At 50.1% G+C, this 144,179-nt stretch overlaps 2 protein-coding genes across 2 annotated transcripts; both read left to right on the top strand.

Moving 5' to 3' along the window:
* Positions 1-79,102: 79,102 nt before the first annotated feature.
* LOC105188022 (uncharacterized) lies at positions 79,103-110,222 on the top strand. The gene is made up of 4 exons (XM_025307275.1): positions 79,103-79,894; positions 105,033-105,316; positions 108,191-108,451; positions 108,752-110,222. Exons 2-4 carry the CDS (start codon positions 105,149-105,151, stop codon positions 109,205-109,207), a joined length of 885 nt encoding a protein of 294 aa, XP_025163060.1. The 5' UTR covers positions 79,103-79,894; positions 105,033-105,148; the 3' UTR covers positions 109,208-110,222.
* A 6,175-nt stretch (positions 110,223-116,397) lies between these two features.
* LOC105188021 (uncharacterized) lies at positions 116,398-119,301 on the top strand. The gene is made up of 2 exons (XM_011149229.2): positions 116,398-116,748; positions 118,896-119,301. The coding sequence occupies exons 1-2, from the start codon at positions 116,398-116,400 to the stop codon at positions 119,217-119,219; spliced, it is 675 nt and encodes a 224-aa protein (XP_011147531.1). The 3' UTR covers positions 119,220-119,301.
* The last annotated feature ends 24,878 nt before the right edge of the window (positions 119,302-144,179 follow it).

Below are 144,179 nucleotides of genomic sequence, written 5' to 3'. Positions count from 1 at the left end.
GAATCTTTTTGCTATCTTAATAGTAATTTGTAAAATTCTGGGCAAAGAACAATTTCGGTGCAGCGATTAATATTCCAGCGAATTAGAAATGGACGCCACTCACTGATGAGAGTCACGATAATTAATGCTTCCTAGCCGCTTCCGCCTGATAAATTTTATATTCTCATAAAGAAAGGAACCATGAAAAACGATTACCTGCGAATTATTCTGTGACCTTCTAACAATAACCAATAGCATTGCCGTCATCCATAACATCAACAACGCCATAAAAAATAACAAGAACACGAAAATACAAAAGCTCTCATTTGCCGGTCCTTCTACTTCTTACACGAATTCAAACATCCCATCGCATGCCGCGTTCGAGAGCAAAGGTCACGACGACCTTGCAAAATCATGAGCCGAGTGTGACACGCAGGACACGCCGACAGGAGTCGGCGAGTTCTCTGCGGCGATACGAGCCAGACGCGGGAAATCTACTCGGGAGAGGAAAAGCGCGCTCTGGAAGAAGGAAGGACGCCGTTGCCATTGGAGCGCGCGCAGGTATCGCCGATCGAGGCTCACACGGCAAGGTGAATGAATGAACCGTGAGAAGAAGAGACCGAAAATATCGGTCGACCCTATGAATGGCTGCTGAAAACCGCGACGCTTTTTTCTTTTTCTACCGGAGGGCGCACTGCGCTTCTTCTCCCGTCGCCCCCGGTACCATCACCCCCCCTCTCACGTCCCCCGCGGCTCATCGTCTCTCGTTCGCTCGTCGTCAATGACGACGGCGATGTGCCCCGGCGATCCTTTTGCACTTCGCTCCAAATGAGTCCTGAGAGCGGTTCGGAATCTCTCGTCTAGGCCCCACCGCTGCCCGCCCCCCCCCCCCTCCTACCTGCCAGCGCCATTGCCGCGGGCAAATACTTCGGCTCCTTTCAGCTGGAGAAAAAAAAATAGAAGGCCTCGTTGTAATTAGGACAGTGCGCCCGCATCCCGCTGTTAGAGGGAGTCTTCGTCACTCGCCGTCTCCATTCTTCTTCATCTATCCGCTATCTGGCTCGCCCTGTCCTCCTCCGTTCCGTCGTCCCGAATGCCCGAGGGCGTCCTCCCGCTACATTCCTAGTGACCCTCAAGACAACTTTCAGTAATGTCGAGACAAGAGGCTCCCAAAGTTGAGTGGTCCTCGGAGGATCACTCCTTGGCATCCTTGGAAATCGTGGCTCGTCCGTTGTGGCGGCTATGTGCGTTATTTTGCTCAACGTCGCGCCGATGTCGGATCAATTCGGAAAAATCTCGCTCTCTCTCTCTCTCTCTCTCTCTCCCTCGACTCAAGTAAGATTAGCACGGAGCGGTCGCGTGTAACGAGCGATTACTTTGATTCGCGATCGATTACACCCCGAGTGATCGTTCATCTTACCGGTCGGTTACGGCACCGGAATTATCAAATTCGTCATTTCGTCAGCGTTAGAAGCACCAAAGCGGTCGAAACGAGAACGGTTTGTAATTTCTTATGAAAATTATACTTCAACTTTTGCATATGCAACCATGCATCTCGCGTCGTCTAATGGACGTTGAGGCAAGACCGGAGGCAACAATGGAAACGATTTTCGCTCTTGCACAACGTATTTCTTTTCTCAAAAACCCGGGTTATCTCGGGTATCGCTCCGGTGGTCGCTTTAATCAACCATTAAATTATTTACAATTGCACATACGACGATCGATGAACTTTGATTATTGATTCGCTTCCGTTATTATTCCCGTCAATCGAGAAGTTTTAGTCGATCGATCCCCGGCACCGCGTCCTCGGTAAGGCATCGCGCTCTTGCAATATAAAAGCAAGATAAAAAGCTTGCTCGATACCTTCTCGAGGAGGAAAACACATCTCGAGAGCGTGGAATTTGCATTTCTCAGAGACTTGGATCCGCAGCTTGGTTACTGCCTCTGCGCTGATGCAATGTCCTTCTCGTCAGTCGATCGCGCTCGATCGACTCGCCTCTCGTCGCCGACGACGCCGAAGGTGTGTGAGCCGCCGCCAGGAGTCGTCAGTCCGAGCGCTCGGAGGAAGACGAGCATGGCACACGGTCATCCTTAACTGCTGTTGATTGAGGGGCGGTACCGTGCTAATAGGTTCTATCCCCCGCCCTCCTGCCGCGGATACCACGTTCTAAAACAGACTAGATTTATTTCACGACTAATTTCGCCTTGTTAGCCGACAGGACGTGGCCGGTACAAGGGGTTCTCCATCCGCGCTTCGCGATACTTACTTAATAGGTATTACTTAATAGGTATTAATGGTAACTCTGCGTCAAGCTGCTGCCCGGCGCTTTCGAGACACGCGTGTCTGCGTGCTTCGCGTGCTCGCCGATAACCCTTCTCATTATACGCAGCAGGGCTGAGTCGGATCATTTCGCAATCTCGCGTAACGTAACGTGCAATTTTCGCCGTGTCGGACGATTCCTGCCGGGGAGAAGAATTTGCACGTATGATCTCCCGCGCAGCATTTCCGGCTCGTCGGAGCTGAGCGCCGCGATGTCTACGCGATGTTGTTACGAATGCAGAGTGTCAGCTTCCTTCGCTTCCTTCGAGAAAATCGACGCTTCGCCGAAACCCCAACAAACGATACCGTGCACGACAAGCCGGAAGTCCGCGCCAGAAACAAAACGAGAGTCTTGCGAGACGCGCGCTCCGTTTACATTACTCAAAAATCGGTCTCGCAGAGAGAGACGAAGAACGCGAGGATTGGGAAATCTCGCGAACCGAGAAAGGCAAAGAGAGCGAGATAAATTGTTCAAACGAGCCGGTATCGCCTGCGAGAGAAGCCGGCGCTCGCGAAGGGGTGAGCGACATCGGTTATGTTTATTCTTCTCGGCGTCGCTGCGGGAAAAAGTGAAGCCGTTCGAGCGAGTCCAAGGTGGACCGCGCCGAAATACGTTCTCGCACGTCGAGGTGTGCCCGTAGCCATATATCCCGTGTTAGTGACGCGGTTTCCTCCCGTCCAACGCGCGGCCAGAGATTTCAGAGAAAAGAAGTACCGTTCGTGGGAACCGTGAGACAGCTTCCTAGAAGAATGAGCGAGGCAGATATATATATATATATATATATATATATATATATATATCCGTGGGGGGAGAAAAAAAACGAAAGAAAGGAAAAATGAAAAAAAGGGAGAGGGAGAAAAGGACGAGGGGGGGAGGGGGGAGGGGGGGAGGGCCCCGAGTGGAAGAAGGGCGTTGTATGGAAATGCCGCTCTTTCGCAACATCGGCATCGGCCGCAACACGGGAATCGATGTTCCCGCCTGTCGCGGTGGCGGCAGCCCGGAGGACCCGTTTTTCGGCCAGCTGTGTTCCGGTCGAACGAGATGCATTTTGTCGCGAGATAACGCGCGGACGACGATTTGGGCACGTGGGTGGGACGCCGATAACCGGTGAAACACACGAACACTTTTAACAGCTAATTGCCGTAGATAGGAGCGGCCGCGGGAGGGCAGGAGAGGGAAAGGGGCGACGGAGAGGGGGAGGGGGAGGAGACGGAGAAAGAGAGAAGTTGATCGTGAAACCGCTTATATTGTCGGCCGTTCTCGCGAAATGCATGGGAACCAAAGCCATCTTGAGCGATGAGTGCGTCATCGCCGTCGCCACCGCCGTCGTCGTCGTCGTCGTCGTCGTCGTGGATCCGCGCGCGGATGATTCTCGAGTCGAGATTGATCGGACGCAGTCACTTTCGAAAGTCGTGGATTGCGCTCGCGAATGAGTGACTTCTCGTGTCGCCTTGTAACACTGTGCTCTCGTTTAATGCGTGTCGCCTAACTGTCAGCCGGCGGAGATACTCGCGGAGGCATCGCGCGCGAGAAAGTAATTTTGGAAATGGGACGCGTTCCTTTTGTGCCCGGGCCTGTCGCGAGCTTGCGATATCAGCCGGCGTTGTTGAATATGTATATACGCTTGCCTGATCTTGAAGCGGTTCGTTCCTTGGTGGAGCTTTACGAACTGGACGATCGAGATCTCCGGCAGATTCGATATTCGATTATATAAAGGCCTTGCGGATAAAAACATGTGGAGAAAAAGATTTAGGACAAAAAAGCGGAAATGGTCGACAAAAAGTAGGAAGAGAAATATCCTCATGTCATTTGCCCAATGTCCATCTCCGACATTCCTCCAATGCGGAAAAAATTGACATGGGAAGACATGGGTTTTGCGAGAGAAACACGCGAGCGAAAGGAAAGGCTGAGATAAACGTTTAAACTTGACAGACGAGCGGAGACTAAATGATAAAATAAAAATATCAATCGACGCAAAGTCGATCTTGTTGAAAAGCTTGAAGCTGACTTGAGGCTCTAATCGTTGCATCTCTCTAATTTATGGAAAAACTTTGTAATATTTAAAAAATTTTTCTCCAATATTACATTCATAATTCATTTATCTCTGAAATGTAGCGTTTCATCGAGGATGCATTAAGAAAAACGAGTGCGATTGTCACAAATTCGCTCGCTAATTGGGACACTCGCCTTGAGAGAGCGCGAAAGTATCAGGTGCGATCGTGCAGCGAGATCGACGGAGGAGAATAATTAAGTGAATTAGACGGAATAAACTTTTGAAAGCGATTGAGAGATCTTCTTTCAGTTTGCCCGCCATCGATAAATATCCTCCTCTCACGAGCCGACACTTACGGCCGAAATAACTTCAAATCCCTTTCCCTCCGTTCTCTCACTCTCGGTTATCTCGGTAAGGTCTCCTGCGCCGGCCGGCGACCATTACGTACGGTTACACATCTTCCAGGCCTTTAGGGGAAGTAGTCGGGCTGGTAGTCGGTTTGGTGGCTGCGGTGGCGAAGGTTTGAGAAGGTAGCCCGGAGCGGGACGACGAGGTCGCGACATCGTGACCACGGCCAGGCCGCTGATTTACATATTGTCCACCGTTGAAGCAGCATCGCGGCTCTTTGTTTTGGAATGCCTGCCGAGAGCGAAGAGAGGAGGCCCTCCTTCTTCTCCGTCGCTCTCTCCGCGACGCTCTCTCGCTCGCATCTACGTTTGGTAATAGCGTCCAGATCCAGACGTAGCCGGTGCTATCCGCCGAGCCACCAACGTCGATCTCGCCGAGAACTCCGAGAGAAGGCGTCGGGGTAATGCATTCTCATTTTTCGAACGGCGACACTCTTACCCGCCGTTCCCTCGGCTGCGCGCACGAGCAACCCCCCGACGATCCTTTACCGATTAGGGCATTCTTCTCGACGAGAATCCGTTTGACTTTTCACCACGATGGCGTGAAAATTATGAAAAGCGCACGTGGACCGCGTGGAATCGTAAGGGACCTCTGCCAAGGAAGCCCCGAGGTCTCAGCGAACGGAACTTGTAAAAAACATCTTGGGACAAAAAGCTGAAAAGACGCTTAACGCGGGTGTCTGAAGGAGGAGAGCGTCCTTAAGATATCATTTACACGTTGCTTTACCCAATGACCCGAGAAGACGATTAAAGTATTCGTTCAGGTCGTTTGATATTTTGGCTCTGAAGTAAAACACGATCATGAAGTACTTTGATAATTATTATTGCCTGTGTTGTTTAACGAGTGAGACTTAGCCAATAATTCGGCAACAATAGTTGCTACCAAGACCGGTCCACGTGAAATTCGCACGGAATGTGTCAGGAAGCGTCTCGGACATTTCTGCTACCTGAGATTTCCTTGTCACAATTTTCCGCAGATATTTCATCGTCTCATGTTGAAATACCATTGTATTTCTTCAATACCTTTTTAGTACCTTCTCCCATTGTTGCCAACCAACGTCCATCAGGTAGACAATGGAAATCCGAAGAGGTCGAAAGAACAAATCTGTGCTAACTGTTGGGTTTGACAGTCCCTGATTTTCCTCTGGAGAATTGCTCGTCCAAGTTTCAAACGAATGCGCTACCGGTATCATCGACTGGGTCAAATAAAGGCGACGCAGTAGCCAGTGTGCAAATCTTGTTAGATTCATCCTTGAGCTTGTCCCTAACTCGACCTCGTAGCGCTTATTCCGGCGCACAAAGGAATTGCAAGAGACTACTGAAATAATATTAGAGCTAAGGCTAAGGCGAACACACTCCGTGTGAAAAGTTCGGAGCGGCGATAAAAGTTGGGATCAGTCGAATGTTGTCCGCTAAGCAACATCAAAAGCAGCGTAACGCCTATAATAATACGAACAATACCGTCGTTTATTTCGGGGATTTGCTGAAACACGAATAGCGAGGAGATCTCTCACAATAGAGTCGTATGTTCGAGTCAGAGCGTAACTGCGAATGATCGAATACGAGCTGGGAAGAGAGGCGATCGCGTTTCGATCTCCTCTCGGGTGCGCTTGCGACGAGAAAACGTCTTCCCGTAATTCGAGTTTGCTCCGTCGGAGATCGCGTGATTACCTTTTAGCGGACGATACCTTTCTCAGCATGATATGCGCGCGCGCTCGCGCGAGAAAGGTGAGTACGTCGGGCACTTTTGGGACGATGCGTCACGCAGATCGTTATCGCGTCGAAAGTAGCGGCGGGAGGTGGCGGACGGAACGTTTCGAAACAGAAAATGTATAAAAAACCGCAGGAACACGCCGCGCAAATCCAGCATTTCGATATCGCTGCCCATCCGCACCCGCGGCCGCCGCACCCCCTTCTTCGTCGTTCCACTTGTAGCCGACCGCAGTCAGGCACGAGACTCATGTTGATGCCTTGTTAACATCCGCGAAACGAGCGTCGGGAATCCCGAAGAGCCTGTCGCATTAGATCTGCCCGAGAGGAGAAAGCTGTTTCGAGCGGACACGCAGGCTCGTGAGACTCGATTGGGATTAGACCACCTTTGTATAGATCGTCGCACGATCGTCGAGCGTCGAGCGTTTCACACCGTCGACGGCAAATTTCGGACGACAAATTTCGAAATTAACCTGCGTTAATCTGAGTCCGCGATTCCGTCGGTTCTCAATTTTCAATCGTTGCACACAGGCAGCGCGAAAGAAAAATGAAGTATATTAAAATTAAGGTAAATATATAGAAAAGGGTACATCTCACCAATTTCTTTTCATTTCGAAATATGTTATAAAGGATGAAATTCTGAATAACTTCTCCTAATACCTTTTCCTAAATATATTGTATATAGGGGTCGCTTATATAGTTTCTGAGATATTTGACTTTAAAGTTTTATAACTGTACGTTGAAGTATATCTGAAGTAGACAAGCAGTTTTCATTCACTTTAAATATAGGAAACAGTACATATAAGCGGGGGAGGAGCTCTGCCCCTCCCCCGCACCCCCTCCCCCTACAAATCCTAACCTGACCTAACTTATTGCATCTTTATATATTTTTGGACATTATTGAAAAAAGTTCTCTTAAGATGTATCACCTCGTTCAACTTAACTTATTATAATATCTGCATATAATTAGATGTTGTGGCTTTTAAGGAGATCTTTTCAACATCGCCCAATAATATATAAAGATGCAATAAATTAGGTAGGTTAGCTTAGGATCTTTTTGGGGAAGGAGTGCGGGGGAGGGGCGGAGCCCCTCTCCCGCTTATATGTACTGTTTCCTATATTTCTATGTATACATTATGTTTGGATTAATTGTTTGGATTGTACTATAAATAACGTCAGTTTATGATATCTGGTATTTAATTCCAGGATAATCAAAATTCCAAAACTTTAAAATCAGATATCTCGGAAATTATAAGCGACTCCCATATAGTTGTATCAGGAAGTCACTCAGAATTTCATCCTTTATAACATATTTCAAAATGAAAAAAACCGGTGAGGTGTACCCCTTTCTATATATTTACCTCAACTTCAAATATATTTCAACGTACAATTATAAAACTTTAAAGTCAAATATCTCAGAAACTATAAGCGACCCCCGTATAATTGTATCAGGAAAAGTCACTCGGAATTTCATCCTTTATAACATATTTCAAAATGAAAAAATTCAGTGAGGTGTACCCTTTTCTATATATTTACCAAAATTAAAACCAAATAAGTATATTCTATGTGAAATTAAAAAATCAAATGTCACTTTGAATCTACAGTTGACTTTCAATGTTCAATTGTTACACAAAAAGAACATAAGCGAAAATTAAAGCGTGTTCCGAACAGGATTAGATCCCAAGCCGATACCAGCGGGCGGTCGCAGGTACTTGAACGTAGAAGCAACAGTTTCAAACATCACCCGCGCCTTTCTTCGACCAAAGTGCAATTGTTCGGGTGTCTTTGTTCGCAGAGTCTCGCCAATCCGCTGGGCGGTCTACGTATAAATATAACAGCAAGACGCGAAGAAAACTCGCTCCTCCGCCGGCCGAATAGGCAAAAGAGAATTTGACATCAAAAGGAAGCCGATTTCCGGATTCCTGCGGCCGCCTCGTTTTTCAAGAGCTATTACGCCGCAAAATATGCATAGAGCCAAGATGAGGAGGTACAACGGCGGCACGATAAAACGGGATCACCCACACGTGGGAAAGTGCGAGGTCTGACCGTGGGGGGTCTTGGTCCTGTTCTATCCTGCCTCGTATCTTCCCTCCTTCTTTTTATTTCTCTTCATCCGACAACTCGTCCGTTGCTTCGGGAACGTAGTTGTCCCCGCAATGCGGAATCGTATTTCTTTCAGCACAGTGGTCCGGTATACAAGCCGACCGGTAGGTAGGTAGGTAGTAGTAAGGGCCCTTCATAACGGCGCTCAACGGATATCACAGGAGCCCGCGGCCGGCCGCGCCGGCCATTTTGTCGCGACTCGTGCGATCTTTAGGAGCGCGCGCGTTCCTCCGCTAGCCAGACCGCTCTGACGCAAAGTTTCCAAAAATCACGAGACATGCCGCCTTGCGACAAACGCTAGCAAAAACGCTTGCAAACGACGAATTATTGTTTATCAGAACTTCAGGTTGTCAGAATCGTCGAGATGTCTGGTCAACTTGAGCGATAGAATTCCGGTACCTTGAAAATTGGATCTTTCGAATCGTTTCTCCGGAAAATTGCCTCAGCCCAACTAAACATTTGTCTCCGTGCAGCTACAATGTCCTTTCATTTTCCAGAATAACAAAAGGAAAAGTAGAAAGATTTCATTTATTTTGATTTCACTTCTACTCCGATATCGAGACCTTTACGATCGACAATTCGTACAAAATGCCGAGATCCTTTGCCGAGATATCGCTCGTACGTGATCACTTTATTCAAAGCCAATGTTAATACCCACGTCACACGTGTCCGCGGGAAAGATTATGTCTGCGCGAACTGATACTTTTTTTTCCCTCTTCTCCTTCACCGACCCGAGACGCGCTCCTTGTGGAGCGCTGCTTGTGGAGCCGCTCTCTATTAATGCGCGCATATTTGTATCCAGGCATCTCCGATTACCATGAGCGAAGGCTGCTTTCGGCTCGCGATCTCCCGGACCACCGGCGGTACCGGCAGAAGGATTGCTTTAATTTTCCCGACACTCACGTCAAATATATCACGGTCGGGGCGATAATATATTAACGACCCGAGCAGTAAAGTATAAAGCGCGGTCCCCCACGCGAGGGGCAGCGGGGGAAAGGGACCCACGCTCCTTTCTTCCTTTCTGTCGTCCGGATTCGAGCGCGCGCGCGCGCGCGCGCGGGCGAGCGAGATCCGCCGTTGACCGCGTCGCGCGTCGCCTTTATATTCCATTCCGCTATTCGAGCTGTTGTCAGTTGAAATCGAATAGCGAGCACTTACTCAGGGGAGATAATTACAAAAGATCTCCGAGGACGAACGACCGGCAAAACGATCGATTCTGTGCAGCGAGATGGTATTTAGACGCGACGCGCATCCTGCTCCAGGTGTATCGATCGTATGTGTATGTGTGATGTTTGGGTGGCGGGAGAATCTCGTTTCTCGTTAGCTCGCGAGTAGGGTCGGCCGTGTTATCGCGTCGCGCTTGAGGCCCTCAGGACCTTCACAGATCCACAGCTGATGATATTGGCGTCGAGCCGGCAGCTAAGGCGCGCTGACGAGCGTCGTGGGCCGGCTCTTTCCGAAATTTCACGCAAAGCCATCTCGGACACGAGCGGGGAAACGAGGGGGGCAGAGAGCGATCAATAATCGCGGATAGGACGCGACGACACGAGATGAGATGAAAGCGTGATAAGCGGTGAGGCGCGAGTTAATGAGGGGGATAATTGATATAAAACGGGTAGCTGAATCACAGGCAATGATATCACACTCGCGATAACGTCCGTTCGATAACGTGCAGAATTGATCATTGCGACAATGCGAAGGTTGGCGTAGGGATTGTGTACTCGCGACGAGCGTAAGAGCGTGAAAACGCGCGCGCGCGCGCGCGAGAACACGCTACTCTTGAGCAGCGGCATCAAGTAGCGCCGTACTCCACCCTCACGGCTTCACGCTTCTCAAACTCGGGCGATCCGCGGGCATAATCTGCGGGCAAATTGCGATTTCACGGGCCGCCAGTTGCGGATGCTACCCCGAGATCTACGGGGTATCCACGAGCGCGCCGACACTCTGAGAAAGAAACGCCGACCGGTCATTCGAGAAGCTCTGGCCCGCTGGCGCCAACCACTTACGAAATTACACGGAACGAAATTAATACCCCCAAAAGATCTCTTCCGTATCATCAAAATAATTTCGTATCTCCGCTTCATAATAGATTTGCCGTTAAATGAACGTCTTCTCCCCCGTCCCGGAGCGAGACGGTCTTCGCGGGAACGTTTGAAAAAATCGACGACGCGCGTATAATAGAGGTAGGATCGACGCAGAAATACGCCAAAGCACGACGGAATTAAAATGATCGTAATCTCTCGGGAGAGCCGTGCAACGCGAGCGAGTAATCCATTTCCATTCGAAAATTCACGCGCCGAGGAACGGAAACAAATGTCACAAGAGTGGCCGCGAGCGTGCGCGACCAAACCGCGCGAATTCGCTTCTTTGCTCGAGTCGAATGTCAGTTTTATCGCCACGAAGAGAAAAGATCGGTCGACTCAACGAGTGACGATAAACCCAGACTGCCCAGACTGAAGCCTTACTTACTTATAAAAATAGCTCTCGCTCATTCTGTGCGGTATTACAGTTACATGTGCCAAAGTGCTTTTTTCTCAGCGCCGAAGACGCGAAGGAAGGAAACGCAGGGATCAAAAGAGAGAGATTCTCGCCCGTGCGCGCACACCGTTCGCCAGGGTGTGAATACGGCCACACTCGCGATTCCGCTAGCAAGCAGATCGTATGCTCAGGCACGTTTGGGCCACATAGACCGTGGCGAAGAACGCCGCGGAACGCCCCGTGCAGCGTGCAGCAAAACACGACGCAATTACACGACGCGAACGTGCAAAGTCCGCGACGACAACGCGCCGGTTAATTGTATGCACACCCTGGCACATTGTTCGCCGAGAGGCATTCGGAACGACCGCCCGTGAGACCTTGCCGGTGGTTCTGCGCTCGGAGGACCGTAAAGAGGCTCGTGAGCCTGGAGATGACGCTGACTGCTGGCAAAGTCAAGCCGATAGGAAGTCGTATATCGCCCATTCGCGCGAGACCCTTCTCGTGCCAGCCGGCATTCGCGCATCGGCTCGTTCGCACGAATCACCAAGAGCTCTCGCTCTCTCTCTCTCTCTCTCTCTCTCTCTCTCTCTCGCTCTCGCTCTCGCTCTCGCTCTCGCTCTCTCTCTCTCTCTCTCTCGCGGAGAGATCGCTGACGGTGACTCGACGAGGTTTCGTGATCTTATTAGGTTGGCGCAAAAGATTTATCAGCCGAATTTTGGGAGTCAAGTTGAATCGTCACATTGAGGGAAAAGTTTGTTCGGTAACTATAAGCGCCTGATAAAAGAACCGTTTCATGATAAATATTATCATAACTCTTTTCTTGGATAGAGCAGAGTTTTACCGCACTTTTACCGACTTCGAGCTGAAAGGAAGCCAGATCAGTGGTGCGAGCACATTCCTCAAGTCATTGTTTTCAATCACCATCGGACATCTCCAACATTATCGCGTGTCTCTTCTATGCTGCCTAATCTACGCTCCAAGCGACGGGCTGTTATGGAGTAGTAAGTGAGTAGAAAATTCCATCAGAGTGACCGAAGCAACCTGGCGATTTGCACCTCGACTTTTCTCTTCCACGTAACACGGGCCGTGTGCCGTAAAAGATAGTTCCTCCAAAGCGATTTGGACAAAAGCGAGGACGAGGATTCATCATGCACCGATCATACGCTACTTGTCATTACGCATTACTGCAATAGCCTGCAAATCCACGGCGATTTTGAGGGAATCTTGAGTGGCCATGAGGCGGAGGCAGAAAGAACCTGCGCGACGAAACTGAAAGAGCTTGCACAAATCGTCGGAAGGTTCACAGGTCTGAGCAATTAACGTCTTATCTAATGCGGCTGTTCGAGTGTGACTCAAAAGCAGAGGAGGTTCCTTTCAGCTACTTCTAATTTTCCCACAAGAATGTACAGGGTGTAACTCTTATCGACATAGAGTTACTTTTACGTCGCTCGGTCGAAAACGACGCGGTGAATTATCAACGCGTTACCCGTTGATTCATTAGCACACGCGCGCGCGCGCGCGCGCACGTCGCTGGGTCTCGGTTCGAGCGCGAAGAAGCGAAGAACGGAAATGCCCGGGGACGGTCGGTCGGCTCGAAAGGATCGGCGAAGTACGAGAACGCGAGTCTCTTCAAAGTATATAGCGGCTTCCAATTCTCCGGTTCACGAGTCTGTTGGACTCCGTAAAGCCATCAAACCTGGCAAATATTTGGTCTGCTGGGACGGAGCGAGAGGCACGGGAGGACGAGGTGGGCGCGTTGGCGGGGCCTTAAACTCACCGTGGGCACGAGACCCCCTTAATGAAATTACAGGGAGGGCGCTGCCGGCCAATTAGCGTGAGAATGTCGACTAGCAGCGAGGCTAGGGGGTGTCGGACGGAAGATCCTAACTCTCTCGGCTGCGAGGCGGCGAGCGAGGCCGTGTGTGTGTGTGTGTGTGTGTGTGTGTGTGTGTTCATGCGGCAGAAAGAGAGAAAGAGAAGACGGACGTCCGTGGCTGTCCTCGTCGTTTCGTTGGGCCTACCTGAGTAGCCCCGGGGACTCATCGTCGGGACCAAACACGACGTTATCGGGGCCCCCAGAGCGCCTTGTTTCGCGGTGTTGTGTGTGGCTATTGAGTTGTCGGTCCCGCGGGGGACACATACCGAAACCTCGTGAAACACGATCGGACACGGATACACACACGAGCACACAAACGGAACTATTCTTTCATGGGGATGCAACGATCGAGACCTCGATTGATCTGCCTCCTCCTTGGCTTCCCCTTCGCCCCTCTCCGCTCTCCCCCTCGATTTCACCGCTCCTCAGCAGAGCGCATTCTTCTTCCCGCTTGCGCCTCCCTCGAGCCCCAGGTATCCGCGGCAATCTAATTGTTAATAATTCCATTTCTCCATTTTGTTTCGCGCGCGCGCGCGCGCGTCGCGTGCGCGTTCATCGGCCGATCGTCCTCGCTGGAAATTGATGTCACACGTTCGCGTTCTTCGTGATAGAGTTTCAGAAAACACAACGGTTGTATTTATTTCTCACTTATTTATCTATTTATACGGGGGAAATCCTATACAGAGAAACAAAACAGATTGCAAAAGCAAGCTGTGCAGACGGTGACGGAATTCCTACATGTCAGAATATTACATATATACATATATGTAATATTAAGATTTGCAAATAAAGTAAAAAGAATTTCCTCGTGATCAGCAGCTTTCTCTTCCATGGAATAATGCTGACTCGACGGATCGCTCAAGACGCTGTCAACTGTCGGTGAGGAGAAGTCGCGCAAGTGCGTGATGCACGCAAAAGTCTAGGAAGCATGTTAAAATCAATCGATAACACACAAAATATGCGCGCGCGAGCAATCAATATTAGAAAATAATATTATAAAGAGAAGCGAGACGCCTGTATACGCGCCTCCCTCCCCCAAGGGATGAAAGGATCCAGAAGCGTCACGTTACGCGCGAGCAATCACGATGAAATTCAAGTCAAATCAAGTCGATCAGCCAACTCGCGGACGCAGCTAGCGGTATTTTCAATCGACTCAACGCTCGAATGTTTGGGAGTCGATTGGGCGCACGGATTGGTCGCGCATTGTCATTTGAAGGAGCCTAATAGAGAAGCGCGCCTGCGAGAGAGCGAGAGACGACGATGACGGGGCGATATATACGCGCACACATAAAAGCACGATAACTCGGCCGTGTGTCAAAGGTAGTTAACCCCCGAAGAGAGCGAGACCGCGTTCCATCGTGCCGCGAACGATATCGAGACCGGTAATCTCGATCCGGTTTAAGCCGAAAAATGCTACACGCTCTCTCTCGCCGGTGGGATGCGCGTGTTAAGGGCGCGACGTGAAGCTATGCCGTCCTTTGGCCGCCGAGGGTGCCCTCCTGTCTCTCGCCCCTTCAAGTTTCCTTCCCTTTATCGGTTCGCTCTCGGCCGAAGGGACCGCCCGTGAGTGAGTATCTACAGAAAACAAGCACGAATGTTGTTTACCGCGACAAATGCAAGCCATTCGGATCTCTCTCGTCGGTTTGGCGCAGCATTAAAAAGCCGGCGACTTTGACGATGACGGCGGCGGCGGCGGCGGTGGCGGCGGCGGTTGTAGAGCGACATGGTGGCCCCGGAGGTGCTCGAAAAAGCGACGAGGGGCAGAGGGAGCCCGGGATTCGTCGCCACGGGGGTCTCGGCCGCAGCTAATAGAGAAATCACCTGACGTTGATACCTCCCGCTATTGCCAACACCGTTCGCTCACGCCGCGCCGATGAGAGAACGCGCCTCTTCCACGAGCCTCGTAAATCCACGACTTATGCCGGCTCATGTCAGACCGAAGGTGGTCTATTGGGCCAGGAGTTTCCTTTTCTTCGGAGCCGCTCTGGCGTGTCGTGTGAGTCAGGGATCCCCGGAGCGGGTGGTGGCCGCGGCAAATTGATCGTTTGTCGGGTCTAACGAGCAATGAAGAATCAATTCTACGGACGCGACGCATTATTTTGACAGCGCGACGAAAGCGGGCCTGCTCGAGGTCTGCTCTCGTTGCGCGCGACCGTGCTAATCGATTTGCGAAATTCGTTCGTGGCGAACGTGTCACGAGGACGTAACTTGTGTCACGTCGGCTCGGCGAGCCGAAAAGCGTGATGAGTGAAGGAGCGCGTGGCTGATTTTTGGATCGCGGCCTCTTCGCGCGTCCTGGATGGCCAATGGAGTACGGCTTTCGTGGTTTCCATCGGTTCTTTGGTTTAGTTGTCCAGACTTGCAAATAAAAGTGAAGATTGTCGATGAATCGAGGAGTACCTCATGTTATATTCTTATTTGCAAAATCTTTCCTTTATTTCGAGTATAACATGAGGCGCTTTCTTTAATTCATTAGTTTAATTTTTCTTTAATTCTTTAATTCATTGGACGTTTACTTTGTAAAAGTATTTGCGATTCCACACGGAGGAAATGTTGTGTAAAATAATTACAACAAAATTTTTACAATCTTGGTCCATACAGAAATACATATGACCGAAATTGTTTGTTTAAAAATGTCTCGTTAAACGTTTGAATTTGACTACACAATATCGTAATTACTTGAATGCTTCGTTTCATTTGTTTTCTCGTACTTTGCTATTTCTGTGGCAATTCACGCTACAATATCGGTACAGCCATGCTTTACAAAAATACCGTAAAGATAAATAAAACTTTAACATCATTTTTACCTCAACATTTTCTCCAAATAAAAAAGCAGTACAAAGTACGAAAACTGCATTATGCCTCCAGCATTCCCTTGAGGCACGAGTCACCATAAAAGAAATTCGACGCTTGAACGGTTACGTGAGACTCGATAAAATAAGATAGAACGGTGAACGGCGGGGAAACTAATAACCGACGCAATGAGGCACGGCACGGCAAAGAGATCTGTGACTGTTGCTTCTCTTCGAGAGCAGACGCGAACAAAGAGAACTTTTCGATTTTCCCCCTCGATCGGCGACACGGCCGATAAAGCCGTGCATTAAGCAGACAGAAAGTGGCCGGCGACGAGAGCAGCGTCATTAATGCCGGCCGAATCACCGCGCGACCGTGATATCGCATTTACGCGTCGGTAGTCCAAGTGGAACAGATAAAGCCCTCCGACGTGAGAAAGCGGCATGGCGAATAAGCGGAGGTCAGATTTTGCGGATCGCGATCTCGCCGGGATGAATGAGAGGAATGGCGCTCGCTTACGGCTACCAGCGTCGTGTTCATTGAGCTCCGACATCGTTCTGCTCTTTGAGGGTTGTCGGAGGAGGTGAGTGAGTGAGAGACGGGAAGAGAGGAGAGAGGACAACAAGGTGGGAGCGCGAAGATGGTGGAGAGCGAAGCCGGAGGAGCGGCGGCGGCGGCGGCGGCGGCGGCGACGACGACGACGACGACGACGACGACGGAGGCGGCGGCGGCGGCGGTCTGGTTTTGGTCTGGGTTGTTCTGGTGTCGCGTTACCGTGGAGGCCACAAAGGATCGCGGAGGATTCTTATCTTAGTATCGCCTAACTTGTTAACATACCTAACCTACCCGAGGAGCTCATCCGGCACCTTGGGACAACTCAATCCCGAGTCCTCCTTCTCTTCTCACTCCCCCTCCTCTCTCTTCCTCGCCAACGCGACAACCTGCGGCCCCTCTTATTTACCTCCCTCTCTCTCCTCCTCCTCCTCCTCCTCCTCTTCTTTTTTCCGTTCTTCGCGGTCACCCTTTTCTTTCTTGCCGCTTCTTCCCGTTTTTAGTGGTGCCGCGTTAAGATAACGACCTTGTACGCATTTGGGCAGCTCATGCCCCGTTTATATCGGCCGACCTGAGGCTAGATCGACCGTTCGCTAATGCACGTCCTCCGCGAAAGACACACGGGGAACGAGAGAGATTCCGGAACATGAATATTTATCTTCCCGGATTCCCAATGAGCACTTTTGCCAAAGGAAAGGTGCCGTGCTTAAGTACCGGTCGCTGTTACGAACCGCTCGAGACTCCCACGATCGAGATGTCCTCGGATGAATCAAGCTCTCCCTTTACTGCACTTATTTCCCTTTTTTCCTAATAAACTTCCGCCGCATACAGGCCGCCGCCGCCGCCGCTAATGGATTGGTAACACTCGCCTTGATGATTACGAAAATAAAAGAGAGACGACAGCGATCTCGAGAAATATATAATATTATCGCTGTAGGTAAATAACTTTCGGATCAGCAGCCGACGAAGCGAGCTTACGAAACATTGCGCGAAGAATTGCGCAGAAGGAGAGAATCGTACAGATAAATTTAGTACGACCTAGAAAAAGAAGTTCTAATGACCTCTCGTTAATTTTCGTGACTCCCACAGACAGAGAGAGAGAGAGAGAGAGAGAGAGAGAGACATTTCGCGTGATATGTGAGGGTCACTATGCACAAATAGGAGATTACGATGTAAACTCCTCGGCTCGGCTAAAGGCGCGATCAAATGTCAAACGGAGGCGCCGCCGCGTTTTCTGCCTGGTTACACGAGCCTGTGGGAGCGCGAGAGAGAAATGTGAGGTAGGAAAGACCGATAACACGCACGATAAATAAAGCCGAGCGAGTTTACGCTCGTTAAAACGTCGCTGGCGGACAGGACAAGTAAGTCATCCTCGGTTTATGCTAATCTCGCCGGCTGCTAGAGCCCCGTCGTCAATAAATTCCGGAAAAATATGCCCCAATTACAGAAATGACTCATCAAGTAATTGCGTATAAAACAAACCGCCTCGCGAGAGATGCTTACGCGACGATAACCGCCGCTGCCGACCGGCGGCTTTGCATTCGGAGCACACGCGGGACACCAAATAAGAACGTAGATAAGGCACGCTTTCCCTGAGACGTGTCGCGCGATCGGTCAGATTTACAGTAGACCCTCTGTGGAATTTTTCGAACGAAGGCTCCACATTCCGCCCGCGGCCGATTAATCGCTCGGGCTGCGGGCGCCGCTGAAAAATAATCAAACTGTGCCGATGGCGAGGGATAATGTTGTCATTCTGAGATTTTAACGGACATGATTTTTTCTTTCTCTTCCTTTTTTCCCCCCCTTTTTTTTTACTAAATTCTCTCGGTGAAAAAAGAAGTTCTGGTCATCGGTACGTCTGTGTCTATTAATCGCCTGGGCGTGAACAGTTCGTCCACCGATGCGATTTTCAGCAACTCGAACTCCTAGCACTTGTTTCCTTACCAGCAGACTTATATATGTGGTTGCATTTCGCAGGAACCATGAGATGCTTTATTTATAAATTAATTTCAACCGAGATCCAATGAAAAATATTTATGAGCGCGACCCGATCGTGCGTACTGAATTCGTGTCAATTTTTATCACGTGTTCTCGTGATTCGCATGTAAAGACTGCTTGAGAAGTGCAGAGGAAGTTTATAAACTTTTTGTTTTTCTTTTCTTCTTACAAAATTAACGTTTCGAATTCGTGTGCTCGATCGTTTACGCCAATTACAGCCGGGCGCCCAATTTTTTCGCCGAATTCGCGATATGCAACAAATATCGCGGTTTGCAACTGCGCGTAATCTTCTCGCAAGCAGGAGTCTCCACCGTGACAAGGACCGAAACTACATAAACGTATCACTTAACCGATAACGAAGATTTCTACGTTCCCGGATCCTTTTCGATTTTATTTGCGCGTTACAGGCACGGATGGTCGCGTTGCCGGCTCGTCGACGAAATCAACGTCGACGAAGCCCAATTCGATCGGCGGCAGCCTCGAGACACGGCTTAACACGTGACAACGCGCGCGCTTGATGTCGCGTAAACGATCGGCGGGCCGGCCTGTAAAGAAGAATAAGTCGCGCCTCGCGCCCGTTATGATCGCGCGAAGGCCATTTCCCGCCGAGGTACGGCACCTACATCAGTCTGCGAGACTGCGAGACGTATAAATTTGATTTCGCGATAATACAATAAATTGCGCCGGATGCGTGTAAACGTCTCACGCCGCGCCCCAACGCGAACGATATTTCACATCCGATCCGGAGAGCGGGTGGAGCTGATTCGCGCGATCCTTCCGCAGGACGCGTGACACGTCCGAATGGGTAATAAATAGCGCGCGCGCGCGCGCGCGCGATTCCCAAATCGAATGATTTAAAATTTCATAAAAGAAGATCGCGCCGGGACCCGGCCGGGAGGGAGGTCGTCGCACAATGTATATAATTCTTCGCGGCGAGACGGGGCGACGTTCGAGAAGCACCTAAATAAATCGTGGGAAAGGCCCCTCCTCCCCGCGCGCGCGTCGCCTAGAACTTTTATGAGCGATCGTTTCCCCGCGCTACGGACAGTCGCGCGAGAGGCCGATAGTCCTCGCCGGCTTGGCTTCCACGAAAAACGATCACTAAGTACTTATTGCGTTCATTCGCTCGCTCGTTGCCTTCCGCGCTGCTGTGGACTTCAACTTCGGCAGGTACGCCCGAGGTTTCTTCGCCAGCGTTTCTTGTCAATGCGGCTCGCTCTCCCGAGCGAGACCTGGACTTTCGTCTCGCGGAGTCGCGGACTAATTCGACTCGCGACGTTGGGGCTTTTGTTGCGTATTCTCCTTCCCTCTCGAGTCTCTCGAGTCGAAGAAAGACGCTTTTTGTCAAAATTGATTTTCCGTGAGACGTGCAGAGGAATACACACATTGCGTTCAAGCTGGTACTTGCTTCTGTCTCAGAAGCCTGCATATCGGCAAGTCTATCGCAGGTTCACCGTGAACATCACAAATTGATTGGAAATTCTAGATCGCAGTGAGCTGAGCGCTGTGAATGAAAAATATTAAATTCAAACGAGAAAATTAAATCAAAAGGCGAATTAGGTTTGCTTTCTACAGTTGCTTCTTCCTTCGAATGCATAATAATGAATGTTCCTCACACTTGTGACGAGTATATTTTACGGCTATTAGCAAGAAAATATTCTTCATTGAGGATAAACGTTTCTTGGAAGAAGGAAGGTGAGGTGAGACCGATCACATTTCTCAACAGTGAAATGATATTTTCCTCCGTGAAAGAACCACACGTGCGCGTCAAGGGGAGCCTCGATGTTGCGGAGACGACAACGTTCGAGTGATTAAGTGAATTTGATAATCCATGAGATGCGAGCGATTAAAATGTGCGAGCACGAATTAACGTGGCAGAACACGCGGCGGATGAGGAAGCGGGTTACTGCACGCGCACACGCACACACGCACGCAAGCACGCACGCACGCACACACACACACACGCGCGCGCGCGCGCGCATCTCGTTATATAAGTGTAACAAAAACAAACAAAATAGGACAGACCGCCCGAGGAATGCGTCGAAGATTAATGCAGTCTCATGGACCGCGGATCTGCATAATTTACATGCTAATACATGGATTCAATGTGCGCGGTTGCTCAACGGCTAGCGTTGACGGCGTGCAGCACACGTACAGGCGCATACACACACACACACACATGTCGTCGCACAAATACCGATCGTCGCCAACCGGCCATCAAGTCATCATTTCCATTACACGTATTTATCCCGGCGATTAAACGCCGCCGGTGGATATGCCTGAGCGCGCAAGATGGATCGATCAATGTGAAAGATTGAACCCTATTAGAAATTTCTACAATCTATTCTCGTCTAATGCGAGACAGCGAGACACGGCTCGCGCAGAGTCGACATCTGCCCGCTCGATTTCGTCCTTTGTTGAGAGGAGAAAAAAATTTCCGCAAACTTTTCGAAAAGAAAAAAAATCGCGCAAGATCCCGTCGTGACTCAATCGCCAGATTCGCGGCGTGTCCCGCGATCGGATCCACACGATCGATCGTGAATTCGACGTATCTCTCTCGAGGTAATTACAAGCGCCGTTATAATGGATCGCTCCGCCGAAACGCCCGACGTCGTCTCACGACACGACGACGCAATCTTGGCTCTCGCGCGCCGCCGATAAGGGGATCATCGACTTTTCGGCGATCCTCTTTGTTACGGATAACGATCGGGAGTATCGGCCGTTTCCAGCGCTGTTTCACGGCGCGACCGCGACGCTGGAACCGCGCGTTACCAGCGCGATTTTTACGGCCAATAAAAATATTAGTAGGTGATCCTTTTCCACACCGACTCGTCGTTTTCTGCCGCGCTTCGGCCAATACTAACCCCTTCGAAACGGACACGAATTCCACCGTGATTCTCTCTCTCTCTCTCTCTCTCTCTCTCTCCCCCCCTTCCCCGCCCCCTCCCCCTCCTCTCTCGCTCTCTGTATCCAACGGCTCCGCGACCAAATGGATTCCTAACTCAACGATCTTCTGACGATATATTTCATATTTTATGATTTGTAGAATGTTCTCGCTCGCATATACGCGCTCTTTTTTCATCGTCGGGTCCGCGTCTCCACCATGTAGAGCCACGGATCGAGGTTCTTGTCTTCAACAAAGAAACGGCGAGAGATCAGACGGTGGGGTGTAACTCTAGACAGCTAAGTCGCCAAATATATTCGCCACTTTGTCAACCCGCCATTCGAATCCTGCCATTTTCAGCGGGCCTTACTCACCTACCCGACACTTCACCCCGCCTTACACTCACACACTTGCGCGCGAGCGCGCGCGCGCGCGCGAGCGCTTACGGTACCACGTGCAGCGCCGTTCTCGCCGCCGAACCTCCCCCTCGTCACTCTCCGTCGCTCTCTCCTCCTTCCCTCACGGCGGAGTCGACGGATCTCGTCGCGAGTATACGCGCGCAATTCGGAGGGAGAGCGCGTAATGGTGGAAGTGAGAGGACGAACAAAGGCAGCCCTCTGACGTCCAATTACACGACGTTCCTTTAATTATGCAGCATCGGTGGACCGGCCACGAACAGTTCGTAGGAGGCACAGCCAGCGGCTTTAATTTGGGTCTCTGGAAGTTTTGCCGGAACCCGCTGCCCGGGGCGCCGTACGTGGGAATATAAGCCGGACCGTGGATGGATCGGTATGGGTGGCCGTCTACGCCACGCTCCATCGTGTCCTTGGTCCTTGGACCAAGGTAGTCGTCCGGTCTTGTCTTCTTTTGCGGTTGGTCTCCCGCGGAAGACCGAGACGACTCTTCTACGTATCGGATCGTAGGAGAGAGATAGAGAGCTCCGGCCGTCCGAGAGCGCCGAATTGGCCCTAAGACGCCGCTTTCTAATCAACAACTTTTTACCGCTTAGCGAATTTTACCCCGGAATCAGCTCCACGTCGTTCTTTTAGCTCCTGCCCGTTGACCAACGCACACTAGCTCGAGCTTCCGATCGGATTACCGTGCGCTCGGCTCGAAGGATGCAGCGGCGATCGTCATCGCGAGCCTTTTTGCGCCGCGCACGGACGACGGAATGTACAGAGACAGTTAATTCTCGTCTAACTGGCGGCTACTTGTGCGAACTGAAAAGCCATGGGAGGGATAACGACTACCAGCGGAATTATTCCAATGTAATAAGGATAATAACAATTTACTTCGCTTTCATTCTCTGAGACAGTTTCAAAACGGGCGAGTACGGGAATATCATTTTTTACGTTATAATTGTCTTAATTTCACAGCTGAGCTACATCGTTATCGCCTTACTTATTGGATATTCCTAACAGAATAATAATAATTTTCTTACTTATTTTCTTAGTTAAGAAGGAGAAGAAAAGTATAGTTACAGACAACTACAAACAAATAAATAAAATAAAATTAATATAAAAAATATCCCCATATTTCTATTTGCGATCAAATCGAGACTCAGAGTGAAACTAATTATTCGCCTTGAGCATCGGATATTCGTAATATACTGTATAATAATATAGTAGAAAAATAATAATGGTAATAATATTAACAATAATAGTAATAATAATAATAATAATTTTTATTGGTTACAAAACAGAAGAAGAGTATAATTATCGACAACTATGAACGAAAATTAACCAACAGGCGAGACAACGGCGATGTAACTGTCAGACAGCCTCAGCTGAAAAGTTAAGACAATTGTAATGTAAAAAATAATATTCTCATACTCCCATTTGCGATAAAATCAAGGCTCAGAATGAAATTAATTATTCGCTCGAGGCATGACGTGGAAAGCAAACATAATATCAAGTTGCTGATATGTAGTTTCGAATTTTTTCAGATAAACTGCGACAACTGTATCTTTACGTCGTTTTAATTTCACGGAACAACCTACTCGCCACTTTGATCTATGATCTTGTGCCTGTCTCTGCACACAATGTTCTGTAAAGTTACACAGACATAATCGTTAGAGGCCTAATCGTTTGATCGCGCACTTCCCTCTCAAAAAATCCAAAATTACTCACTGCACCGCCTTGTATAACCTATAAAATACATAACGAATGACTCATAAGCAGTTGATAATTTTATGCATCCGCCGTTTGCAGCCGCGTCTTCATCGCGCTCGCCGTAGCGGCCGCCGCGAGCGACGGCTGCGATCTTAAAGAAGTCGCGCGCGCAGGGAGGAGCGCTTCATAAAGACGACGATCCTAAGGAGGATCCGCTCGCGCGATCCCCGAGGAGACGCGCGAGATAGCGCACTCCGTAAACAGAGATTAGAGCAAAATCAGCGAGCCATTGCGGTCAGCCTCTCGGTATCTCGCGCGCGCGCGCGCGCGTCGGGAAGCCCGACGTACGGTCGCGCGTTTTTCAGCGCGACAATGTGCGCGTAATGCTAATCCACATTCATTGCGGCCGCGAGCGAGCGCGCGCGGTACTTGAACGACACGACTCGCAGCCGAAAATGGCGAGCGAGCGCGCCGATATCGCGGCACAATGCGACGCGACGCGACGCGGACGTCGTTGGTCCGACGACGTACATCCGCGCGTCGTCTCGTCGGCTCGCTCGTAACGTCGGCGAAGAAAAATCCCCTCTGACAGTTACGTCGATCGGCCAGGATTTAGCGGCTGCGTGGCCGCAGCGCGTCCACTTTCGGTAACGGCAGGTAGATGAATTCACCGGTGATTAAGTTAATCCGCTCGAACACGCTGATGACGATGATCTCCTCAAGTGGGCCCGTAAAGCCGCCACTTCTCTACGTGGCGTGTGATTTATGTGGATTCTAAATCGGAGCCCTCGGCAGCGCACTTTTCGGATTCCACGGCGGCGGCGGCGGCGGCACACGTCGCCCGTAATAGGCGCTCGCGCGCGCATTCGAAAGTATATAGCTTTTGCTCGCGAACGAGGCGAAAGTAAAATAAGCTTCCTCGCTTCTTCGCGCCGAAAAAGCCGAAAGAGAAGCCCGGGAGACGAAAGCGGTGTCCGCGGCGCGACAATTTCAATCTGAATCGCTGGATCGCCGGCGTTACGAGCGCGTATATGGTAATTTAATAAACACGGCGGAAAAAGTCACCTCCGATACATTCCGCTTTGTTACGTCAAATCTGACCTAGATCTCGCCAATACGAAACGTTAATAATTCTTGTCGGTCAGATAAATTCACGTTTTACACACCCGCAGCGCGTAGAGGATAATTTCCCACCTACAACCGGGCCTCCTTTCCAATCCGATAATGTCGATCTGATACATTCTAATGAATTTCCCCCGCGGTCCTATCATTTTTCCCTGAGAGTCGCTAATAGATTAGATAATTAGCGAATACAAGCTGTCTCGAGAGGTCTCTTTCGAGCGCGGCTGATATCGCTTCCGGGCGACGTATCTTCCAGAGAAAGAGAGAGAAAGAGAGAGAGAGAGAGAGAGAGAGAGAGAGAGAGAGAGAGAGAGAGAGAGAGAGATAGAGACAGGAAGAGATTAAACATTCCAAGATTAAGAACGTAAAGAATGTTAAGAAAATCAAGTTTCACGTACAAGCACGTAAAAACAGAAAAAAGAGGAAAGAAAAGGAATCTGAAAGGGAAATAGACGTGATGCAAAAGAAGAACAAAAGAAACGAGATTGCTCTCTCTCTCTCTCTCTCTCTCTCTCTCTCTCTCTGTCTCCCTCTCTTTCTGCTTCTTCTTCCCATCATCATCGACGGATCGCGGAGCGGAGAGGTTTCCGTGGTGTGACCGTCCACGGCCGTCCCGAGAGCGATCCGCGAGAGCGCGAAGCGCGTTTATGCGGTTTCTAAGAAGGGCGTTACGTTTTTGCGCGACGACTTGTCCGCTCTTTCCTCCCGGCACGGCTATCCGACTGAGAGAATTATTTCCACCTTGCTCACCAATCGGCTTCTCCAGCGCGACGTTGCTTAATGACCGTTCAGTGACAAATAGACCCGAACAGCTAGCGCTCCAGATGTTCGCCTTCGGCGGCATGCTATGGCCGTTGAATAATTGTACATCGATGGATATAGCTACACGACTTCAAACCGCCCGGTACCGCCCTCGAGTACTCGCGCGCGCGGTTACAGTTGCCTGCCTCGCGTTGCCCGCCCCATGAATGCAGGCATTAATGCGGATAGTCGGATACGCAAAAGTGCCGAGCAATTATATAACTTACAGGCATATATATCGCCGTCGTGTAGAAAGCCGCTAAGTGTCTTCTTACACGCAGACGAGCGCGCTCGTCCGCGCGTCTCGACTCGCGCGAATTCACCCTCTCGTTCAGAGCGACGCTCAGCCTCGCGTTTCTCGTCTCCAGCTGTCGAATCGTTCTCCGCGTGTCCGCCGAGTGAAATTTCGCTCAAAAAGAGCGAACAGTGACAGTGTTTTCACTCGGAGCGACGGTGAGAATGCCGCCGGGAGGCGACATCTTCGGGACGACGTTCGGGATCGCAAGAGAGTGAACGTCTCGCTTCAGCTTCATCATGCGGATTCTCATTCCACTCATGAATTGATTAACTCTTTGCCGCACAGTGGTCCTCCCAGAGTGCCACTTATCATCCGAGCTTGTTTCTCCAATAATTAAAATTTTTCACATATTTCTTTAGCATATTTGGTATATTACTGGGCTACTAAAATCTTTCTCTAATACATAAATTTTTAGTGTCACCTCAAATAAGTAATTTGTCATTGATAAACATATTTAGAGAATAAATTCGTTTGCATGAAATTTTAAATAATAACGTATATTTTAATATCATTATCCGGGGTTTTTGAAGTCGCTGAATACGAATCCGGCGTGAAAAATACAAAATTCAAAATGACGGATTTCATACGGCGAACATAATTGTAGAAATGAAACAAGCTGATTGCGCTTGAGAACCGGGCAACCTGACCGATGTCAACCGTACCTTGCCATATATATCCGTCATAGCTCTGGCTTTCGAATTTTCAACGAATTTGTAATGAGCAACCTCGAAAATGACTTTAAATAACAAATCTCAAGCGAATTCGGCTGACTTTGAACATTTCGTCCGCAACATTTGATCCGCCACTTTGAATTTCGTATTTCTCACACCGGGTTTGTATTCAGTGACTCGAAAAACTCCCGAATAACACACAAGTTTCACAAAATAATATTCATTAGAAAGAAACGCGCAACAAAGGGTTAAGATAAATGTTCCTGCAACGCGCACGGTGGAGCACACGGGAAAACCGCAGTAACAATTACAGCGAAATATTTGGAGTTTCGGGCATAGAGAAACTATGACCGAAGTTGCGATATATTTGTTTAGAAAATTCATGAAAAAACGTAGAAAAAAAACATTTTAATTTTAATATGACGTTTACTGCACAACATTTCTTCCATGCACATGTGAGATTCATTTTTGAATTCCAAGCGAGAGCATTCGCTCGACGACTCAGAGTGGAGAGAGTCCACCTCGTGTGAGTGAAACATCGCTCGATCCAAATCCACGAGATCCAAAACGCACGAGCAGCTCGCAAATGCGAAGAACATGCGAAGAGACGCAATTTCTCGCTCGCAACGACAATGCGGGAAGCCGCGTGCGGACCCCGCAGCTTCGGGCGCCGACGAGAACAACTCATTCCGGCGGTCGCGCTCTTCGGCGGACGGAAGACGAAGAAGAGAAGCGAGCGGACGGGCCGAGTGAGCGAGAGATGGATCGCGCGGCGAGAGAGGCTGCAGCGTCCTAACTGGCGCGTTTCGCCATAATTTTCGGCGTGCCTCGATCTTTATGCAGATCGGGAGCAAACATCTAGTCGGACCGGCTGATTGGTATTCCTCACGGCACGCGGCTCCTCACTTTCCCCTCCCCCAGATTTATCGCACAAAATTCGGCTCGCATTTTTATATTGATAATCACCCCGAGAGAGGCGGACTCACCAGGGCTGGAGAGCCACGATGGAAGGAATGTGGGGTGGGTGAGTGCGCTCACGACAATGACGTCACACAGCGACCGTAGTAGCGCATTGTCGGGCTCTCCGACGAGGATAGGATCGACGGCCAACGAGAGGAGGTTTTCGATCGCGTCGTCCCGGAGAGAGCAGCCGCCCTCTCGACTCGCTCGCACAGTCGTTCCCATCGGTTCACGACCGCGTCTCCCCGACGTGCCCCTCCACCCCTCCCAACCCGGAGACTAGGTCGTCCGGACTAGCGCATCACCACAGACATGTATATATTTACGCTCAAACAACCAACAATCCACTCGGTCGTTTATTGAGTCATCGGGAGTCGTAAGGAGAGTTTGCCCCAATCATTATCGCGCAGCGCGCGGATTCCGGCTCGCCCGCGAGCGCGACGTGTAGCTGACAGGATGAGGCGACTCGAGAGAGACGAGAGAGAGAGAGAGACGGTGCGCCTATGTGCGGTATTAAGATGTTTGGAGAGTAAACAAAGAGTGACATCGAGTACCGCTTCGTGAGCGCAACCAGTTCGTCATGCTAGCACCACATCAGGTGGCTTTTCGTCAACCGCCTACGATGTGTCTGTGCGCGCGCGCGCGTGTAACTCGCTCGCTCACTCGAAAGAAAGAGAGAGAGAGAGAGAGAGAGAGAGAGGGAACGCAAAAGACAAGAGCCATCCTCCCCCCTCCCTCCTGCCAACGAGACTATTCTCGAGCGAATAAAGTCGCTGATGCCGCGAGCCGATTTCGCCGTCGGCTGTTCCTCGCTCGGCCCGCGACTCATCGTGCGCGATGAGGATCGAGAGAAAGAAATCGCGACTTCCGCCGGAGAGTTGTCATCGAACCTCTCCGGCGAGCGAGCGAGCGAGCGCGCGCGAAGAACCACCTTACCGGGACTGAGCAAACGATGAGTTTGCAAGTATCTCCGTGCAAATAAAATCCACGGCGGTAGACAGACGCTCGGCAGACCGGCGATTGCGAGGCTCGCGAGGAGCGTCGGTGGATGACAAATAACGATTGTACAATGTCCGCTTGACAATCGCTGATACGAGACGCGGCGATAAGATCGGCCGACAGGTCGGATGTGGCAATAGCGTCGGTGCCTCGGAATGTTTTAGGACTGTGATGTGGCGGCGCGTCTCGCGCTCGCGCTCGCGCTCGTGTAACGACCGCATTGTGTATTTTATGAAATAACGAGTCACGCGCGCGGCTCTCACCTTTCACTGCCTATATCTTCACTGCCTATATCTGCCTATATCTATATCTTCACGCGGATGTCGCAACCGTCGCGCACGCTGATAAGCTAATATCGATAGGCCTCTCGCGAGAGCTTCGAGACGCCTCGCGCGCGCGCGCGCGCCGCTCCAAATGTGGAAATGCACGGATCAGTTGCAACGCGCGTCAAGACGAGCCAGCGAGCCGAAATACGTAATTCAATCGCCGGAATCGGCTGTCATTAAACGCCTGAACAACCGCTCTATTTCCGTCGACATCGCGCTCCATTATTACGCCGCAGCATATCTTGCAGCAGCCAGACGGCGTTGAATCACAAATCTATTCCTGCGGTTTCGCCGTGGAAACTCACTCTCGACATTCTAGACGAGAGATTGTATCGGAATATCTCTCTCTCTCTCTCTGTCTCTCTCTCTCTCTCTCTCTCACTCTCTCTCTCTCTCTTTCCCTGTCCTTCCTTTCTCCTTTTTCTCCCCTCCTCTTCTTCCTCTCTCCCGCTCTCGCCGGAAGCATCGTAAACTATGTGTCGGCGACGGCGATAACGGTAATCGGTTTAGCGTTGCACGACGACCGGATCGATTTCCTCGTAACATTGTATACGAGCGCGGTATAAAAATACGGTGATTTCCCCCGGCGGGGCGCTTATGCGCGAGCCCGAGCCCGTGGTGCATCGCCGTGGGTGATGCAGTCGAGTAAACATCGTCGTCGATAAGGGCTCAGGGGTGGCAAGCGAGAAGCAGGTAAGCCGAGCCGATAACGCTTGCAGGTGTCTCGATGCTGATCCACGGTAAGTCTGACGCGACGCGTATGGCGACAGCAGCAGCAGCAGCAGCAGCAGCAGCGAACATTCTCGGAGGCACCGATGACATAATCACGGCACGTCCGAACTATGTCACCTGCACGATCGTTATCACGGCGAGTGCATGCGTGGCAAAAAGCCGACCCTTTCCGAGTAATAACGGCCAGCATGGATGATAGCCGCCCGGCCGCGAGGGTTTTTCATTTCTCGCCGCGCTGAGCGTATCACGCGCCTCGCTCGCTGGATATCACTTAGATGCTTCCTGCATCAGTAATCTGTCAACGCCGCGGCACGATCGCGGAGACGATCGCTGCAATTAGGACGACACGACGCTCGCGATGACGAGCGGACCCGCTTCGTAAACGCGCGCGCGCATACACAGACGTTGCAACGGAGACCCTTGTTTTCGTAGATAAACAACGACGCAGAAAGACGTATCTGATATCTTGCCGCGATAATTGCGATCGGCTGATTCATCATAAGGCGCGGGTGGAGTGTGCTGCATTCGACAATTCGAGAATTCGCGAGCGTCATCGAGCCAAATCGAGTCGCCGAAGACGTGACGGAAGCGGAATAATTCCGCTTAATGTAACTAAATTTCTTTAGTTCCTGGAATGGAAAGCTTTGGATGGAGGGAGAGGACACGATTCGTGTAGGAGGTTTCCAACCGGTTACTTCTTTCCTGCTATCACAATCAAGTTTTAACGAGGTGAATGTGTGAGACTAATTAGTAATCAAGTAATGTCATCGTAAGAATAAATTAATAGATAAATACGTAATATACGTCTTAAGCAGGGAAAGTTGATCCTCTTGAAAAGCTTCGACATTCGAGCCTTGAATTGCGTTACATTTTTACGAGAGACGGTTTAATTTAGTTTTGAAGAAAATTAAAGAATAATTGCACAAATTTATCAAGTAAACATTTGATACCGATTATCAATTTTTCTTCTAATTTCGGTGAGTAACTCTGAACTGTCGCTGTCGATGTACGTTTGTAACTTAACGTTCCAACATTAAATGAGGCTTTTAATGTAACTCGAAACATGTTATAATTGATAAAATAAAGAAATATTCATTGATTCATTAAGGAAAACGCGCACACAATTATGACAGAAATTGGAATAATGTTACCAATTAGATATTCACTTTAACTTTTCCGTTAAATTTTTCATCGTCCAGAAAAAATAGACAACAAATGAAACACTCGGTTATAAAGACAGAAAGGCTCCTACATAGGTTTCTAATCAGTCAATTGTTTTCGTTATCTCCACTGACTTTTCAGCTGACTGCTGAATGTTTGGAAGAATTCTTTCGGTCGCGCTAACAGATGTTATTTCTCATCACCGAATTCTTGTCTGGCCCCTTTTAGTTACATGAACTGTATGTGTGTGTGGGTGTGTGAAAGAGATCTTTTTCTCCACGTGAACCCAAAATAATAATTCCGCCATGTCCTTAATGTTAACGAAAGCATACGTTCGCACAACTAATTTCACTTCGTCCTTTTGTAAACACGAGATTGCTACGCAAGATACACCAGAGAGTTTCTATTCAGAAACCATTTTCTCTTTCAATCTCTTTGATTGGACGCTCCTTATATGCCCATATTTCAATTAAGACTCCGGCTTCTCTCCCGATCTCGCATTTTCGGTAGCGTGTCAAATCGCCGCTTTTTTCCAGGCATCGTTTAAATCTCCCCGTCGATTTAAATCCCGTGTCGAATCGATCCTCTCGAACGCAGTTTCGACTTTCGACGCGACCGGCCCGCTCCACATAGTCGCGTCTGCGATATTTGCAGTGGCGGCCGCGGCGTGAGATCAAAGGCGCAAACAATTCGCGTGTTCCACAGAGAACAGCGCGGCGAAGCAACCGTGAAATCTATGCGGGGGCGACGAGGAACAGCGCGTCGCGATAATATTAATCGTGCGACGGAAAATTCGCTCGCGATAGGGTTTCGATTTCGGCCGGGATTGAAAGGGAGTTTCTGCGACGTAGCCGAAACTGGATCAATTTGTAACTCGCAACACCACGGCCGCCATCTCGACACAGCGATCAGCCTCCTTTCTATTCATCTTCACTCATCTAGTGTTGAATATATCGTGCCCTTACAAACGTAATCTCTCAACAAGGTCGTCGAACAAAATTGTAAGTACTAATTTTATTTCTTCGTTTTCTCAGAGAGTGATATATCATTCTACTGGAATTTCTCGCAGTTCAGCATGAATTGGTTAAATCATAACTTACCGCAGAATAAAATATCGCTCGCGGCCTGGCAAGTATACGAGTTTAAAGAAAAAGAAGAAGAGCGGCTAACTTGTAACGCTAGAATTTTATGACAAGGCGTGTAGTAATTATTTCATAATGAAATTATGATATTTACGAAGAAAAAGAGTACATGTATGATCTTCCGAAGATCTTCGCGCGAAAGTTTCGGCTCTCGGCTTCGGTTTCCGCATGTTTGTCCTCACCTTCGGTCGAAATTAACTTTTAAGGTTACCATGGAAGAAATTTCGCTCCGTGCGAATTTTGGATCTTATTAAAAACGTACCGCTAACAGTATTAATTTTATAGGCATTTATTTACACCATCAGTAGCGACAACGTTATGATAAAACAGATCAATTTTTGCATATAATACTTTGCTATAAATAATAGCAAGGAAAATTAGCTTAACCTGATATCGATTCGATGGTAGCTTTTAAAGATTAACCCTCTTGCGGTTCTATTTACTAGCAGAAATTAGTATCAAAATGGTTAAAATTTTTTCTGAGGAGAAGAATATTTACTTTCATGTTTTATAATAGTTTTCGAACGTGCTGATTTCAAATTTGAGGTTTATTGTTGCCAAACTCAAAATAGCGGATCAAAAATGGCGGACCTGAAAGTAGTAAAGGCCTTCGCACGCAAAAAAGCGTTAACCCTAATCGTAATTTTAGTAGCTTCCGACACATACAATTAAATAGAGTAACGCAAGTGAAATTCCGTAGTCGCAACTTTAAGAACGGAATCTCACTTGCGTTACTCCATTCAATTGTATGTGTTGGAAACTACTAAAATTACGGTTACGGTTAACGCTTTTTTACGAGCAAAGGCTTTAATTAAATCTTACTCCGAGTCAGACTCGGGTTTAACCGTAAGCTGATTAAAAGACGTTCTGCTGAGACTCCAGCGAACTCGTCCACGAGCGACATTGCGGTTCGTCGATCGCGATTTTCGGAGCGCGTGAATCGACTGCGCTCGCTCGCTCGCTCGCTCGCGCCGGCTGATTCAGCGGGTCTCCTCCGGCGGAGACCACCGGTGCCGAGGATCCCGAGTGTGAATCATTGATACTCGATACAGCCGATAACCGTGCCACGACCGAGCCGTTCGCGATTCCGCGAGCGCGTGGGCAGCCGACGGAGCCACCGGGATCCTGTCCGGTTAGATCAGCTCTAATTTTACGAGCTGCGCCGAAGGTAGCCCCGACGGACACGCGCGCGCGCGCGTGTGTGCGCAGACCTCATTTTGACCTGTCAATTCGTCGTGTGTCGCGGCCGCCGTCCTGCCATGTCGCTCAATTAATTCGCGCTATAAGCAGTTATTACTATGTCTCAATCGAGACGCCGCCGCCGCGGTCAGCCGGGCGGGGATCAATTCAATTAACATCGGTCGAACTACACCCACGGGAACATTGGAAACTCCTCCGGACGGCGCAGAGAAAGAGAGAGAGAGAGAGAGAGAGAGAGAGAGAGTCGGCTGTCTCTCTCTCTCTCTCTCTCTCTCTCTCTCTCTCTCTCCCTCTCTCCCGGATTTTTCTCCTCTCGCGTCGTTCTCATGTCGATCAACGGTGTCTGACTGTCGAGTTATTAGAATGGCGGAAGTATCGTGCGGTAATATTGAGGGGCGGCGTTTTCGAGAAATCGCAAGCGCGAGCAGGGGAGAGCCTCCCTTTCTAATCGCGCCCAACAGACGATGTTCGCGCCTGCAGCACATTCGTCTCTCTTTGCGCTCCTCTCCCTCTCTCCCTTCGCTCCCGTCGCGTAGCGCATAATTCGCTAATTTCGCTTCACGGGTCGCGCTCTACGTGAACGAAACGCTTGGAAGGGTCCGCTCTTCGGCGGACGCGACGCGGTTGCAGCGCTATTAGCCGCCGCTGAAAAATAAATTGGCGCGCTCGGATAGGCGATGCAAATCGCGTCTCATTTTCAAATTAATCCACGGCCTCTCATCATCGACGGATCTAATGGATATACGATGTCCGAAGGATCCACGCGGGCTGCGTGGTTGTTGCCGCCGCCGCCGCCGCCGCAGGAAAGCAGAATTCTAAGTGTGTGTTTACAAGCAGTGACGTCACTCGCCCAAGGGGACACGTGTTGCCAGCCTGTCTGGCCGGATCGCACCGCACCGGTCGTGATCGGCGATAACGAAAAAAGCACTATGATCCTATCAGGTATGGTATGGGCGCAGGCCTGAAGCCTGCGTCGCCGCTGCGGGTAATCGACACCTTCTATGCGCGAATGCGCGCGCGGACAGGCGGCGCGATCGATGATTATTATCGACCGCGGCCGACGCTCGCGCTAATGGAATTCGCGAATTTTCTCATTCGGCGGCGCGACCCGCGCCTGGGATCAATCAGATGGAACGGGCTCGAATCGCGAGAAAGCGCACGTCGCATAAATATGTACACACGGGCAATCTCAAAGCTGCGGGGAAAGATGAAATCGCGCCTTTGTGAATAATTAACGTCAAACGGCGCTCGGCGAATAATTATTAACAGGAACCGAAGCCCCCCTTCGATTTTTCCTCTACGCCTGATTATAATCTACTAACTGACAGCCATTACTGATTAATGAACCGCGGTGAAAGTTGTAACTGATCGCGTAACGGCGCGATTGATTCAGTTTTTATGATCTCGATGATACGGCGACGTTGTGTAAGTTATCTCGACGAGAGATTTGCCGATATTTTCGCGCTAGATCGCCGGCGAGATACAGCGGGATGTTGATAAATAGAGAAATTTGTGTAAATTATAAGATACCTAACAAAGATACGGGATAAACAAGTTTTACTGAAGAATGCACCGCGTCGCGTAGCTGAGTGATACCATTCTCTCTCCTCAAGGTCCAAATATTTATACATTGCGAAAGTAAATTAACGGCTTGTTGTGGATACGGATACATACTTTTGACTTCTCGATGTACAAATTTACATACGTAAAACGCTTCCTCACGCTACCTTCAAACATTTGTTCCTACGAGGATGCTGGCACCTTCTGGACAAATGTTCACCGTGTAGAAACAAAATCAGAATATTCAGCTGTCAGCGAAGAATAAGGCTCGCCTCGAATTCCTCCTCATTCTCAGTCCGGCAATCATTTCCCTCGCTCTTACCGAAATCATCATGATTACGGGGGGTCATTTGCGAGACAAATGTATCATTACGGATATTCGCCAGCGATCTCTTCGCGGAGCGCTCAGGACACGAATCGCACGGATCAGCTTATTTATGTCGCACGACGAGCGAATTATTCGTGCGCGCCGAGAGCCGCACGGCAGAGAGACGCCGCGCCGGAGAGGGGGGAGGGGGGAGCGGCGCGCTCTCATTGACAAAGTTTGTTTTATGCGCTTAAACTGCGCAATTACGCAATATGCGCTGTCTTATTCTGTCAGCTGGCCTGCCGCTCGCGAGCGACTGCTGCGTCGTAGAGAGCGAGGGCGTGGTGTGGTCCCTCTTACATTACGTTATTAACGTTTCTCCGGCGCAGAAAATGTGCACGGATCACTTGTTACTTATTACGCAGGTATGCACCGACTGCAGCATCCAGAGTGCCTTGTCATTACACAACGACAAACACGATGAAAGTATTTTTCTCCGCTTTCAGAAAGCCGTAACACACGACGGCGGAATAAGCCCGCCGCCTGTCCCGGTTCCTCGCGCGCAACACGAGCATCTTTTTTCTTGCGCGCCGTTCCCTCTCTTCCTTTTTCCCCTTACCGCCTTACGAACAAAACGTAGTCGTTCTGTAGCGTATCGCTTTCTCCTGATAAGAATACCCTCGGCTGTGTCACTCGGGGAGAATAAAGACGCGGAATTTGTCATAATTCTATACGCACGACACGCCTGAGACACAGAGCGGGAGAGAAGGCGGGGGGGGGGAGGGAGAGAGGAAGGGACGACGAGCGAAGGCTGAAATTTCTCGCAACAGCGGCAGCGTGCGCGACACATCGCGTGCGATATAAAAATTTATCCGGTGAGGACGACAGTTATTGACGGTAATTACATTGTCTTGTCATCCGCGAGTCATTAACGCTAAAATATGACACTCGAGCGAGATACCTGGAGCGATACCGGGACTTTTCTTGCCCGTGCCTCGGCATTCGCAGCTGCGAAGGAGAAATAATCACGCTTTGGTTATCGTTATCGCCGCTAATGAGCGATCACCAGCAAAGTGAAGACTGACGAGTGCCGTGGACATCCGCGAGCTCATGAATCCGACGCTTTCACCCCTATCTCTCCCTCTCCCCCTTTTCTCTCTCTCTCTCTCTCTTTTTCCCTCTCTCTCTCTCTCTCTCATTCCCTCTCTCTTTCTCTCTCGCGAGTTGATCGATCGTCCGGCGAAAGTATCACCGAGCGAGTCGAGTCGCTCGAAACTGCGTAGGACGAAACGAGAAATGCGCGAAAGGACAACAATTCGGAGATTAATGAGTTCATAACTGCGATTCACGGAAAGGCGCTCACGCACGGCGCCGTTAATTTCATCATCGGTAATCGCTATCGCACGACTCCGAGGGGGAGAGACACAGGGAGGGAGGGAGGAAGAGAAGCCGGTCGCCGTGGCATCGCGGTGGCCACTTTTCCCGGCCGATTACACCGGCAGGCTCCTCCTCGTAATCAGGCTCTATTTATAGGCATCATCAGCAAGCTAATAGTTATCCAGGAAAACGTCATCAGCCGAGTCGTACACGGCGCATGTAATAATACTATCGATATCGTGCCGAGAAGTCATAATTTAGCCGTATTCACCGCGGCGAGATCTGCTAGCCCGTGTCCACCCGGAGCCCGGCCATCATCGAACGATGTGATCCGCCTAACTACTATAATCCCGGCTTAACTAGAGTGTACTTTACATACCTGCGCCACGGTAGAACGCGAAGAGCATCTAATCGCGGGACATTGTCTCCTCCAAGGTGAAACGGAGCCGAAGACATGTTGGGCGCGAGTAACACGATGCGTGGTATGTGTGTGATGCGTGTGGCTGGTTTCTTACAGATTTCAATAAAGTCACCGTCGGAAGCTCTCTCGAGGGGCCTTCAGTCCTTCAATAAACGCGACGTCTGATAGGTCAGATTTCAAACGTCCCTTTCGCACCTCCCGGAAGAACGTTGCGACTAACGTTCGCGCTGGCGAAAAGTGCGCCTACTAGAGAACAAATCCAGATACAATGCAAATCAACGGAGCACAAGAGGCGAGTTCGCCAAGCTCCGTAGAAAAAACGCAAAGGGCGAAAGCATGACCTCCTCTCAATGCGCGGAAAGCCCCTGATCCCGGGAGGAAAAGAGACATGGCCATCGTGGCCGAATTTCTTCTACCTCTTTCTGTCTAGTCTCGGCCGCTTGATGAGATATGCTCGCGCGCTATTCTCATCAACGTCCGCGACTAAATGTCGAAACGTCCTCACAATCACAACCCACGGCAGCGCGCAAGAAGGGTGGCAAAAACGCGGGTACGCTGCCGGGGCGGCAGAGCGGCGTGTTACGCGTGTGGAGCCGATTCCCCAGCGCGTGTAGCGAACCCCTGGAATTTTAAGTATCATTTAAGCATACAATAGCGAGCGAGAGACCGCCACCTACGAGCCGACGTCGCTCTTCGGGCACCGCCCCGCGCGCGAGCCGTAAAATCGGGTCGCCAGGTAAGATGCAGTTATCGCCCGGCGGCCGCGCCGCTCATTACCGCGGCGAATTTCGAGCGTAACGTATCCGCGCTGCCGCGACATAATTCGCCGCGAGAGGGGAGGGGAGGAGAGGAGAGGAGAGGAGAGGAGAGGAGAGGAGAGGAGAGGAGAGGCAAGGAGAAGAGAGGCGAGGCAAGGCGAGCGCGCGCGTCCTCGTAATTGCTCGTTCCGGGGGCGTCGCATTATGGGTGTCTCACGTGGCTCGCTGCATTCGTTCTACCGTGCGTGCGTGCGTGCGTGCGTGCATGCGTGCGTGCGTGCGTCGTACGTGCATGCGTGCGTGCGTGCATGCGTGCATTCGCACGTACCTGCGTGCGTTCGTCGCGCGACGTCGCGTCGCGCGAGCAGGAAGAGAAGGGGCTTTCATTTGTCGTGGAAGTGTTAATGGCCCGGCGTAAAACTTTGCGACGACAATGCGGAGCGTTGGGCCCGGCGTGTGGGCGCCGGAGATATGGGCCAGCCCGCGGACTCGTCTTAATAACGACGAGCGATTATCCCCCTCGCCGCGTTGCGCGGCGCGGCGCAGCTGCTCGTTATTCGGGAAAAGCAGCAATTAAGCGAGCCGCGCGCTCGCGCGTACTTTCACGGCGTTTCTGTTATTGGGCCGCGCGAGCGAGCGAGCACGTAACTGCGATTTCTTGTACTTCGCTCGGTCGCGTCGGCCGACCGTAGAAAGTATCCGCCGTTAAACAAGGGCATTATAATTTCCCTCGACACGATATCACGTACCTTCGCGGCGTCGCGCAACTTTCGCGACGATCTCAGGGGTCTGCTCTCTCTCGCTCTCTCTCTCTCTCTGTCCTTGTCTTTGGTTCTCCCTTTCGTCGCCACCCTCTCTTTTTTTTTCTCCTCTTTTCCGTTCATCAACAAACTCGCGATATCGACAGCACAGTTTGTGCGTCGATATTTGTCGATTGGAGAATTGAAATCTGCCCTCTGCGGAAAGCTCGATCGGTTCGCTGAGGAGTCGTGTTGCGAAACGATCATTCCCGAGCGGCGTCGTTGTACAAATTCGAGTAATCGCCAAGAGAAATTGCAAACTTGGTCGTTCTCTGATCGCTCAGTGGCTCAGTGGTGTCAACGGAATGACGCACGACGCCGCGACAATCAATCGCCGATCAACCGTCGAGCGACGTCGCGTCCCGAGAGCGGATATTCCACGGCTTTTATTGACTCGTCAAGTCCGCTCGCTTCGCGACTCCGACTTGTCGGCGAGACGTGTCGGCCGATCTTCATCGGCCGGCGATACATCTACGTCCACCTTCGGCTTCGCGCACCGCGGGGAAAAGCGCGTTACTTCTGTCACTCCGGCCGCCACCATAACGGACAGCGATGTAAATTGCGGACGCAACCTGCGCGCCCTTATCCCGTAGGAGGAGTGCTCTCTCTTCGGCGATCGACATCTTCATAATGTTTTGCGTCGCGCTGCAATTGACCGAGCGAATCGCGACGAACGGTGAATCCTGCTGTTCCGGCTTGCCGACAAAACCTTCCCCGTCCGCCGGCGAACACGTGGGCTAATAGGACACGTGATTCACCGGGGACTGCGTAGCGCATCGAGAGAGAGAGAGAGAGAAAGAGAGAGAGAGAGAGAGGGAGAGACGCGTGTACGCGTAATATGATCGCTGTAACGGCGACATAAACTCTCGATTGATCGTAAAACCAAAAGTGTGCGAGCGTGGCGTGGAGGTACGAGCCGGCCCGGCGGAAAACGCGCGGCAAACGACGAATGTAGCTTTACGTAAATCCAGAAGAGACTCTGCAGGCGGACCAGCCGGAAAAATGGAAGTCTCTCATAATTCGGACAGCGGCACCGGATTCCCCAAAATCGTAGCCACCGAGCACCGAAACATCTCTGGATATAATTTTCTCCAAGTGTACAATTTTCTTCAACATTCCGTCGTTCCGAAAGCGACACACACACACACACACACACACAGGTGTACTGATGTCTGTTCAACTGGACGCGCTCTTGTTGCGATCAAACGAGGACCTTCTCTCGTGCAACGAGACAATTTCAATAATATTCCGGTAAAATTATATTTCGGTACATCAGGAAATTGTCTCACTCGCTGAATTTCGATATACTTCTTTCTCCGGCGACAATGCGTGTCCACCGGATATTATTTCGGATACTGGCCTGAGACACTTACGGCTCGTCAGTGCACGACGAACGATATCGCCGTTGCGTCGGCGATCTATAAAACACCGCGGAAGGACTTTGCAAGTATCACACGAGCTCATTGATAGTAAATGAAAACCGACGGCTTTACGTGTCCCTTTCTGTTTTACGTTTCTTTTGTGTTAAGAAAGAAAATTGTTACATTCCTCCGCGAGACGGAGACAGCAAGGACACGTTATGGTGCGTTTCGCGTAATTCGCGAAAACTCCCCGCGAGAGCTGATTAACGCGCGCTCGCAGATCGATTGTAGAGCGCGCGGCGAGGGACAGCAACCTCGACTCTCGTCCGACAGAGATCTCGCGCGCCCTTCGTCCCTCCTCCGAGAGCCCTCGTTGCGTGCGGAACAAAGATTATACCTCGTCGCATGCATCCAGCAAACTGCCCGACCATCTATATTCATACGACTCGTAAATGCGGACAACTCACGGACGCCTTCTAAGCGTTCTCGATGCGCGCGGTTTCGAGTTACCCGGCCGAGGGACCCGCCTCGGAACTTTTGTGTGTATTACAATTTGCAAGGATAAGCACCTACCGACGATTTCGACGCGTAATGGTTGCACGTATGCACAAAGGGGCGGTCGCGACGGCCCGGAGCATGTTCGACAGCGCTACGTAAAATATTCATAAAATATTCGTGAGAGGTGAAGGATACGACGCTGTGCCACGCGAGAGATCAAGTTCCTCGCTCCTTATTGTGCGAGAGAACTACAGAGGGAAAGAGAGACAGAGACAGAGAGAGAGAGAGAGAGAGAGAGAGAGAGAGAGAGAGAGAGAGAGAGAGAGAGAGAGAGAGAGACAGAGAAAGAATATTTTTTACATTCCCCATTGAGGACTCTGACGGCTGTCACACACGAGTGACGTGTGAGTCGTAGAAACAATTACAGCGATAATCTGCAATTTGTATAAATATCGAGTCGGTAGATTCACGACGAACTGTCGAGCGGGAAAAGCCAAATATTCAACGGAACACCAATTCGCGACAAGTCGAAGCTCCTTTAAGAAGCTGCTCCTTTAAGAAGCTGCAAAGACTCATAAGGATAGGGTTGAAATCCTCTCGCAGAAGAGAGAATTTTATTTATTTTCATTTATTCGTCTCCATTTCATATTTTATTTATTTATTTCTATTTGTTTGTCTACGTCCCTTTTGTACTACATTTTGATGGTCAAAAGAATTACTCGCCACCGCGCATCCTTGCGCGGCTGTTATACCGACCAAAATTAATCCTTCGTGATCGAACATAAAAATATTATTAACGTAATTCGTTTGTAGGAACAAAGAGACTCCTGCAGGAGGTTTCTGCCCAGCCAACCGGCCTCAGTTATCTCAAGCGAGTTGTAACGCGGCTGAATATCCAGACAAACATTTTTTTTTCGGTCAAGGTAACAGAGACATCGTCACCGAGAACTCGGTGCTCGTTCAGTGCGCCGCGGACTGCAATTTCTTACCCGGCGAGCGCGCGAGGCAATTTCGAATATCGTTGAGGCGCGAAGGGAGCACACCGGAAGGGAACAATTCCTCGCGTTCAATCGACGCGATATAAAGGCCATCGAGCAGAGAGAGAAACGGCGCGGCGACGCTCTCGCTTTCGTTGCGCCAGATCGGCCGGGCTGCTCGTGCCGGCCGCGTGGAAGCGGCACGCGGGTTCGCGTTACATACTTTATGAAGTCCCAGCGCGTATATGGAGCGGTTCCATTTCGCCGGCCGCCTTGTTAACATTAAGCACCTATTCACTAATATTTCATACCTTGTTCGCGCGATAGCCGCTAACTCGCTCGCTCGCGCTCTCAGCCGGATCTGTCGCCGGTTCGGGCCGCCGCCGTCGCCGCGTCGCCGCGGCGATAACTCACGCGTACGAAGGCAGTCGTACGGCTCCGCCAAGCAGCCGAGATGTGTATATTATTATCGATATATACCCGGGTATACCCGGCATTAGTCCCGAGTACTGACGTCGTAGCACGCGAAGCCACGATCCGCCGGTTCGATGATGTAGAGCAGTCATCGTTGTAATTGCTCATGCCTCCTCTCTCTCTCTCTCTCTCTCTCTCTCTCGCGCTCGCTCGCTCGCTCGCTCGCTCGCGAATGTCCCGCGTCGGCCGCGTTGAATCGCGGCGCGCGCTGGATCAGCGCACTCTCACGCATCGGTGCAGCGCGTATCGCGTACTCGTGTCGACGACGTTGGGCGTACGTGCGATTTGTTGGAGGCTAAGGTCCGATCGACACCGTCGGGATATATTTTATATTATGTTACGCGCACAAGCGCGCGCGCACAACACAAAAAACACACACAAATACAGACGGGGAAGAAGCTCGCGCGCAGCTGTGCGTGCGCGACGCGGGAATTAACGAGCGACGGGCGCGGACAAAGGAGAGAGGTCCCCGACGCGGACGTGGAAATCGGTTCTACCTGATGTGTACGTGCGTCCAGTGTGTGGAACGCGCGGCATGAAAGAGCGTTATTGATGGTGGGGAGTAATTAGTACGTCTGTCAGAATCGTTTGTCAAAGTGGAGGTACGGCCGGTTGTATCGGCACGTTTGCGCACGCGAAAGAGGAAGAGGGGGGGGGGCGGGAAGGGAGGGAGACAAAAAGAGACAGCATGCGCCAACGGTGAAGATCGAAGCCTAATAAATCCCGGTGGGACTTAACCCGCTCGGCGCACCGATTTCGCAAGAAACTCCGCTCGGAAGGCACTGGCCTCGCCGCGCATTTTCATCTATTCTGCTCACAAGCAGCGCTCTTTTCCCGCGTCCCGAGCTGCGGGACGGAGACACACGCGTCACCCACGGTGCATCTAATGTGCAACATTAGAACCGGGAACCTCGTGATCCTGGCGATTCGAGAAACGACGACGGCGCCGCGACGCCGATAACACGCGCTGGCGCAAGGATCGACGAACCAGCAGGATCAAACGGCATTAAGCAGACTCGGGTAAGATAAACGTGCCGGAGATTATTCCTCTGCATCCGTTTATCGCGCGAAAGCTGTCACAATTGAGAAAAAAGCGAGCGAGCGAGCGAGAGAGAGAGAGAGAGAGAGAGAGAGAGAGAGAGAGAGAGAGAGAGAGAAAGAGAAAGAGACGGTTCTTCCACACGCCGCTTCCCACTCCCACGTATGACGCAGCCAACGGTTCAAGGTACGATTGTGAGAAAGACCTTAAGGACTCCTCCTAGGGCGTGGGCGTGCAGACGGACGCGAGAGATGTAGCAGTGGGGCGAAGATGAGGACGGGTACTGTGCTCCGGCGCGGCGGTTCAACCGACAACGGGTTCGCCAAACCGCGAAGCGCGCGGATGAGTCGGCGGAGCCGCAGAAACGGAACACCTGAGCTTTCGTCCTGTGTCGTCCCTCCGGCCTGATCCTTCCCCTTCGCCGCCGATTCTTCCTACCCTCTGCGCCCTCCCGCCCCGGCCCCGAGCCTCCCCCGACGGTGCCTATCGGATCGCAGCATCGAGTCGCGCCGCGCCGCGCCGCGCCGCGCCGCGTCGCAGCGAAGCCGCGCTCCGAAGGAGCGCGCTCGCACGCTCCGAGGAAGGATGGCTGTGCACTAACTCAGCCACGTGGGACGCGCATTTCCGAACTCTCTCGTCATCGACCCTTTTAGACGCCCGAGCCGCCTTACACCTCGCGAGGCACCCACGAACAAGGTCGCATCCGCCGGAGGGATCGATCGCGAGATCCTGGAGGGTAACATCTGGCCCAAGGTTCGATCGAGGCCACCGCCGCGCCGCATCGGCGAAAATAATCTTCCTCCGCCGGCCGATGACCCAATTTATTTCCGATTCTGCGAGCGCACCGACAACCGGCACTTTATGCACGGCGTATTAACGCGTAAGGACAACGGGATGCCGCAACGGACGTTGTACGGCCGCGACGCGACTCGACTCGTTTCGATTCGATTCGAATCATGCGCGCGAGAACGCTGCGACGACTTTCGCGGCCATTTTCACCGTTCGTTCTTTCGCGAGCGAACTCTTTCTCGTCCTTTCCCTCGCTCGTTTCCGCCTTTTCATAGCGCCGCGACGCATAATGTTGCGACGACACTACCGCAGTTCGCTTTCTCTCTCTCTCTCTTTTTTCTCTCTTTCTCTCTTCCTCTCTCTTCCTCTCTCTTCCTCTCTCTCTCTCTCTCTCTCTCTCTCTCTCTCTCTCTCTCTCACACTCTCTCTCTCTCTCTCTCTCTCTTTCGGGGCCTCTTCTTTTCTTTTTCTCTCCTTTCGCCTCTTCTTTTACGGCAGCGAGCGTTTCTTTATGCCCGGGATGACAAAAAACGAAATCGAAACGGCCGGTCCTGTTTCAAGCCCCGTAGGAGATTATCCTTGCCTACCTGCTATCGCGAAATTGCTTGTTGACCAAAAGTAGACAATAAAAGGAGCCCGGCCAAGCGCCGTCGAGGAGCGAGAGTCCACCTCGGCCTGCGATTAAACGATCGTACCTGCCTCCTAACATACAGTTCTCTCTCCCTCTCTCTCTCTCTCTCTCTCTCTCTCTCTCTTCTTTCTGCATACTTCGACCTCGTATCTACCGGCAACAACAATTAACGATACACGAGCAACACGTCACGAGTTAATAAAGAATCCGCTTTCGCGAGCGATTCGGAGCGACGCGTGAAATTCAACGGACCCTCTTGCCGTTCTCGCCGCCGCCGCCGCCGTCGCCATCGCCGTCGCCGTCGTCGTCGTCGTCATCATCGCTGCTGCTGTCGTCTGTCCGACATCCGGTTGTCGACGAACAGGTGCGGGAGCGAGATAAAGTCATCTCTCGCGGTCTCCGTTATCTCGATTCGCTGAAAGATTTTCTTTGTCACGTCGGAGAACAACTTCTCTGTCGTAATAATATCGGGCGTGTGTTCGCTCTCGCGAGCGAGCGAGCGACCGACGGAGATAACCATTTGCATGTGTATCAACTATACATTATTGAGCGGTAAAAGGGTATGCGAATTGCGTGCGTGCGTGCCTGCGTCACGTCGCGCTGGTGCAAATACACACACGCCGGTAATCGCGCGGGATTAGCGTGACCTCGGCGTGACCGTATCAGTCGAATTCATTATCTTATTGCACCTCGCGGCCGATAACATTGCGATACATTGACTCTCTATCGGACACCGAGGATTTCTCAAGCGGATTCGTCGCGCGTCCGCGTACAACAGAGCAAGAGAGGGAGAGAGAGAGAGAGAGAGAGAGAGAGAGAGAGAGAGAGAGAGAGAGAGAGAGAGCAAGAGAGAGAGAGAGAGATAAACACCTTTATTGAGTATTCCAGGTTTAACCCTTTAAGATACACGCTAAGAAAATACATACGGAAGACACACGCTAAGAAAATCAAGACAAAGAAGGAAAGCAAGAATAAAAGAAGACAGCTAGAGAGGAAAAGTGAAAAAATAAAATATTTTACGTGCCAGGTAGGAAAGGAGAGAAACGGGCAATCAGAAAGGGAAGTGAGCGGGATGAAAAGTAAAAACGGGAAAGAAACGAAAAGAAATAGGGAGAAGGGAGAGGAGAATAGGGAGAGGAGGGAGAGAAAGGAGTCCGCGTCTTTAATTCGTCACCGTTTTCGACGACTCTTCGCTCTTTGTGATACGCGAACGTCTCTCGCCCGCGCGATGCCGCCACACACGCCGCCGCCGGCTATCTCGCTCGGTCCTCTCGAGGAATAAACGACGAGGAAGAAAAGGATAAGATGAATAGTACTCGTCCTATCGCCCGCGCGCGGCTCTCGCGAGCAAAACAAATGGTACCGGAGGCCGCCTACGTCCCCCTCGGCGTCCAACGAATTATCCGCCGCTTCTTTTCGTTCTACGCCACTGCGCGCGCTAATGATATTTTGCGACCCGCGCGCGCGCTCGTTACCGTATCAATAATTCCCAGTAACACACATGACGTATACGTTGCGCCGCGTAAAAGTCAGCCCTCCCGCCCGCCGCCGCGCGCATACCGCCGCCGAGGCATTAGAAACATTCTTTGTGTTTATCTGCGCGATCCTAATTGACCGTACATGAACACCGTCGACGACGATCGACGACGGCCGGCAGCCCTTTCGCGACGGCATTCGGCCGATCGCGTTCTCTCGGCGCGACCGGCCTCTCCCTGCGTTCTGATAACCGTCGCGAGCTGATAATCGGAATTAAGAGGATGCCGAAGTGGAGGTCGAGAAGTGTCGATAACAAATATCCAACACGTCATGCGCGATTAGCACGCTGCTCTTTTTGTATTTCCCACATATCTGGGTCCTGTACGAATCAGTGACGGGCGATTCGATTTTTAGAGAGTTGATTTCTTTCCCCAAAAAATCGACCCTTTTAAATCGTCCTTCCGATAGAAAATCGATTTTCGGCCCGTTCATATACTTGTTCATCAATATCGTCTCGTTTAATGAAGAAGGATTCAGGTAGGATCAACATTTGGAAGAACCGTACAAGAATCGAACAGAGAAGAATCGATGAAGAGTCTGTTTGTTGAGAAAAAGATCGCCTTCCCGAAAATTGAGCCAAGATCGCTCGTCGCTAATGTTGAAGAATGCTCCATGTAATTTCTGCGCACGCTTTTCTTCATTACATAAATTCCATTACAGATTCCATTATGTAAGAGCATCTCTAACTCAGTGCCGCCCATACACTCCGCACGAAAGTCATTACCCCACCGGCGAACTTTTCAAGCGCAGCTTCATCCCCTTAAGACAATCGATGCAGGAATCGATAATCGATGTTGCTCGCTCGTAACGAACGCCGCGCGAGGCGGTACTCGCGACACGCCCGGAGAACTTCCTGATACGCGCAGGTGCCGGTTTAGCCGCTAAGTCTTCGACGTCAGTCTTCTCGGAACACGACGGTACGATACGCGCCGAACTGCGCGCCGAGGAGCTCGAAAAACTTATTCCCAGACAATTAAATGTATTATAACGGCGGCACGATGCGCGAGCGCGCACGCGCGCAGGGGAGGACATAATGATGTAACGCTGCGCGCAAAATTATCATGTGAAAATATGTCATTACGAGATGTCATTACATGTGTCTTACCTGGAAGCGTAATCTGACTCCAGATTCCTTGAAAGAGAGAAAAAAGGAAACGAGAGAGAGAGAGCGCGCAAGAGAGCGAAGCGCATCCGGGACCTCTCGTTAAAACCGCCGTATATTGAAAGCCGGCCACAGTTCCGGCAGGCCGTCACATCGGCTCGACCCGTTTAGGAGCGACGTCGCGCCGCGGCGGGTTTGAATTAGTTTGAATTAGTTTGAAGAGCCCTCGCGGGCATGGACGACGACGTTTGCGCGCGCTCGAATCGAGATCGACGGCCGCTGCGCGTTGGCCCGCGGTATACGCGCACGCATATTAATGCACGTGCGCAAATTAATGTGCGTGCGCGCGTGCTCGGTAACGCCCGTGTGATCGCTTATTGGTTGCCAATCCAATGGCGCTTTTTACCCGTTAAAAGAGAAATTGGAAGCCGCGCAGCGTAGCCGCACACCGGTGCGCGGCGCACCGTCGCGTGTAGCCGTCGCCCCGGCTCCAGATTTACGAGAGCAGCCAGCTCGAAATTTTGATCTTACTTTCGACTGCAGCGTTCCATTTGTCGCTGATCTAATGCTCCGCGTCAGTCGACTTTCGATTGTGTTTAAGCTACGGATTTGCCGAGAGGCTCCTTCGGCAACCCCTGGCAAACGGCGAGTTGCGCGTTTCTCGCCATTTCGAAGCGTCGGCTAAGAATCATTGTCATACATAAATTACTCGTGACGCGCGAGTTACACTCGCGTAATATATAAATAATATTTTCATAATGTGAACACAAATATAACATAACTTGTAACGTACATAAATCGCACCTCGTAGTGTCCACGTAAATTCAAGCTCTGCTAGAGTTCTCCAGAATCTATCAGGAACGTCAGGACGGTTCAGGTCGAAAATAGAAAATAGAAAAGTCAAGATTTCGACTCGGGCGGAGCCTCTCGGGATCGCCGGGATCCGTCGACGGACGATCGGCCGGCAGACTCGTCACGAGATCTCTCGTCCAAGTCCAGCTGCGATTTGGGAACCCGCGGTGCGGTCCTTTCCCCTTTCTTTCTTCTCTTTCTGGCGACGAGCTTTCGTCGAGAGCCCCCGCTGTCGTTGTTCGAAAGTCGCGCCGAGTGTCAGGCACTTTGAGCGCGCGCGCTCTCTCCCGAGGTTGGCTGGGACAATACTATCGCGATCGGAGACGCAACGCCCGTGCGTTGCGCTACAAATTGCAATATGCAAATTTAATAAGCGCGCCCGTCGAGCTGCGTCGTTGCTCACCGCGCGATTACCGGGGCACCGTATCGGTACGTCGTCGCGGAGCAGCGTTGACGCGCAACACGCGGACGATTTATAGGGCGACGTATGCGCTGCGCGTGATAACGTCGAATAAAGCCGGATTCTCACCGCCGGCTTGAACGGCGGCAGACGGGTGCCTGACGACCCTTCGTAATTTTTTTCTTTTTCTTTTAATAGCAATGCACAGGAGAAAAAAATCAGCTCGACTGATGCGACGATGAGCGAACCAGACGTGCTTCGGTTGAGAAGGAATTTCTAGTTTGAATATAAATCAAATCCAGTTCTAAGAACGAGAAATTCTCTTTCGTCTAGGTGACACGCGTGTGCTTCGAGCAGACTTTTTTCTCTAAAATGCTTCAGATGTGCCGACGGATGCTGTGAATGCTGCGAAAGTTTCGAGGAGGATTGACGGAGTCCTGCCTGTCGCCGAGTAGGCGGATCGCATGAATCCAACCTTCGCTCTTCGATTTCCCCGAGTCGAAATTTGGACTTCCACTTCGCCGAGAAAAATGTAGTTAATGCTATTAAACCAAAGTCATTTTTGCCCTCAACTATATATGTTGTTCCAGCGAATAATATAAAGTACAAAAATACAAAAATAAAATTACAAATAAAAATACAAAAATAGAGTAGATATAATATTGGAGATGTGCGAACTATTCGAATTCGAATCGAATCGAATCGAGTCTAATGTAATTCGATTCGATTCGAATCCGAATCCCTATGATTTGAATCCGAATAATTCGAATAGTAATCAAATACATTATCGTTTGCGTACATCGGCTACAAAACGGACCATCTGGGCCTGTATGTTTGAATCCTTAACTTGTAATTAACTTAACTTATATAATTAATAACTTAATTATAAATTACTTTAATTATTTAAATATATATTTTACTTTAAGATGATATATTACAATGCCAGTATTCCCTTTCATGTTAAAAATCTTCCATCATTATTTGCACGTTTAATAGTCATGTTAAAATTTTTAATGATTCGATTCGGTTTCATTCGATTCGATTCGAATTCGAGTGAAATTTCATAGATTCGATTCGATTTGATTCGACATAAAAATTCTTGATTCGCACATCTCTATATAATATATATACATGGTTATTATCTCACTGGCGCTATAGTGTTACTCGTTATAAAAACGACTCCCCCGACTAAAATTCTTTTACTATGCGATTATAGTTAGAAATATCAAACATTTTCTTCTCAGCGTCTCGATCTCAATATCCCATCTAACGCTAATTTAATATCCTGAATTAGTCCACATTAGTCCTATCTTGATTCTTTGCCCTTTCGAGAACTTGCAAGTAGCAAATTACACGCTGAATAGAATTTCCGTTTCGTTCTAATTAAATCCTCACTGATCCAGGATTTATAAATGCTGAACAGTTCAGATCGAAAATAGGGCCGAGATTCCGGACTCGGATCTCGTCCGGACATCTCGCGTTACCGCCGCCGTGAGATTTGTCGTTAGAAACTACTTGAAACGCGCGACAGTCACCTTCGAAGGCGCGAGATCAACGTCGGATTCTCTTCCTCAATCGCTTATCTCGGCGATCATAATTATTTATGACTTGCCTTATCGTTATGTCACGCTTCCTGTTTGGGTCCAGACGTTATCTTATCGTGTCGCACATATTTTGTTCCTTATAGTTGCACAAAATGCAAAATAATGCACAAAGGAAGCGCGGGAGATAATCGCAGGAAGTGTCGCGGTCTATCGACGCGTCTCAATTAGGATGTAATAATTGATTTCTTCCTAAATGGAATATACTCTCCGAGATGTCGCACGATGCAATTTATCGTGCACCGCTTTGACATCAAAAGTAAGCGAAAATATATACACACATGCGAACGACGATGCTCTGCGTGTAATATCAGATGATTTGAATCGTTTCCACGACGGCGCGCCAAGGAGCGAACGAGCGGATAGGCCATCGCGGGGGGGAGGAAAAAAGAGAACGTGTCATCCGTTAACGAGCGCCGCGCGCTCTCGCTATCGCCATTCTCGCATCCTCGCGGACGGGCGGACGGACGGACGGTAATTACATCGTATCGACAGCGGGCGTGCCTGACCCGCGCAATGCGCGACGCTCTGTGATTTACAGTCGCGCCGCTTGAATTAAATGCAATTAAGTCGCAGTAAATTACGCGCGTCCCCGCCGAGACCGGCAGATAAATCAGCGTCGTGTTTGCCTTCGTGTGTAATCGCGCGGCGACGCGCGCGGCGACGACGCGCGGGGCGAAAGAAAGCCCGCTGCGAGAGACGGCTGAGGGATGAAAAGAGGAGGCGAAGGAGGAGCAGGACGAGTGGATCGTATCGTCGCGATGAGGACGGAGAAGGAAGAGAAGAGACGAAATCGGCCAGCGGCGACGAGCACAATGCGCGCGCCCGTGTGTTTACTCTTTGCAGAATCTCTAGAATGCGGACGGGGCTGTACCGTAAGGGGGTGGTGCGCACACGTGCTGCAACTACTCACCCTCCCTGTCCCCCCTGCCCCCTCTCCTGGCCGCCGTAACCGGCCGCCGAGCGAGCGTCTCTCGCCCCCAGGGCCCCGCACAAATAACTGTCGGCCCGTAAACTCCCGCTACGACACTCGGGAGGAAGGAGCGCGCTCACGCTACACCTATTCCTCCGGCGGCAATTGGCGATCGTCGAGCTTGTGCCTCGTTATAAGAATGAGATTCGCCGTTGCGCGCGCGCGCGCGCGCGCGGCACGGCCGAGGTCGCCGTGCCGCGCCGTGCCGCGCCGGCAGCAAAAAAGCGCGCGGCGCGGCGCGGGCGGCTAAAAATCGGCCGCTACGATATTTCACGTCGGCGACAGCGCGAGTACCGACTCTCGCCGGCACGCGTGCTCTTTTTTTGCCGTGCTCGGCCAGCGCTATTCGGCGGCCGACATTTAATTGATCGATGCTCGCGCGCGGCCGTTCCGATCCGCGCGCGCAGCGACATGACGAGCGACGGGACGATTTCTTTCCTCGTTTCTTCTCGCTCCTGCACTCCTTCCTGCCTTTCTCTCTCTCTCTCTCTCCTGAGTGCGTGCACGCGCGCGTTTTATGGAAGCGACAAACTCGCTACATTTTTACGACTGCTAGTCTGCTAATCCCGCGGTCGTATTCGCGGAGAATTATGCCGGTCCTGTTGAAATATTGCGAGCTTCTCGCACGGTAACTGTGAGCTTCAGGAGACCACGAATTTTTATGGATCCGCCGGGACGGCGGGAAAGGGGGCAAGGGAGGGGAGGGGAACGCGAAAAATAAGCGCGGACGCGAGTGGGTAAATTTTTGCGGTTGAGAGTTGATACGTTAGCGCGCGCGTCGCAGCGCGCCGCTGGAGACCGCTGGAGGGCCGCAGGATCGCCTAGCGCACGGGCGAGAAAATATTTTAATGACGTGACGTCACGGTTAGCGGGTTAATAAGGTCGTGTGGGCGCGTCCTGGCAATAAAGTGCACGCTTATCCGAGCTCATCCTTTAGTCCTTGCGCGCGCACGCGCGCGAGGGGGCACCCAGCGGCCGTAGCTCCTCGTCCTCGTCCTCGTCCTCGTCCTCCTCCCTCTCCTCCTCCTCCTCCTCCTCCTCCTCCTTATCCTGCTGCTCCTACCTTTCTGTTACACACTCCGCTGCCTCGGTCTTAATTTACATATCTCTGTATCAATGCTACTACCTTGCTTCACCAGGCGCATACTTTCAGCGACACGCAGCGGTTCACATTTCACGATCGCACGCCGCCGTAGATTCCCGCGCGACGTGGTGCGAGCGCAACGAGGTTACCGGGACTGTAGGTGGCTCCAGATTTTCGCTCTCGTCGGCCACCAGCCTAGCCGGCGGGAAACCCGCGCCGCGCGCCGGAGCGGATGCGTGTACCGTAAGGTCGCGGTATCGCGCAAATACGCGGTCTCCCACAGCTCCTACGTCGCCGTCGTCGTGCCTCGACGAAAGGACGCTACGGATCCGTAATGACCGCTCGTAAATAGCCCGCTATATTCGCCAGATGCTGCCGAAGTCGCGGCTGTATTCTCGTGAGATTCAACCGTGAAATTTATACCGAGCGCCGACGTTCGAGCCGGCGGCTCGAGTTTGCACTCCATTTACCGGCGAGCGAGTCCGCGTATTTGCGCGAACGGCCGCGTGGATGAGTGACATTAGGGGATGCGCGCCAGCGCGCTCGATATTCGCGGGACCGTCGCTTGTCGGCCGATGCTCTCCTCCCCGGTGCGCACGGAGAACATTTGCATCGACTTCATTTCAACACGCCACACCGTATCGCGTCGCGTTGGGATAGGTGAGAATTATTCGAATCCGGACAATTGGGAGATTTGGAATCGCGGAAATTTGAATATATTCAAGACCCGGCAAGTAGGGAGGGTTTCGGGATCGGTTCCTGGCTGAAACAGCGTTTCTTGTACCCCTCGAAAGGAATCAATCGACGCAAAATTGTGTAATCGGGGAGGAGCAGTGGAGTTGTAACTTTAATCATTGTAATTTGACGTCCGAAATCCGAAAGAATAATCACTGCGTGTTTTACCGTCGAACATTATTAATCTTTCGAATTAAAGGTCATTCCTGATAATATCCAATGACTAACTCCTGCAGCGCCGTGTTATCGATTACGCTGTTCATTTGAAAGTCAAGTTTCGACGATTTAATTCGATTTGAATGGAATTCCGATTTGATTTCATACAGAAGATCCTTAATTCGCACGTTTCTACTTGGGACATTCGTGCCTTAGCTGCTGGATACTTTCTGGATGTGTATGAATCTTAATAATGTGAGTAAAAATGTAGAATATAGAATATAATACAGAATATCTTCCAGAAAAATCCTCTAAAACGTTTGCACCGCGCATTTGGCATCACACATTCATTCCGTGCGCGAATGTTGATCCTTTTAACGGAGGAGAGACCGTCGGCAAGTTAACGCGCGAAGATCGACGCGTTCGGATCTACGCGGCCGATCACTTTGACCCTTGACGAGTCGATGTTCTCACTCATTAGACGCGGGTTAGTGATTTGTCGACTGACAATTATTACGCGCCGTTGCTTCGTTTCCGCGAGAGAGCTTAATGGCGGCGTTCGGCCGACAGACGCGCCGAGCGGCGGTAATCCGCGACGAATATACATTCTAGCGAGCGCGGCGCGATCGCGCCTGAATGGAAAATCAATAGTCCCGTGCCGGAATCGGCAACGTGTGTTACTTGCCGTTCCATCGCGGCAACTGTTTACTACGTGAGTATGTGCGCGAGCGTGGTGGTCGCGAAAGGAAGAAAGAAAGGAAGAAAGAAAGGAGGAAAGCACGGCGATTATCATCGCGGCAAATTTCCCAATCAGCTTTCTCCGATTATCCGCCATCTGGCGCTCCGCGAGTTTCCGTTTCTTCCTCACAAACGAGCCGGAAACCACAAACAACAGCCTCCAACCAAGAGAAATCGTACACTATTAATTAGCCGCACTCGTTCATCTGGTTAAACAGCGAGCCACGCGTAGCTTGACGCTAAACGCCGCTGCTTCATCCTGACAGCGCATTTGCATTAATTATCGCCTTCGTATTCGACCAACGCGGTCTTATCGGCCGAATGCGCGATGGAGACGGCGAATCATCGCGCGGATCGAGTTACGAGTTGAGACGCACCTCAACGCGAAGCAGGTGTCAACGTAGTTGATAATCAGTCGTTCGATCATTCTTTGCTAATGATGCTGGGGAGTTATCTCTTTATTAATTGGTAATCTCTCTCTCTCTCTCTCTCTCTCTCTCTCTCTCGCTCTCTTTATCGAGTATTAGCTTCCGCATTACGCGTTACGCGCGCAGGATGAATGTTCTGCTTCGGTTGACTTGTCGATTTAAATGCATATCAGACGGTGGCGTTTTAAGTGCGAATTAAGATTAGAACTACTGAGCGATGAAAGATGACTGGTGGTGATGCAAATTATTCATATCTAGGCAGTATTTTACACTTTTTAATGAACTTTGAAAATCTAAGAAAAATAAGGTCAAACATACGAGAATTGAACATGGAAATTCCCAGGCAATTAGCTCTGGACTCGAGGAGTCCAAAGCTAATTGCGCGGTTAAGTAATCTGCTTTAAATATAAATATGTATTCGAAACACGTGAAAATACAAATCATAAGCATAAAATTGAACAATGTCACGCTCATCACGAATAGAAAACAAACTTGTGATATTGTTGAATCACACGCAACCTGTAGTTACATAGATTACTTCGCTACAAGAGCATCCTACGTTTAACGTTCTTGCGTCTGAAAGAAATTAACACGTTCGCCGTGTTGCACAACGTGTCTCTTCAAAAAACTCGTCAATCCGAGCGCTTTGATAGAAACAGGCCGCGTCAACCGCCGGCGTTTCAAGTGTTAAATGAAAATCTAATCGTCGCGAAACAGTCGCGAGGAATCCGCGCGAGCGAACGCGAATTGTGCATATCACCGCGTTTGGCAGCGCCGCTCAGCGCCGTTGGATTCGCGCGTCGAAGACGCCGATGATGTCGGTAATCGTATCACAACCAACGGTGATTCAAGCTAAACAAATATACGTCATAGTCCGAGATAAAACATCGGAAATTACGTGTCGTTATCGCGTATCATCAGAACACCAAGACGTCGCGTCGCTGGCGTGTGCAAATAGTGAGCGAGACTTCATCCGTTTCCGTAAACGCCGAGCGGCCGGAAGTGCCCCGATAAGATTGGGCGCATCCATTGCATAATGCAATTATTTCGCTCATCATTCGCGGCCGCGCGTCATCCCGTGCGACCGCCGGTCTTTCCTAGAACGTCAGCGGAGAGCGCGATTTGCGTGCCCAAGATCGCGTGCAATCATCCCGACGAAGGATGACTAGTCGATTTTTCGCGCGGAACCTGTGTTTTCGAATTCGACAGGAATATGTCGCGAAGATGAATAACGCGCACAGCCGCCCCTTCCCTTCCCCTCCTCTCTTGCATAGATATAATGCACACACGCATGTGCGAACGTTTCTGCCGTTTATCCGTTCGTTATTACATCTGGTATGTCCGTCGTCTCCGCTGTCAAGGTCTCCTGTGCACGCATCGGGAGTCTTTTATCGCCGTTACTTAACATGCTCGCCGCAAAATCCTCTCGTAGCAATAAAAATCCGCGATCCCGCCGCGAGAAAGGACGTAAACTAGCGTCGCGCTAAGCGTCGGCTTCTACGCTGCAACGGTGCAGCGGCACCAGCGAGAAAAGTGCAAATACCGGCGTATGCGCGTGTCGTCGTCGTCGTCGTCGTCGTCGTCGTCGTCGTCGTCGTCGTCGTCGTCGCCACGACGGCCGATGCGAGAGCTCGACCCACCGACCTCCGTACTCGGCGGAGACGGCGGCCGGATATTAGGCTCCGTTAGAGGAGCGTCTTTGTTCCGTTGAAGGTTTATTTAAATACATATTAATATTTAATACTCGCTCTGCGCGTGTATGTATGCATGCGCGCGCGCACGTGTGTGCGTGTGCGTCAAGTGGGAGTCTCTCTCCCTGGCCGACCGGCGGGCCCTATGTAATTACAGCCGGCCCACACCCGTCAAAGAGAGAGAAAGAGTGTGAGAGGGTGAGAGAGAGAGAGAGAGAGAGAGAGAGGGGGGAGGGGGAGAGAAACGAAAAAACGAGCAGCGGCACGAAAGCCCCGCTTGGCCCGAAAAATAAAAGCAGCCGACCTAACGTCAGTCGTCTTTGACGTTTGGTGCCATCTTACTCCCGTGAGGGGCTCGACGACAACGACGAGGCAGAGGGAGAGGGAGGGGGGGGGGAGAGAGAGAGAGAGAGAGAGAGAGAGAGAGAGAGAGAGAGAGAGAGAGAGAGAGAGAGAGAGAGAGAGAGAGAGAGGAAAAGGGGCTCGATCGCGCCGATGTTCCGCGACCGGTGCAACGTGCAGGCGATCGTGCAATTAAGATAGAGACAAAGGAACAGATTCCGAAGATAACATCGGGGAGGGGCCCAGCATCTTGCGAAAACAAACGTTATCTCCGTGTCATCAACATTCTTGGCCGAAGTCATTACCGTCGCTTTTGTATCCGGTGTCTGGTAATATTTGCACCAATAAACGATGAGTAACAAGACGAGCAGGAATCCCCGCGAAATGACGTGTCATTATGCGTATTCGCTTTCGCAGAGCGGCCGCGCCGTCGCACCGTGGAAAGGATGAAAAGGAGCCGGGCAGCCGAGGAAGAAAGGGGCCTGGCCAGGGAGGCGGCGGCGGCGGCGGCGGCGGCGGCGGCGGTGGCGGCTGCGGCGGTGGTGGTGGTGGCGGCGACGGCGGCGGCGGCGGTGGCGGGGCGACGGGGGCAGGCATTTTTCGCGATTTTCTCACGAGGATAATTTCGACGATTAGCGCAAAAAACGGGGTCCACCGCGCGCGCGGCGAGCGCGAGGAAATGACAGACAGAAATTGTTTTGCCACGCCGTGTAATTTGCAGGGCCGCAGCCATCATGTATCATTTGCGCGGAATTATAAATTCGTTATTCCACAATTATCATAATGCATTTGCGAAGATGCCGATGACCGGCGATATACGCGCCGGCTCCTGCGGCCCGAGAGATCTGCGCTCTAGCCGCGGTCTCGAGAGGCGGTCGCAGGACGACCGCGCACGCGAGACGTCCGCTTACCGAGCGTCAATAACGGTAATCGAAATTCATGGACGACACGATGCGATTCGTGGTTGCGTCGAGCGCGCGAGTACCTCGCCGCGGTCATGACGGCTCATCAATATTTTATTCCGCGTAATCGTCTCCTATTATCGCGCATTATTGCACGCAATATTTCACCTCTCGCGGCCACGAGCCGCGATATAAGCGATCCATCATCAGCTCGCGCGATCAAAGTGTCACGGGGATCACGTCGCCACACCGACGAGGGTCACACCGATATCGAAGCTCCATAGCGAGAAATAACGAGAAAGCGCGGGATATAATCGCTAAGCTGAATATCGCCGACTCGTCGCGATGGTGGCCACTCGTAAATCTCGCGGCATTAGTCGCGAGTCCGCCCCTGCGCGTCCATGACTCGTGTTCTGCCTCTCGCGGAGGATCGAGCCGTCGCATCGGAGAGGAGAGTCTCACGGAAGCTACCCGATCGATTGTGAAGATCGTGAAGGATCGCAGCTACTGTCAAGTGCAGCGCACCGCCGAGACGAGACGAGACGAGACGAGACGAGACGAGAGAGCCTCGGTGTGTGTCTCGAGCGGCCCGCGGCTCGCCGTCGCGACTGGAATTAATTCGTTCCGCGGTGTGAGCGCGCGCGCACGCGTTGCGCCCGACGCTTCATTGCTCTTGCAAAAGGAGACGTTCTAAGCGCACGCTCCTTTTTGCGAGACGAGTCTACGCGTTCGTTCGTTATGCAAGCACGTCGACCGGCTGGTTTTGCAGTTTGACTGACCTACGCGGTCTAAACGCGGTCATTCGCAGCCCCCTCTCGCTCGCGAATGCGATGCGACGCGCGCAAACACGGTTCGGGCAAACAATGACACGAGATTCTCAGCAAACTGTCATGGCTGAGAGTTACTGTTGACAGGTTTGCGCACTTGGCAAAAGTGCCAATGCCGGGACACGTACCGGTAGTGGACACGTGGTCGGTAATTTTCTATTAAAGTTTGGAGATATATTCATGCAATGAGAGTCCAGAGAGAATTGGTTTCCCAATGGGGGACTCGGCAAGACTGCTGTGAAACTTACTGTAAATTGCGACCTTTCTGCTTATGATCGGACCTATTTGCGAATATTCTTATTGCTCCGGCCTCTGAATCTGAATGTTTAAACTTTCAACGAATACGTGTATACATTCAATATGGAGGTTGAAATGTTCATATTTAGGGGCCGAAATAAAAAGAGAATATCCAGAGTCAAGTGCACAGTCAGTTGTGACAGAGTGACGCATGCGATATTTGATGTCACAACTGCAACGGAGGATTTAAGATAAACGTAATTATTTTTATCAGACTTTCACCTAGCAGATAATAATCCGTCATGATTAAAGAGCCTTGAACGTTACATTCTCTAAATTCCTTGGAGCGGAGTCTCGCTTGAAACGAGCGAAAAATAGCGGTACTTTGCACTCGAAGCGATAATGAAATTTTTGCCACTCAAAGTCAAAGTCTGCCGCTCAAGGATAAACGTTTCAATAAAACTTAAATTGAATTCTAGCTTCCATCTGAGCGAAAGATTCACGCGACTAAAGTGAATCACCTTCCCGAGACGGTGGAGTGCATCAGACTCGCTCTTCAATTTCGAGTGAAAATATTTGCGACGGTTCAGAGCAGAGAATTCATTCCATACGAGGAATGAGGAATCGTTCGAATTTGAGTGACTCGGTGGTCAGTCTACTTTTGCAGCGAAATTTCACTCCAAGGAATGTGGAGACTGCTTCAGATGAATATCACGTACCTGCTGCTTTCATCTCATGAATAAAAATACAATAAAGGGTAGATAAAGAGTAGATAAGAGTAGATAAGAGTATGATAAAAGGGCAATAAAGAGCCGATATTTGCAGTCTCGCTTCGACTCCTCCTCTTCCGACTTCCACGCGAGTCTGTCAGTAGCGTCTTTCGATCGTGACGATCCGCCGCGTTTCTCACCTCACCTCATCACGTCTAAATCACGTTTCGCCGATCTAAACTAAAAGTGCGACGGGGTAGTGCCATTCTCCAAGTGCGTCCCATCGGCGCGAGTTCCACCAGGTCGAAAATGGCGCGCTGCGCGATGCTGTCGCGCGACGTCGCAAACGTTACACGTCCGCCTAGCGACTAGTGTAATGCTCTGAAGAGGAAGACAACAAGTAAAAAGAGACACGTGTTGACGCGAAGAAACACTCGCTTTACAAACAGATCGTTTCTCGCCTGCGTGGAGCCCCGCGCTGGTCTCGAGAGCCGAAGAACTCGCGAGATAACTCGCGATAAAGGACATCGCGCAGCGATGAAGGAGCTTTCGCAGGAGCGGCGCTGGAGGAGGCTGAATGACGCGAGATGCGGATTTAATAGAAAATTACATGGCCGCCGTCACGCCGTTATTACGAATCCTCGGGCGGTGCGAGCGCGCCCGAGAAGTCAGGGATTCCCCCGCGAGTAATATTCTCAGATCCTCGCGGATAAGCCGGCAATTTGCGTCTTACGCGAAAAGTAAAGAAACGAGCGGACGGACAGACGTAGGTGAGTAACTGTGTCACGCCGCTTCCGGTCAATCCTCTTCCAATTATGGCGATGGTGAGGCGGGCGCGCGCTCGCGACGCTTCCCGGAAGATCCGTGCGATTCGATCGAGAACAAATATTTAGACGCGTTCGTCGCGACGTCACGATGACGTCGCGGCGACGATGACGCAAGGACGCTTCGCCGAGCCGTGACAAGCTCGTTCATGCGAGCGACCTGCGCGGCGCACGACGGGGAACGCCCGCAACCTGCGGAAGCGACGTTAATTTTCTTCCATTCTTAGCGTCTCTCGACTCGTCGCCTCCGTCGTGGCCGCGCTCGCGACGACGACGACGACGACGACGACGACGACGTTCCGGAAGAAAGTGGCCGGCGGATATTTCGAGCTGCGCGAATCCCCCAATGCGCGCGCGGCCGACGCATCTCTCCTCGTCATAACGAGCCAATTATATCCGTCGTGTTTCCCATCGTCACGGATAACGTGTAGGATAACGCTTGCTTGTTAATTAACGTTACGTAGGCCGGGATCCTCCTTGTTGCCAATTAAAAGTACGACTGTTCCTACGATTAAGTCTCTACCGCGAGCGCGCACGGTTGCAGAAATGTTGATTCATCTTGAGCCGGTAATAACAATGCGGACGAGCGGATCGCTAATAGAACAAGGGAGCAGCAATTGCGTTATCGGCAGGCCTCATCGTTCTCGCCTCGTCCATTCGTATGTACGCTTCATCATGACCGCGTGAAGAGCTGGAATCCCGTGCTCTCGAAATTCCTTCCAGCGACAGTTCTTTTCTCACTCGATCGCCGATCGCAAGAACGAGCGAGTGAATTTGTAATTATAGCCGGCTCTCCGGTCAAAAATTGCTAGCCGACCAGTACAGGCTGGATGAGAAACGCTCCAGCTCGTTATCCGGCTGCTCGCAGCCGGCTGTAACGTAAAGTTGCTTTCCTTCTTACTGTATCCTGTAATTAGTCGCCGTAGCACCTTAAAATTAGGCGGCAAATCGAAATATTGAGGCGAATTGAGTTGAGTAAATGAGTCGTAAAACTTGCAAGTTGCAGAACAAAAGTGAGCGTTGCTTTACCGGCTGGCAATTAATCGCGCGATTTTTCATCGCACAACTGTAATTTCACTTAAGCATTAGTTCACTCATTCATCTCTAGTCACCGAGAGAGAAATGAGCGTTACGTTCCTGGCCTTAGACACAAATGTTGTCTCGCTCGAGCGTATCGATTAGAGTGAATGCGTTCCCGCGACGATGACGAATATGCATCAGACTCGCTCTTCAATCTCATCCGATAGCTCAAGGCTGCAAAATTCGCGCTCCAATCTCCAACGTCGTAAATTCGCTGGATGCGGAGCGAGGAGCGGTCACTCGAAATCGGATGGTCGCCTTACCGATCGAGGTTAGAACACTCCGAGAAAAATGGAGATTCCTCGATGACACTCTTAGTCGCCGGCATTTCGGAGACGGCAAACTCGACGCGTCCCGTTCTCGCCGAGATCATTCGTTAGCCGCGGCAGATCGCGACGAGAGCGATGTGTATATTTGAACCCGCCCTCGTAATACGAAGCCGCAGAATATTTATGAAGACGCATGCACGCGGGCTGGAAGTTTGTCAGCGGGGCATCCAGACAATTCCGCATCGGCTCTGGGCTAATGGACGTGTCATCCCGTTATTAATTGCGGCCGCCGGCGACCTAATTCAGTCACGTAATCGGTGCCTCGGTCAACTGTCCGACCGCGGTGACGCGGATAATCGCTGCACCGGGTCGATTAATACGAGCCATTAGGTATCGAGCATGTCGGCCGACGGCCACGCTCCGATACGGCTGGCATTCGATGCAATCGAAAGAGGTGAGACGCGACGGCCCGGAGAGCCGAAACGACCACCGTGCTCGCGCCGTGATAGCAGTTCCGTCATCGTAAAACTCCGGCTATCCGGCCGGACGCGTCGCGAATGAACGATGCGTCGGACGTGCGCGCACGCATTTGTGCGGCGAGCCGCACAAGCCGCGAGAGCACCGAGAATTATTATTCCCTTGCTCTGTTAGCCACTCTCTCTCTCTCTCTCTCTCTCTCTCTCTCTCTCTGCTCAAAAGCGAGCCTGTGCTCCCTCCATACAGCTCGGCGAGTTACCGCTCGGCGTGGCCCGTGGCCTCTCCGCGCTCTCCGACCGGTTTTTCACTTACGATTAGATACGTGAGTATTTTCGAGGGTTCGTCCCCGCGCGAGAGGAGACTCGAGGGACGCATCTTTGCGTCCGCGTGTTGGCGCGCGCGCGCATACGTGCGGACTCGTAGAAAGCTCAGTGAACTCCGTCGCGACGGATCGACGCCGTTCGTCAGATGAACAAACGCGAAATTAATGGCCCGTGTTGTTATCAGACCACGAGAACGCTCGCGAAAGCCGCTCGCCAGCGACCTGAGAGAATTCTCCTCTTCCCTCCGCCCCCCCCCCCCCCACGCCGTGCAGCGTGTACTGTCAACTCCTCAGCGGAGCTTACTCATTCGCGGGAGCAGCAGGTTGTCGGGTCATTCGGCTCGCATGAACTTTGTTTATGTACATCTCACGATGTGTACGTTGACCGAAACACGTGTGTGAATTCTTTTGGTATATTTTCGATTGTATAACAAGTTTCTCGAGTAATGTTACAAGTCGCAGTAAATACTGAAATGTTGCGATTATGAGCGCATCGCTGACTTTTACTCGTTTCAGAAGTCGACAGTTAATGTTTCTTCAACTTCTTCAAAGCCGAAGTATCACGTCGTTAATTCTTCGTTGCATAGTGGTCCTCCCAGAGGGCCACCTGCCATCCAAGATTGTTCTTCCAGTAATTTAAATTTTTCACATCCTTTTTTTAGCATATTTGGTATTGTTGGACTACTAAAATGTTCCTCTAACTAATACATCAAGCTTTAGAGTCATTTCAAACAAGTAATTTGTTATTAATAAGCATACATTGGGCAAAAGTGTCGTTCTCAGAGAATAAATTTGTTTACAATTTATTTGTGAAATTTTAAGTAATAACGTATACTTCAAAATCATTATCTGTGGATTTTCAGGATCGCTGAATACAAATCCGGTGTGAAAAATATCAAATTCAGAATGACGGATCTCATATGGCGGACATAATTATAGAAATGAAAGAATTTAATTTGAAAATGACTGTTGATTGGGTTTTTCTTATATCGTAGATATTCCATAATTGATCGTCATAGCTCTGGCATTTCGAACTTTCGATGACAAATTTGTAATTAGCAATCTCGAGAATCCTTAAATAATAAATTTCAAGCGAATTCGAGTGATTTTACAAATTTTGTCCGCCATATTGAATCCGCTATTTTGAATTCCATATTTTTCAATCTCGCATTTGTATTCAGCGACCTTAAAAACCTCCGAGTAACAAGTTTCACACAATTTATATTCATTAAAAAAAGAAAAACGTGCAACAAAGGACTCAATGCTGTTTCAATCACTTCTAATAAGATGTAATATAAATAGCTTGAAATCTTTCCATAAACTAGAGAAACATGGTACGACTAAATTCGAACCTTCGATGTTCAAACACCCCAACAAGACCAATTTCATGTGTATTCGAAACTGAAGTATATTATCAATTTATTAATTTATTTCCACAGTGAGGTTATACCTGCTCGTTAATTGGGACATTCGCGTCAGTGAATCCCTCCGTCCAGATATTCCTACGTCGACCTTATTCGCCTCGTTAATCTGCGGCGTTAATCGGCGCGATAACGAGAGGATGCCGTGCTCGGTTCGAGCGCGAGCACGCCACGCGAATGAACGTCGGAATGAGCATCGTCGTCGCGAAGTGCATTGTGCGCGCGGTTGAAATCTGCATATCCTCTCTCGGTCCGCGCAATCTCGCGCGCTCTCACGTGACGCTCTTATCTCCTACACACCATTGAACTATTCCCACCTCCGAAGACAGGCTGAATTCATGAATGGAAAGGCTCTCCGGAGCTGGAGAGCCTTTCCATACACCTCCTCCGTGCCTCGACGGTGAGATACCGCCCGCGTACGAAAGTTCGCGGAAGAGAAAGTCCTCGATGACGATGACATCACCGCTACCATGGTCATGGTCTCCGTCGATTCTGGATCAGAGGCTGTTGGATCCCAGAACTTTCCAGAGATGCGACACGACTCCGATTCCGAGTATATGTGTATATATATATATATATATATGTATATATAAAATTGGTGCCGAAGCCGAAGCAGCGAAATATTTCTTCAGACTCTGACCTAAAGAGGGACGTGACGATTTTGCTGAAAATGTTCCAGCGACATCTCTCGGGAACGGGCCACGAGGTTGAGCAGTCCTGAGCAGTATTTCATGTCATAATTCGCGCGCGACGCATCGCGATTTCAATCAGTGCCGCTGTTGCCGATACTAATAACGTTTATTGATTAGTTCGCGACCAACGCAGGGACCGCGTGCTCCAACCTACCACCTTCCTCCGCAGGAACCTACCGGCCCGCTGCTCGGACTGCGGAATGACTCTCGCGTTCTCTCGCCTGCGTCTCTTCGTCTAGCGATACACCGCCGCTCCGTGAACAATAGGGCACCAGAAAAGTGAATGACGTCACTGGATACGGCGTCGAATCCCGCCTTCTATGGTTTTCACGCTCGGGAGTTCGCGCAGTACCTACGTAAATCGGTCGGGGGATTGCGGCTGCACGCTGTTACCACCCGTTGTCTTTACGACCGCGGGTCGGGAACTTGGCCGCGTCCGTTGCACATTTCCCGGGCGAAATCGCGAAACGATAGTGCCGGCACACGTTCGTGCGAGTCGCGAAGAAAAGTCCCGACCGACTCGAATTCGAGATTTGAGATCACATCGGTGATACACCATGATCAGGTAACTCGCATCAATTATACACATTCATTTTCCACCCTCTCAACTGCTCGATATCATCATCATATGGCAGATGCGAATTCTCTGTTAGAAGACGCCTCGCGCGCGACCGATCGGAAAAAATAACGACGTAAGGTCAAAGGTGAGGGTAAAAATAAAAATGATGCAAAAACACGTAAACTTGTCTGGAGATTTTTATTAGTTTAGTCTTCAAGTACGAAGAATCTTCAACACAGAAAATATATACCCATGTGTTCACTGCTTAAATGCATTTCGGGTTAAAGTTTAAATATTCGTGTTTAAATAGTGTTCAGGATTCAGGATTGATGTAGGTAGGACATTGTCTCGAATCTTCGAAAACATTTTCGCTAACATTGTCATATGCGAGTCATCTAAATATAATCGTTCGCTAACGCGACCCCGATTAGAAATTTATCCCATGGTGATCAGGTTAACCTCATTTGGACGTTTTTCTTTTTCAAATTATGCCTCCTGATTATTCGCCACGGCTATATTGGATGATGACATTGAAAATAAGAAATGACACGCTGAAATCGCTCTTTCATCGTCATTTCCAAATAAAAAGATATTTGCATGAAATAATATTTTAGATCGCTTGATCGCATACTTGTAAAATGTTTCGGAAAAGAAACATAAAATGAATATCATAAAGTATCACAAGGTGACAAGACATAAAATAGTGTTAAAGAGAAAGGTTGCATGTCACGTTAATTTTACAACTATTTATTGCTGCTGCTAAAAAAAGGATAGTTTCTATAGCATTTTACAAATATATTCAAGTGATCTGAAGTGTTTTTTCAATGCAAACATCTTTATATTTGGAAATGACACCCAAAAATTGTTTTGTTAAAACTTGATAATGCAAATCATATGAGATACAATGAATAAGATTCCGACAAGGACCTGATCAACTGAACCATATATTAATTATATCGTACACTAGGTTGGTACATTAAGGTCCTAATGTGGACCCAATCATTGGAACCTTATAAAGGTCTTCCTTACTCACTTGTCGTTAGGACATTATAAGGACTGACTTACTTAGAATTACCTCTCATTCACTCTATATTAGGTCCTTATCAATGTTAGGTGAACCTGATCAAATTTCTAGTCGGGACGATCATGCGTCAGGCGATGCACCGCGCTATATCATTTGTCACGATCAATACCCAAACAAACATCGAACGCACGTGCGTCGCTTCGCGAGCGAATATAGGAGAAACAATAGCATCACGTTTCCAACTTTTGATTTTCCTTTTTCTCTCCTTCAGCCTAACGTCTATCGAGACGGATTAAAAGCCTCTCGTTAAGCTCGAGGACACGCACTCTGGTTCTCATTTTTCGTATTTACGAGTGTAAATACCTTTGAATTTCTCGTTTTGCGTCTTAGCTGCACACACACTCTGATTTCTCATTTTGCGGTTCAGTTAAGACGCTTTCACTTTTCTCGTATGCGTTTTGATCGTAAGACATATACTTCTTTAACGTCGGTATTCGCAATTTTCTGTATTTTTCAAAGTTCGCTCTCCGTCGGAGAACTCTCTCTGTACTCACTCTTATATTGCCGATTTAAAGCGCAACAAGGCGTTAATGCCGGATCATTCGCTGTTTGCAAATTTCTACGTCGTGCAACATCAGATTTTGTTGAATGTCAGAATAAATTCTTAGCATTAAGTTTAATTCTTGTTAAAGCGCGTGGTCTCATCTGTCGCCTTCATTCTTTTCGCTATTCCTTATCGTTCGCATCATTCGCGCCTCGCGTTCAATTCGTGAACGGTTCCGGCATTTCGGGCGCGTTAACTCCAAGCGATCAAACCCGAACAAATAGCAAAACAATAAAAATATTCAGAGTTAGATACGTATCGCGATATTTGTACCTTTATATTTGTACCTTCACCGCAGTGCGACGCGAAACTTGATGGTCTCGAACAGAATCGCGGAGAATCGCGTGAGCGAAAACAAAAACGCACACGACGAATCTTATCTTATCAGCCGGCTTTGCAGCAATTGCATTATGAAATTTAACGGTCCCAAACGAACAATCGCGGACACAAAAGAAAAAAACCATATGCTACGAAACTTATCTTATCTCAGCCGGCTCCTCGGCGATCGCACGATGAAATTTGACGTCTCGCACGGAACCGCAGAAAAACGTACGCCGTATCTCGCATAGATAATGTCTTAGGATCTAATCGGAGTCTGATACAATTTCTAAAAAAGAATGACGGATTATTATTGGGAGAAACAGATCCCATTTTTTGCCGAAAATTTTCCCAAGGTTTTCTTTCCTTTTTTCTACTTTATTTCTTCTACTTTATATCCGTGTCGCTTAAAATATCTCTTTCAAGCACTTTGAGTGTTTACGCACGCTTTACAAGTACGAATATTTAAAACGCGTAAGTAATTGGGCTGTTTCAAATAGTTTGCTAAACCTCTTTTGGAAACAAATAATACACGTCTTGATTTATTTGAGAAACTCGGAATGAATTCCGGAATGAGACCTCAGGCAATCTTCTGCGTAAGAACGAATCCCGACTGCGAATCCCGTCAATGTATCCGTTCGAATTTTTACATTAATAATTCATGTACGAAATAAAAATGACGTTCCCAACCGAAATCATGAATGGGCAACCAATTCGGGCGCGCCAGGCTTGCAAATTCCGGTCGAAAGTTATGTAGAAAAATTCAGCGATATTCCCACGCGACGAATCTCATCTTATCGGCCGGTGTCAGTCGATGATCGCAATCGTGGAAAAGATCGAAACGGAACTAACAACGGCCCGCGGCTCTCTCGCGGACTCTCGTAATCCGTGGCTCTGTTCCCCTCATTAGGGAACTGGACGTAGAAGGTAATTGATACTTTCATAACCTGGCAGCATTCCCACCTGCGAATAGCTGAGTTTTTGCCGCGGCCTCGTTAGAGGTGACAATAAGTAGTTACCTGTTTCCAGGTAGGTACCTGCCTACCTGCCCGCCGCCGCCGCCGCCGTCACCGCCGCCGCCGTCGTCGCCGCTTACCTGGAACGTCGGGAGCTGAAAGACGGCGCGCGGTTACACCGGGGATTATTACGGCCACGATTTTGCGATACGACTTTGCGATTTTCGCTATGCGCGGAATCCAGCGTGCGCCGGGACCGGGGCGCGATAAATCAAAGAGCGCGTGTGTCACTCGAAATCGCTTGACATGGTAACTTGGCACGCGGTCGGAAAATTTATCGTCGCCCGGCCACGATTTCTGCACTTGTTTTTCCGAGTTGCATTATTCGGTCAAAACAGCCCAGGGAAACGTTCTCGGTCGTCGAATGTAAGTCCCCGTGATATCTGCACAAGTCTGTCTCTCTCTCTCTCTCTCTCTCTCTCTCTCTCTCTCTCTCTCTCACACGACATACATACGCGCGCGTACGCACGCACGCACACATGCACACGGCCGAGTGCATGTGCATGCATATGCATGACCGCTGATAAACGGCTTTCAGAACATGCTTCGCGCTCGAGCGTTTCGATCTTCGGTGCAGATAATTGCGCACGATGATTGATTTCCCGGGCGCGAGTGCATTTGTATAAATTTATTAATATTCCCGTTTTATACAGCCAATTAAGCCAACGATCCGAATCAGACGGCTCGTTCGTTCACGCGTCACCGAGAGACCGAGCGTCTCGGTCGGTTCGCGAAAAGCGCGACTCGCGACGGCCGCTCTCTCGTGCGAACCGGGAATCGACGGCGAAATGAACGCGAGCTCTTCCCTCGCACTTGCGTATAGTCGTTCTCGCGAGCTGCACAGCTCGCGCGACATAGCTCTTTCGCATCCGACTGAACGATCCTATCTAATTATGTAAGTTACCCGCCGCAGCCGTGCGCCCGTGCGTCTGTGCGCGCGCGCGCGCGCGCGCGCGCGTGTGTGTGTGTGTGTGTGTGTGTGTGTGTAATACGCGCGCGAGAGTTTACAAATTAGCCGCCGTTACGAGATGCGTGTACGCGAATGTCGGCGCAACACTAATCACGGTGATTGCAGGGGAGTGCAAATCGTCGGCGGGATAATATTCCGTGTAATTGGTTCAGCCGCTGTCAAGCTGTCTAGCTACCGGACGATGTCTTAACCGAACAGTCACCACGGGTGCGTGCGAGACGCACGCATTTTCGCAAACTATCTCGATACCCCTGTCATCCGTATCCGTTCGTGGAATCTATTACGTGCCACGATCTTGCCTTCTTCTTCTTCGCGGCCGATTGAATATCCTAGTCAATCGCGATCACGCGGCAGAAAATACAAGAAAGCAGCGCGTCGTTTCGAGTTAACGCGCGGGGAATCGCGCCATTATATCGCGGCAGATGCAATTTGCGGCCGCGACGGGCATCGCGCGTTTTCAAACGTCTCGAACGCACGAGAGAGCCGAATTGAGTCAGCGGGGTCCTTTAGTCATCGAATCTGACTTTGTTGCATTCGACGATAATTGTGTGTGTGTGTGTGTGTGTGTGTGTGTGTGTGTGAATAAAATGACAAGATATAAGAGAGATGGCAAAGCAGATACTGAGTAATATTATTTAGCGATCGTACAACCGCCGTTGTTGGCTATAATTCTTCCGATCCGATGATTTAGTATTTGTGTATTTTTATTGGCTCTATCAGAGACGAACGATTCATACTTCCGGGTGGAAAGTGTCAGATGAAACCTCAATGGAAGTTGAACCTCGTGGAGGTCGCGAGCTGGAAAGTAAATTTGTGTCCAACGTCGCTATTAGCCGCTATTGTTCCTCCAGCGGCTAGATGAACAAATTAACTGATCGGTTCAACTGATCGGTAAAAGAAATTACAGTTCCGGGGTGAGAGAAGTCACAACAAGCCGCCAGCCAATGGAAGCCACTCGCTGTCGCTTTCTCATAATTTTTCTGCAATAACGTGGCCTCAATTTCGACTCGCTATTTCATTTCAAGACGCTAGATTAGTTTGTAGCGCGAGGAGAGACGAGCGAAGTGGGTAGATTATATATTTTAGAATAGACGACGTCACCTACTCCATCATGTCCGATACGTAATGACTGGACAACACAGCTAAATCGGAAAAGCAACTGTGCGTTTCAGCGAAGCATTGGCCAATAACGAGCCGCTAACGAGCTAGAAAATTTAATCCAGCCAGCATTAGCTCTTGACTAAGACCGGCTAAGTCTAGGCAGGTCGCACAGTTCAACCCGGCCATTTTCGCCGTCAGCCTCGCGAGCGAAGAAACTGCCACTTTACGCTCCTTCCGAGCGCGAGCACCTCCATCCCGAGGAATTTCAACAGTACGAAATTCGACGTCTTCGGTGCGCACGACGCGGTATATACGCGGCGAAGAATGCATATTAGGCTCGGCACCTGCTCTCGAGCCCGGCTCGCCTGGTTACTTGTTTCTGCTCGGCAACTTTGAGAAGCGTGTTTCTCCTCTCGCGATCATTATTTGGACGCGAGAGAAAAGATCTCCCGGCCCGATCTAACTGTCCTCGCGCTCAGCGCGCGCGCGCGCGCGCGCGCGCGCGCACGTGACCGAGCGGCGGCGCATTCCCACGGGAAACGGCACGTTCTCGCGCCGTGACATTTGCCTACAAAATCGCTAGAGCAGGAGAGGACTCGCCTCTCTAGATATTAATAAATTATAGCGGGGCCCGTTCGCTATTTTTTCGGGGTCCGAAAGTCAGAAGGTAGGCCCCCGGCCGAAACAACAATGGGCGAACGCGCCACGGGGGATCGGGCCCCGAAGAGTTGGCCGGGATAGATTTTGACAACGCGATCGCGCCCAGTGTCCCGTATTATATGCCGCGCCGGTGGAGCGCAGATCAGATAAGGGATCAGATGCGTTTGAGGAACCGACCCACCGACTTCACCTTGCGTCCGCTTCTCTCGCGCGCCCATCCCTTTCTGCCTTCCCGCAGCCGTGACTCCGATGAATCGGCCCGGCCCGGCCCGGCCCGGCCCGGCCCGGCGCGGCGCGGCGCGGCGCGGCGCGGCGCTCCCGATAGAATCGGAGAGCAGACTCGGTCACGTGACAGTTTCTCCCCGCCGGGAAATGGGATCACGTGGGAGAGAAAAATCGTCGTCGCGCGCGCGCGCGACGGAATTTTCAGCCGGTCTCCGGGCGAAACCGCAATCAACGTGATGCCAAAGTGGAATGACGGACTTCGGCGAGGCAGGGGCGCTCGTCGAAACGCCCCACGTCAGACCACCACTAACACAACCCCAACTAACTCGCCCTGGCCTTTTCGGCTCTCACGCGGATCTTGTGTAAACGTGCGTCGTTTCCTTCGACCGCGTTCAGCGGGAAGCTTAGCCATGGGTGAAAACGCGCGCGGGAAGAAGTCTCTCCGCAAGTGTCGCGTGTATTTCGAAGCTTCCACACCCGGTCGCAAAGGTGCAGCACTGATCCTCGACATTTTTCTCGGCGGCGCGGCACGCTTTCGGCACTGTGGAGGACACTCTTGTGTCAGGTAAGCTGTTCTAATCGCGATCCGCGAGGTGTCGGTCTCGAAATTCCTTGCCGTTCCTTGTCGCACGCCGAACAGGCCCCTCCGAATTGACTTTTGCGCGCACTGTCTCACCGCTGTGATAGAACCGCCGTGAATACTGGCGGTGACGTAAATTTTGCAAGAACAAAGTGCCGCAAATAAGATAAGAAAAACGAAGTTTCAGTCCGGCGCGAGGTATGCGAGGAGGCGATAAGGAGATTTCTTGCGATTTTTACGGCGCTTCCAAACTAATTGGTCTTATCTTCGCTACTGCGTTAACTTGTCTTCGCGTCGCCTTAGTCGCATACGCGCCGTACTAATAACATTCTGATACCTGATGCCGTTCGCAATGATCGATCAAATGATGACTGATCAAACATGCGCGCAAAGGTCATGAAGGTTTTGCGTATAACGGAGCGAGTTCGCTCGCTCGTCAAGTTCAATTCCACGCGCGGGATACTTGCAGCCAAACTCCATTCTTCCAGGCGAGAGCATACGTGAGTAATGATGTAACTGATAAGGAGATAACGTGTTTCTAACACTCTGTAAGAACGCGGCTGACTCAACCCGTGACGTCGGTGATTGTGCAATGGTAAATATGTATCTACGATTTTGAGCGGAATCAACGTTACATTTTTCCGGCCAATCTCGTGCGTATTTCCATTCAATCTTGATTTCACGGCGGATTTCACTTTAATTTTACGGTCATTGGTTTCACGCAGACGGAGAGAAATGAGACGCGCGCGACCCGTGTTTCTTTTATAAAAGAACAGTTTTCCGTTTGTTTTTTCACACGTTATTTTCATTACACGCTGGGTTGCTTAAAAGTGAACATTTCCTTCGCTCGTTCACAACTCTCTTAAAGCGAATCGAGGAAAACGCTGTCGGACAAATCGCCGACAATCGATACCGATATTTAATTTTAGGGCAAACATTCGTCAAAAACGGTCAACATCTGCGCGATTCTTTCATCCGGTTGCAACTTCTTTTCGCGGTGAGGACAGACGGAAAATTATTCCGATATCCTTCCCTCTAGCGGAAGCTCGTGGAAAAGTGAAAAGATCGTAAACTGAAGAGCGAATTTGTCAATGGAAATAATCGCTTTTCACGTAAGGAGATAAGATAATAAGAATCCCGATGCCCCACGATTTATATGTTACATATCGATAATGATAATGATATATAAACTATATCGCGCGCGCGCGCCGTGCAGTTTCACCTCAGCCCGAGACGATCGTTCCAACGCGAGACGAGCCGGACCCGCGGACGAAAATCCCCGGCGCGAGCAGTGAGGGTTCATCCCGGATTCACGCGCGTCTCACGGCTTCCTCCGGTGCGGGCGAATTTCCGGGGGGAAAAAGAAGAGGAAAAAGAGGAGAAAAATTACAGCGCTCGGACGTAATCGTCTCGTGCCGCGTGCAAGTCACCGCAGGGGGACCTTATTGGCTGCGAGTGGAAACCGCCCACTACGGTTATATAGTACCGCACGGTTATATAGTACTCTAGTGCTACGCCGAGTTCATTCATAGTTCCACTCCAGCCTAGTCATTCATTAAACCGATACGGCGGGAGTGTCCTTACGGAGCGTGCGCTGTGATCGCGACTCTCGATCGCACGAGTGACCCGCTTCTCGAAGCTTCCGCGCGCGCGCGCGCGCGTGTGCGTGCGGCGGGCCGCGCGCGTGTTGTGCTCCTCATCCTACGGACTACGCGACAGACAACACCGGGAAGTGCAAAGCCTCCGCCATTCTGCTGGGTCACAAGGTTGGATTAACGTCGAACACGGAGAATGCGAATGGGTAAGCCTCATGACTCACACTCGTCGGGCTCGGTTTTACAGGCGAGCGTTTGACGGGCGAGACAAGCAAAGCCGTGTCGCGTCGGACGAAAAAAGAAAAACGTGTCTCGCGCGACGTCGACGTCGACGACGACGACGACGACGACGACGTCTCCGTCGGCCTTCGCCGGCGAGCGTAGAGGAAAGTCCCTCGTCGCGAGTCGAAGCGAATAGTCTGGGGATTTTCACGCGACACCCCACGCCGCCGCGACCGGCGATAGTCATCGTCATTTTGCGCGCGCGAATAAGTCTCGTGAAGAATGTTATCGCTGATTGATAATCGCGGTGTCAATGACAACGCGCCGCGGCTTCGACGACGAGCAAGCCTGTTGTCGTCGTCGAGTAAAATCGATCGGCTCTCGAGCAAAAGCTGTCTTCTCAGGGCGTCCCGTTCGCATCTCAAGCGCGACACATCGCGCGCTCTCGCGGCATCCTCCTCCTCCTCCTCCTCGTCCTCCTCTTCGCGGCTCACTCTCGCCGAAAGAAGCGCAAATTGCGCCCTTTTTCCCCGTGCGATAGCGGCACTCCGGGCAGTGGCGCTTCTAATCCTCGTTTTTAACGGAACCGATTCATTTCACGGCTCATCCTCGTATCAGGCCGCGGTAAATACGCCTGCGGCTAATCGAGCTCGCCGCTCGCGGCCGCGCTCTGCCTTGCGGAAAGCTGCGTTCTCCGGAACTGGTCGCGCTCGTGCAATCCGGAGCGGGAGCCTCTGATCCAGCGGTCTTTCGCGCCGTGCCTTTGTTCGGCCGTTGATTCTGGAAAGCGAGAACGCCCGAAAGAAAGCGGCGGAGGCGTTCCGCGGTCGCTGCCGTTTTTCTGGCGCGACCGGAATGCCGCGGAATGCCGCGCAGCGCGCGCGCGCGCGCGCGCGCGCGCGGAGAAAACCGCCGTCGGCGGCAGCTATGCGAGCGATTTTGCGCGCGGGAGGACGCGAGAGGAGAACGCGCTCAGCCCGCTGCTCGCTCCGTCATTTTTACGCGGAGGACGCCCGCTTTTCTGACCCCGAGTCGTCGTCCGCTCGTCGCGCATTGTCCGGGCAGAGCCGGGTCAAGCCGCGGCGGAATAGTGCCGTGTTTACGCATTTATTTATTTATCAATGTATTTTTATGTAATGTCCGCACGGTGTGTGTAACGATGCCGAACATAAGCGTTTAAAGTTTCCGCAGCGATCAAAAGGTACAACAGCTTAATGGTTGGCGCGATTGTTTTGCCTCCTCTGGCGCATATATATATCAAGTGATGAATTGCAAAAAGGATATCGATAATAATTCAGGCTGGTTTCTCGTTATTCGTCTCGACAACGACGGACCAGTCGATCCTCTGCCAATTCGTTTTATTTTTTCTTTTTTTTTAATTAGAACGAATGAGAGGTAAGATGTTTGCACGGTGGATATTTGCAGTGCGAAAACATCGCGGAATGTTTCAGCGCAGAATCCGCCTGTCGTCGCTCAAGCAAATAGCGAGAGGCTGAGGAGAGTTTCTCAGCCTCTCGTGGTAAGAGAAACAATGTTGGTGAAAATGCAAAATAATCTTTCTACGCGGAGAAAATATTGCGAAAAAGATTACGTTGAATTATTTTTTTATAATAACTTTTTAGTGACGCTGGCGGATAGATATATAGTAACCTGCATTATTGTAGGAAAAGTAAACAGCATAAAAAAAAACGGAATGTGAATATCCAGCTAATCATGTAATAAAAAACCAATCGTGTATAGCATTTTTGGTCAAATATGTGGTAATTGTGACGAAAATTTGTTGCTTGTTAAATATTTACTACAATATACTCTCCGTGCAGACCGTACAGAGAGAGAGAGAGAGAGAGAGAGACACTTGTCCTTGAGTTTTATAGAAAGCAGACAAATATCGCGATTGAGAGACAGACATTATTGAGAGACGAAGACTTATAACAGCACTTTGTACCCTGACGTAACATATCGATAGCGTATCGATAGCGACGATAGTCGCAATTCTGTTATTCATTATTATTAATTAGAATTAATTAGGAATTAATTCCACTGCACGAACAAACAAAGGTTGCGCCAGCGCTTATCTCATCGTGAATTATCCACCCGTTTAATCGTGCCGTCTATCTGCCCGCTGTCATCCCCCTCGCCCCTTTTCTATCGATGCATGTTCACGTCAGCGCTAAAAGCGAGAGTGCAAAAAGATCCTTCTAGAATGCAGACCCTTGTCACCGAGAGTTTCGTCAGAATGTTTATCGAGTGAACATCGATAACGCGGAGAAACGGAAAACGCGAGAACATGTTGCGACGTAATAAATCGATGACGGTACCATCGTCATCATGGGAGCTTTCATCATCAGTCGAACTGAGCATCGATCGATTAAGAGTTGGACTAATTAGAAATTTCATCGCACAGATCAACACGCTTCGCGCGCGCACTTATCTCATCGTGAATCATCCTTCCGTGGCGCCCGTTTTAATCATAATGCCGCTACCTGTTTGTTATCGGGTTTTTATCAATGCAAGTTGTCGCGAATGATATAAACCGTGCTCGGTGCACGGTGTACTCCCCCGACGAAGCCAGCGGCGTCACACAACTGCATTTTCGCGTGCGTGTACGCCACGGAAATTCGCGGGAACCGCGCATCCTTCATTTCACGCTGCACGTGAGCGCAGACGAGAGGTCGTTTAAGCGCGACGGCGGCCGAGTTCGCGCGGCGCAGTTCCTCGCGTCGCGGAACGCTCGCCGGGAGCGTTAATGAGGCTTTCGGTCCCTTCGGACGAAAAGAGCGGCAATTAACGGGCGAGAAGGACGGAGCGCAACGTTCACTCCTACTTCGCTTTACTCACGCACGTTATTTGCGCGCGTAAGTCCAGAAGTCCCGATGTCGACCAATCGAAGGGACCAGTCCAGCAACGAGGTCCCGCCAATCGAATCGAGTGGTGCTGAAGCTGGTGGGACAGCGAATAGAGAATACAGAAAGGAAGAAAAAAAGGCTTGATAACTGGACCGAGCCAAGGACCGAGTAGCGCAAGAGTGGAAGGCATTTCCGTTCCAGCGGCCGGCAAAAAAACTCGGGCGTTACTACTCTACCAGTGGGATTAAAACTCGGAAACGCACGTCGTGTCGACAGATCGGCCGATTTCAGGAGTTAGCCAAGCGTGGCGAGTATTTCCCATTTTCTTCTACCAAAGCGCTACGACTGCTCGCGGAAAAATGAAGAAAAAAAAAAAAGGAAAAAAGAAGAAAAAACCGGCGCGCCGACTTTGCTCGGTAACACGCGCGCGCGCGCGCGCGCGTTATATAATGGAAACATTAAAAACGAAGAAACCGAGGAACTCGGGGAAGCCCGCTATTTTTCCTCGATTCCTATCACAGAGAGACTTCATACAACGTCAGTGCGCGGCCCCACTTTTCGATGCCGTTTCGATAAAGCGCGCGCGCGCGCGCGCGGCGCGACAAGCGGCTTGAACGTTCCGAATATGCAAATAAGGTGCGCAATGAGAGACAATGCGTGACGTGGCGCGGTATTTATAAGCCCGGTAAACGTCAAGTACTCCGACAACGAATCCGACGACCCGCGGCCGCGGCTTGATAACGGGCCGTGTAAAAAAGACTTTTACTGCCGACGAGTGCACGTCGCCGGTAAATACGAGATAACTCATCGCACCGCGCTAATAATCCCGCTAAATTTTGCACATTGCTAATGCGCGCGTGCTGCTCGCCCAAGCATAACCCGAGACACCGCCACTTCGCTTTTGACCGCGAGTAGCGCATTATGATATAATATAATCACACACGATGTAACACAGCCTCCCTCTTTGCCTCCTCTTGTTCGTTTCGACAAACGTCGTTCGCGCGCTAGTCGTTCGTCGACGTTTCGGTTTGGCGACTTTGTCGCGTTATCGCTTGTTACTACTCCTCTCGCAGTGTACTTTCGTTCCTTACCTCTCCTTATCTGTCGTTTTACTTTCTTCTCTCGTTTCTTTTCGTTACGCGAGCATTGCTCGCGTGTTTGCGCTCTGTGCTGCGACACAGAACGACGGAGGAGGCGACAAACGAATTCGTCTGTACCAGCGACGACCGTCTCTCCGAGGTCAACACCAGGTCGCTGGAGAGACTCCCGATCCGTCCCGGTCCCGGTCTAAAGAATATAAAACAATATTTGCACGATGGATACTATAATTGACTCAGATTAATCTACATTTACAGTCAAATACACTCAATTATATCACACATTCAAATTGATCTTACATTTCTAGACCGCGAAGCGAATGTTTCTCCCGAGTGAGAAAACACGCATTTTCCTAAACCTGCGGCTCTTCACTGCGGCGAGAGCGATTGTGTGTATTCTGTTTAAATGAAATAATTTAGATTTGATTTTTAGATCCCTCAAATATCTAGTCCGTTATTCTCCGCGAGCATGAAAGTGTAAATCCGTAGGAGGTAAAAAGAGACGCACATGAAAAAATCGTCAAACCAAGACGTGGACGACGGGGAGGAAATCGCTCTTCCGTATTCCCGAGGGAGGATTCCAATTCCCGACAGCAGGAATCCAAGCTTTCCGAGGCTGAAAGGATACTTCCCCCGCCCCCTCCCCGGCTGGTCGCGGAGAAAAGGAGCAAGACCCGGGCAAGACCGGGGCCCTCCAATTCACCGGATATCGCGCGCTATCCGATATTAATACTCGAGCGAGATGAACGCGCGCGTATCTGGCGCGTCGGGGAGCGTGTTCGCTTTTTTGCGCGCAGACGCCTTTTCGTCGTAGGAACGGACTACCGGTCAATTAACGACGTGACACCATAATTGGCGCGGTAATTCGATCCCCTTGCGGCCGGATCCTCCGGGGTAGCTCGCGCGTTTCTGGGCCCCGAGTTAAGCGACCGCGCACACATCGTTAAATTAAAATCCCGAGGCGTTCGCCGGGGCGCGCAACCGACGTGGCCCGCAGCCGGGGCCATCCCCGGCGCTGCCGTCTAATTTGTAGCGCATAATATTCGAATAATTTGCACGCGTTAATGGAACCGGCCGTGGGCTCCTTCGTCGAGCGCGAGGTCCGTGGCGCACGGGAACCACCTTGCAAATATTTGCGCCCAATAACCGCACAAAAAACTGATTCGACCCGATAGGTTAGGTCGGACGGAGCCACCGGAAATCGGAGCGAGCAAACACAAGTCCGGAAAGTCTCGCGTCGCTGGACGCGTCGTTTCCCGACGAATGCTAATTTTAAAGGAGATTCTGTTTTTTATCTTGCCGTTAGAAAGCTGTGTAAATCGATTTATCGTTTTGCGATTGCTTTTACTCGTTCAATATTCCTGCTAGCATTCCTGTGAAGCAAATCTGCACTTTCGGGACGTATCGGGAACAACGAAATTTTAATGCGGTGCGAATATTCGGAGAATATCTGGAGAAGTACGAAGGTACGCGCGATTGGAGAAGTATGAAATTAGTTCTGTTTAGAGCCTCGACGTATTTCGAGTCTTTGAAGACTCGTCGAAGCTCCGACAAAGCGTCAAACAAGCTCGCTGCCTTTCAATCTACCTACGATTTTTAACACGCACGTTTTGTCGTTTACAAAATGGTGCGATCTCGACCGATAAATGAGATCGCAACAGAAATTTCTCGCACATTCTCGAACATTCTCGTGTAATCGCGAATGTATCTTATCGGTGACATATCGAACGTCGGCACGAAGTAATTCCCCCGCGACGAAACGGAGATACGTCTCGCGCGTTATCTCCGAGCCGGACGTTGTTTGTAAATTCGTACGAAGGCCGCGATCGTTCAGTTTCGTCTTTATTACTTCTCTGGAGGTTCGCTTCTTCTGTGCGCGACTTTTGCAACCGAGTGATCCGAGCAACACGTGGCGATACTTTTCGATACGGACGGAACCTCCGGCGCGCGTTCTTCCTCCGCGAGATACTTCCATCTCTCGTTCGGCCCGGCCGACTGTCACTCGACTAATTGGACAAGGATACGATATTGAGCGCGAGTACCGGCCAGACGGATGGATCGCACGTGAAGCGTCTCGGAGGAGATACATAATGTAACGAGCCTTAGTCATCGGCCCGTCACAGGAGTACACACCTCTTCCCCGCGAACGCGGATTTGCAAGCCACATGCCCGATACAGAAACTCATTTTCCTCGTTTCTACGTTTCTATTGCTCTCCGCATGTGTGTGCCTCTCCGCAACGGTTCTTTCCCCGAGCGGCATCTTCGCCGGCGATCAGCGTGAGTTACACAGCGCGCCTTCGGCAAATCCGCCACGAGACAATAGCGTGCGCGCGCCGCGCGCGGTGCTTTACCGCGCGATGAAATTCTGAAAATTCATTCAGATGCGATCACGCGATAGACACTCTCAATTTGTAATTTGCTTTGCTTATCCGCGACACGATCGACCGCATCAGCGACGCGCGTTCCCCTGAAAAAAAAACTTCTATTCTCGTCGGACCTCATTTTCCTTCCTCCCCCTCGCTCTGCCCCCCACACGCGCGTCATTACCGGCTGTCTCGGCTGTCTAATGACTCGGATCCCCGCGAGTCCGGCAAAATGTCATGTACGAAAATATCTACGCTTTCCCATCTTTCCCTGCGCACATAATGAGCTCGGTCCCCCCTTCCTCCCCTCCCCCTCCCCCGGTCTCCAAGAGAGAGAGAGAGAGAGAGAGAGAGAGAGAGACGCGTCTCCCGCGTTCGGTTCTCTCTGCACAGGAAGCAGCGATCGATTCGGTGGTACACCACACGCCGCCCACCCTCTCGGGCCTGTCTCTCGAACGAGCGAGTGTCTGTCTATCGCGTCCGTCGATCGCGGCCGGCACAGGCGACTCCTCGCTCGATCTCACCTCACGATTTTCATCACGTGATCGATCGGGTTCGCGAGGCGGCCCCGGTGAGTTTAATGACACGTGTAATGAAATCGACATGGCCCGCGGGTCCTGAGTCGGCGGCTCGCGCGCTCGCTCGCGCGCTCGCTCGCTCGCTCGCTCGCTCGCTCGCTCACTCGCTCGGTACCTCTCCCCACGCGCGGGGATCGTGCAGCGAGGGTGGCGTGCGCGCAGGTGGGAGGACAGGGAGGACGTACTCCGGCGGACCGGAGGACTACGGTGGGGCTACGGAAGGGGGCTGGAGGCAGCGGTGGCAGGAGGAAGGGAGGTGGGACCGAGCGGCGGTGAGCGAGCGAACGAGCGCGAGAGCGAGAGGACGAGGTGAGTAGTGAGTCCGTGAGCTCGAGTGAGTAACTGGGAGTCGCAACCGGGGGACCCACTCAGTCACCACGAGATCGGCAAGCCGAATGGTCAACCGCGCCGCCGGTGCTTCTTCTTCCTCTCGGAGCGTCCGCAAGCAGTCGAAGGGAGCAATCGGCGAGGGCCCTCGGATGTCATCTCGGGCGCGACGGTCCACCTCGATCCGATCGCGCGAATCGCGCACAGGTGGACGGCCGGTTGTTGCTGCTGTTGCTGCTGCTGCTGCTGCTGCTGCTGCTGCTGCTGCTGCTGTTATTGTTGTTGCCGCGTCGCGTCGCGCCGGTCTCCCGACGGAGAGCAGGCGGCCCGGTCGGACCGCGCGGGGTCTGAGTCTCGTGAGCACACGGACGATGTGGAGATTCCTGGTGCGCTGTTATGTCACTCTGACGTCCATCTGACGCGCAGCAGTTTGCCACACCGCCGGTGCGCACGGTGTCTCTTTCTCTCCTCCCTCCTCCTTCCTCTCTGTCTCTCCCGCACGCTCTCGAGCGCGTCTCCCCGCGACGTATACTCCGCTGTTCGTGATACTCGGCTGTTGGGTGTCAGCGGCGACTCCGGACGAGCGGACGGACGACGGTCGCCTTCTTCTGCGGCGGCCTTAGCCGGGTGAGCCGGGAGAGGCCGATCTACGAGGCGGTGGGATCGCGCGAGCGAGCGAGAGTGGATGCGAGCGGAAGCTGTCGCCCGGAGCAGCCGAGGACTCTCCTGCAGGAGGACGAGGAAGAGATGATCTTCGAGCTGCTGGTGGCCGGAGCGTTCGCCCTCGCCACACTAAGGCGGTGTGTGTACATTGCTGAATTCTATCCACTTTCTCTAACGCATATTTAGCTGTCTATCTATAGATGTATTGCGCTTCGCTATGCGCCGTCATCCTCGTCGGTATCGTCGTCGTCGTCGCTCCGCGAGCGGGAGGTATTCGTCGCGCAAACACGAAAACGGGTCGCGGATGTGCGCTGCACGCGCGCGTGTCACTCGGCGTCGCTCCTCTCGCGGCTTATTTGCGCATCTCGCTGCCGGCGTTGACGTCTCCGCGGCGCGGCGCGGCACGGCGGGGCCTCATCGCACTTTCGGCGAAATCGAAAACGCCGCGCGCGCGCGCGGCGACAACCCGCGACGAGAATCCGCGAGAAGAGCGACGCCGAGAGTCTTGCGCCGTCTTGCGCGGCCGCGCGCCGCGCCGCTCTTTGTCGACCTGATCGATCGCGCCGGATGGGGATTAGTGATCCCGTGCCGCGAGAGCGACGCTCCGGAAAAGGTGGTCGCGCCGCGTTTTGCCGGGAAAATCATCGAGCGCGGGATTTTCTCGCTCGGCTGCACCTGCGGTTCACGCGCGCGCGCGCGCGCGCGCGACTGTTCGAAAGACTCGCGACGCGCACACTCGTGCTAGCTTCCGGTTTCGATTTTTCCGCGACTGTCGAAACGCATTTCTTCGGGATCCGGAGGATCGCTGCTCGGAGCACGCCGCTGTTCTCTCGTCTCGTCTCCGAGCGGGAGCGATTCTGCCGGAGAGAACATCCTCGGCCTAGCGAATCCCAGTACCCGTGGAGAAAGAACACAAGGCCGTCTTCTTGCATCGCAATTGCAATTGTACGATAAACGTCAAGTATGTACGACGTTTGAATAATTTACTCTCGCGTAAAGCGTTATTATTATCTCGCAGCCGCAATCGCGCGATCCGCGCGATTCATCTGCCGGAGTCTGTGTCAATTGGAAACCGCGGCTCTCTAAATTGGACTGCGCGCCAATCTTATTCCGCTCATTTGCAATCTCCCGGCGGTATTGACTGGCGGAACGTTTGATTTACACGTTCGACACAGCTCGAAGAATATCACGCGAGTAATTTTCTAAGGTATTACATAGACGTTACGCGCAAATTTATATTTTTGTATCTTTCTTTTTTTAAGCTTAATATTTTAAGCTCGTGCATTTTTCTCGCGACATCTATTGCCGAAATGCGCGTCAGTTATTGCCGTGATTGATTTTTAAGATAACTATATATTATATTGACAATGTGGATAATTCTACGCGATCTCACGTCGCCAATTTCGAGAGAGTCGCGCGGGACGCAGAGATATTTCTTTTTCTCTCCACTGTGAGAATTACTCGGCATAGCGACTCGGTGAGTCGTTATACTAATTTAATCTCGCGCTCAGGCGACGGATAAATTTAAGCTCTACTTTCTGGCGATAACAATACGCGCGTTTCTCACGTAATGCTGAAAGACTGATACCTGAAAGATTTATAGTCCCGTTGTTTGCGATAATGACACAACCATTCATCCCACGCGCATTTCGCCTCATTTGTAGTCGTAATCACGCGCGCTTCTTCGAGACGCTGCGTGTTGACATTCGTTTCTTCTTTCTCTCCCGCGTTACTTATTTATATACTTACGTATACTTGAGGAAAATAAGTTCCGCCCGACTCTACCCTCGTATCGATCGGAAGATCGCGATCTCGACGTTATCGCGCGATATTCCGCGCGTGCTCGACAAATATTTATCTGCTAATTAGTGACTAAGCGACTAACTGAGTCAGTACGCTAGATTAGGTTGCTCGCGTGTTTATTTGGCTTCGGTCCTGGAATTGCTGCGTAAGAAGATAGATATCAATAGCCGAACACTCTCTCGCTCTCTCTCTCTCTCTCTCTCTCTCTTTCCCCTTTTCTCTCTGCTCCCCTCTCTTTTACGAGCTCCTCATCAACACTCCAACATTTATCGGTTCGTTGGACTCTCCGCGCACGCAGAAATTTAACATTTGCCGCTCGGTTTGCTGCCTATAAATAAACTGTTGGACAAATAGTCGAACTCGAAGAGAGTCCAGTCACTGATATCATTTCACGCGAAGTATCAGCCATCAAGAGGCAAATCTAGAAATTCGTGTCGTTGGTCATCATCTCTAGCGCATTCTCCTATTTTGGTGCGCGCGATCTTAACCGCGATGACTAATTTGTCCGACCGCGTCTATTCATCAATCTCATCCATTTTCCGCAGATTAAGGACGGTTTGTCTCGACCGCGACGATATATACCGCTGTGACGCGGTTCCGCGTCACCGCCGCTTTCGAGTCAGTCTTGCTCGTTGCTATCCACCTAATCCGTCATGTTCATGTAGATTTTCAGCTCGTATAAATAATCGCTCCAATTTATTCGCGATCGGTTCGCTGCAATTACACTGCGCTTTATTCATAACAACTTCGCAATGCTTAGCCGACAGCAAATGCAGCATTTTCCGAGCACGTGGTGAACGCTGGGCTCTAGACAAGATACGAGAAAAAGCGGTGTACTCTTTCGCAAAAGTGAATAAATCTCTCACGGAAATAAATATTATTAACGAATAAGATAAAAGTACACCAATGCCGGGGCACGTACCTAACAATTCTCATTTCTTTAGTCTTTGAAGATGAATACGTAAACTTTCAACTGAATATTCATTCAATATTTGAATATATATCTCATGTTGAAAGTTTAAATAAATCTGAAAAACTGATGTATGGGCAATTAATTAAGTTTATTTAAGTGATGCAATTAAAAAATAAGACAACAATATAATGACATATTACTGTATTATTTAAATAAATTTCATCGGTCGCCCGTACATCGACTGTGGCTTTTTTGGCGATTGGATTTCTTGCTAATTGTTATATCGAAGCCATATTATGAAAAATTATCAATTAAATGTTCTAATTCAAAGGCCAAGACAACAAGAGTGCCAAGAGTCAGCTATTGGTACTTTTGCTTCACTTTTCCTTTCGCTGTACTCGCAAAACAGACGCAAAGCGTTCATTCGTTGCGTAATTCCACCCTGAAATCGCGCCCGTCAAAGGGTAACTTTAATTCCGACGCGACAAATTCGGACTCGTCACCGAGCCGTCTTCGTTCTCCATCTCCTCCCCCTCGTCTTCTCCTCTTCCTCCTCCTTCTCCTCCTGCTCTCTATGGAAGGTACGGCCGCCGATAGAGACGCGCGTCGTGTTGATACGGGACACACACGGACTGTTTGCTCGGGTACCATCGCGGACCCTTTTTTTTTCGTGTAGGCCCCGACTCGAGTCACAACACTAGTAAAGTTACAAAAGCCGAAGGCAAACAGATCCGGGGACGGGCCTTAACCGGTTTATTAAACACTCGCGCGCCCCGGAGGTGGTCCCCATCGTTGCTGAAAGTAGCGACGATGCGGCCAGAGGCGTACAAGAACGACGACGACGACGACGACGACGACGACGACGACGACGACAACGTCGACGTCGTCGATGTCGATGTCGACGTCGACGTCGTCGTCGTCGCCATCGTCGTCGTCGTCGTCGCCGCCGCCGCTCGGTCGTCTTCCGGAGCACCCAGGCGTGTACCTCGTGCGTGCGTGCGTGCGTGCGTGCGTGCGTGCGTGCGTGCGTGCGTGCGTGCGTGCGTGCGTGCGAGCGTGCGAGCGTGCGTATGTGCGCACGTACGCAGGTACGTTCGTTCTCACCGTGGCACCACCTCGCCGAGAGGGCCAACAGAGGAGCTCACTGCTCCTCTCGTACGTACGTGCGAGACGAAAGCGATCGCCTTCAAGGAGGTGGGAAGGAAGGAAGGAACGGACGAAGGAGGAGTCAAACAACGCTCAGGCAAACCTTCCTCTCTTTTGTCAGGTCGAGCCGACCCGCCGGGAAACGGCTTTAGATTCCGGCAACCGCAAGGTTTTCATTTCGACCCGGTTATAATCATTATGAGGCATTAATTCCCCGTCGACGGGCGGACGCGCTCGCGCGAGCGCGCTTCAACGTTCTCTCCGATTTTAATCGCCGGCAATTCCGAAATTACCGATCTTTCCAGAGAACATCGGCTGTCATCCTTTTTCTTTCCTTCCTCTTCGCCCCGACTCGACTCTCTTTGCTACCTAACGTCAGTCTTCGAGAGACGCGTATAATATACATATACGCCGGTCTTCCTCTCTCACGGGGTAGTCTGCGCAGCAGACGGACTTTCGACCCGGTGCATCGACGTGGTGGAATTTTCGTACGTCCCTTAGTGTCACCGAATGACTTACGTCCCACGACAGAAATAAAAGGAGAGAGAGAGAGAGAGAGAGAGAGAGAGAGAGAGAGAGAGAGAGAGAGAGAGAGAGAGAGAGAGAGAGAAAAAGACAGGGCTCGCGGGGAGAGAGTGACTCGGACGCGCTCTGGGTTGTGGTTTTGGGTTCAGCAGGGTTCACTGGACATATTATGGGACAGGCGGGCACTCCAGCGTGAAATGAAAATATTATGCCAGCGCTCAGACTGCCGCACAACGCATGACACATCGAGGAATCGCTGTATGCGCGCGTCTCGAAAGTCCTGGATGCAGTGCTTTCCCGCGGGAGAGGACGACGGTTTTTCCGCGGCGAGAGTCGCCTTTCACGAATAGATCACGCCGAGTGCCGGCTAAACGCCGATGCTCGCTATCGAGATTCGATCTGAGATAACATAGTCGCACAATACAATAATAATTCTCCCTTATAACGCTAAACGCTGGTCTAATGACAGGAGTTATGATCCGTAGCTGTCTTTGTTCCTCTCCTCCCTCTCCCCCGTTGATTGTTTAGACGGTACGATACTAATGCGCCGATTATAATGCCGCGAGTGCTCGCCAACCGAGGGATTGAATTATGCGGGGGAAATAGTTAAAGCGAATGTGCCAATTAGTGTCAGCGTCCCGATTTGTGACCATTGCGTCCGCTTTCCTCAATAAATCAACTAATTCGTGTCCATATTCAGCCTAAACACATGTTCTCACTCTAAATTTTGCGTATTATCGCTTAAAACAAATTTCGAATAAACTAAAAATGTTGCAACAAATGCTGAAACTTTGTAATCACAAGTGCTAATGTTAATTGCTAATGACGACAGTTCAGGCAGTCACTAGCTGACATCTGAGAAAAAAGTTGATGAAAAAATTCGTATTTTTCTATCTTCTCTCTAACGCCAATGAAAAATTAAAACTCAGTCAAGCTATTAAATGATAATTCTCCGTCATTCCTGGGAACAAATATTACAGATAAATTAAATTTTTTCCATAAATTAGAAAAATATATGAAACATTTGGAACCTCAAATCGATTCGAGTCTCCCAAGGAAATCGACTTGATAGCGTACTTAACTCTACAGACACATTATTAATTTATTTTCACGATGCTGATCGCTAATCGGTTGCATCCGGTCTGAGACTGCTGTTTAGCGCACACATCCTTCTTAGCTTTTACATATTCTCAATTAAATTTCAATCTAATTTTCAGTTCAGCTTTAATTTTCCACTCGGCACCCCGGAATAAGACAAACCCGGTCTAGAACCCCTCTTCAACGGCAACGCGATTAATCCCCGCACGCAACGAGCATCCAACGACGTTACGTCGATTCTCGACGCGCGAGCAATTTCTTCGTCCACGCACGTTTTTGCGACAGCGACACGACGACATCGCGTTGACGTAATTTTCTGATATCCTTGTGAACCCTCCCACCGTTCTCTGCTTCTTCATTTTTTTCTATATAATAATATAACATCGAATCTCAGTCGATGAATCGCAGCCCAGGTTGCGCGTAGTCACGACGGGATACCGGCACGTAGCGCACACGTCGGCGCTGAAGCATCGAGCGATTCTCGAGCCGAGGCCTCGGGGTTACTTTTTGCGGCAATTTGTTAATCGCACTTATTATTACTTACGACCGACCGAAGGAACGACGAGGAACGTATGCGAATAAAGAGACGGAGAAGAATAACGCATGCGAGAGCGAGAACGAGAGCGAGAGCGAGAGCGAAGCAGGCTCTTGAGATAACTTCAGTTTTATACATTCCCGTTTAGTTTTCCAACGAGTTCTCCCGTTCAACTAGCAGCTATTTACGCTGCGATATCGCGAGCGATACCGGAAACGCGGTTCTGCCACAGCCGAGGCTGCCCCGTGTCGAGATTTCGTGATTTATATACGACTCGATGAAATCGCGATCGTGTGCGGGTCGATCGGCTCGATTTTTCCGACTTCCCGTGCGGCGACATTTTCGTGCGCGCGCGCGCGTTTGTTTCGACGAAAAGTCACGACGAAAAGCGAAGTGCATACTCTTTTTCGCGAAGGCGCTCAGCGCGAATAAAAACTGGTGTGCATTGACGATTACATTTCGACGCGAGAGTACAATGGCATACTATTGGGTTGGCAACCAAGTGATTGCGGATTTTAAATAAGAATGAAAATTCAAAATTTTAAATTTGCTTTTTCAAATTTTTTTCAATGCATGTATGCGATACATTGAGCTTCTCTGCAATATCACGCGTTGTGCTATGACGATCTGAATCGATAATGGCCTTGATATGGGTCTCATCGACTTCAACTGGACGGCCAGATCGTTGAGCATTTTTCAATGAAAAATCACCAGTTCTTCAAATTTTCGTTCGAAATCTGGCGAACCAATTTTGACACTGCCTTTCTTTCAAGGCTTCATTCCCATATACGGCACATAACTTCTTGCGTGCTTGCGATGCGTTCTTGCCTTTTCGGAAATAATACAATAAAATATGTCTGAAGTGCACGTCTTGCTCTTCCATTTTTAAATTGGGATAAAAACAAAGCTAAAGAACTAATCGATATCATTTTTGTACTAAATGAAAGGTAGAAGCCCAGACAATAAGAAAAAAATATAGGTTAGGTACTTTGAACACGTTAACGAAACAAAAGAAAGTGTAAAATCCATCTGTCGACAAAATCCGCAATCACTTAGTTGCCAACCCAATATATAATAATGCACGCGAATTGTTGCGTATACGATCCTCGTTAAACGCGTCGTTAACGTGATGATAAGCGTGAAATACGGACATATCGGCGGGGAGAGATCGATGCTGCGCATATGATGGACAACGACGGATTTACACGCGCGGAATTTACAGCAAAACGCAAAGAGCCTAATGAGTCACTTCAGCGCGCGGCCGCCTTAAGATACGTAATAAATACGCGTCTCGGATGATATTTCTCCGTCTCTCGGCAGATTACGACGACGATGACGACGACGACGACGAGCACAATGCCAGGAACATGTTCGCATTTTTACCGATATTCTCGGCGGCCGCAGTGTAAAAGGATTAAAAATAAGACAATTATGCAAGTGTTACCGGTGACGGATCTCGAAAGTGTTGCAAACGTCACATGAACTATCGATGAAATCGCTCGTTCGTACAATGTCACGATATGCTGTTGTCGCGTATCCGCCGAGATAAGGAGCGGTAGGTGGGCAAGAGGCCGTGAAGAATTGCAGAATTACAGAAATGCTTTTTTACGCAATGAGAATATGAGAAGCGAAAACGATGGAAAATGTCTAACTATCAGGCAGTTATATACTCAGTTATGTACTAACTGTGTTTTCCTCTGCTCAAGAAAATTTAAAATATTATAGTTGCACCTGTGTGTGCAACTGAACTTGAACGTTTGAAAATATACGTACAGTGTGTGGAAAGATTTCTATGTGCGCGTGATTGCGTTTTCCGCTAAATGTGGGAAAACTGAGCAACACCCATTTACTTGAGATACCATATACGATATATACGAGATAGGTAGTGTGATCGTATTAAGAGAAAGAGAGAGAGAGAAAGAGAAAGAAAGAGAGAGAGAGAGAAAGAGAAAGAAAGAGAGAGAGCGAGAGAGAGAGAGAGAAAGGGAGGGAGAGAGAGAGAGAGAGAAAGAGAGAGAGAGAGAGAGTGTATGTGCGCTGACAGAAAACCGATGAAACGAGCTGACAAGAATATCAACCGTGAGAGTTGTATTATTAACTAAATTTTTGCTAATTCCTTGATAAATCTTTGATCCTTTGATTTCCGAAATTTACGTATCAACTGATACGTAAATATGAACGTATCATATGATATTCACGTTGGCATTGATATTTGAACGATCGCTTATTATCGTTGAGGGAAAAATGAATGACGACAAGATCTTATCGATTAAGATGCCGATCACGATCGTATCGGATACTGTGAATGCTCCACCTCGAAAGCATCGACGGTCACTTTGATGAAAACTCGGCAGCGCGTCCTGCCTATCTGATGGTGTGAATCCGGCCTAACGCGGCCGAATAGATCCGACGCGGTTGCAACAAGTTCCCGGACGTTGAATTCCCGGCCGCGATCGCGGGAGGCGACGTTCAGCCGACGAAGCCGTCGTAATTCAGGATTTAGCCGCGCTTTCGTTATCCGTAACGAGCCGCTAATTACTCGGATTTACGAGCGCGTTAAGTATCGGCAGCTCGCCTATGCCGCGTTCGAGAGGCGCGTCGGCGGAGCGTTCTCGCGTTGCTCGCTCAAGGTGACTCCTCTGCTTCTCCATGTGTATCCCCGCGGCCTTTCCTCGACGTTCCTTCTCTCTTTTCACGTTTCACTTTGCCGACGTCCTTAAAGAGATTACATTAGACCGGCATCGGTGTCCGTCGGTGCTTGATTGCCGTGCCCGATAAAGCCCCGGGTCGTTTAAACGCAACGACGATTTTAATTCGACGCGATATTACTTCGCCGATATTACAGTAAATCACACGGTGTGCGCTAACGCGATTGCTTAATAACCGGCTCGGTCTCGATATCGGTACGTTAATCACGTATCTCTTAGTATCCCCCGAATTGGGTAACGCGCTTTGTGTGGTTTTCGTGAAATTTCTCGGCCCCCCGTAACGCTCTCTCTCTCTCTCTCTCTCTCGCCGCCGGACGCTCTCCTCGTCGTCGTCGACGCTCCAAACCCTCTCGCGCGTTTGATCAAGCTCTCCCCGTTATTACCATTAGCGGGCTATTATGCCGGCTGTATATACGCTTTCTTACGGCAGCTTCGCGCCGAGCTTCAAAGTTCACAATGCGGGTGGCACGGCTGCGTACAGAAGTGAAGCAATGTTTAAATTACACGCTGCATAGTGAACTGCCGCGAGCTTTACGAGGCCCCGCCGCGAACTCTTCCATTCCACCACCTACGAGAGCAATTACGGAGCCCGGAGCGAGCCGCCCCCCCCCCCGCCTCAATAATGTCTTCGCTTCCGCTGGCCCGGCCGCGACACGTGGAAATTATCACGCGTGTCTTTATAATTCCCTCAAGTCGACGCTGATTGTCGAGAACTTCAACGCGCCGTTCGCGTCGGAGGGATGCGCTTAGGTAGGCGCGCGCGGAAAGAGGAAGAGAGAAAGGGGCTGCCTTCTATATAGAGCGATAATTTTAGAGCACAAGGCAACTATAATACAGACAATATGGAGATGCAACGAAGAAGAAGGAAAGAGTGGAGAGAAGTTACAGTTTACAAAGAACATTACGAGGGAAAAGAGGAGAGGAAACAGAGCGTGCGTAGGTCCTGAGACTAACTTGCAAAAATATATACGATAGGTATATAAATATATACGATACGATACGATACGAGTGGAAAGATAAAAATAAATTTTAAAAGGAGAGAGAAGAGCGCGGGAGCGCGATTGGCAACTTCGGTATCGTGCCGCTCGATCTGCCAATGTACAATCTTGCCGCGTTTGATCTCCCATTCTATTATTTCCGCATATTTTAATTCGCGATACTTCATTATCGAGGGTGTGGGCGAGAAACACTCGAGATAAAATATCGACTCGCTGTACGTTTGTTGTTGCCGCTGAAATCCACGTCGACCTTGTTAGCGAGCCGAACGCAGCTCGCGCTGCGCGCGAAGGAGTGAAAGCTCGAGAGCATTCGAATAGTTTCAAAGTGGGTCTCACGAGGGATGTCAAGATCGAGATGTGCTTTAGATCGTGCGTCGCGTTTCGCTCGAAAAGGAAGGGAGACCGTCGCTGAATATCGTCAAACATCGTCCGCTCTTAACCCGGCCGCAACTTGATAAGTAAGCCGCAACATCTCCAAGGCCCCCACAAATTTCAACGTGAACCTTGACTTTCAGACCTCAACCGCCACTGATTGCCACTGACCTTACCTCATTGTTCAACTTAACTCTGAATTAAGACAAATCAAAGACCCACCGACGAATCCAAAGATTCGTCGATGAAACGCAACTCCCGATCGGCTGTCGATATCGAATCTGTCACACGCGGATGCTGACGTTTCACACAGCGAGTTATCGAAACACACAGTTAGATAGTGACCGCCATAGTGGTCAACATGTTAACTAGACAAACGGAGAACCGCGGCCTGCTCTTCGAGTTCGCGGCCAGTTACGAAACGCGCGGCCGGCAACGACGACGCGGGCTGTGAAGACAAGTCCCCATCTACGATCTCTCGCCACCTGACGCCATCCATCGCGCGGCTGATTGCTATTCTCTAGCTTGAGGCCGCGGCTCGCGAGCGCAATGAGCGATGCGTTCATTCATGCCGATACAGCGGGTCGAGCGCGAGAGAAGTGATACACGACGATCGCGATCCTGCAGGATGAGGCCCGGGATAACCGCGGGGAGAGCGTTACACACTCGCCCCTTGCCGCCGTAATCGGCGAACACCAGGTGTGAGCTCGCGATCTTCGCGACTGGCCTGTTTATTATTCCGACCGAGGGAAGAAGATACTTAATGCACCGGCATGTTCGCGATACTCAAAGTGCGCGCGCGAGGATGTGGGTGGAAGGCGAAGAAAGTGCGCGATGGAACGCAACAAAGGGCCGATTCAGAATCGCGAGGGGTGGCATACGAGGATCGCGCGCTCGCGAGGATTGGCGCGGCCTTCGGATTCGGATATCATTTTTTCTCTTTCCTCGTCTTATCTCAACGGATGTACTAATCGCGGACTTAGTCGCGTGCGAAATGATATCATCCGTCACGCATAACAAACAGAAGTCGGCGATCACGATGACCGCGCGCAATTTTTATGCGCTACTCTGAAGCGCAACTCTGATGCGTCTTATGCACCGTTTAAAATAATTGGGTGATCGCATTGAACGAGATGAAAAACAGAGACACTAAAAATTAATATTTTCCCCCGATAAATTAGACGGTTATTTAAATCTTCAATTGTCGGAGCAGTCAGTATCTCAGTGAATGACACAAACACGTACGTGCAAAACGCTGAAAAAAAGTGTTTGTAACCGTAATAATTCTAATCAGGAAAGCAGTTTTTATAGCGAAAGCTATAAAATTGTGAAAGCTATAAAAGCTATAGTGCTCTCGATAATGATCCTTTGTATATATATATATATATATATATATATATATATATGAACGTATCTCGATGCTATTATTTTTTGTTGGAAAAAAATATGGCTGACGCGAAAATGGCTATAATGTGTAGTGAGTCTAACAATTTCGTTCGCTTAGTATACACGCAAGTTTCTGCAGCAAGGTGAATCGCATTAATTTAGAAAACGTTGTATCAATAATAATCCACCACCATAAAATATTGAATCACTTTCGTGTTCATCTTCTCGACTCACCGAATGACGGGGAAATCAGGATCGGCCGCGTTCTGCTACAAATTTCTGAAACAAAAAAATATAATTAGACACAAGTTATTGACTTGACCAGAAAAATACGGTTAATCTTTTGCGAGCATTGCAATTCAACGACTTTAAAATCTTTTTATAATTTTCTTGTATTTTTATAGAAAATTACCGATGTCTAATTTCCGATGTCAAGTCTTGTGATTTGCGTGTAATGATTGTCTCATTGATCGATTATTTCGATTCGATCGATTGTATATTGATTGCTAATTAATTCCATCGATTAAATCAGTCATAATTACATATGTGTCAGATGATTGATTCTGATCGCTGTTTTGCCGATTATTTTGTTCAACAAAAATTTTAATCGGTCAATAACCAACACTGTTTTCGATCGATGGAACGCGTTTTTGCGTCGTCTCTTTGTATCAATAATAAATTATTTTATATATTATTTTATTCATAGCATTCGTAGCACAATTTGCCTTTTGACTGTTTATAAACTGTCAAAATACTGCCACGAGATCGAAATAATTATACTGGCTTCGTACTATTCTAAATGATGCCAGGCAGAAATCCGTCGAGTCTCCGTCACATATACATATATATACCATATATTTTTTTCTTTTTCTTTCTTTATTTTTAATAAGAACGGTAAAGATGTGTCGATGTGTATGACAAATATTGTGAATACTCCCATGCAGAAGCGTTGAATTACCACTCGACGAAAGCTTAACGACCTTCCTCGGCCGTTCGCGGCGACCAGACAACAATGAGATAACACGGTCTGTTTTATGCGAGTGACGAGTGGCGGGCGATTTCGCAAACTAGTAAAACTGAATCGAGAGTTGATCGGGCGGTTCCGGATCGCGGGCGGTTCCGCAGGGTCCGACAGGCGGTGTCGATGCGAACGGCTTAATCCAATATGCGCAGTTGCGCACATAAGGCGCTTTTTGCGGCCTATCTCGGGCCATTTGTCAGTTCGAAAAGTCGCGCGAACTGGTCGCGCTAGTGTCCGCGCGTGTTCGAACTACACTAAAGCTATCGACGCGACCGGATTTCGTAACTGAGCGTACCGTCGAGCGCGTCGTCGGAAAGGAAACAATACGAATAGCCGGCCGGCCGACGGCGACGCGTAGGCAGAAGTCGTCCGCGCCGAGAGCGGCTCGCGCGGTAAAAAATTCATTTCGCGGGCGCTTCGTAAAATCGGTTACGTATCGAACGCCGGCGCCGCGTATTCCGCGCTCGCGCTCGCGACGTGTCGTGTCGTGTCGTGCCGTGGGTGGAGAGCGGCGCGCGGGGGGCCGCCGGCCGGGTTCGTGCCTGACCACCGACAACTTTGATTCACTGCGATTGTCGTTGCGAGCCGGTTCAATGATCGCCGCGACACTACGACGACGAAGACGACGACTACGTCGCTCGCTCGCCCTCCGCGCGTAACACCGACGACGACACGTGCACGCAAAACACACGTACGCGCTTCGCGATCCGCCGCCGGGCCACGAACGAGTCACGTTTTACACACGAGCACCACGTGCTCGCGGCTCGATCGCGCCCCTGTGTGCGTGCGTGCGTGCGTGCGTGCGTGCGTGCGTGCGTGCGTGCGTGCGTACGTGCGTGCGTGTGCGTGCGTGCATCGCCGACTCCGATCGATCGAGGCTGATCTGAGGTGAGCGGCGGGTTTTCTATTCCTCCGCGGCGGCGCATGCATAAACCGCGGCTTTACGTCTCAGACACGAAGGCTAAAGGGTTAATCTCTCACCGCTGGGCATTCAATGTTGCACCGCAAATGCAGCACGCTCGTTCCCTTACGCGGCCATTCGACCGTCCGACGCGCCGCGCGGAGCAGATGTAATTTCGTTTCGAGTTCGAGAATCGACTCTGCCTACCACCCAGTCACGCCACACCGATCTCTGAACGGCTCGGCGACGATAAGGGAATTGGCCTGTTTCCTTTCTCTCTTTCGAAGAAAGCCGCACAGCTTTCGGAACTTTGGAGCCCGGTAAAGGCCAACTGACTACATCGAGGTTGCCATCTCCCACTCAATAATGTAACTGTTAAGGTTACATTTCTACGGTGCTGCTTTAACTCGCTCTGAGCAGGTTTCTCACTTCGCTGATGGAAACTTTCTCCGGACGCTCGATTTTTATTCGCCAATGTCTAAAATTTAGAAGACACAGCGCCCAGTTCAAAGTTGAACAAGTCCAACTTTGTCGCAACGACCATTAATTCTAAATTTTAGAATGGTGAAAAGACGCTGGTGAATAAAAATCTATCGTCTAGAAGCTTTCACCAGTGATTTCGCTGGCGAATTAAGAGGCTTGCTCGAAGCGAATAAAAGCAGAACACCGTACAGATTATCCTTTACATAACACACATGTTATGTCGCGTTTACATTGTTGGGAAATTATAACATTGGTGTCGACTGTTACTGGTGGTTGGTGTTTACCGGGGAGGAACGTGTGCAGTTGAGACGCGGTGGGAAAGAAGATGCGTTGTGGGAAAAAAAGAACACAAGACCGGTGCAAAGTAGCAGAGTGCAAAACAGCAGAAAAAGACAGACCAAAGCAGGGAATGAGAACTAATGTAAGATGTTATAGGGAATACAGTGAAAAAAAGAAGGAACTGAATCTGTCGTTGTTCGCGGCGACGGTCCACCGAGTGCTCCAAAAACCAAGTTCGCACTTTAGTATTTCCCACGTCGCGTTCGACGCTCGTCGTCAAGAGCGTCGTGCGCGAGGAGTCGAGACGCTCGAGTCGACTGAAACGATACGAGACTCGCTCGTTCTCGAAAAACTCCTCTAAACTCGAGCACACCAGTGCTCAAATCAAAACGAGAGAAAATATACTTGCTTCATAATTTAGTAGCATAATTTAGCAGCAAGTTTGCAAAATCTTGCGGAAACGAAGCGGCTTATGACGCGCGCGCGCGCGCGCGCGCGCATGCGCGCCATATATAAAATAATACATAACCTCTACGTAAATGGTGAAGGATACCGGGGCGCGCGCTCTGGCGACTTTTCCCGCCAACGCGAGACGGACGGCCCGGGTGACCCGGGCGATGACAGAATTCAGCGTCTTTACGACGCGAGGTCGAGGCCGTTATCGGGTCGGGCCGTGGTGAGTCGCGATGTGAGGAAATCGTAAAGGGCCGAGAGAGGAGCTCCGGACGAGGCGTGGCACCGCCGCCGTTCTGCCTAGTCTCATCCTCTCGAAGGGTCCTGCTGACGTCTCTGTATATATTCATGGTGCGCGAGATCGTCGTAAAGGGCCTCCGTAGGCCGCGACGCATGAGAGTTCGATTTTATGTCCTCTCCGGGTCCCCGGGACCGCCCGTCGTCAGTCACACGGCGCTCTCCTCCGCCTGCTTCGGCATGCCGCACATGCTGCACCCGTGCGCGTTTTTTACGGCCCCGCGACGTCTCGTTTCGAGCGGCGACACATTGTCCTCGTGCCTTCGTATCCGCGAACGCACTCGGACCTTATCTCGCGAATCTCCCAGCCGACGCGATCAAGAAAGGGGAAGAGAGAGAGAGGGATCGGGCCCGCTCGGTACGCGACACGTTGTGAACGCGCCCTTATCTCGTCGCTCGTAAAAGACACATCGCGGAATCGACCGCGCGACAAATGGCGAATTATCCTCGGCTGCGACGAGACCGAACGGCCAGTTTCTTGCCCATTGTGCGCCGTTCCTGCGGATCTAATGAACAAACGGAAGTCCCAACACCGCCCCTCTTCGCCCTCTCTCCTTCCGTACTGCCGTGTTATTTCAATGGATGTGTCGGTAATCGGATGCGATTTGTAAGACGCTGATTCGTGTCACGACAGTTTATCGCGGGGATATTGTCGCAAAGAGCGACGACAGAAGGATAATGCAAATCGCGCACGCAGATCCTGTTGTGCGTCTTTTGACATATATGTTTCTCGTTTTCTTTTTTTTTTTTTTTTTTTTCGAGAAAAGTCGCACCCGAGCGTGATCTGTATCGGCAAGAATGCGTAGTATGAATTATGTATGCCGCTGATTATTAATTGCAACAGTGACTCTGTTGCATCACACCATTCATATTGACAAGTGATAATCTCAGTTGCCAGCACGATATATCTCATTGTCATTAATCTCGCTGATTTCAATTGGTTTGTTAGTACGAATGACTTGTCTTCCGCTTGAAGGCGAGGCTAAGAGCCGCGAGTCGATGTTTCGTTCCTGCGGTAATGTTCTTCGCTTTATGATTCTGTTGTCGCAATACCAAACAGAGTCAGAATTGAATTCATTAGAATTTCTTCGAATCAAATTAGACTGAATGTGGCGTCTTAGACATTGAAGCTCAATTACACGGAGAAATACCGTAGTAAAAATTATACTGCAATTCTATCTCCTCTTATAATATTTTTGTAAAGCTGAACTATATATACCGTGATATTGCAATATGAATCATTATAGAAATAGTAAGCAATAAAAAACCAAACAACGAAACGAAACAAATAGATAAATGAGACGGAACGTGAGAAAACTTCGTCGCAATTTTTACTCGCAATACTTCCTTCGTGCCTCGGGATTAGATTACAATTAGACGAGATTTAAGAAGGCGCAAAAAATCGCAACTCCGCTCAACAGTTCTCCGAGCAAACAATCGACAAGCGCGGCAACTCGCTGAGGAGCCCGGCGTTGAAGCTGCGAGATCAGAGTTTGCGGAATATATCCCGTACACACGGGATAATACCCGACCACCCCAACATCGTAATTACTTCCCGCTCGCATGCGCAGTAACATCGTCATTATTTACGTTTTCTTCCGCGAGATCCTCCTACCGCGTCTCGCTTAACAATATAATTCAACGGCGAGTTGAGAGCGCCGGACTTTCTCCCGCACGTCCATCCACGCGCGCGTTGGCGCAGCGCTGCTGAGAGAGCCGGGCATCGGGATGAATTACCTCCGGACGCATACCGTACCATACGGAATACCGCGCACGCCGATGAACAAACAATCCGTCAAAGTTGCTACCCCGAAAACCGTCGTACGTCTTGGACAACAACAGCAACAACAACGACGTCGCGTTGTTCAGCCGCGTGTTATCGCAGTCGCTCGATTTATCAGGGGATACGCGCTCGGCACGTTAAACAAAATACGAAACGCGCTCCGTATACCTCCTTCTCTCTCGCGGAGCGGATATCCTTTACCTGCAGCGAGCCAACGCGTAAGAAGAAGTCATTTAACGGCAGGTACTCCGCTCTCCGACGCGGCAAAAAAACCGGATGACTTACGTAATCCTCGCTATCGGTCGAAGGAAAGGGGAAAGAAAGAGGGCAAGACAGGGAGCCGAGGCACCGAGAGAGAGAGAGAGAGAGAGAGAGGGAGATGGTAAAAGGGGGAAAAGGAGGAGACAACAGAGACGGAATCGCATCGCGCTGCCAGCATCGGCAACACGATTAACGCGTACAAACACACAATCGGCCTCCTCGGGCGCTCTCTTACGCACGTGTGCACACGCGTGTGTGCGGCCTATCGCCAGCCGAGGAATCGAGATAACGTAATCGACGATGACATTGAACGCCGTAGTAGCCGGCCGCGTGCATTCCTGCGCGCCGTGCCTCCTCCCGCTCCCCCGCCCTGCCGCGCTCGCGTCCTCCTCGCGCGCCGTGGTGGTGGCGCGGGATCGTAGTCTCGGATCGACTCTTGCACCGATGCCAACGGTGGGTTGTCACCTCTGGATATAAACGACGGGTGACGTCAGTATGACATCAGTGATCCATATCGTCGTAACACCGTAAGGCGCCTCGCTCTCGCGTACACGCGGCCACTTTACGACGCGTCAGCGTCGGGACACCTCCGATAATTCGATGCGTCGGCGGCGCAGCAGGTAGACCAAAGGGAGAAGACGCGCGCAGGGGGGATCACGGCTGCGAGGCAGCGAGAGGCAGCGAGCGAGCGGGCGAGAAGCGAGGGACGGAGGGGGGGAAGTCGAGCGAGCGAACGAGCGAAAGAGAAAGAGAGCAAAGCTCCCGAGGGCGAGGCGCGAGGGGAGAGGGAGAGTGAGGCTAGGAGCCGAGGGAGGCGAAACAAAAGAAGCATCTAGAGGCGCGGAATTGGCGAAGAGCGGGAGGGAGAGAAAGAGGGTTAAAGGATGGAGGCTAACGCGCAACTCCGGGCAACTTAAAACCCCTCACAGCGGCATTTTATGGGTGGGGTCGCCCTCTCCGGCTCCGGGACTATCCGATACGCTAGTAGTCCGGCCCCAGACAAAATGCAAATCTCTCTCCGCGAGGCCCGCTAATCTGTCTGGTGCATCCGTGAGGTCGGGACCCATTGGCGGAGACTGTGCGCGCGCGCGGGTCGTCTCGAGTTTTCCCGCGTACCTCGTAAATCAACGTCATTTGCGGGCGCGCGCGCGCGCGCGCGCGGCGACGGCGGTGAGGGCCGTCGCCGTCGCCGGCGGAGAACGACCGGGTTCAGGAAGGAAGTCGGCCGGGACTCTCCTGCGCGCGTCTGGCGCGGCTCCGTTCGTCGAACTGACGCACCCTGCCTCTGATTCATATTCAGCGAAAGCTGAATACGCGCGCGGGAAGCTGCGGCGACCGCACGCACGCACGCACGCGGCTGATAGAAAAACCGGTCCAAATGTCGGCGGGAGACCGAAAGTCTAGATAACGCCGGCCGAGCCGTCGCGAATCGTCCAGTCGCCACCCTTTGCTCGTCCGGGCTCTCTCTCTCTCTCTCTCTCTCTCTCTCTCTCTCTCTCTCTCTCTCTCTCTCTCTCTCTCTCTCTCTCTCTCTCTCTCTCTCTCTCTCTCTCTATCTCTCTCTGTCTCTCTCTGTCTCTCTCTTTCGCGCGCGCGCTAATTAAGGACGACCGAGACACTCGCACGCGCGCGCCGTTTCAATTGTTACACGCGGTGTGTCGCGGTGGTGTCTCTCGCGCGATTAGCGGCGCTTTATCGCGCCGCTCGACTCGATTATTCGTGCGCGCTCCTAGCAGTCTCGTCGTCGCTTTGTTTTCCCCGGAATTTTTAATCTACGCTCGATTCAGAGCTCCAGCGAGCAGGGGAAACCCGACGCCTCTGCAGACTGCCTCCGACGATCCTCGATGTGCATACCGTATCAAATGTTGCGAGCCACGCATAATCTATCTTTTCTATGGTGCCCACCGTGCGTTGGCCCGTGGCGTGATACTACCACTCTCTACGCCATAGGTACCGATCCGAGCAATGTGTGTGCCTCCCTCCCTTCCTCCCTCCTCTCTCTCTCTCTCTCTCTCTCTCTCTCTCTCTCTCTCTCTCTCTCTCTCTCTCTCTCTCTCTCTCTCTTTCGACGGTGTATAAGCATGACTAATGCGTACGCGAGTTACTCGCGCATACTACGCGACGAGGAGGTGTAGAAAGAGACACGGCTACGCGTCCCACATACCTTTATGAATGACGCTGCGGTAACGAAAGACTCGCGTTTTTCATGATAAAACGTGTACCCGACGTGGTCGCGTGTCGCTTCGCGCGCGCATACGGTATATCCAGGCATCTCTATGATGCGTCATCGCCAACTAACGGATCTCTTGCGTAACGGAATTTTTTGTCGCTCGTCGGCGTGGAGAAAAAAGAAGCAAAAGGAGCGATTTGCATAGTCCAATTCAGTTTTCCACGCGGACTCTCGCCGCGCCGCGTCAGCGACGCACCGAGACGATGAGGATGATGATGACGATGAAAATGATGATGACGATGACGATGACGATGATGATGATGATGAGGAGGAGGAGGAGGAGGAGAAGGAGGAGGTGGCGAGTCACGCGGACGGTACGAAAGGCGCGCGCGCGGTCCCTTCGCGGCTAGGCGCGCTTTCTTTCACGGTGTCACTCCAGCCTACTCCAGCCTGGCAAAGGTTTCGCAAACGATCGACGGCAGAATTATACCTCGCCGATCCGACTCCCTCGGCGGCGGAGAATTGCCTCGGTCTGCGCGAAGATGAAAAAAAGGAGAAAGAAGGAGAAAAGGAGAAAAGGAGAAACACACACACACACACACACACGCATACGCGCACCACCTTGCCGCGGCGTAGCTCGCAACGACACGCGATTCGCGACTTTCTATTCTTTACCCTTTTCTCGCGCTACATGCATACTTATCCCCGCGTGCGTGCGCGCACTTTCCAACGCGTGTGTGCGGCTCTCTCTCTCTCTCTCTGGCGCGCGCGCGCGCGCGCGCTTGGATCGCGAGGATCGCGTTCGCCAAGGAAGCCGAGCTGAACGGGGCACCGCTATCGGGCGCTTCGCTCCCACACTCACCCGCACTCGCCGCACGATGATACCTATACGCTCTTTCTCTCCTGGCATCACTCGGCGCGAGTCTTCTCGTCCCGCCGAACGTTGCGCTGCGAGAGACGCACGCTCTTTCTCGCCTTTACGCGCCTTCGCGCGGCTCTCTCTCTCTCTCTCTCTCTCTCTCTCTCTCTCTCCGGCTCTCCCCCGCGCTGCTCGTCTCTCTCTTTCTCTCCCTCTCTCTCTCTCTCTCTCTCTCGCTCTTCCTCCCCGTTCCGTCTACCGACTCTCCAAAGAGAGGCAGGCGAAGGTGGAGGCTAATCACCACGCAATCACCGCTCCCGGTGCGGCCGGGACTCCGACCCGTTCCCAGAAAGCAGCAACCGTCTTTTGCCGCCCTGGGGCATTCACCAGCGCGCGGTACCGGTGCTGCAAAACCAACAATCTTCGTCCTGTGCCGCGGAAAAAAGAGCACTGCCCTCCCCACCCCTCCCTCCCCCGCCCCGCGTCGCCCTGGCCACCCCTTTTCGCCAAATCACCGGAGGGCCGACCGATCGTCCGACTACTGGCATCCGGAGAATCCATCGCGGAGGATAGCCCCGCGATTCCACCTTGGCAAGGCCTATCGAGGGACGAGGAAAGCACGCATTAAAAGTGCGCGCGCGCGCGCGCGCACGAGCGGAGTCAAGTTACCTCGATCGACACGCTGCCCGGAATGCGAATGGTCGAAAAGAAGTATATTTGGGATAATTCCCCCCGTGCGCGCGAATGATGGACGTTTCGTTCTGAAACGCGTCCCAGAATCGGCGTTATCGCGCGTAATAAGGGTGCACCGTGCAGGAGAAGGGAGGCGGGAGGCGGAAGGTGCCTCCTCGAATAATTACACCTGGCGAGGTTCTACAGGCGGTGCGCCTCGCAATACGCGATCATTGCGTGCGATTTAGCGTGGCCCCCATAGGTGGTGGAGAGAGCGCGATTACGGGGGGTATTGCGAGAGAGAGAGACACGTCGCGTGCTTCTCTCCCCTCCGAAGACGCCGCGCCTCGTCTAGCCGCGGTTTGACGTCGGCATTAGTTAGCCGCCATCTGTCGTTTGTTGTTAACCCGCGGCTCTCCACGCGGAAGATATCGTCGGAGAGGTTGCGTCAAACTTCTCTTCACAGGACTTCTCTGCGGACTCACCGCGCGTAGGGATTGTAAAAAAGGAACAAAACCCCGACTAGAAATTTTGATCAGGTTCGCCTAACATTGATAAGGACCTAATAGGTGATAAAGTGAATGAAAGGTAATCCAAAGTAAGTCAGTCCTTTATAATGTCCTAACGATAAATGAGTAAGGAAGACCTTCATAAGGTTCCAATGATTGGGTCCACATTAGGACCTTAATGTACCAACTTAGTGTATGATATAATAAGGTTCAGTTGATCAGATCCTTGTCGGAATCTTATTCATTGTACCTCATATGATTTGCATTATCAAGTTTTAACAAAATAATTTTTCGGTGTCATTTCCACGTATAAAGATGTTTGCATTGAAACAACACTTCAGATCACTTGAATATATTTGTAAAATGCTATAGAAACTTCCTTTTTTTAGCAGCAGCAATAAATAGTTGTAAAATTAACGTGACATGCAACTTTTCTCTTCAACACTACTTTATGTCTTGTCACCTTGTGATACTCTATGATCTTATGATATTCATTTAATGTTTTATTTCCGAAATATTTTACAAGTATGCTCAAGCAGATCTAAAGTATTATTTCATGCAAATATCTCTTTATTTGGAAATGACGTGAAAGAATTTTCAGCGTGTCATTTCTTATTTCCAATGTCATCATCCAATATAGCCGTGGCGAGTAATCAGGAGCCATAATTTGAAAAAAAAAAACGTAATAAGGATCCCATAAGGTAACTCCATAAAGTAAGGACCTGACTATGAATCCTTACTAAGGTCCTGATATCCACGCTGCGTTACACGACTTACTAGGACCCGATAGTATTACCTTATTTTATTGGACCTGATGTCCAAATGAATAACCTGATCAGCACCTGACCATGGGATAAATTTCTAGTCGGGACCTTTTCAAGTAATTATCGCGTAGCCAAAAGAAATATGATCATACTTCCCGCAATTCTCGCTGCGCATACTTCCGCATCTTCGCCGCGCAAGTGCAGCTTTCCGCACGATCGGTATCGAGCGGGTATCGAGAAGAAGCTCCGGAAAGGTTGCGCAAAATCGCTAAAGTCCCGTGGGAAATCACCCCGTTCCGCCTTTCATCCGTCGCGTTTCGGCCGTGGACGTTTTCGAGAAAGCCGGCTGTCTCACGCCGCGGCGGGAACGGAATGGAATCGTAGCCTGTCAGCGGCCGCTGCCGCGCGGCGGAAAACTCCGCGCGCAAACTTACTCCCGCCGCGCTCGCTGTCCGCCTTAGATAGCGGATAACTCGCGCGCGGGCGCGCGACGTGCGAAAGCAGCGACGGCTAGCCGAGGACGTAAATTGATATAGTTGGGAGCGATGGTCGTTAGGAGTGCATATAATATTGGGTGCACCTTTAGCGCGTACGCCCACACGCTCGGCGCGGCCGAGGATACGGGACGCCCGGCTGAGGCCGCTAGCTCGGGGCAACTCCGGGAGAAGAAGAGGAGGCGTGAGTTTACGATAAGATACACACAGCCACGCAGCTTGGCTTCTCCTCGCGCTAACGGGCTAATCGAATTGGGACTTATTGTTACGTCGCTCGCAGATCCCTCGTCGCGATAGCGCTCTAAAAATCCGGACTCGCGACTTGGAGCGTTCCCGCCGAGTCGGCGGGCGCTTCACAGCGTATGCAAATCAAAGCAATAGCACGAAACAGCATTAGCTCTTTCTTTCTCTCTCTCTCTCTCTCTCTCTCTCTCTCTCTCTCTCTCTCTCTCTCTGTTTCGCTCGCACCGGCCAGCCGGGAGAAATTGAAACGCAGAAATTTAGTCGCGATTGCGAGCGCGAAATACGAGAGAGCAGGGGGATTCAGTGGCACGTCTTTCCGGGAGAAATGCCGGGGATTAGTGTGAGACGCTCTCATTGTGGAGAGTCAAAACAAGCGCACTCTCGGAAGTCTGATTTATCATCGCCGTGTCACGCGGCCGTACACTTTCTCCCGATTAGCTCGCTCGCTCGCTCGCTCTTCGAGACGCGACGACAGAAAATGCGGGAAACGCGATAAGAGCTGAGCTCTCTCGGAGGCGTCATTGAAGAGCATCGCGCGCGGCTATTAAGAGCCGAGGGGCGCTCGCTTTCGCCCGTGTGCCACGCACGTTAGTTCACGCGTGACGGACGTGCGAATTGCACCAACTATCGCATCGAATCGCCCATTACGCCTCGCACCTGAGAGATCGTTCGCGTCAAAGCCGTCGCGCGCGTCGCGTCGCGTCACGTCGCCTCGGATGAATCGAGGCGCGCGCGAATGATCAACGCGCGTTAATTGCCCACGCGGTCGTTCGCGCCGAGTTCTTTGTCGGGCTTTGCGACACTACCGGTGCGCCATTGATCGCGCCAATCGATTCGACGCGATGATGCCTTCGCCACGACCCGCGCGAGTGTTCGCAGAGACGACGCTCGCGCTTCGCCGCGGAGAACGCCGCGCCTGGGTGTTCCTCTCCGCTCTGCGCGGCTGCTTCGACTCCGTTCTTCTCTTTTTCCGCGCTCTGCCCGGGATCCCCCGTGTGGCCTGCCAACCACGGGGAGCTATTCACGGAGGCTGATTGCCGGACGTTAAATTACCTACGCTGCCGTCAACGAGGCTGAATCCGACGTGACCTCCTTGTTGCACACTTTGCGCGCAACTGCCATCAGACTTATCCCGCTAATTTGCTCCGCGGAAACGTTGAGTCGCAATCAACTCTCAGACTGGGCTTACACCGCGATCCGCCAAGTGTCTTATTCTTGAACATCTAATGATAACTAAAGTATTTATTTGACCGAGGCTCGTCTCGCGCGCGTCTCTTGTCGCGCCTCAAGTCGCTTAAGTCATTCGTTAGGTTCGATCTCTGGCGTGTTCTCCGCCAGAAAACAGATTAACCTAAAGCGCGACTGTATATGAATACTTTCGGACATTTCGAACTATCGTTCGAGCTAAACAACGAGCCTCAACTTTCCATTGTCTTTCAAAGCAGCGCTGTCTGAGCGCGCTTGCGCCACGTGCAAAAGTTACACGAAACCAGCAACCTCGACAGCTTTTACAAATTGCCTTCTGTTAAACGCTCCTGGAGGCCAAGGCCTCCCAGAGTGATAATCAAAGCGCTTATTTATCTGCCCATCGGAATCTCTCACGATCTGTCATTTCGGCGGGAGATGTGCCATCGAAACGCCGTTAACGCGATAAATCGATCTGTGCACTTTGAACAACGAGCAAACGAGAGCCGCGTGCCTCTTACCGTCCTTTGCTATCACATCGCTCGATTTTCACTCAGAGAGATCCTTCGGTTCCGTCGGCGAGCCTCGCTGCCGTCCAAAGCCCAGAGCTCCGTCCAGTGTCGCGCGAGGCGTATCGCGGGCCTTATTAGTCCGCAATTACGGCGCACTTGCTGCCTCGACAATTTCGAAAGACCCGCGCGCACGAGCCGGGGCGAAACCGCGGCGCGGGAGGGCGCTCGTAAGCCGCGACGTTCGATTGCGCAATAAATCCTGATTCTCCGATTTGCAACCCATTTCCTACTGCGGGGGCGACGATCGGCGCTGTTAAATTGGCGCGTAGGTGCGATGGTAGGTACCTACGTGCCCGTGCACGTAGGTACGCCGAGCGTGAAAGTCGGAAGAACTCCTCGACTCTCCCTTTCCCTCTCGCGCTTCTCGCTGCACCTCTCTCTCTCTCTCCCTCTCTCTCCATGCGCGGCAAAATGCCTCGCAAAATGACCTTTCTTCAGCCGTGATCCGTTGACTTTATCGGTCGAGAGCCGCGAATTATCTACACGATCGATCCAACGTCAAGATATAAATATCACCTTATGCAGCGGCATTATGCGCACACTTGCGTCGCGCGACCGCCGCGCCGCGCGTCTCTCCCGTCGAATATCTCTCAATCCGCGCGACGGCGAGCCGATTCGCGGCGAGAGCGAAATGCCACCTTCCGCGCCGTGCGAGCGCGTCTCTCTCTCTCCGCTTATAATCTCGCCGTTGTCGCCGATGTCCTTCCACACGTGCGCGCGCGCGTGCGCGCACGCACACGCACATACACACACACACATACACAGACACACACACACACACACGCACACACACGCACGCACACGCACACGCTTCTACAACGTCGCCTTTCTGTTTCCGCTTGCAGACTCGGTGGCACAGACGGTCACTCTCACGAGTTTCGCCTTCTTCCTGAGCTCGGGGCTGAATCCGGCTTCGGGAGCGCCGGCCTGCAGTCTCCGACTCGCGGCCAATTCCTACAACATGGAGCCCTGGTCGCAACCCTGCGGCACCCCGGTGGTGGCGACGCTCAAGAGGATGCCGCAGCGGCACAGCGTGCACAGGACGCTCAAGAGGGTGAAGACGCAGCTGCGCGTCGCGCAGAATCACTTCAGGAAGGATCTCAAGGACATGCACGAGATTTACTCCAAGGTGAGAGACCGGGAGAAAGAGAAAGAGAGGAAGAGAGAGAGAGAGTGGGAGAGAGAGAGAGAGGAGCAGACGCGACGAGACGAGAGATCTGCGCTGAGGCGCTCTCGCGACCGCGATTCCGTAATTAATCGCGGCACGTCGCGTCGGCTCGGCTCGGGGTAAAGCCGCGTGGGCAGCCGCTCGAGGGGGACTCGCGCGCGCACGTGCACGCGGCGCACAATGCAACATCGCTGCTGCACACAGTCCTACTTTCCGCCGGCAATTTGCATCGGTTACGATGTGCCACGCGCTGCGCACATCGAGAGCGCGATTGCTTTTTCCACTTGAAGGGTGCCGCGGCGGCGCGCTCTTCGCAACCGCTCTTCGTGGACGGATTCGATGACGGATCGCTTCCCGCGCGCGTTGCGGAACTTCGCTCTCGGTGTGACTGAAAACTTGTCGTCGTGCTCGGCGCGATGTTATTAAATAATGTGCCCCGGCGCGGCGCGGCGCGGCGCGGCGGCCGGAGCGGAGATAAGCGCGCGCGCGCATTTACATAAGAGGCTTTACCCGTTTATAACACCGTTGTAATGAGATGAGATGGATGTTATTGTTTGGTCTGCTCAAGAGAGAGAGAGAGAGAGAGAGAGAGAGAGAGAGAGAGAGAGAGAGAGAGAGAGAGAGAGAGAGAGAGAGAGAGAGAGAACGCGCACACTAAGATCGAGTTCACGGGGATCGCTCGGGCCGCCTCGATAGAGCGGTATATTTTGTTTATGGACTTTTATCACTTTGAAGCTTACCCCGGGATACGTGCGGCCGCATTCCGCGGCGGATTTGTGATACCGTGCGACTCCGATAACATAACATCGTGCTAACAACGTACCGGCGCGGCGCACCGGTCCGTCGTCCGTGGCGAGATTATTGCCGCCGGAATGAGGATTGCGGCGCGGAAATGTCACGCCGGATAATCTACTAAATAATTCATAAATACGCGACGCGTGCGGCCTATCGAATTTATGCGGCGTGACGGCATCGCGATGGAGTTGCGTGAGATTTCTGGCGAGAGAAGTCACCGCGCGCGACGCTGTCCGAGCCTGCGAGATGCGAGAGACGCGCCGCGAGAGAGTCCCGTACTTCGCGACGCGCCTTCCCGCAGCGCTGCGACTCAGCCGCTCCGAGAGCGCGTAATGAAGAAATCAATTCTCGCGCTCGCACAGATCTATTTCGCCGTCACGTCGGCGAGAAACGGCTGCGTTCAGCGGACAAGCTGCTGTCGTCGAATTCGGGAGTCTGATTCGCCTCAAAGCGCACGACGGACAGGCCGACGCACAGATGACACGCTTTGGTTCAAAATTCTTTAGAGACCTGAATTTCCAACCAATCGTCGACACCAATGGACGAGGTTGATCCTGAATAAATTCCGAAGAGATCTGTCTTGCCGAAATTAAAAAGGAAATTTTCTTTTCGAATTACTAGCCCCAAAAGAGGAAAAATTATCGTTAAACGCGAGAAACTTGTGAAATACTCATTATTCGACACTCTCCACGCGGTGCACATTGGGTCATGCTAATGTCGACGGTGATTACTTTCTATCCTCGTATGATGGCTTATGAGCTGAGGTTTATAAGCTTTGGGCTCATGGACCATCAGGTTAGGGTTGGATGTTTTGTTCAATGTTCTCCATGTTTTTATTTATTGGGTTCATATGGTTTATTTCTTTCTTAATGCGGGCTGAAATGATGAGCTTTGAAATTCTGAGTTTTCTAAAAGGTGATTATAAGTTCTGGGATCTCGCATTTAGTATCCATAAGGCTCGAACCCATTGAGGTCGAACCCAAGACGCTGTACTTTAAACGATAAACTTTTAAGACAAACCCTAAACCCATAAACTCTGAATCGATAATTTTTCCAAAATTTCGATTAGACAGATCTCTTTGGAATTTATTCAGGATCAACCTCATCCGTTGGTCTCGATGATCGGTTGGAAATTCAGGTCTCTAGAGAATTTTGAACCAAAAAATGTCATCTGGTCCGACTGTGCGACAGGTGCGTGTTCGATGGAGAACTGTGACCGCGCATTTAGAGAGATCTTCCCGCCAATCTTTCTCCGACCCTACTCTCTCTTAATTCTTGAACACTGGGGTTGTGGGGTTCTGTCACTAGGACGGGTGAATTTTCACTCATAACTTTTTTATTATTTTTTTTTAGTATACATGAACTATGAATATTTATAAACATTATAAATCCTAGCAGGACATCGCTGTGTAATGTGCTGCTATTTAGTAGCAACGATTAAAAAATGTCGTTTTCACCCATCCTAATGTTCAAGGGTTAAGCTTCCGAGTTCCGAGTTGTGAAGGTTCTTCAGGTTCGTGCAAGCTGCAGAATTTTCCCATCCGGCGAACTTTACACTGACAGTTTCCAACCTTTTTATCGTTTTAGTCGCATACTAAGCAATATACCAGTTTAGTTTTCCAGGCGGTATCCTATCAAAGTAAAAGTTTCCAGTAACTTTGTATGAACCTAAGAGCATCCACCAAGCAGATTCACGCAGCTTTGCGTTAATCGTGAAGCGACTTTCTTTGGCGAACGCCAAAGTCGGTGATCGGCATTATCGAGTTTTGAACGCTATCAGAAGGAAACGAGAAGAAAAAGAAAAGATCGTTCTACAGCGACGGAAGAGTATCCTCTGGCTCTCGATGCATGATGCACAACAAGCCCATTAGAGTAGCGCGTAGTAGCGAGGAGGTTAAATATACTCGACGCGCCGGGCGTGATTCCGCGTAGGATCTCGCGAATTCGCAGAAATTGATTATGCCGAGAGCGCTCGGCGCTCGGCGACGTATAATTACGGGTGCGCGCGAGACTAAACATTATCTCATCTTTCCGCCACAGGTGTACAAAGTGCTGAAGGAGCAGTACAAAATGAATTGGCTGCCCGAGAAGCAGCTCGAGTGGTATCACAAGGAGCTCTGGTGCCTGGAAAAGGGGAAGAAGGCCGAGCGCGCCTTGCCGCGCTTGCACGACGCGCTGCAGAGGTTCGCCATCACGTTCCACCACCTGCGGGACTACCAACTCAAGTCGCACATCAACGTCGACCTCACCATGGACAGACGGAACGAGATCGTCGAGGGGATGTACAACGAGATCCTGCGGGTGAGTCGCGGCGCCCCGGCTGCGCCTCGGAGCCTCGTCGGATGACGCGCGCCGCTCGTTATTCATTGAAATTTGCATCGCCGCGGGATCGCTCGTAAATCAAATTAATCGTTCGGCGACAACACGACGCGTTAGATTTATCGACGCCTTATTAGCCCGATCTTGAACGCTCGTTGATCAAGCCGTCGCGCCGCCGCGGAGCTCACGAGAGCGCGACGGACTGTCGGAGAAGTCGCGCAAGCGAGCGTACACGATGAAAACCTCTAGTGACGCCTCGTCTCCCTACGATCACGATTGCAGATGCTGTGCGAGGTCGAGACCGCCATTCTGAACCTGAGCTTGCAGCTTCCCACCCCGCACAAGGCGCATATCGTGACGGAGAGCCCCAACTGGGCCAACGAGGGCGACCTGACGCTGATGCTGATTCAGGACTGGGGCGTGCTGCGACTCTATCAGATTTTCCTCAACGACTGGACCAGGGCGTTCCGTAACGCCACCGCGACCGGGCCCGGCACCTGCGATCCCAGCACCATCAAGCCGCTCAACTCCGTCAAGAAGAGCGTCAAGAAGAGAGTCGGCGAGAAGAACGGCAAAAGAGCGTCGCCGAAGAAGAAGCAGAGCAGATCCTCGAGGAAGCACGGCCTCGCGCCTGGCCGGAACAGTTCCTTGGCGCAGCGGCCGCCGCGAAAGGGACCGCCGCGGAACAGACTGATGAGGAACAAGCAGAAGAAGCCCTTGTTGTTGTTCGCGGACTGAGAGGTGCGTCTCACACGGGCACCGACGAGATCTGCCGAATTTTCTAGCTCTGTACAGCGTCGACTCGCACGTACCACGTCTCACACACACACACACATACACACACACACACACGTATACGTAAAGCCTCGTATTTATATCCATTATCGCGACCTACCATCCGTTCAGTAGACTCGCAGGTTCGCCGATCAGCAATCGTGCCCGACGCTGTGTTGTTGTTGTTGTTAAGATTAAGAAGCGGCGGTAGCGTCTCCGCGACACAACCGCGCCTTGTGAATAATTAATTTAATGGCTCTTGAGATTCTTTCCACACACACACACACACACACACACGCGCGCGCGCGCGCGTGCGCGCGTGAAACAGTCAGGTCGGCCCGACTGGCGGCAATAGAAGTATCCTTAATGGACAATAAACTAGAAACCAGTATTAAGAGATTTACTTCTGAACAGTATTATATCGAGTAACATATGCATAGTGCCGAGCAAAGAGCGAGTAGTACGTTGATGAACACGTTACGAGGATGCGATCGGTGTTACCGTTTATAGGCGGGAATATTGGGTTGTTCGACGAGAGCAAAGTAGGGATCTTTGCGAGTAACCCCATAGGCCAGGCGCGTAACTTTCTTCCCTTCTTCGTCTTCTGCAATTGAAAAAATTAAATTGAAAAAATGGCCCATATATTAGCCAACCAAAATTACGATCGATTAGAGTAAGATCATCGGCTTTGAATTCTTTGCGAAAGTCCCTGCGAACTTTTCGAACAACTCGATACGTAGACTGTGTCTTTTTATGAGACCTTTGAAAGTGAGATGTAAAGGACAGCTATGTTCTCTCACAGGCATACCGTCTTCATCTAGCTTTCTTCGGTGAGAATGAAGCTAGAAAGAGTGAATGTGTCAGCGACGCAGACTGTCCTTCTCTAGAGCGCTCAGTATATGCAAACATGGATTTTCTCCTCGGAAAACACGACACACGCCTGTCGGAGGACGACAGAGAGAGAGAGAGAGAGAGAGAGAGAGAGAGAGAGAGAGAGAGAGAGAGAGAGAGAGAGAGAGAGAGAGAGAGAGAGAGAGAGAGAGAGAGAGAGAGAGCCAAACGTGCAGACGCGTCGTGCGTCTGATCGCCTCGTCCTGCGCACGGTACTTAATTACTTAATAAAACGTAGATTACGCTGACGGATTACGGTCGAACGAAGAAGCGACCTGCTGCACGAACGTGAACGCGCGGCTCAGTCGCGGCGTCGGATCGCGAAGCGGTCGGCACGCGCACGCGTCGGCGGCGCGATCGCAGGTGAACAAGATCAGCGACGCGAGTTCCGGGCGGTTCGTCAAACTTATTTATTCTAGCTTTAAACCCTCTTCTCTGAGCAGGCGGCGAGAGCTTAAGTGTTGTTTAGCTGTGATATACCGAGCGTACGCGGACGTACAGAGTTCCTACGTTTATAGTTAGGCGCATACACGCACATGCACGAGAGAAAGAGCAAGAAGACAAACACGTACACGTACACACGAGCACATAAGAGACACACACACACACACACACACACACACATATACACGCACACTAATATGACAGGTATGGTGCGTTGGCGCATACCATACGCGTGCTTTAGACGTAGGTGATTCTCTCCTCTTTTCTCGTATGTTTACCGTAGAATCTCGCCATGTCGCGCGGCAACATGACAATTTTATCTTTCGTATATAGTTAGTCCGTTAGAATCGCGCTCCGTCGTAGGCGCGAAAAAGAGAGAAAGAGAGAGAAAGAGGGAGGGAGGAAGGGGGAGAGGGGGAGAGAGAGAGAGAGAGAGAGAGAGAGAGAGAGAGAGAGAGAGAGAGAGAGAGAGAGAGAGAGAGAGAGAGACGTTTTTGTACGGCGTCAAAACGCCGGGAATTCCGCTTTCCCGTGATTCCTGTCGCCGTCGTCTCACCTGTGAATGGAAAACGTGCGCGCGCGCGCGCGCGCGTTGCGACTTGCCTATGCAGGTGCGAAAGCACCAAGGGACCATTACGTCAATTCGAAGGGACGGGATTTCGTTTCGAGACGAGATCAGATCCCGACCAGAGATGGTCTCTCGCCCGTGCGAACGTCAATTTCGCGCCAGCACACGCACACGACCTGGCGCGCCCTTTGCGATAGGCTACGAGACGCGCACGTACATGTACGTGTACGTGTGCGTATTTAAATGATGTAGAGACGCGACTCTTGTATCGTTTAATAACGGCGGCGCGGCACTATTAGTACTTCCAGCGCGTCCCCCCGTTAATCATTAACGTTCTACGCATATTTTTTTCTACCACACCACGTGTGCGCACGTGGACGCCTCCGGATTCGCTTGACGTTGACGCGCACTCCTTAGCCGTTTTAAGGACCATTACGTATATACCGTTGAATTACACGTAGCATATTTATTCCGACGTACATGCATACTTTACGCAGCGCTCTGTTCTATTTATTGTATCACGTTACCATTGCATGTATTATTTATTTGTCTCATTCCCGTACTTATGTAATATGTGTAATCGTCTCGAATAAAATGCAATGTTTTGTATCGAAGCGGAATGTCTACGGAGTCATGCGTGTGAGACCGCGGGACGAACCCTCCTTTCTCACCTGTCCCGACAATCTAACGGCGGCTGTCGTTCGATAACGCTGCTTCCGGTGATATCGCGGACGTGCAAAAATGCACATTCTATCAGGAAATAACAGGAGTACGTGAGGAGAGCGCGCATTCGTCGTAACGCACGATCATGCCCCGTAACGCATGACGGGACCACGATATTCTGTTCGAGAGAGAGAGAGAGAGAGAGAGAGAGAGAGAGAGAGAGAGAGAGAGGACAGATAAACATTTATCGCCGGAAACGCGCGAAACACTCGTTTCATCGTGGATGGCGGTGAGATACCGGCTTTCGATGAATTTGCTCGAGAGGTCTCATGCATCGTAACACGTCAATCCATCTGCCTGTGATTGAATAGTCGCGGACTCTTCGTGCGCGCGCTGTGGAAAGTAACCGCGTATGATCTCGATATTCATATCGCGATAATCGTCGATAATTATGTCACGCGTGTCTCTCGAAACATGATCTCTCGAACGATCTGGTCCTGAATATGTAATCTGTTTGAACACACGTAGATGCGTCCAGAGGTATTTTATCACGAGGGAAACTGTCGATCAGAGCCCTTGGAAAATGTCTAACGCTGATATCTTTTCGCGCGCGTTATCGAAGTAGCAGTTGTCGCGGGGCTGAAAGATTACGTCGCGCGGTTAAACGACAACAGCGGATGCGTGCGGAAGAAAAAATATCACACACGGCGCTCGCCGTGTAACTCAAACACAGTCTTGTAATGATTGTGAATGGCAGACCGACCGTCGCGCTTCGGCCGCTCGCCGAAAACTTCACTCGCACGCGCGCGGCGTTTCCGTTATACTGTTTTCCCGCGAGTCAGGATGATCAGGTCAGCATGATAGCTCGGCTCCCCGTGATTCGCAAGAGAGATTTTCCAGAAGCAGCAAATGTAGTAATAGGAGTGCACGAAGGGCGGATAGGTTATAAATTTCCCTTGGCCGCACTTTGCGCTTGCGGAGCTTGAGTGTATTATGATCGCTGCGCAGCCCGGCGCGGCGCGGCCGTCCGGCTGTACCGCCGCGTTGATGTAAATCGTTTGTTGTGTAAAATATATACACGAGCAGAACTGAAATATACACATGGCCGTGCCACACAGTCTCGTGCCGCTTAGACGAGTATGCGCGAGCAATTAGCGCGCGCGAGCACTTGCGAATGTTTAATTCACGGTGCAACCGCGGGGCGCGTAATCGTTCAATCGATCATTCATATTTATAGATCCCACAATTACCGAAGATAACGACGACACTCCTCGCATGCCGTGTCTTCCTCTCACTTCCGCTCGTCGTCGCACGTCACCGTAAGCGTCCCTGCCGCAAGACGCCCTCCATTGACTTCATCGATGAAACGTCACCGAATGAACCATCGCGTTTCATTCGGGCACATTCAAGTTACTTCAGCGTATTTTGATGAAATCACCGAAGCCGCTGCGTGCGATGCGCTTCTGCGTTTGCCCGTTGTTTGTTTTCCTTCGATCGCGATACACGCACACGCACATACTCGGCGGCCGCGAAATAGCAGGACGTCACGTCACGACACGACGCGTCGCGTCGATCTCTCCCGATGGACCGTGAGAAAATCGCTAATCTTAGTTTTCGGTGAATTCGCGAACGACCTAATTATAGTATCGCTTTTTACGACGCGCCGCGCTGTACGCATGTCGACGTGCGTACGCGACGTTACGTCCACTTCATTCAGAACTTTTTGCCGACATCCCCTGCCCGGCACGTTTCGGCGAAAAAGAACTGACCTCCTGACGTCAAGATCCCCCGGGGCTGATCCGGCCGATTAGAGATAGGCCTGCTTCGTCGGCGCGCGATAAAAGGGAATATTGTTGTCTTTGTCACGCGACGAATTGTTGCGCCCGGAAATGACGTGGGCGATTTGTCAAGCTTCGTCAAGCGAGAATTTTGCAATCAAATCAGGATCAAAGAAGGCCAATAAGATCTCTACATGGGTGGTGTTTCAATATTCGCCAAAGTCGAGACGTTATTTCACTCAGCCGCCCGAGATTTCAAACACGACACACATTTTTCAGTTTTTCACGCAGAAAATATATAACTTTTCGATTCCTGAGATATGCGGGTGTGAGTTTCTATAATTTCTATAATGACAGATTGAACTTTCCCAGATCCTTCCACCGTACTTCGAAATACCAAGTGCGGCAGGACGATGAGAGAATTCGCGACGTTCCGATCGCAAACATCTTTTTAGCCGATGCAAACTCTATTCCCTCTCGGAGGCCAAACGAATTTGCCGAATGACGATCGATCGTCACATCGGCGCTACGCTGGTGGGTAAAAATAATCGTTTGTAAGCGTAACACACGACGTGTCGGTGCCGAAAGTCCGGCGACTCGCCCGTGACGACGACACGGCTTTCCCATTTGAATCACAATGCAAATAGAACGGTGTTTGCGCCTGAATAGCGCGCGCGGATTCTGTGAGATTTCTGACGGGTCGAGCGTACTTCCGACGTACGTGCAATTGCCACAAATGTATGACGACAGGTACCGTGTGTGTTTTTCGGGGAAAATCGAAACGTCCATATATGTGGGCGAGATCCGCGAAGCATAACTGTTAGGGACCGCTATCTAAGTGAACACGTCACTTAGATATATTTGGATAGCCGCATGATTTCCGTGATAGGATGTCTATGATTAATCGGCGATTCCACCGATTGATTATTTATATATATTGTTTATTAATATATTATTAATATATATATATATATATATATATATATAAGGCGTCAGGGATCTTTTGGAAATGAAAAATTATAATGATTAATCAGATCAAACTGAGAAGAAAAGTCATGTACCATTTTGCAAAGATCGCAATAGCTATGAAGTTATTAATGATTGAAAATAACGTTTAGAGGATTTTCCTATCGATAAGTTGAAAATTTGCGTACTATTTGCAAAATAGTAGAGGACTCTCTTTTCTTTTTTTTTGTTCAGAATGACCTAATTTACAATTATATGACGGCTATTGTGTCTAACGATACGATAGATACGAGTACATTGCACTTTAAAACCTGAATCTCGAACCTGTCGCTAGGCACAATAGCCGTCATATAATTAGGTGCTTAATATACTTTGTATACATATATGGGGTGTCAGGGGGTCTTTCTTTTAGAAATGAAAAATTGTGAAGATGAATCAGATCAAACTGAGAAGAAAAGTCAAGTACCATTTTGCAAAAATTGCAATAGTTATTAAATTATTCATGATCGAAAATAACCACATCTAGAGGGACTCTTTTAATCGATAATTTAGAATTTTGCGTACTTATTTGCAAAATGGTAAAGAACTTTTTCAGAATGATCTAATCTACAAGTATACGACGGCTATTGTGCCTAGCGAAAGATGTGAGTATATCGAACTTTGAACCCTGAATCCTAAACCTTTTCGAGTTATCAGTGAAAAGAGCCTCTAGATGTAGTCACTTTCAATAATTAATAAGTTAATAACTATTGCGACTTTTGCGATAACGGTACTTGACTTTTCTCCTCAGTTTGATCTGATTAATCTTCATAATTTTCCATTTCCGAAAGATCCCGAGCCTGTGTATATGTGTATTATTCGCCAATCTTCTTAAATTAATAATTCAAAATTTTACGTGGCTCTTCGCGAAGAGGTGGAGGAACTTTTTGTTCCGCTTGACGTAATCTATACGCACACGAGAGATTTCTGTTCATCGTCAGGCACTCTGCATACACGTACATATCTCGTGTATGCGTGGATTAGGTCGAACCGGATAAAGTCCTGCATCATTTCGCAAATAACCACGTAGATTTGTAATGATTAATTCAGCAAGATAAACGGACGATCATGTGCGACATCTGGGCGAGCAAGCTTACCTCAGACTGCGAACTCGACATCGTAGGATCGTTCAGTAAAGATTACCCACGACTCGCGCATACTTCCAAATCGAGCAGCGACACGTCCATCTTCCAAAAGTCGATCGTTCTTTCGCTCGTGGGAGGAACATGCGTCTGCTGCGCCGACGCATGTGTTAAACAGATCGAAAGTGCCCGTAATTATGATAAATTCATGATCAATCGAAAGAAGAGCAAGACCGCGTCCCGAGAGCGCTGTGCGCGGTGCGACCTGTTGAGCCGCGCGCGCGCGAGAGGAGAGGCCTCTCGTGCGTTCGGCCGCTGATTGCATCGGTCTATCGCGGCCTCATTGTGGCTCGAAAAAAGCGTCTGCGTGCCAAGGATGGGGACTTGAGGCGCGCGCGCGCCTGTGACTGTCGGGGTTCCACCGGCTGGACAATAAAAAACCGTGGCTCGCCGCTCGCCTCCACCCCACCGCCGACGTCTCAGCGCACGAGACGTTGAACATGCGTGCGTACGTTCGATTGTTTACACAATCCCATATATAAGGAGGAAGCACGGGAGTTCGATAATCTCAGTTCACGGTCTCACGCCGATCGGGAGTATCTCCGTGCGAGTGCCTTGCCGCGTGCACTTTTCCGCGAGACGACTTTCGCAGCCGCACCGTTCCAGCCGCAAGCAGCGCGCGAAAGCGAGTTTCTAACGAGAAACCCCCGACCGAATCCGAACATGTTCCTCGAGCGAGTCTGCCTCATCTCCGCGGCTGTCTTCGTGGCCGTGTCCGCGGCACCAAAGAGGGTGACCAGGTCTACCGTACCCACGTGGCACGTCCCATGCGGCGAGGACTACGACGTCGAGGTAGCCTCGTGGGAGGTCCTCGAGGAGGAGACGATGAACAGCCTGGAGAGTCTCAGGCTGCAGCACCAGCTGTTGATGGGCGACTACTTGAGCCGAGACTACAATTATCTGTACGAGAGGGTGGACTTCAGCGTGAAGAAGAAGCAATATATACCCAACTGGCTGCCCGACAAAAAGGACGTGGATCTCGTGAAGCGACTGGCCAACGCCAGTCCTCAAACGGTAAGCGCCAATTAACACCGCGTTGCGCGTCCTCGTGAAAGTGACTCGAGGGCAGCTCTCGCTCCGATCCGAAAGACACCGAAAAGACGAGCGATTGACGAAACTATCGTGTCGGAGGCACTTGGCAGCGATACGCGACACTCGAGTCGCGATTGCTCGATCGGCGACGAGCCGCTGCGCCGCGAGTCGCGGCGAGTCCCTCCATCGTACGGAGGCGCGCAACATCGTTCCACAACGACATTCGCGACGTTGCACTTCGCGAGCCGTTAGTTTCTTCTCGGTCATTAATATTCATCGCTCATAACCGTCGTTACCGTGTAGCAGAAACGAAAGAGCAACCTGGGCGAGGGTCTAGCGCGTTCAGGTGAGAGACGGAGCGCGAGAGCGCGACGCGAATGTAGATAGGGAGAAGCAGAGAGAGGTAGAGAGAAAGAGAAACAGAGTGAAAGAGACCGAGAGAGAGAGAGAGAGAGAGAGAGAGAGAGAGAGAGAGAGAAAGAGACAGCGAGCGAATGAGGGAGAGCGGAGCCGCGGCGTCGCAGGCCGGCCGGCGCGTTTTCAGCGATCGGCCGGCCCGCTGACCGTCCGGTTGCAATTGATTAACGCAACGTTAAATAACAAATTTTAATGAGACGGTAATTATTATAAAGTAGCAGGCGAGCAGGAGCGAGCGCGGTCATTCGTGCAGTGCGCGCGCAACGTGCGGTGGTACGTGTGCACTCATGTTCGCCGGGTCGCGCGGCTGCGTAATCGCGCTCGTCTGCCTCCTCGATGCGAACGCGCTGATAACGCAGGCTGATATCGCGGCGACCCGCGGTACTCCCCGGATGCCGGCGCGTTCGAGCACGTAGCTTCTCGCTCTCTTCTCGCTCCGCTCTCTCTCTCTCTCTCTCTCTCTCTCTCTCTCTCTCTCTCTCTCTCTCTCTCTCTCTCTCTCTCTCTCTCTCTCTCTCTCCCTCTCCCTCTCCCTCTCTCTCTCCTCCTCTCCCTCTGCCACGCCCCGATCGCCCGGACTGCATTGATCCACCGCGTTGCACTCGGGTCTGCATCTTGGTTGCACGTTCTTGAAAGATAGGACTTTATGAAGGCTCCTCGGCGGACTTCCCCGCGGCGCCTTGAGCCGCGAGCGTTGATAACGCGCACGGAAATGAGATCTTATCAATCGCGGAACTGTCTCGCGCGAATCGCCGATCTCAGCTCCGGTCTCTTTCATCGCGATCGCAATTGCTCGCGGCTGCTTTCTTTCGTCATTGTGGATTCGCAAATTGCAACCCGGTGCGCTCGCCGGGGATTTTCTCGAGACGCCTCTGAGTTTCCAACGGCTCGCGATAATATAATTACGCGATAAACGGACGCGTAAAGATCTCGCCGTCACTAGTGGAAAAAAGCGGCCAACTGTAGATTCGCATGTTTGGGTTACTTTGCGACGATCCACGCCGGACTTTCTCCTTTGACTCGTTAAATCGCTCGTCCGGGGCGATATGTAAGGATTTTGTCGAGGTCTACATGTGTGTGACGGGACATATTCAAATTGTAAATTTTTATTGGTCGAGCTGTTTTACTATGTTTTTAGAGCGATGAAGAGAGATAACAAAGACCGAGTCTGTCTCGTTTTTCGAGACAATTCGCGGAGTTTTTTCTTCGGCTCGACCATACGTCGCAAGTCATATATGATAACTTTGTAAAAATATATTTAGAAAAATTATTTAAACTCGGAAGCGACGTGTTGGCGTTCTTATGATTTTTCGATTTTGATCATTATTATTATTATTATTATTATTATTATTATTATATCGCGACACGGCATTCATTTTTGCTCGGAGGCCGCCGCTAAACAAAGCCTGAAGTTGGAGAAAACAAATCGCCGCCGAGATATGCTTCCAACAAATATATTGCACGCGATGAAACTAGCATTAAACGTCCGTAATCGCGTGCGAGTCCGCTAGAATAGCTTCTCGATCGCGAGCGATGTCGCGACGATCGGCGTTAAAGCAGTCTCACCGAGCCTGCGGGATTAAAGTTGACGCTGCTTTGCCTAATCATCATCGAGTGATCGATCGATCCGGGACTATCGCTCGCGAGCGGGACACCCTGTGTGAAAGGTCGCAGGTCGCTACAATCTCGCCGTGCAACGGTGTGTTTTACAGATCGTCAACCACTTTCCGAAGCTGCACACGGACCTGCAGAAATTCGCCGTGGCGTTCGAGCAGTTGGTGAAGGACGAGGACGACGTGAGGAAGTGGGAAGCCCTGAGAGGCACGCAAACGTACTTGAACAGCATGCTGTGCGAAGTCGAGAGCAACATTCTCGCGCTGCCGTCCCTGCGACTGCCGACGCGCGTGCAGCGGAGCATCATGAGCGAGCGCGAGCGGATTCTGCCGGACGAGACGAACCGACTGGTCAGGGATTGGGGAGTGATTCTCAAGTACCAAGACTACCTGCATGCCTGGCGGCACGTATTCAACTATTAGACGCGAAGCGGCAAAAATATTAGACTGTCGTCAGCGAGTCATCGATCATTCTCGCCCAGCGAGACGACACACACACGCGCACACACATACACGCACGCACGCACGCACGCACGAGACTGCATCGTATGCGAGCGACCGATGTAAATTGATTTAGCACCTGCCGCGACTGCCGGGCCATAAAAGCGCGTCGTTATCTGCTGCGTGCGTGCAGGCAGTAAACGTTGAAGTCATTGACAATAATCGTTGATCACGTAGACCTAGATGAATTGCGGAATCGCTCAGCCGCGAATTCGCGCGACTAAACTCCCGCGCTAATTTCCTCAACTACTATTTATTCGAGCGACTATTTATTGCGCGCGAGCGCGCGCCACGGCGAACGATTAGCACGTAGTATTTATTTGTTCCCGCGCACTTGTTCCCGCGGACTATTTATTGAGAGTCTTAATTTATTTATTCTCGAGTCTACCGTACCTCTCCCGACGTACGCGAGTCCTCGCGACCGGTGTCCGACCTTCTCGAGATGCTCGGCCGCGTTTTGTGATAATAATCAGTCACGCACGGCGACAAGTCACAGCTTGTCGCACACCCTCGTGACCAGTGATCGCTCTCGTAGAGCTAGATTAATATTTATGAAAGACATCACTCTTTTTTCGCGCACAAGACAAGACGTATTTATTTCGCAGTATTATATACGTATTTATGACTCGGACAGGACTGGATGTTGTGTATGTATTTATGTATCGTACGCCCCTAGTAACTTATGATTAGTGATTTTATACCAAATTTCACGCAATAAAACAGAGCAATGGCCTCTTCTCTTTTCAAATATATACCTGCGCTCGTTTTCTGTATACTTCTTTCGCGTTACCGGCTTATCGTACGCGCGTCACATCGATATGGGAGGAACGTCACAGATGTCTCTAATGTTCAATTTCATGGCGCGATTGATTGGGAAACAAGAGAGAACCACGTTGCTTTATGCAACTACCGAATATCATCAGTGGGAGGCTATTTTCAGAAAGATGCTGAGCAATGTTGGAAGTTGCAATGTCAGCGATGAAACTGCGAAACGGCGTAGCGCACGTACACACTTTGGACTTTGCACGGTTGCGCCATGATGCATCGGAGAAGGTGGTGTCGCTGAATTTTACGCGGCTTTTTCGACGGAAACCTCTCTCGCACTCTGCAACGTGCGTTTTTTCGTGCGATCGTGGGGAGATGGTCTACTTTCTTCTCTAAGGAGAAAACCAAAGGAATAAACTGAGAAGAGTTCACACACACGATCGCGATATGTTCTCTGCGGCAGGTATCTACTTGCCAACCACGGATAATCCACCGGTGAAGGATAATGTACCGATAAGGTCGGAGAACTTTCGTCAGGTTTATCCTGTCGCACGCGCGATCCTCTTTTAATCGTTCCACCAGTGAATGTACACCATCGAGAAGAAAATCACCCCTCTTTAAATAACAATCCTATTTTTCCACAATTTTCCCCTCTTCTCCCAATTCTTTCAAACAGATGAAAGTGCGACGATAATGAACAACGCAATTAATCACATCACCCGTCCCCGACGCGACGCGCGGAGCGATGCGCTTCAATTTCCAGCGAAATGTGCTCTGGCGAGAGAACGTGGTGCGCCGGGTCGGAGGTCAAGTCATCGCGAAATCACTCGCCGGCTACGAGCCAGCGTGAGCGTCACGAGCGTAGGTGGTGGGATCGGTGCGGGGGGATGGCGAGGAAATTGAAATGGATGCGAAAAGATGCGAATCCCGACTAGAAATTTATCCCATGGTCCTGATCAGGTTAACCTCATTTGGACATCAGGTCCCAATAAGGTAATACTATCGGGTCCTAGTAAGTCGTGTAACGCAGCGTGGATATCAGGACCATAGTCAGGTCCTTACTTTATGGAGTTACCTTATGGGATCTTCATTACGTTTTTTTTTTCAAATTATGGCTCCTGATTACTCGCCACGGCTATATTGGACGATGACATTGAAATAAGAAATGACACGCTAAAAATTCTTTCACGTCATTTCCAAATAAAGAGATATTTGCATGAAATAATATTTTAGATCTGCTTGAGCATACTTGTAAAATGTTTCGGAAAAAAGAACATAAAATGAATATCATAAGATCATAGAGTATCACAAGATGACAAGACATAAAGTAGTGTTGAAGAGAAAAGTTGCATGTCACGTTAATTTTACAACTATTTATTGACTGCTAAAGAAAGGTCTAGTTTCTATAGCATTTTACAAATATATTCAAGTGATCTGCAGTGTTTTTTCAATGCAAACATCTTTATATTTGGAAATGACACCCAAAAATTGTTTCGTTAAAACTTGATAATGCAAATCATATTAGATACAATGAATAAGATCCCGAAAAGGACCCGATCAACTGAACCTTATTATATCATACACTAAGTTGGTACATTAAAGTCCTAATGTGGACCCAATCATTGGAACCTTATAAAGGTCTTCCTTACTCATTTATCGTTAGGACATTATAAGGACTGACTTACTTTGGATTACCTTTCATTCACCCTATTAGGTCCTCATCAATGTTAGGTGGACCTGATCCAAATTTCTAGTCGGGATTCGACGGAGGAGCGAAAACAAGCATTACGTGCAGACGCTCTCACCGCGGCGCGCACTTTCCACGCGAGTGTTTCCTCACGCGTCTGGTCATCCATATTCCGTCCCGCATATATCACAAACCGCCGTGGGAGACATCTCGCTCGCTTGAATCCGCGGGATCACTTGTGGCGGGATAATAATCGTACGGAGCATCGTCTGACGACATGCAAGTGTACTTTTTACAACAAAGAGCGGAGATACTCGGCTTGCCGAGGCGGCGTGGAGGAAAGAAACAGAGGGGAAGGAAAGCAAGTGCATCGATGACGAGGGGGAGGAATTCTGAAATCTATTACGGTTACGAACTGACCGTCGACGTCGTTGGCTTCAATTAGACGGGTGGAACTCTAATTGGGATAAACCAGCGAAAATACCCGCCACTGTCTACCTGCCCGGTCGACTGGAAAGCGCAATTAAAGTCTCCCACGTGGGTACACCTAAATTATAATGTTTCCCAAGAACGAATGATACGGCGGTTTCTCCGTGCGTCGAGTATGTCGTTATCGGAATTAGAATCCGTAACTTTCATCCTTGCAACCTGAGAGCGCGCGCGCGCGCACGATGCGAACGAGCTTGTAGGAGAGACGAGCTGAGAGAGAGAGAGAGAGGGGGAGAAAGGATTAACGTTTCATTATCCTGTTATTAATTATTCTCGAAGGAAACGCTATCTCCCGGCGCATGAGAAAGTGTCCGCGTCGCCCGGCTACGACGTTATCGACGCCACTTCTTCGGCGCGTCCTTCCGCCGCCGCTTTCGAAAATACGAAGCGGCGGCGGAGTTGAGTAATCGCGCCGGCCAATAATTCAAGATCGCGACTTCACGCGCCAATTTGCTTGGCGAAACGGAACTAGTATCTCTCCGCGATCTCTCGTCGGACGAGCTCGCGCGCGCCGAGTTATCTTCCACACGTCACGGCCCGTTATTAATGAGGTTCCCCAAAAGTAACGGTCGTTGACCCGCGCGTTACTTTCTCCGCGTGTGGCTCGTACTCGATTTTGCTGATCACGCGACACGTCTCCCACACGTTCCCCATTGATCGGCTCGGCGAGTAACAGCTCAGCCCGCGTCGGCGGGAATCCGCTTTTCGAAAATGCCGGCAGAGGAAGAAACAATATGTTGCCGGGGGGTGCCTGGATTCTCCTTCGCCTGGAAAACTCGCTTGCCAGAGCAGGCACGTTGGAAACAATCGGCCGATTGTTTTCAATCATCTCGAGCGAGTTTCCAGGCGGACGGATGTTCAGACACGAATTCTCTCGGCCCGCGATATTACTTCTCGTCGCCTGATTGTTCTTCGTCTGATCACGAGGTGACGTCTCTCTCTCTCTCTTTCTCTCTCTCTCTCTCTCTCTCTCTCTCTCCCGCGCACAATTGAACGACGGATGCGTCGCGGAGAGTCGCATTCATCGATTGCCCGGCCGGCCGGTATGAGCGACTCTGGCACAGTTCGACTTCGTAAGTTTAAGTAAAGGCGATCGAAAGACATTAGGCACGTATATCGTATTCGTAAATGTGAAAGTTAATAACCAGATGGCAGAGAGAAGACCATCGGGATTATCGCGCGACTTTCGCCGCGCCATTTCGCTCGTAAGAGATCACAAATTGTATTAAGGTCTCCTCGGCGGATTCTCCCGGCGAGGAAGTCTACTTCATATCTCCGTTGCGACACGTTAGCCGCACCACGTCCAGGCCTACTTACACGCGCGGGATCTGACGAGAAAAGAAATTGTCGGCAATCATGTATGATGCGGAGGCCGCGCGGCGCGCCGTTCAATTTGCTTCGCGGATTACGCGTATTGAAACCAACAGGAAAGGGAGAGGGACGCGGACGCTGATCCGGGTATAGTTAAATTAAAAGGTGGAGGGGGAGGCTCTCACAGAGGAACACAGAGAAGCCTCGATTCTCCAGGATCACGAAGCCCGTGCCCGATCATACCAGATGCGAGTCGTAATCGTTGGCATTCAAATGCCAGCTCTTTGTTTGCCAGTTTCCACGGCGGGAATTGCACTCCCGCAGATGGTTGCCGTCGCCGCACATCTACCGAGAGAGCGATTCTTCCGTGTATACTGCGAGAGTACTGGCTTTTCGCAGATCGCAATAATTAGACGGCGGCAGAACGTTCACGAGGTGTCGCGAGGCAGCCGGATCGGCTGGTAGCCGACAGTTGTTATCTGTCGTCGTCGTCGTCGTTGTGATTTATCGACAGCCGCCGTGAGAAGAGCCGCGAACCGAGAGAGGAAGACACCGAAACTCCGGCGTTCTTCCGCACGTTTCGTACATTTCAAGCCTTCCAATTCGATCTTCGTTCCTTGCCAAACACGGTCAATCAATTTTCGAAGATATAGTATATTTCATAAAATGTATCGCGAGTGACTCCGCAGGTCGGCGCGAGAGACTCGTCGTACTCGCCGAGAAACATCGCAGACGAGACTGCGCAGTTTGGAGGTGTTTGGAGGCGCTGGTTCGTGTAAAAAGTAATCTCGGATTTTCCGAAGGACTTGCCACGAGAGAACCCGCAATTGCTCGCCACACGACCCGAACCCTCCGAACTGCGCAAATCTGCGTTTCTAGTTTCACTCGACGATGAAACGACGCGACGAGCAATTTCGAGTTTGCCGGCAGACCTGCTCTCGATAATGAATTACAACAACGCTTTTGACATTAGAACGACGTGTTCACTTCCCAAGCTGAAGCGCACGAAACTGAAGGAAACCGCAAACACGTATCTCGCTGTCGTTAATTGAGGATTCGCGATTGCTGTCCTTGATACGAGGTTGCGCAAGGAGCATTGCGCGCCGACGTTACAGGATCCTCCCGTGACAAGGGTTAACAATATCGAACGACCATGGCCGCCTTCTTGAAGAGAGCTTGTATGAGGAGCGGACGCGAGTTATCGGGGATGACACGCCGTCAGTCATCGCGGCAACAATGGCCGCGCGCGCGCGTCGACGAAAGGAGACGCGCGTGCAATCTTTGTTATTATAATTCGCGGCCCGGTAAACGCCCATGAAGACAACCTCGGCAATCACGGAATCCGCGCAATAATCCCGACGTTCACACCGTGCCAGATTGCCGGAAGGTTCTTACCTTCACTCACCGCAACGTGAATCACGTCGGTGGAATTGCGCTCGTACGTTCGTCACACGCGGGACACATGGAAGCCTCTCTCTTTCCCTCGCTCTCTCTCTCTCTCTCTCTCTCTCTCTCTCTCTCAATGTTACGTATTATCGTAGTCATTAACAACATTATGCATGATGAACGCCAGACAACCCTCGATTTTACGGATCATTTGGATCTGAGAAGAATGTTGAGACAGGGCGACTCTCAATTTTACCCGATAAATACCGCAGACCTCCTTTGCGTCCATCCAACCAACACATCGCGATTATTTGTTCGTCGGAACGCGTTCCCCCGACTGTACAGCGAGATAATCATTGCGTGTACAATGTGTATAATGAAACGTTCGATCGTAAGAATTAAAACACTACATCGCGCGACGGCGAAAAGCCGGGAACGGTAATTCACAGTTTACACAAACTGGCTAAATGATTGAGGGCCGTAATAAACGCGGCGAGAGAGAGAGAGAGAGAGAGAGAGAGAGAGAGCCTTTTCTCAAGCTGTACCGCCTTTACACGGCATTTAAAGCCGCTCGAATGGGAACATCAGCGAAACACGCTACCTCATCGATGCTCCCGACGCATTCGCGGTTGTAACGTTTATACCGATAATTTTTACAATTCCCTGCGATCGCTGCAGAAATCTCGTACATACGTGCGGGCGAAAAACCACACGGCCGACCGCGCTCCTCTCTCTCTCTCTCTCTCTCTCTCTCTCTCTCTCTCTCTCTAATTGGCACTTTCAATCACAGGACTAATCCAGAAGCGGCAAAGTTCAGTCACCTGCGCATTCCTCGAGCATGCCGGCGTGAAATGTCGTCTCCGGCTGCGACTGCAACGACGGACGAGTCCATCCGTGCGCGCGCGCGCGATTGTACGGAAATGTTTCGAGATACCGATGCAATTCCTTCGAGAGGCCTCTTCCTGCATCTAAGAATGAGAAAGCCGATTCGCAGTTGCGGCGTCCGTGTCACGGATGACGTGTGTCGTCACGGAGGCAGCTACGGTTCCGACGGACGTATTCGCATAAATCCCGCGGACGGGCCTGTAAACTCAATTAGCTTCGCGCGCCGATCTTCCGAGACCGCCCTCCCGCGCAGTCGTCATATAATGCCGTTACATTATGCCAATTAATTCTGATCTAAGCACCGAGAGCGGAGGCTTTCCAACGTGGCTTTTGAATCTATCGACTAACCCGCAGCGTAACTCATCCGTGCGAAATCCACGCGGTATCGTCGCGATGTTATCTCTCGACGTCGCTCTCACATTGGCGTTTCAGATTCTAATAGAGCTCCTTTTAGAAAATCACTGCGAATTCACGGACTCCGAGCTGATATTTTCTGATCCTGCTTTGGATCTTAATATTCCGCTCAACGCTAATTTCATACCCTTGCAATCCTTGTAATTAACATCCTTTGATGGTATTTAATCTGCAGATTTGCCGAAGGAAAAATTTTTCTCTCGAGAACCTACAACTGGCAGTGCAGTGTGCGTCTTTTGTCATTTGGGAAGATGCACTGTGGATAGAATTTTAGCTTTTATATAAATTAAGTTTTCATTTCAGTTCTCTCTGGAACTTGTAGATGTTGAATAGTTCAGGGCGAAAATAGTGGCAAAATTTCGACTCGGGACGCTGATAAAACACAAATTTAGGGCTTGTGTATGTTTCTGAATATTTATTCCAAATGTCAACCTCACCGTTCACTACAGCGATAAGGCCTCTCGACTAAATTAATTCTGTCCTATTCGCGTTCTGTAAGTCTGTAAATATCCCCGATAAAACTCCGATAAAAATCTCTGATAAAACGTCATTATCATTTATCTATTTATTTTTAGTTTATCGGACGCGTTAGGTGCATTACTGCTTCGCGAGTTTAGCCTTTCATTGTTGTCTAGCTTTCAACGCGAGCATACAAGTCATGGGAATTCCGCGGATAATGGCGATACGAGTCGCTTTCCCAGGCAGGAGACGAAAGAACCGGGCGAGATACGCGGGCCTAAAAATCGCATAATACTTATGTCACTGATCGATTTCACAACGGCGCTGGCGTTCGTGCCGCAAGTAAGAAAAATGCGCGCCGCAGTCTGCCGACGGCTCTGGAATCCAGAAATCGAGAAAACGGTAGCCGGCGAGCCGAGTGGCCGGCGCTGTGTAACCCGCGGGTCAGGAATCTCAATAAAAATCCTCCCGGGAGAGTTTCTCCTAATTGTAATTACCATCGATAGAATTGTGCCACGGCGCAACGAGCGGGCGCGATCGTCCGCGGACGGGCGATCCTCTTTCGACCGGCATGTTCATTGTGCCCGCCTCCGTTCATGCATATTCGCGTGTTGTCGTTGTAAAAGGCGAAGGTATGCCGCGTCGAGGCAGATCGTCGCGCGATCAAAGAAAGAGAGAGGAAGAAAGAGAGAGAGAGAGAGAGAGAGAGAGAGAGAGAGCTGCGTCATAAGTCCTTTAACATGAAAATCCTAATCGATCCTAATTTTCTCAATTTCCGAAAGGTCTCCCAGACACGGCGAGATTTTCATGCGATCGAAACCGAGTCTGAATAAAAATTGTCTCGAATCGAAGCCGAGAAATTAGCCGAGAATCGCAGCACGGTACGCAAATATTCTCCGAGTCCCTTCCCCCCTGTCTCGCGGACATTCCCGCTTCGTTCAATATTTCCGCCGGTATAAATAACGTTAAGAGGCGATCGATCGCAACGTCGGCAAGTCGAGTTTCATTAGCGCCTCCGATATGCGTCCGGCGAGCGTTCTCGTTGCCGTAAATAGGCATCGAAATGCGGCAATGTGCTTCCAACTGAAATTATCAGGCGTATTTTACACTCGGACGTATCGGCTACCTCGCGGAAAGCAATAATTCACTCACGCATGGCTAAACGAACGTAAAAGCGCGCGCGCGCGCGCGCACGCAATCGCAATCGAGGGGAAACCCGATATCGCTAATCTTTTATCATACGTAGTACTTTAAGACGCCGATGAGTGCGCCTACGGAATCACCGGTAAACACCTGTCGCGTCTAAAGACCGCGTCGAAGAAGAGACCCCGCGCAGGGCGAGAGGGGGGCTGAATGCCTCTCTCGCGGAGGAGGTTCGAGGCTCGAGGCTCGCGCGCGGCGCGAGCATTAATCTTTCTCTTGTCAACTCGGCGCGGCCGATGTTCCTTGTGTAATCGCACGATTAATCCCGCGAGAGGCGTGGGCCTTTGTTCTTTCCCATTGAAATCGACAGGCTCGTCCGCCGGGATGCCGCGGCGGAAAATGCCGAGATAACAGATCGACGATCCTCGTGGGCGCGCGATGTAATACACGCGACATTGTGGCAGGCCTCGAATGCGAAGAATGCGGCGTGTAATCGCGGCGCGACTTTGTCGAACGGCAACTTCACTCCACGCCGGCGACAGCCGGCGCGCCGACATCGACAGTTTGTTCATCGAGCGTAATTCGGATAATCCAAACGGTGACACCTCGGTATGCGAGCTGTGACGCGCAATTACCATGCGTACGCGAGCGATCGTGCTGACGGAACGCCGCCGGTAGTATTTATCCCGCCGAGCAGGAGAAAAGTCACACATATGTGCACACAGACATGCATCAGTCTCGGTTAACGCGGACGCGAATGTTTATTGGCGAAAAAAAGGAACGTCAGAGCGCAGCGACCCGTTACGGGCATCTGCACGGACAGCCGATTTCCTCCCTCAACGTCATAACCTCCCGGCTTCCCTCTTTCCCGCTCTTTCTCTCTTCCTCTTTTTCTCTCTCGGTCGGGCAACCTAATAATCTCTACGACTATAATCTGCGGCTGAGCAGATAATGACGAGCTGTCACGAGTGCAACAAAAGCCGGCCGCGCACGCTTTCGTTCGTTCGTTCGTTCGCTCGCTCGCTCGCTCGTCCGCCGTCTCGCCGGCCGTTTCCGCTTTTCTCGCAATCCGTCCGCGGCGGGAGAAGAGAGATAAGGGTCACGGTGGCGGAATACGAAACGATAGATTCGATCGCCATTTCGCACGGCGCTCGTTTCGTGGGAGTGCCGTGGCCGGCTGAAAAGGTTTCCCTCTAAATGCCGTTTCGGAGCCGCTCTGCGCGCGAGGAGCCGGCTCGCCTGCACATCGCCCGCCGAATCCTCGCTCATGTCCTCGCAGCAATTGGGAGTCGATCGCTTCGAGCAAGGGAGTGATGGATGCTCCAGAAATGTCGAACATTGTGTCAGATCGCGCAACCGTGCTGTGTTCTTCTTTCCATTTTTTGGGAACGTGTCTCAGATAAATTTTTACGCTGACAGCTCGACACGTCGGCTTTAAATCTCGTCGTCGTTTTTCTCTCGCGTATCGGACAACACTCCGAATGGATTCTCGCAAAATTTACGTCATATTGTCTCCACAGAGCTACAAATGCTCTTGCGCCATAAAAGTGCGTGGAAAAATGAATCGAACAATTAATAACCCGAGTAGAAATTTTGATCAGGTTCACCTAACATTGATAAGGACCTAATACAGGATGAATGAAAGGTAATCCTAAGTAAGTCAGTCCTTATAATGTCCTAACGACAAATCAGTAAGGAAAATCTTTATAAGGTTATGATGATTGGATCCACATTAGGACCTTGATGTACCAACCTAGTGTATGATATAATATGGTTCAGTTGATCAGGTCCTTGTCGAGATCTTATTCATTGTATCTAATACGATTTGCATTATCAAATTTTAACAAAAACCATTTGTAATTAATTTTATATGTATATAATATGAATATGTGTGTGTATGTGCACGCGCGCATGTGTGGGTGTATGTGTGTGCGCGCGCGTGTACGTATATGTAAAACTTTAATAGTACTGGACGTAGTATAAAAAAATATTTTTATAATGCGCCACATATAATTAGTGACAGTTCAATTTTTATCATATGACGCGCAATGACGAGTTGCCTGTAGCGGCGTGCGCACTGCAGCTCTCATTTGTCTTGCATTTGTCCATATATGGGCCTACAAGACAAAAGACGCTCGAGAAGCAGTTCAGTCACCTATTCTGTGCGTATTCATGTTGCGTATCTCAGTGCATGTTTATGTTGTATCAATAATTTATTGATCGTGCCGAAACATTTTACAAGTATGCTGAAGCGATCTAAAATATTGTTTCACGCAAATATCTCTTTATTTGGAAATGACGTGAAAGAATTTTCAGCGTGTCACTTCTTATTTCCAATGTCATCATCCAATATAGCCGTGGCGAGTAATCAGGAGCCATAATTTGAAAAAAAAAAAAAAAACGTAATAAGGATTCCATAAGGTAACTCAATAAGGATCTGACTATGAACCTTACTAAAGTCCCGATATCCGCGCTGCATTACATGACTTACTAGGACTAGGATAGTATTACCTTATTGGTACCTGATGTCCAAATGAGGTGAACCTGATCAGGACCATGGGATAAATTTCTAATCGGAAATCTCGTAGAATAAAACGAACAACCAGATATTTTTCTCAGACATCTAACGAGAACTTCTCGTGTCCCCCTTTTGAAAATCCAAAGTCCCTAAATAGAAGAAAAAAACATCAGTCAAATTAACGCAACAGCGAACGCCTTTCGGTCGAGGAAAACAAAGTGGTTCCGGTGTTCGGAACGGAGTCGCGCAAAGCAGCGTCTCCGTCACTTCGAGGGAAACGCGCTTCGCGGCGGCCCGACCGTTTCGCCGCGATCGATTCAAGCGAGCTCGCGCACAAACCTCGTCATCGGTCACCGCGGTTTCCGAGCTTCTTGCGGTCGGCGGCGCGCGCGATTTATCGTGCGGCGACAGCGAGAAAGCCGGGCTGGGCTGCGCATCGGGACGCGCTAACGTCCGCACGCAATGCACGTACGGTCATTACGCGCGAGCTCTCATTACGGACAAGCGACTGGACGTACCGCTGCCTACCTGCGTCGCGTCTTCCGTTAATCGATAGCCCGTCATCGACGATACCGTCTAACGTCGTCCCCGGCGGTCGTTACAGCGACGTCGGGCTGAGGACGGGTCCGTAGCAATTCGCGTAATGGCGTTCGTCTCGAAGGAGAGGCCCGCGCAAACGTAATTGTCGACTCCATCGAGATGCATTCGGATCGCCGGAGATTGGATATTAAACTTAATTTTAAAGGATTTGCAAGAGATCGCGCAATGAGCAGCTAATGGCATCGACCCATACTGAAGCCAACTGACCCATATGAAAGCCCTGTCACTGGGCTTTAAGAATCAGTATATTTCATTTGGTCCAAGTGTAAATAACATATTTTTTTAGCGCATTCAATATGTCGAGTTTTGTGCCAACGAAACGCAATTTGCGGGAAGCGTTACTTTTTTGTTTCCATTTGAAAAAATCGGCAGCTGAAAGCCTTCGTTTGCTGTCCGAAGCTTACGGGGATTATGCTCCGTCGATCTCAGCTTGTGAGTATTGGTTTAGACGATTCAAAAGTGGAGATTTTCCACTTATCCATCGTTCAAAGGTCATCAGAAGGGTGTGATCTATCATGAGCTGCTAAAACCTGGCGAAACCATTACTGGGGACCGTTATCGACGACAACTAGTACAGCTGAGCCGAGAATTGAAAGAAAAACGAGCAGAATACGCGACAAAAGACCCGACAAAGTGAGTTTCCCAGCATGACAACGCTCGGCCACATGTCGCTAAACCGGTGAAGGGAACTGGACTAGAACTGCTCGGATAGGATGTTCCAGCCCACCCGCCGTATTCATCAGACATTGCTCCTTCCGATTTCCACTTGTTTCGATCCATGCAGAATCACCTTTCTGCCCAGCACTTCAGTTCTTTAGAAGATATATCAAAACATGGCTCGATTCATGAATAACCACAAAAGACGAGTCGTTCTTCCACCGAGGAATCCGCCTTTTACTAGAAAGATGAGAAAAAGTTGTAGCTAACGATGGACAATACTTTGAATAACATGCAATTATCACTTTGTTTCGAAATAAACGTTCATTTTCACCAAAAAAATCCTTTAAAATTAAGTTTAATACCCAATACATCAAAATGGAGGGAAGGAGGCTGGCTAGCCAACGAGCGCGGCCGCGGAAAAGTACGCAGGATCGTCGATCGATTCGTGAGAAAATGAACGATCGCGCCCGCGAGGAGCGCGAGGACGGTGACGCGATCGAGCGCTTCGGTCGAAAGCCACCGATCGTGAAGTCGCGCGCTTGTCCTCTTCCTCCCGCCTGTTGCCTCTTTCTCTTGCTCATGCGAACGTCGGCCGATTCGTACGCTGCGCGCGTTCGCCGCCGACTGCGCCGAGAGGGGAATACGTTCGCGCGCACGTGAGTGCAATTATGCAAAGCCATCGGGCAATAATGTAATAAACAAAGTTCTCTCGACGCGCACGAGTCGACGACCGTAGTCGACGAGTCGTCGTCGTCGTCGTCGTCGTCGTTGTCGTCGTCGTCGTCGTCGTCGTCGCCGTCGTCGTCGACGACGTCGTCGTTGCATTGTACTTGAGCGCTCGCGAGCGCGCGCGGATGAAAGAGAAGTGGAAGAGGGAGCGTCCTGGCATTTGGGACGGCGATTGTCGGGAATGCAAGGGCGCGAGTCGCTTGATACCTGTCGCCTCGTGCATCCTCCTCCTCCTCCTCCTCCTCCTCCTCCTCCTCCTCCTCCTTCTCCTTCTCCCCCTTCTCCTCATCCGCCCTAGTGACGTTATAATATCGCCATTACGCGGCAGTGAGTCCTCTGCGGAGAAGCATCGACAGTTCCGTTTTCCAGGAGAAACTAGGAAGCGAGCGGAGTTCTCTCGTGCCGACGACGAGCGCGATGACGACGACGACGACGACGACGACGACGACGACGACGACGACGGCGACCAATGAAGTATTATCGATAAAGTCGCGTTTGCCTGCAACAATTTTCCACTTCTTTCCGCATCGGCGCCGTCGCCAGTGGAATGGAAGCCGCGGCTGACGTAGAAAGCGAATTGCGTCCCGCTGGAGGAGAGCCCGCGAATCCTTTCGCGACCGGAGCCACCGCGTATCACCGTTCGTCATTACCTCTCTCTCTCTCTCCCCCCCCCTCTCTTTCTCTCTCTCTCTCTCTTGACGGCAGTAATAAACGAAATTTCCCCGGTGCGGTAAGACGAATTTGTCTCATTAATTGTACTTTCACTTTCGCCGGTCCGTCGATCCTAACGCTAGAATCCCTCTGTTTCCAGGACGGAGTGATTATATGAAAGCTTATTCCAATTCAATTTACGTATCTTCCCGTTTCATCTTGCCCCGCCCAAATTTGCTGATGACGGCGAAAGAAGCCGTCGCGGCGGCGACTCAATCTCGCCCCGAAGATGAAGACCGCATCATCGACACAACGTGTGTATGTCGCGTTAATCGCCAGGCCGCGAGTCCTTCGCGAGCCCGCGGCCTGGCTTTTTGCCAGGCGATGCGCGATGCCAGATAGCGGCGAGAGAGGCGGCGAGCGTTCGCGTGCGGGAATAACAAGCGCGCGCGCGTAAGTGGCGGTAACGCGAGATGTATAAACGTCATCGGCCGCGCTTCGGAGCGACCTGCAGCCGCCGAACACAGGAGTTATACTGCCCGCGCGCCGTTCAAGCGGCACTTTACGACCGCCCTGTAGGTATTTCTGTATCGGGCAATTGCTAATTACGCCTCGGCCCGCGCGACCCGCGCTTTCCGATATCTCCGGCCGCGCTTTTATATTGCGTACGTCGGCTCGCTCGCCTGGCCGGCCGGCGTGGATCGATTCCGTTTTATACCGAGCCGTAATAATTTATACGATCGCGTCCGAGGATAAATCATGAAATATCTCGCCGGTTATCATTGGTACTATCCTTGGATGGTTATTGCCGTTTCTTTCGCGGACTTTGATTGCCGCGCTTTTTGCCCACGTCGATCGGCTGCTTTACGGAACCGCGGCGGCAGCCGACGCTAAGTACCTCTCGGACTCCCCGTGGAGCTGTGGAAATTCAGACGCACGTGACGCGCGACCACGTTCAAAGAGAATTTTGACCTGTTCTTTTTCGAAGAGCAGATTTACACTTTTCAGTAAAAATTTAAGGAGGAACGGACGCGCAGAGGTGAGAGAGCTTGGCGGAGAAGAGAAGTGAACTTGTGCGAGAGAATGTAGTGCCCAGCAAAGAAGAACAAGATAGAAACAGGATGTTAGGATCATAAATTATGAATTTGAAACTTTTTCTCCTGAAAGAAGTTACGGTTTTTCGAAGCTAGCAAGTTTGGAGCTAGCATCTTAACCGAATAACCAAATTGCGAAGTGTGAACACTCGAGCGATACTAATTGCGCGCGAACTCGTTGGGCACTCCAAAAGATCTACAAATAGCTGCAATATTTCAAAATTCATTGCTTCAAAAATTCAAAAGCGAGAGACGGACCATGTGGTGGGTATTATCACGGGAAATAATATCGCCGGTCGTCTGGAACCGTCGCACTTATACCGCGCCTTGCTTGGCCAGATACAATCACTTTTTCCCACCGGCGGCCGGCCGTCGTCGTTCAATGCGAATATTTTAACGTCAAGTTGACGATAACTACATAATAGGCGACGATCTTCACTTCGGGGGAGAAGACCTATTCCTGAAAAGTTCAACAATCCTGGCGATACGACCAGAGCGTTAAATGCGCAGGTGTCCGCGAGCATTGACACGATATGTGCCATTAATATGCGGCTCGAGCAGCTCGCGCTAAGGCTAGCGGTAAAGTGCACAATGCTAAGAGATGTGCATTGACCTATTCAGCGGCGGATTCACTTGGCGGCTGTATTTATGGCGAGTCAGTCGAAGGCTCGTGAGTCTCCTCCGCTCGTGCGAGCCGCGAGTCTCTCAGAATCACGTGAGTGAATCTGAACCTTAGATTCCTCGCAGCGCTATATGTCAAAGTACAAACAGCGGAGAACAAACAGCAACGCGATCCGGGCACCGGAGTTAGCGCGATGAATTCTAGCTGAGAGATCACTGATTGTTTAACAATAATATACGTGCGCGAAAAGTACGCGTGTTCAACGACGAGCAAGTGTTATCCTTTTTAGGTATTTCGTAAGGTCACATCGCCGCGAATCTGTAAGTTCGTCACAAGCCCCAGATTTGCGAGAAATATAAGAACACGAAATTGAAATAAGAATATTAAATTAAATTAAAATAAGAATATTAAATTAAATTAAAATCATTTTTAATTAATCATTTACTGACATTCTTATTAAGACGATTAAAATAATTAAGATACTGATATTAATTTAATATTCTTATCTTAATTTCCAAACCATTCCACGTCCTCTCGGAAGCTGTTCATAGAGATGAAAGCGTTCTTAATTCCACGCGTGCGATAATTCCGGCGCGATTGTGTGTCGCCGGCTGAAATTTGGGAACGCCGAATACGCGTGAATTACGTAATCGAAAGCACTGCTCGGATGGGTCTGCTTGTCTGGAAGTATAGACGGGTGCAGTTCCGAAAAGCCCAAACCTTCGATTGGGCTGAAATTTTGTGGAGAGCTTCTCTTTAGCTCCGAAATGAAAACCCTTGAAGGATTTTTAGCGACAAAGTCCCATTCACCACCTACGCCCGGTTAAAGTTTAAACAGTTTTTTCACTGTATCTTCGAAAATTTGGAGCAAAATGTATGTGACAAAAAATGAAGCTTGTGAAACGCTCCAGAAGAAAGGTCATATATATTATTAATGTAAATGCAATACTTTTGCAGTTATGTTGAATAATACTTGAAAAATAGTGAAAAGGTTGTTCTCAATTACATTTTCAAAGTCAATATTATAGAAGTATGAATTATTACAGAAGGAGATTTTAAAGTAAAAATATTTTATATGGAGGTGGGATGGGGGGTTGAACCGCGTAGCGCGCCGTGCTTACTTGTAACTTACGCATGTACCAAACTTTCTCTGTTAATAACTTTTTAATAAAGAATGTATATCTTTAACAACATATGTGAACATTGTTGAAATTAGTGGAAGAGAGGTCGTCGGTATTGTAAATAATAACATTTTGTAAATATCTATTTTTGAACATAATGGTTAAAGTATTGCATTTACGTTAATAATATATATGACCTTTTTTGTAAAGCGTTTCATTTAGCTTAACTTTTTTGTCACATACATTTTGCTCCAAAATCAATATTTTCGAAGATACAGTGGAAAAATTGTTTAAACTTTGACCGAGCGTAGGTGGTGAATGGGACCTTGTCGCCAAAAATCCTTCAAGGGTTTTCATTTCGGAGCTAAAGAGAAGCTTTCCATAAAATTTCAGCCCAATCGAAGGTTTGGGCTTTTCGGAACTTTATCCGTACAGACAATGCTTCGCGATCGCTTTGCAGGATGAAACTCGAGATTCTCGAGGTCCTTGATGAAAGAGGACACGACGGGTTATCGAGCGTCACTAAAGCCAAAGTATTTGTCATCCCGAATCTGTTTGCGGACATTCCGTCTTTCAGCGTTCGGATGGGGATTAGCAATTTCACCGAGCGGCAAATACTCGAACGCGGGTCCTTGGCCTGTTCAACCGTCCTCTTGATATGTAAAGCGCGTCCGAAGACCGCTTTGAGCAGGATTTCCGCCCGCCTGTCACCGACAAGACACCGAAAGAGAATCCCCCGCGTGACGAAACGAGTGTTGCCGTAAGGCGACCGTATTCCTTTGTAAATATGAAATACTCTTTAAAGAGTCGTTTAGACATTTGTTAGTCAGATGCGACCGAGAAGCGGTCGTCGCCGCCGTCGTCGTTGTCGTCGTTGTCGTCGTCGTCGTCGTCGTCGTCGTCGTTGTCGCTCCTCGAGAAGAAAGTTACGCTTCACCTTGCCGAGAACGTGACATCCGTGACCCGTCGATCGCTCTCCACGGTGGAAGCAATCAACGTTCAGTGAAAGCATTATATTCGAGTGTTTTACACCATATAACACCACGCGCGCTCTCAGGAAACGCCGCTTTCCTATAATGACAATCCGCCGCTTTTACCACGAGCGACGTAACGCAATTATCCGGCCGGAGAAAAATCCTTTGCGTAATCGCACACCGATCGCGCACGATCGTGCTCAGCCACAACGCGAGGATGGACGGTTACGGATGCGTAAGATCTCGCGCGGTGTTCAGAAAAATATGGCTGCGCGCGCAGCTCAAGCGCGGGGGTTTCGATCATTTCCGACAAGACGACCGGCAAGAACGTTGCGCGCCAACTGTGGCTGTATTATATTTCGCTTGTGATTTCGTCGCGCGAACCGCGCCACAGTGGGCCAGAATTCCAGAAAAGTGTCAAAAAATACATTTTTCGACTGTTTCTGGATTTGAACAAATACATGTCATTAATATCATTTAATCATTGAATATCGTTAATTTTATTATGATTATAGAATTATAATTATAATAATAGTAGTAATAATAATAATTATAATAATAATAATTATTATTATTATGCTTGCAAGTTTGCTTTTGAATATAATGAGCGGTAGTAATCTTCTCAAAGAAATATAATACAGTTTAAGGACAAGAATTTTACATGGCTTAAAGAGATTGACATAATTCTTGTACCACCAGTCGTTAGTGTGAGTCGTATTCGAAGTGTTTAAAAAATCTGTTGTTTCCATTATATATACATACATACATATATATATGTGTATGTATCGATAATTAGTCTCAGTATTCGTATTTAATATTATGACTTGTCGATAAATAGTCCTAGTTTTCAAATTTCAATATTTTGATTTTTTGGGACATTGCGTGTCTACCAACATTGCAATAATTATTTTGTTCTAGCTGTCGTAAAAGCAGATAAAAGCAGACGATCTTTTCTGGATATTAAAGTACGAAGCAAAAGTTACAAAACCGATTAAGTCGACGAGTCACGACGAGTACATTTTCCAAAATCGATATGCTCTGAAAGGTAGCATTGATATTTTCGTGCAAGCGAGCTAAGTTTTGATGCGTTATTATATGGTAATAAAATTATTTTTTTATAATTTATTATGTACTATTAGAAAGAGGAAATGTCACAGAATTTCTTTATATAATAACGATTATTATTCATGTCTATTTTATAGCTTGTTTTATTCGATAAAAATATAAGTTGTATCAGTTAAATATCACAATCGACGGCATTTGTTAAAGACATCAACTTTGTGAATATCTTGCGACCTTAATATATGTCCAAGAGGAAAATCATTTTACATTTCATCAGTTTGACATTAATATTATCAAATAGACATGTATTTGTTTAAATCCACAAACAGTCGAAAAATGTATTTTTTGACACTTTTCTGGAATTCTGGCTGGAGCGATTCGCGCGCTCGTCTATCCTGCGATTTTTCACTTTTGCCGCCTCTTAAAAAGAACAAAGAACTAAACTCTTCAACAAAGAACTCCGTGTTCGATCTGGTGACACGTGTGAAATTACTCAACACTGTCAGTGAATTAACCTGTCTGTCCTTTTGTTGAATTATTAATTGGCGCGTCGAGCGAGAGGTATAATATGTTAATCGGGGACTTCAACCTGTTTACACGCGAAACGGGCAAAGAGGGCCGCGAGATTACGCAAGAACGCGCGCGCGCGCGCGGACAATGGTCAGGTTGCGCAGGTTGCGCAGGTAAGATCCTCGTCGCTCCAGATGACAGATGACTCCCACGGCGCGGGCACGCGAGCGCGCACTCGCGCGCATTACGTAAAGTCCGGAAACCGTGCGAGGTTTTTGCGCAAGCAGCGAGAGATTCATCGATATCAAAACCGGCTGAGGCGCGAATGATAATGACATTCGTGCCAGCTACCGTCGCGCGCTCGTCGATTTGACATTTACGGCTGCGTGAGCTTCGTTGACGAAGAGCGAGGGAGCGCGTCATTAACCGCGCGATCGGAGGAAATAATCGTAATGACCGCGGTAATAATGATCGGTGCACAGCCCACCGTGCCCGCGGTTGTCGGAAGAGGCGAGTCCGGCTTGCTGAACCCAACTTACAAGCTTAAAAGGCCGGATACGAGGGCGCGCGATCTGTGCGAGAGAGCGTAAAATAATAACCCCGGCGCGCACAGAGAGACGCACACGCGCGCACGCACGCACCGCGGAATTAATTGAACAAACGAATTGTACAGCCGATAACGCGCCTAAGGCAGACGACTGAGATTAATGTCGCTATTTTGTCATCGGCAAGGTTACAATAGCGCACCTTGTCGAGTGAGTAATGCCCGCTCTTGCGATCGGCTTACGATACTGTCACGCTTATCCCGGATTACCATGCCACTCTCTCTCTCTCTCTCTCTCTCTCTCTCTGTGTGTGAGCGATTACGTGCGCTTACCGAGCACTGTTTTGAGAAAGAGAGATGAAGAGGGAGGAAAAGAGGAACACGCAAAGCCGACTGATACCGAGCCGCGGTATCGCCGGCGAGGGAACGCGCGCAAGGTCGATCGGTTGTCCGGTCGGGCCCGCCGCGTGGCCCATTGACCGGCACGGGGCATCTGTCGAACCCAATTCCTGCCGGACCCAATTGCGCGCCGTTATTATTGCGCTTATAACGGTGAGTGTTGTAACGTGCCAGGGCCACGTAGTAAATATTCCGGAGGGTTCAGGTGTGACCGACTTTGGGGCCCGAACTGGTACGCCGATCGGCAGTGGGGCTCTTGAAAACCGTTTGAGACCTGATGGATCGTATCTGGCAATTGGAGAACGACCTTCGCCGACGAAACTATTTTTGTTCGGGCCATGGGGAAAGATATCATTCTGTCGCTGAGACAGCGATCTACTCGGCTGACTTTCGTTTTCGGAAGCGCTGGTTCGAAAATCGAGAGATGTTTCCTAGATAATGGTCTTTTGAGATATATTCAGCGCAAGTTGTGGGAAAGGACATTGCGCTCGAGAGGAAAGAATATACTGTGAAACAAGCAAACCTTTGTCTTAAATTAATATTCTTGTTTTTGGAGCACTAAATTTGGGATTCAGAATGTATCTTGAGCGAGCCTGATGCTTATGATAAGTTTTCGAAAAGTTCATAATCTTATAGCAAAAATTTACTCTCTTTTGAAGAATACTATAACATATAACAATACTTTATACAAGAGCAACCTGATGCTCTAATTTCATATATTCTTAACCGAGGCGCTAAATTTATGGAAAATTTAATAAATTTTAAGATTCAGAATATATTTCGAATAAATTTGAAGCATGAAGAATGTGATGAACCTGTGACAGATTTTCGAGTACATAAACTTATGAAATACTCGAACCATCGCCCGAATGCGGTATTTACTTTGCTGTATGAAGAAACTCGAAGGATCTCGACAGTCAAAGAGCCTTAACTAACTCGCCCGAACTCGCGAGACACCCGCTATTGTCGACGAGGCTCACCTTGCGCAACGCGCGTGAACCCATTCGATCGCGGATCGGTGGCGTTTAATATTCCATCGGCTTACGCGAGTGTTGTCCCACGTGTTTAAAGGGACCTCGCGCGCCTCGAGAGCGGCGCTTAATGAGCTTGGTCGGTTTGACAGGGGGCGATTATCAGGACACTTTGACCTAATTCGCGGATTACGTTGGCCTTTATCACGATCGCGAGTCGCAGGCGGCGGAGCGAGCTCGGGAACTCGCGAGCGACGACGAGCTCGACGTGAAATCACAACGAGACGAGCTTCCGCGAGTTTTCTTTCCCCGCGACGATTAATCTGCTCGAGTTACGTTTTTCCCGTCGACGCACGTTGGACGGGTTCACGATCGGCCATTGTGCTCGCGCGAGGACGAAGAATGCCGTTGCGCAGGCGACGGGAAATTTCGCCGAGATGTTTCCAACGCGGTATATGTGTGTGTGTGTGTGTGTGCGTGCGTCATTCAACTAAATAATAAAATATAATTACCACACGCGGCCGCGCACACGCTCTCTATTAACGGTTGCCCGCCGCGGATACCGCGTATGTCTGAGTACGCAACGCACGGGGATAATTTACCGCCCGCTCCGGCCGATTACGAGGGCGTAAAAAGCTCCTGGGGGGGCACCTTCCTCGAGCTGCTCACGGCAGATTTTCGTGCGAGGCATCGAGCCGATCGCCGTTGCCGCTTAACGAGACGCGATTACGCACAGGGCCACATAACTCATGCCGGTGATTATAGTCGTGCCACGGCTACCGCGATCCGCTAGATAGGGCCGCTCGACTTTGTTCAAAGAGAGAGAAAGAGAGAAGAAAAAGGACCAGCGTTTATAACGCGGACATTACTTATGACGAAAGTGCAGAGCGGAGCGAAACTTTATTGCATCGTTCTCTCTCGACGACGTGCGGCGACGTTAAAAGGTCTCGCCGATTGTGCGGCACGCGTGAGAATTTTGACGGATTGCAATCCCGCAAGATTCCCCCGCGACATTGCGGCGTCTTGAGCGTTAATTGATGGCGAATTTCGTTGACTGAGATGATCGAAATGAACATCGAGTGAATCGATGTTATGAATTTCGACGATTACATGCAAGATGAAAGTTTCGACGAAGCGACGAAGCAAACCCATCGTAAGCATAAATTAATAAATTTATAATATGCATACTAAATATTCAAGATGCAACGTTGATTTTTCGTTAGGAAAGTTCAACATTGGGGCTTTTTAATTGGTGTTACATTTCTCTAATTTCAATCTGTTTTCTAGGAGAATTCTATCAAAATCTATTATTAAAATATAGAAATGAGCGGAGTGTTATTTAGTGACGTGTCAGCTTAGTTTTGTTTTTTCATTAATAATTTAGTTTCGGAGAAATTGAAAAATAACCGCGCGTATTCCTCAATTAAAGAATATCAGCTTCTGAGACGTCGACGAGTAACTGTTCAAACTCTCGCGGTCTCGCGATACGCTTATAAATATAATGTCCCAATATATTCAATGTATATCAATAGTTTTCAATTTTATTCTAAACTTGTTATGTATCGATGATATATAAAAAAAAATTAGGATACACTGATAGAAAAATATAGTTGTATTAACTATAATATCACTATATTTTATAGTTTTGGCGTCAACCATATTTTTATAGTTCGTGGAACCTGCAAAATATAATAGAATAAACTCAAATATACAGTCAATGATTGTCTTAAATAATTGTTTAATTACTTTTACCACATATATGATATGATTTCTCATTCACAAATATAGTGAGATTTAATATTCATATAGTTACATCTGTCATCATTTAGCAAATATTCTGGTAATATTGACTATATAAAAGAGTTACTTTACCTACTATTTTATATTTATATCTATACAATAATTTTAGTTTAGCTTACTATAATTCTTAGTAAAAATATTATATGGTTGGTTATACTATGCCTATATCGTAATTATTACCGATATTATGGTAGTACTTACTATAAATATGATATTTCGGACTATAATTTAGTTACTATATAATTATAATTCCAAATATCATATACTTTTCTCTCAGTGTAAGAATGCATGTGTAGAATAAGTACGAATCTGTATTTGCTGATTGTCAGAAATTGGAACATTCATCTGCATTTATTTGCAATTATTTCCATCGATTACTTGCATCTTGCTGTTTACACACTAATTATTATCTCATTTCATCGACAGATATATTATTGCTTATAATCACATATATGACGACTGATCAATCCAGATTGTGGATTCGCGCCGATTATTCCAGTCAGCTGAGACGTTTTAATCGATTAATCGCTGCCCAACACTGCCGTACGAAACCGCACAATATCTCGATGCAAAATATGCATTATGTAAATACGAGCTCGGAATTTCACACGGATTACGCGAACGAGTTTGCCGACGCGCGCGCGAGCGAGCTTTATCGGCGCCGATCGGTTCTTACGGATAATCGTTCGCGCGCCGAATTTATCGATAACGCGGTCGCGGGTGATAAAGATCGACAATCGCGCAAAGGCACGTAACGGTCGATTTGTCATTGCGACAGTTCGCCATTCTTGTGTGGTGCGCGACTATACTTTTACTCTGATTTTTGCGGCCATAGGAGGAGAGGGGCCGGCACCTAGAAGATCTAGGACAAAGATTGAGTATTCGAGCGTTGATTGCAGTGGCCCTCCTTGGATTCGCCCTCTCTTTTGCCGAGACTCTACACATACATATGCCTCGGTTTTATCTTTATTCGGTTCTTTAGGTCGCGATGTTGCGTGTTTATTTGCATTATTTGTTTATCGTTGTCCGCTCGTGTGAATCACCGTTCAGTTTCACTCGTTCAGCGACACCGATGATGCACAAACAATGTTCTCATGACTTGTAGGATGAATGAAAACAAGATGATATACAGGGTGTCCCATTTTAATCCGGCCGGCTGAATAAAATTCGAGGATATTTTCCAGAAAAAAATGTCAGACAAATGTTGCCCAGTTCTAAGGGGGACATTCGATGCCATCAACAATTTTGACCTCGGGTGAAGGGTTCAAGGTCATTCAAGGTCAACTTTTTTTTCTTAAATGAGAACCCCTATTTTTCACATCGGCAATCGATTCTACGTAAAAAAAATGAAACTTTTGTCTGAAGTATTTTTTTTTATAACGCAAACTAATTTCACTTATTCAGCCTCCAAAATTGAAATTTTCAAACTTTCTGAATTTTTTACTCGAGAATGGTGGGGTTTGGGGGGAAATTGCAGAAAACAAAAAGTTCTTGGAATGCTGCAAGGAATTCACTCGAATTTTCGCATAGTTGATCGTGCACTTTTTTCCGCCAATGTTCTACCTGTCAGGAGGTACCTCGAAAAAAGTGCACGATCAACTATGCGAAAATTCGAGTGAATTCCTTGCAGCATTCCAAGAACTTTTTGTCTTTTGCAATTTCCCCCCAAACCCCACCATTCTCGAGTAAAAAATTCAGAAAGTTTGAAAATTTCAATTTTGGAGGCTGAATAAGTGAAATTAGTTTGCGTTATAAAAAGAAATGCTTCAGACAAAAGTTTCATTTTTTTTTACGTAGAATCGATTGCCGATGTGAAAAATAGGGGTTCCCATTTAAGAAAAAAAAAGTTGACCTTGAATGACCTTGAACCTTTCCGAGGTCAAAATTGTTGATGGCATCGAATGTCCCCCATAGAACTGAGCAACATTTGTCTGACATTTTTTTCTGGAAAATATCATCCTCGAATTTTATTCAGCCGGCTGGATTAAAATGGGACACTCTGTATATTTTCTTGAGCGAAATTGTACGTACGGAAAAATAAACTCTCTCTCTCTCTCTCTGGAGGAGAACAAATTTTTCTCTTAAGCG

This window comes from Harpegnathos saltator, unplaced genomic scaffold, assembly GCF_003227715.2.
Source record: "Harpegnathos saltator strain DR-91 unplaced genomic scaffold, Hsal_v8.6 scaffold844, whole genome shotgun sequence".
Lineage (NCBI taxonomy): Eukaryota > Metazoa > Arthropoda > Insecta > Hymenoptera > Formicidae > Harpegnathos > Harpegnathos saltator.
Note: the sequence above shows the minus strand (reverse complement) of the source record. Positions and strands in the feature narration are given on the sequence as shown.

Excerpts from the sequence above, each read along its gene's own strand:
- LOC105188022 (XM_025307275.1), top strand. The coding sequence starts at position 105,149 with ATGGAGCCCTGGTCGCAACCCTGCGGCACCCCGGTGGTGGCGACGCTC. Across the intron at positions 105,317-108,190 it reads TGCACGAGATTTACTCCAAG|GTGTACAAAGTGCTGAAGGA; the intron begins GTGAGAGACCGG and ends TTTCCGCCACAG. Across the intron at positions 108,452-108,751 it reads TGTACAACGAGATCCTGCGG|ATGCTGTGCGAGGTCGAGAC; the intron begins GTGAGTCGCGGC and ends TCACGATTGCAG.
- LOC105188021 (XM_011149229.2), top strand. The coding sequence starts at position 116,398 with ATGTTCCTCGAGCGAGTCTGCCTCATCTCCGCGGCTGTCTTCGTGGCC. Across the intron at positions 116,749-118,895 it reads CCAACGCCAGTCCTCAAACG|ATCGTCAACCACTTTCCGAA; the intron begins GTAAGCGCCAAT and ends TGTGTTTTACAG.